The sequence below is a fragment of the Schistocerca serialis genome, chromosome 4, assembly GCF_023864345.2.
Source record: "Schistocerca serialis cubense isolate TAMUIC-IGC-003099 chromosome 4, iqSchSeri2.2, whole genome shotgun sequence".
Lineage (NCBI taxonomy): Eukaryota > Metazoa > Arthropoda > Insecta > Orthoptera > Acrididae > Schistocerca > Schistocerca serialis.
In genome coordinates this window covers 752835882-752967353 of record NC_064641.1, presented here as the reverse complement: position 1 = coordinate 752967353, position 131472 = coordinate 752835882, and the positions used below count along the sequence as shown (strand labels likewise).

The 131472-nt window shown below is 39.5% G+C and overlaps 1 protein-coding gene across 1 annotated transcript; it reads right to left on the bottom strand.

Annotated features, from left to right (window-relative positions):
• Nucleotides 1-22744: 22744 nt before the first annotated feature.
• Nucleotides 22745-110710, bottom strand: LOC126473291 (FAD synthase-like). The gene is made up of 6 exons (XM_050100250.1): nucleotides 109424-110710; nucleotides 96910-97124; nucleotides 67580-67721; nucleotides 61756-61877; nucleotides 46575-46717; nucleotides 22745-23921 (listed from the first exon to the last, which is right to left on the bottom strand). Exons 1-5 carry the CDS (start codon nucleotides 110300-110302, stop codon nucleotides 46582-46584), a joined length of 1494 nt encoding a protein of 497 aa, XP_049956207.1. The 5' UTR covers nucleotides 110303-110710; the 3' UTR covers nucleotides 22745-23921; nucleotides 46575-46581.
• Between the last annotated feature and the right edge of the window lie 20762 nt (nucleotides 110711-131472).

Below are 131472 nucleotides of genomic sequence, written 5' to 3'. Positions count from 1 at the left end.
TCTATAATCTTACATTAACCCATTATTAGTATTTTTATGTAAAAATTTGCACTTAGCCCGTTTTGCAACTGAATGGACCAGTTAGCTGCTTCTGCAACTGCATCGGCGACCATGATGGGATACAGTTGGTTGCAAAACTGGCCGAAAAATTAAGTATAGTGTTTATCTGGCTATGTCAGTAAGAATGATAAACTACAGTAGTATACTAAAATAATGAGAAAGGAAGAAAATTAAATGAACAAAGTGCTGAAATACTGTTTCATTTTAAATATTTAAGAAGATTGAAACCTTTACATAAAAAAACTAAACATGAACTACTACAAACAATTTTAATATTACTCAGATTTAATCACTGAACCCAATCTTAACACTTGTCATGAAAGTGAGAAATCTTTGGAAACAAATCTTGGGAAAATGAAATATTACAAAGAAACAATTACAAGGTAAAATGAGGTATACAGTGTGTAAGCTATGTTTAGGGAATTGTCATCATCTAAGACCTCAAAATCAAGTCCTTCATCCTCACCGTTTTGACATTCATCTGTTTCCATGATCTTCTGCTGCTCAAAAACATCAGTGTAGAATTTTAACTTTTCCTCCTTGGGTCATGTCTCTCCCCATTGTAGTTCTAAAAGCCACTTGATGTCCATAATTTTAGTTTTTTCAGTGGGACGCCTTTTGAAATCCCCTCAGGGAGAGTTTCTTTCATGATATGTTTGCCTCTTTGAAGAATATATTTTGGCTCTCCTCTTTCAAAATTGAAGAATGCTTCTCCTTGCACAAAACATAATTTTCTGTCTGCTGTCTTTGTGATGATAATTCTCTTCGACTTTTGAAACTGGAAGTGCCATGATCCAGGATCTTTGATGATGTCAGTGGTGATCTTCTTCCAGTCTCTCACTTTGCAGTCATCTGATCCCAAATGCATCACTGTGGCAAATTTTTCCATTATGCTGACGTATACTGCAGGGTTTTTGATTATGCTCAATTTTGAAAATTTTCTCTCCATGTTTCCAAAAACTTTATCAGAGGTATAAAAGAATGACTGACAATTGAGAACCACACTTCAATGCTCTCTACGTGTATTGGAGCAGCGTACAGGAACCAGTACATCAACGTCCCAATCATTGTTGTATTCTTGTTTTGCCCACTGCATCCATCCAAAAAGAGATGTAGTTTGGTGACACCATGCAAATTGGTGTTAAGCAGTTGATGATGAAAAGGTGAAGCAATCTGATTCGACCACTTTGCAATTTCATTCTCCAGCCAAACATACGAGGTCACATTGTCTGTCATCTGGCCGCTCGAAGAGGAACCTCGGCAAACCTTGAAATTATATAAGTGTCTGGAATAATAAGCCACCTGCTCTGGGACTCTGGGAAGGACTAAATTTTTCTGGCAGTCATAACTTAAAATTAGTTGACCTTCGATGTCTTCCTTCAGTCTCCTTGCTCTGAACTTTGTGAGCTGTAAGCTGTTGTTCCAAATTTTTCTTTTCCAATGGCTGATTTTCCAAGGAAATCATGCTTTGTAGGGACGAGCATGTAGAGCACGTGTCAATATCAGGTGCTCCGAAGCCAATATTAAAATTATTGCGGAATGTTGTCCGGTAGTAGTCATACTTCATGTCCAGATCAGGATGTTTGTCACAGAACATTACCCACATTATTTTTACATTTAATTCAATGGGCAAATATTGGTGACACAGCATTTTTCCTCTAGAATAGTGACTTTTCATCAGCTTGAATTGTTCAGTGTGTCTGACAACTGCATTTTTCCTGTCTTCATACAACTTCATTCTTCTGTCACTTCCTCTTCTTTCAGCAGTTGCAGGTGAGGAATCGTTCATTATACTCTGACAAATTTTGTTGAGTCTCATTTTTTTGATCTGCAAAATCTCCATGAAAGTCGCTCTGCAAACCCTGATGTTTATAGAAACTCTTTCACCTTTTTTGGGGAGCACAAACTTCATATATAATTGCTTTCTTGATACTTTGTCTCCTGTAAGCTTAGATGTTCAAGGAGATGACACAGTGACATGCTGTCAAATGTAGTTGCTCTGCCATTCTCGATTACTTTGTTTGTAAAATTTTTGATGGATCTGTCTTACTTCCCACATAGTGAGTTCTTTACATTTCAGCTTTCCAGGAGGATGTTTACAGTTTGGAATCCGTGGAAACTCTTTTGGTTGGTACCTACAGATAATAGTTTTATGTCAATGCAATCAGGAGTTCAGCGTTTCTATTTTCAAGTACGTTGAATTTACAAGACATGCGTTCCAGAAAAGGTTAGGTAATGTTGCTAGGTCATTAATTCCAACCACATTAAACCTATAATGAATATTTGAATATTACTGCAAACAGTGGTCTTCCTTACCTCTTCCTTTTCTCAATGTTTTGTTTCCATTGCTGTACATTCAGTCTTCTCGTCCTAGAAGTAGAGTTTCTCGTAGCATCTTCCCACTCACCATTAATCCTAATCTCAGCTCTATCGTCATTGGGTTCATCGAAATGTAATCCAATAGTAGAAATTTCTTCTTCATTATCCTTGTCCATTTCAAACTGTCCTACAATAAAACTGCCTACAAAGTCATTTTAAAATACACGGTGGAACGAGTGTACTGGTAGGTCTTTTTATCCTATAACAATGCCTTCTTGCACTTTCCTTCCTACAACATAGCAATAGAAGCAAAAACATATGAGAACCTACACAGTATTGATAACCCTAACATTTTAGTCACATGTTGCTGAAAATCGGAAGTTTTAAAAAGTGTTACGTGTGACAAGACGATATGTCCAGTTCTGCAGCCGTACCCTTTGTTGGCGACCATTATTCCATTAAGACTCTGCCTCTATTGCAACTGAATAGGATTGGCCGCTTTTGCAACCTTATGCGATTTTTTCACCTCATTCTAAAATACTTAGAACCATTTTTGAAGCCTGATCGACACATTATTACATAGAGTGTGAAAACCTGTACAAGAAATTGCCTATAACTTAATTTCCGATTTTTGGTCACATAGCCACTTTTGCAACTGGGCTACTCATATAGTGGTCCCAACTCTTTAATTACATTCCTAGTTTCTCTCTCTTGAGTATTAAGTTTTATCTTCCTCTGTGTTTGTTATGAGTATGGCAAATTTGTCATTCCAAATTGACAGTCCTTTATACATTTCCCTTTTGTACTGTGAGATTAAAACTTTTATGATTACATTCTTTAATTTTTTCTGCTCAGTTTCAACATCAAGTACTGTTGCTCTGTGTTCTGTTTTCGTATCTGATCACTGACAGTATAATCTTTGTGTACCAGGCTGTCACAGGAGGTGTATCTTGACAGTCTGTGGAAAATAGTCACTGCACACCTCCCTTTTAAAGGAAAATTTATTTAAGTTATTACTGTAAAGTGGTCGGAGGAAATGTCATAACTTCTGTACATCTTAGAGTCTTGAAGTATGGAACTTTATTACTGTTATTAGGTAATCTGTAATGTACTTATGAAGCGCACAATTTTACATTTCTGAACATCCAAAGCGACCTGTCAGTCTCTGTGCCACTTTGAAATCTTCTCAAGATGTAACTGGATATTTGTGGTATTTAGGCAGTACTTTATTTTACAAAACTGGATCACCAGCAAAAAGTCTATCAGGTCATTAATATACAATGTGAATAGAAAATATATGATTATGCTGCCCTGAGATATGTATGAAGTTATTTCTACAACTGTTCATTCTCCATACAGGGAAACATCCTGCATCCTCGCTACCAAGAAATCATCACTCCAGTCATTTGATATGCCATATGATCATACTTATGTTATGGGACAGAGTCAAATGCTTTTTGGAAGTCAAGCAATACTGCATATGAGATGCCATGTCTCCGCAATATCCTTTCTTTCAGGAGTGCTAGTTCTGCAAGGTTCGCAGGAGAGCTTCTGTAAAGTTTGGAAGGTAGGAGACGAGGTACTGGCAGAAGTAAAGCTGTGAGTACCGGGCATGAGTCGGGCTTCTGAAGCTGAGTTGGTAGAGCAATTGCCCGCGAAAGGCAAAGGTCCCGACTTCGAGTCTCGGTCGGGCACACAGTTTTAATCTGCCAGCAAGTTTCACAATACTGCATATATCTGACTACTGATCTATAGCCTCCAGGATGTCTTGTGAGAAAATGGAGAGTTGGGTTTCACATAAATGATGTTCACAGAACCCATGCAGTTTGTCATGGAAGAGGGTATTATGTTTGAAACACCTAATTATGTTTAAGCTCAGAATATGTTCCAGTATTCTGCAACAGATGGGTGTCAAAGATATTGGACAATAATTTTGTGGATCACTCCTGCTACTCTTGCTTGTAGACAGATGTGAACGGTGCTTTTTTTCTAACCAGTGATCACAGTTATCTTGTTCCAAAGATTAAGATATTATATTATATTTAAGACAGGAATTAACTCAGCTGCAAAATTTGTATAGATTCTGGGAGGGATTCCATCTGGCTCTTGCTCCTTGTTCTATTTTAATCGTTTCACATATTTACGAATGCCACTGACAGTTATACCTATATCACTCATTTTTGCAGTGATGTATGTGGTGTCACCGCCAGACACCACACTTGCTAGGTGGTAGCCTTTAAATCGGCCGCGGTTCGTTAGTATACGTCGGACCCGCGTGTCGCCACTGTCAGTGATTGCAGACCGAGCGCCGCCACACGGCAGGTCTAGAGAAACGTCCTAGCACTCGCCCCAGCTGTACAGCCGACTTTGCTAGCAATGGTTCACTGACAAATTACGCTCTCATTTGCCGAGACGATAGTTAGCATAGCCTTCAGCTACGTCATTTGCTACGACCTAGCAAGGCGCCATTATCATTTGCTATTTATCTTGTGATGCATGTACCGTCAGACCGATGTTCACCAATTATGGATTAAAGTTAAGTATTCCAAAAGCCACATACCTTTTTTTAATAGTCTAACCTCCTTTAACTGATCCAGACCTCACGCCAGCCTGCGTGAGCTTAAACGCGTGCCTCTCGGCTTCACCTCATAGTGGCTTGGCTGTCTTGCCAAGTCACAACAATTGACGATGAGGATTTTGCATATTGATATTGCCTGATTTACTTGTGTCATGGTTTCGCCACAATCTCCAGATGTACTGTCCGAATTTTATCGCTTACAGAATCAGCAGATGCAGGCCTTATTGGATGCCCTTGGACAGCTCGTCCAGGGTCAACGTGCAATGCAAAATGATGCGGCAGCCGCCGCTCCACCGCTACCGCAGCCACAACACGCTGTTGCACCACCTTTTCGTCCTTTTGATGCTGCACTGGAAAGCTGGACGGAGTGGTCACGCCAATTTGGATTCCATCTCGCCGCCTACAGAATTCAAGGTAATCAGCGGCAGCCTTTTCTCCTTTCCGCCGTAGGCGTCCAGACGTACCGTGTGATAGTGAAATTATTTCCCCGATGCGACATAGCAACTCTGTCCTACGACGAAATTTTGTCTGCATTGGATGCATATTTCAAAGAATCAGTCAATGTAGTTGCAAAAAGGTATACCTTCTTTCGTACAAAACGTACGGCCGGTCAGACTAATAGGGAGAGGGTTGTAACTTTGCAAGGCCTTACTAGGGATTGTGCTTTTGTGTGTGAATGTGGACTCCCCTATTCAGATACTATGGTACGTGATGCTATTGCACAGAACGTTTCTGATGTTCGTATAGGGAAACAGATTTTGAAACTAGTCAATCCCTCCCTTCAACAAGTGATAGACATATTGGATCAGCAGGACACACTTGACTTTGCGCAGGAATCATTTGAAACTTCACCGGCCGTGTGTCACTTTAACCGGCCCGCCGGGCGCACTGCACGGAACAGTAAACAGCCCTTGCGCCCATCCGTGCAGCTGCCGCCAAGCTCTCAGCCACGTGTGCCACGCAAGCAGGCAAATGCAGTGCTAAAATCATGCCCGTGGTGTGCTACTAGACATTCGCGTGAGAATTGCCCTTCACGCCAGGCTATTTGCTTTTTCTGTAATAAAAAAGGACATGTTCAAAGTGTTTGCCAGAAAAAGCTCAGAACGGACACTCACAACCGTTCCAGGCCCTTTGCTTTGCGCTGGAATCGGAATCGAACCCAGAATACTCAGGCTCGTGAACCTTCGCTCATGGACATTCATGTAGTTCATTCCACTCCACCCAGTGCCACTCTCTCTAACAGTGACTGTGTTCATCCCACGAATAGTGTGCGTCGACATCGCCAGAAATCCCGTCAAGTTGCAAGTGATTCTGTACCAGTGTCAGTTCACGTTGCAAGAGACAGTCGCTCTTGTCGTCAGCAGGACTATAAACTTTTTGTAGACTTGGACATTAATGGCAACGTGATACCATTCCAGCTCGATACTGGAGCTGCAGTTTTCTTGATCAATCACGACACGTACAAACAGCTGGGCATACCTCCGTTGTGTGCCGCAAATGTTAAGTTAAGTAGTTATTCAGGACAAGCTATCCCTGTGTTAGGACATTGCAGCCTTCTTGCAACATACAAGGGACAAACAAAACTTGTGTCATTTTACGTCCTTCGTTCTTCTTCTGCAGTGAACTTGTTTGGTTTCGATTTGTTTCAGTTGTTTAACTTGTCTATAGTCAATCAGGTCCTATCAGTGAACCAGACTGTGCCTTCAGCAAGTGCTACTCGCCTATGTGAAGAATTTGCAGACATTTTTGCACCGGGCCTTGGTTGCGCTAAGAACTATAAAGCACATTTGGAACTGAAAGTAAACACGCAACCAAAATTTTTCGGAGCGCGCAATGTTCCCCACGCATTGTGTGATGAGGTCGCAAGAACATTACACGATTTAGAATCACATGGTGTGATTGAACGTGTGCAGGCTTCTCTCTGGGCATCACCCTTAGTAATTTTGCAAAAACCTTCCGGAAAATTGAGACTTTTGTGGACTTCAAGGCAACAGTGAATCCACAACAAGTGATTGCAACTTTTCCTTTACCCAGCCCGGAAGATCTTTTTGACAAACTGTGCCCGGGTAAATATTTTTCGAAGTTGGACCTAGCAGATGCGTACTTGCAAATACCGGTGGACGAAGAATCCCAGCGCATTTTGGTGGTTAACACGCATCTTGGTTTGTATCGATTCAAATGACTGCCATTCGGGTGTGCATCCGCCCCTGCATTGTTTCAGCAATATTTACAAACTGTTTGTGCGTCGGTCCCTACTGCAGCAAACTATCTGGACGATATTGTGATCTCCGGAAAGACAGAAGAAGAACATTTAGCCAATCTCAGAACATTATTTCAGGTCTTGCGACAAAATGGTCTTCGCTTGCGGAAGAACAAATGTGTGTTTTTTGCTCGTGACTTACCCTATCTGGGCCATGTACTCAATGCCCAAGGCATACATCCGAGTCCAGAGCACCTCCGTGCCATACAAGACTTGCCTTCGCCGCAGAATTTGAAGCAGGTACAGAGTGTGCTGGGAAAAATTAATTACTATCATCGCTATGTGCGCCATGCCTCTTCCATTTCAGCTCCGCTTCATCGCTTACGCCGTAAAGGTGTTCCGTTCGTCTGGACGACGGAATGCAAACGCACCTTTCGCCAGTTGAAATCGGCGTTGCTTTCCAATACCTGCCTTACGCCATTCGATCCCCGGAAGCCCCTTTTGTTGATGGTGGATGCATCGGATTTCGGGATCGGTGCTGTGCTTGCGCACAAAGATGGATCGCACGATCACCCTATTGCCTTTGCATCCAAATCGCTCTCGTCTGCGCAAAGAAATTATTCACAGATCGAGAAAGAAGCATTGGCTCATCACAGACCACAAACCTTTGACATCGCTTTTCCATCCGACCAAGCCTGTACCTCCACGTACAGCACAGAAATTCATTCGCTGGTCTATTTTCCTCTCACAGTACCGCTACGATATCTTGTATCGGTCCACTGCTAAGCACGGAAATGCCGATGCGTTGTCCCGTTTGCCTGTTGCTGAGGATAGAGCATTCGATTCCTTTGAACTTGTTTGCATGTTCATTGATTCGGAAACTGATGACGTGGTCAAATTGTTTCTGATTGATTTTCGTCGTGTAGCTACAGCCACAGCTGCCGACCCTGTCCTTGCTACCATTCTGTGTTTTGTTGCTACGCAATGGCCCTTGTCAAAATCATGGATCGAGGATCCATTGGTTCGCCGATTTTTTGCTCACAAGGAGAGACTTTTTGTATGACGTGGTGTTTTGCTGTTGCGTTCTGATAATGATCAGTCCAGGGTCGTGGTCCCACATTCGTTACAGTCCTCTGTCTTACGGCTTCTCCACCACGGACATTGGGTTATAGTGAGAACGAAATAACTTGCTCGTCAGCACTGCACTTGGTTCGGAATCAATGCTGCGATTACGAATATGTGCTCTTCTTGTATGGCGTGTGCCGAACAACAATCCACACCACCGCGGAAATTCTTTGCATGGCCGAAAGCCACTACCCCTTGGCAACGCTTACACATCGATTTTGCTGGTCCATTCTGGAATGCTCGATGGTTGGTTGTGGTAGATTCATTCAGTAATTTTCCTTTTGTTGTCCGGATGTCTTCCACGATGTCATCTGCCACGATCCAAGCGTTATCCTCTATCTTTTGCATTGAAGGTCTTCCTCAGACTATTCTTTCCCACAATGGCCCACAATTCATGTCTGCAGAATTTCAGTCATTCTGCAAGGCCAATGATATTCAACATCTGACATCCGTGCCGTTTTCGCCACAGTCAAACGGTGCCACTGAACGATTGGTCAGGACTTTCAAGTCACAGATGTTGAAGTTGAAAGGGTCTCATTCTCGGGAGGACGCGTTATTGCTCTTTTTGTCCTCGTATCGCTCTCAGCCCCGAGATGGTCGCTCGCTGGCTGAGTTGCTCCACGGTCGTCCTCATCGAACCTTGATGTCTTTGCTACATCGCCGCATCAGGTTCCCGTGCAGTGGCAGACACCTGCTTTTACCCCAGGCGACGTTGTCTACTATCGTAACTATCAAGGTTCATGGCGTTGGCTCGCAGGGCGCATTCTTCGCTGCCTCGGCCACGCTATGTATCTGGTTTTGGGGGCCTCTGGTGAGGTGCGTCGGCATCTCAATCAGCTGCGCCTCTGTCGTCGCATGGGTTCTGCCATTCCCCGTCTGCTTTCAGTGACGGTGCCATCCGGTCAGCGCCCGGCGGACCCATCTACTGGCTCGCCTCATCCCCAGGTGTTACCGACGCTGCCTTCCATTTTGCCCCATGGCGACGCGCCGCCACCGCCGCCGCCGCCGCCGCCGCCGCCGCCTGTTCTCCCGCCGACGACGCCCGCAGTGGTCACGTCGCTGCAACCGCCGGGCACCTCCCTGGGTCACGCGCCGCCGATTGCTTCCCGTGACCCATTGTCCTCCGCCATGGACTTCTTGCCCGCTCCGGACCATAGGACGTCTTCGCCCGTCGAGTGCCCCGACCCGACGGAGGTCGACCCTTCGGCCCCTCCTGTCTCTTTACGGGCTCATACACCGCATGTTGGCGTGCACCCTGGACTAGGTTTTCAGGCGTTTCCTAGCTCCCCTCGGACCGAATGGCAGGGTGCGGGTGGCACAGCCTCGCCTGTTGTTAGGCTCCCCACCTCGTCGCATACGTCAACATGGGGTCCTCCCCACAGCGGGCGGAAGCCTTATAACACAACCGTACGCCGATTTGCGGGGGAGGAATGTGGTGTCACCGCCAGACACCATACTTGCTAGGTGGTAGCCTTTAAATCGGCCACGGTCCGTTAGTATACGTCGGACCCGCGTGTCGCCACTGTCAGTGATTGCAGACCGAGCGCCACCACACGGCAGGTCTAGAGAGACGTCCTAGCACTCGCCCCAGTTGTACAGCCGACTTTGCTAGCAATGGTTCACTGACAAATTACGCTCTCATTTGCCGAGACGATAGTTAGCATAGCCTTCAGCTACGTCATTTGCTACGACCTAGCAAGGCGCCATTATCATTTGGTATTTATCTTGTGATGCATGTACCGTCAGACCGATGTTCACCAATTATGGATTAAAGTTAAGTATTCCAAAAGCCACATACCTTTTTTTAATAGTCTCACCTCCTTTAACTGTTTCAGACCTCACACCAGCCTGCGTGAGCTTAAATGCGTGCCTTTCGGCTTCACCTCATAGTGGCTTGGCTGTCTTGCAAAGTCACGACAATGTAAGTATTAAATTAGTGCTCTGCTGATAGATCTGTCTTTGTACAGAACATCTGAAAACAGGTTTCTGCTTTTGCTCTGCTATTCTTAGTTTCAGTTCCTGTGTCATCAATGAGTGTCTGGACACCAACTTTGATACTAGTAACAGCTGTAACATATGACAAGAATGTATTTGGGTTAGAGGGAAGTCTTTCAGTAACTTTCTTTTACAGTAGACATATAAGATTTTACACATTACCCTTTTCACAGCCAAATGCATTTCATTTAGTATCTCTCTAGCTATACCTCTGTGCCCTGTTTAACATATATTGTGCAGTAGTTGCTCTTTCTTGTAAGTTTTTCACAGAGACTATATGTCCTGGTGGCTTCCTCCGATCATAAACTGTTCTAATAGTTGAGTTGAGTCATCAGTAGTCATATAAACAAGACTGGGAATCTTGCTAGCTTTCGAACAAATCCTCCTTTGGAGCAATAGAGTAAATATATATAGCTACACACTCATACAATCGAGGTATATCAACAACACCTGTCGGCAGCTGAGGGTTTCAATTAATTATAATTTGTTCTGATAGCTACTACATATCTATACAGTATTTGGTAAACTATTATTTTAACTTGAGCCTCATTTCCCTACATGTCACTGCCCAGAACTAAATGCTTCACATTTTTCATTGAGATGTGACATTACTGCATTTTTATGTAGTTTACTGACAATGTATTTTTTTCTGCTTGTTTTATTTTCCCATGATTACTGATACCCGTTTCAATGTGGACATCCTCAAAGAATTCTAGCCTATTTGGTGCCATGACTTATTATACCAATCACTTTATAAGACTGTTAAGTTTGTCAGTTGGTTGTTGAATGATTCAGGTCTCCTCCAAAGATAATGGTATGTTTGGAGAACATATGTATTAGCCAGCCGAGATTATCTCTGAAGTTTTTCATTACATTTGGGCGTTACTCTGTCAGCCAACAAAAGGTTGCAGTTACAGGTTTATGCCCATCGTTGATACTAAGTCTTGCCTAAATGATCTTGCTTGCAGATTCATTTTCTGTCTTAGTGGATTTAGCTTCTTGTGAGATGGGTCTGTGTCAGTCCCAATAACATTAAATGTGAGTTTGACAAAAATCAACCACGAAAACATAAGCTCGAGTGTGTAGCATGACCTTTTCATTGTACTGGTGACTGAATGTTGAAGACAATGAAGTATGTGTTTCATGTTGCAATGTATAGGTCAGAAGTGGTATTACACACTTTTTTTTCAGTGACGGTAGTTTTTAACTTTGTACTAAGTGTTTCTGACACTGGAGTAATAAAAATATTTATAATTTAAAGAGTAAAGATAACAATTTACCAAACAGTTGATGAGTTGAGTCATCAGTAGTCATATAAACAAGATCGGGAATGTTGCTAGCTTTTGAAAAAATCCTTCTTCAGAGCTGTAGAGTAAATATATATAACTAGACACTCATACAATTGTATGGCTACATTGTCCCAGCTGGCATGGGGGAAAAGGGGGGGGGGGGGGGGGTAGCAGCTAGAGAATGGGAGAGAGGATTATGGAAGGCTGGATTGATGGATAGGAGTTGGAAGCAGATAATGCACAGGATAAGAATATGGCACCAGTGACCTCGTTTCGACCACAGTCATCAGCAGTTGTCATGGTGCACAATGATGTGGTAGAGTTGTTTGGGAGGGAGAGATGGAATAGAAGAGGAGGGAGACTGTTGAGAAGAGGATGTGAGTGGAGTAAGTGTGAATTTAGGGACATGAAGCAGGGATGGAGGTGGACAAGGAGCAAGGGCTACTGGAGATGAGGTCAGCAGAATTACAGGCTTCAAGGATGTAGTCAATCTATGTAGGTCAGAGAAACTGGTTTTGACAGGGAGGATCCAAATGGCATGGGTTGTGAAGCAGCCACTGAAATTGGGCACAGCAGTGGATTCTGCTTGTTCTATGGAGAACACACTGTTGAGCACAACATGTTTCAGTACAAAAATAACAGCATGTGCAATTATTACACTGTGGTTGTATGAGAAACCAAAACTGCACTGGTGCACCTATATAATTGCTTGCCAAATATATGAAGAACCTAGTTAATTATAATGTGGGAAAAAGTGAACACTTCATCAGCAGCTCTGCCATTTTTGATCACTGTCCTGGTGAGTTGCAGTTCAGAAGAGAAATTTCATGGTCAGTTTCTATGCAGTTTTATATTGATGAGAGTCTCACTCAATGAATCTTTGAAACTAATTGCTGAGAAATTTGAGAAGGATTTAACAGATCTCTTTTACTATGTTCTCTGTCAGCTTCATCACTTTTTGGTGAGACAGTCGGTTAGTTCCAGTAATTTCCAACTTACTTGGAGCTAACACTTTCCTTTTGGTATGTTGATGATATATTTGTAGTCTGGACACATGAGATGGAGAACTTCACGAATGTCTTTAGCACTGATGTATTATGAAATTCACAATGAATTTAGACTGGAGGATAAGCTACCTTGTTTTGACACTCTGGTTCAGAGAAGAGCAAATGGATCCATCAGCCACTGTGACAACAGTGAGTCCATTTGTAGTAACTTCCATCTTCATAACACAAGCCATTAGCCCCCTTCACAGAGGATTCTACAGACAATACTCCACGGAGCATATATACATTGTCTCATAAACAAAGCCTTGAGGAAGAACTGTGACATCTCAGATAGAGAGATAGATATATAGGTAAATAGATAGATAGATAGAGAGAGAGAGAGAGAGAGAGAGAGAGAGAGAGAGAGAGAGGTGTTTCATAGGTATTCAGAACAGCAAATTACACATGTACTTGTTGCATCACAGTCCAACAGCACCTGCAGAAGAAACCAGCAAGAAAAAGCCATGCCACGTAACTGCCATAGGTAGATTTAGAGATACTTGAAAAATGTGGTGTCCAGTGTATAATAAACCTCTAACAAAATTAAATGTTCTGTCACATTGTGTTACAACCAATTTAGGCGACAAAAATGAGGTGTAGCTGGCATATTGTGACATTTAGTAGGCTGCTAGGATAGCAATGATCCCTAGTCATAAAGAGACCAGCTATCACTATTTGGGAAGACCTCATAGATAGCACGACCATCTTCCATATTTTTCGTTATTGTTGTGTATGACCTATAGGGAATAGTTTGGAGTATTCCATCATGAATCGTTGATGGCACGTAGCTTGCAGGGAGTTGTATGAGTTGTTGTTGTTGTGGTGTTCAGTTTTATGCATCTTTCCTTGATAGTCCATCCTGCGTGAACTGATCTACCCATCTAATCTTCAGCATTCTTCTGCAACACCACTTTTCAAAAGCTTTTATTTTCTTCTTGTTTGTACTATTTATTGCACACATTTCACTTCTGTATAGTGCAACACTCCAGACAAATTCTTTCAGAAAATACTTCTTATGCTTAAATTTATATGTTTTAACATATTTATCTTTCTCAGAAAAGCTTCTCTCGATATTACAAGTCTGCAAGTACATTGTTAATAAAAACCTAGATTCACTGAAAAAAGGATATATGATCCTCTACTTTAGCAATGATACTACTCAGTTGAAGATTTCATTAAGTATGAACTGAATATTTGGGCAGGATGTTGTTTATCAATTGTCTTGTGTAAATTTAATTTTTTTCACAAAAAGGTTACATCAATATTTACTAGAGTTTTATATTAACAAAACTGGATTATCCATATTTCCAACAACACGTCTCGTGGGCTCGATTCAAACAATTAGCATTGTATGTTATTAGATTAGATTAGATTAATACTAGTTCCATGGATCATGAATACGATATTTCGTAATGATGTGGAACGAGTCAAATTTTCCAATACATGACATAATTAGGTTAATTTAACAACATACTTAAGTTAATGTAACAACTTTATTTTTTTGTGTTTTTTGTTTTTCTTAATTTTTTTATTTTTATTTTATTATTTTTTTTGAATTTTTTTTTCCCTAATTTATATCTAAAAATTCCTCTATGGAGTAGAAGGAGACAAATAAATCACCCTAAATCAGATAGCTGGACATGGGTTTGAACAGACGTCCTTCCTAATACAAGTACAGTGGGCTAACTACTGCGCCACCTCACTTGATTTCTGCCTCATACTACGCTTATAGACAAATCAGTGTGAAATTAGTGGAAACCACACAGTTTATTTCATCTTAATAATGTGGAAGGAAGCAAAAAGTGACTTTAGACAGTTACTTGACAGGAAATAAACTTGCATCTGATTCATGTTGTGAACTGAACAATAAACCAAGTAATGTACTGAAGGGACTCAATTCCTGGTTAACGGCTGACAGGCTGAGTAGTACAACAAATACTGCATGTATGTAATTTTATGAGTGACATCGTACTTTGTTGCTGTGGCAGTAAGAAAAATGAAAAGAAAGACATAAAATTTTGCAGATAAGGAGCTATTGTGGAAAGCACAGTTTTATGACCTGTTGTAGAAGTGAAATGCAACTACCCTTTGCTGATAATGTTACCACTGTCAGCAACAGTGGTAAATTTATGCTGATTTTCATTGCTCACCTTTATTCCTGTCATGTGAGGTTAATATTTTTGGGAGACTTCAGTCATACAGAAATAATAATTTTAGGCCACAGGATGCCCAGATGGGATAAGTTGTTGATTCATTGAACTCATGTATGCAACTATTCCATAAACTAGATTCATGCATTTATAGTGCAATACAGATGTTTTTCGGAGATAAGATGCATTTGCCTGAAACAGACAAATAACTAGGAAAAATAATCCATGTGTGAGGAACATATTGTCATCTTTCATACAAAAAAATGTGCGTCCTGTACAGCTTACATTTTCAGTACGTTTCCATAATAACTGAAGATGGTGATGAACTGCATATCAGAATTTAAAGATTTTCTGTCAGCAAACACTTTGCAAGATTACACAAGGTCCACTTCACAGTGAGTGAAATTTACAAAATGAAATGAAGATTTAGGGTTGTTAATTGATGCAATTATCCCAATTTTTCTCTCTCAAATCATTCCAGGTGAATACTGGGATGCTTCCTAAAAACAGGACATTGCCAGTGGCATAACCAGCACAGGACAGAGAAGGTGAACTAGACTCACATCATGCCTCACTATAAAGACAGATTAATCGCTTCTGATCAGTTCTGTAACAGTTCAAAGAAAGACAAAACATGTAATGGATAGGCTATTGACTGGTAGGAAGTGCTTCCAGAGATATTTTTCATGAAATATCAAAATTATTTTGTCATTCACTCCTAAACTAATATGAGTTGTCCCCACCCCCTCTCCAGCTTGTACCCTCATCACTTTATTTAAATCATCCGATTAGCTAATTTTGACAATTTGTCTATTTGAAGCACATATTCTATATTGCAATGAAAACAATCAACAATATTGACAAGGAAAGTTGCTACTCACCATATAGTTAAGATGCTAGTCATGATAGGCACACCAAAAAGATTCGCACAATTATAGCTTTCACATGTGTGTGTATGTGTGTCTACTGTTGACAAAAGCCTTAACAGCTGAAAGCCACAATTGTGTGAATCTTTTTGTTGTGCCTATCGCGACTCAGCATCTCCACTATATGGTGAGTAGCAACTTTCCTTCTCAATATTGTTACATTCCATCCTGGATTTTCCATTGTTTAATGAAAACAATCAATTAATGACAAAATTATTTAATTAGATAGATAAAAAATCTACTCACCAAGCGGCGAAAGAACACAGCTGTAATTTGCAAGCTTTTGGAGCCAGTGGCTCTTTCTTCAGACAGAAGGATTGAAGAGGAAAGAAGAGGGGTGAAGGAAAAGGACTGGAGAGGTCCAGGAAAAGTGGTAGATTTTGGTAAAGTCACCCAAAACCGCAGGTCAGGGTTGACTTACCGCATGGGATGAAAAGGAAAGATTGATTGTTGGGGACTGCATCGGACGAGATTTGAAAACCTGAGAGATTAAAGGTGGAAGACAGGGCAATGTGCAGACAGAGATTACTGCTTAAACATCATGCATGAGTTAATAAGAGTTAAAAGCTACGTGCATTGTACGTAACAGAGGGGGGATGGGGTTGGTGAAAAATAGTAAGGTAAGACACTGAAAGGTGTAGAAAACTAAAATGGAGGGAAGCAAAGAGTGGTTATAGTGAAAAAATGCTGAGACAGAAGAAATTAATATAAATTCAGCCAGGTGAGTGGCAAGAACCAAGGACATGTTGTAGTACTAGTCCCACCTGTGGAGTTCTGAGAAACTAGTGTCTGGGCAAAGAATGGAGATGACGCGTGTGGTGAAACAGATGCCGAGGTCACTATTGTCATGTTGTAGAGTATGCTCTGCAAGAGGATACTGCAAGTTGCCAGTGTACACCCTCTGCCTATGCCCATTCATACTAATTGGTAATTTGGTGCTAGTCAATATGACATGTTGTTTTGCAGGTGGCTCTCCCTTTGATAGTATATGTTTTGCCAGTTACAGGGTTGCTATAGGTGGTGGTAGGAGGGTGCATAAGGCAAGTCTTGCAGCAGGGATGGTCACAGGGGTAGGAGCCACAGTGTGGGGAGATAGGTGCAGAAGGAGCATAGGGTCTGACAAGAATATTGTGGATATCAGGAGGGTGACGGAAAGCTATTCTAGTTGTGGTGCACAAAATTTCAGACAGAATGGATCTCATTTCAGGTCACAATTTTAACAACTGATGGCCCTGTCAAAGTAGCTGATTAACACTTTCCAGACCAGGATAATGCTGAGTCATCAATGGTGTGCTCCGAAGTTGGTTTTTGGAAGGGATCAGCAATACCAGGATTGGATGTATTGGCCTGGGAAGTCGGCTTCTTAACTAGGCTGGTGGGTGCAGTTAAGGCTGAGGTGAGAATGGTGGTGTATTGCTGTAAAGAGTCTGCATCCGAACAAATATGTTTCCCTCAGATGTCAAGGCTGTATGGCGGAAGGGGGGGACGTTTGACATATAAAGGATGGCAACTATCAAAATATAAGTACTATTGTTTGTTGGTAGGTTTAATGTGGACAGAAGTGTGTAGCTGGCCTTCGGCAAGGACGAGATCAACATCAAGGAAAGTGGCATGGGATTCGGAATAGGACCATGTGAAGTTTAATTGGGAGAAGGTATTCAGAGATTCCAAGCATTTTAGCAGGTCAGCCTCACCATGAGTCCATATAGTGAAGATGTTATTAATATATAATGGATGTTTAAAAAATGAGCTGGAGACGTAGTTACAGAAACCATCTGTATGTTAGAAGTATTGACCTTGGCTGTTGAGACACTTGTCCCACTGAGACACAAGGTGGTGAATGGCTGTCTCATAAAATTCCCGGAGCTGTAATGCTAACCAGTTCCGCACGTACAGCTGAATATCGTCATCCGAGGTGAATCATTTGCCCGTCAGAGCCTTTTTAAGAGGACCAAAAATGGCATAATCACAGGTAGAGAGGTCTGGACTGTATGAAGGGTGGCCGAGAACCTCCCATTTGAATTTCTGCAGGAGTGCCATGACTGTGCTGGCCATATGAGGCTTTGCAATGTCGTGGAGCAGAATGCCCCCACGGGAGAGACTGCCTGCTCGTTTTGATTTGATTGCTTGGCAAAGGTTTGCGAGTCAAGTTTGGTCAAGGTTTGTGAGTAACACTGGGCATTCACTGTTGTCCCATGCTGCAGGAAGTGAATCAGAAGGGGGCCATCTTGGTCAAAGAAGAACGTCAGCATAACCTTTCCTGAACTTCTTTGAATGACAACATCCAGCTGTATGCCCGGAACTGGTTAACGTTGCAGCCCCGGGAATTTTATGAGACAGCCATTCGCTACCTTGTGTCATGGTGGGACAAGTGTCTCAACAGCCAGGGTCAATATTTCTAATATACAGGTACTGGTTTCTGTAATCATGCCTCCGGCTCGTTTCTTTTTGAATGCCCCTTATATCAAAATCAAACCAGGGGCTGAAGACTTAAGGATCCCAGAAAAGCCCCCTCCAAGTGGCCCATGAAAAGGTTGACATAGGAAGGAGCAATCCTGGTTCCCATGGCTGTTCCCCTGATCTGTTTGTATGTCTGCCCCTCAAAGGTGAAGTAATTGTTGGTAAGTATAAAGTTGATTAGGGTTAGTAGGAAGGATATCATAGGTTTGGAATTAGGTGAGCACTGACAGTACATGGGGGATGTTGGTATAGAGGGAGGTGGCATCAATGGTGACAAGCAAGATGTGTGGTGGGAGTGGGACAGGCACGGATATCAGATGATCTAGGAAATGGTTGGTATCTTTGGTGTAAGAGGGGAGTCCTTGTACTATGGGTTGCAGGTGTTGATCAACTAAGTCAGATGTATGTCTGGTGGATGCTTTGAAGCCAGCAACTATAGTGCGGCCAGGATGATTGGGTTTGTGGATCGAAGAAGATAAAATTTGGGGATGACTAGTTTGGGTGGGGGTAAGAAATTCTGTGGCTTTGAAGTGTTAGTCCTTGTGAGGGGCCTGAGGTTTTAAGGAAGGACAGCAGGTAAATTTGAATCAGGATGGGATCTTGATGGCAGATGCTGTATGTAGAGGTGTTGGACAGTTGGTGTAGACCTCCACTAATATAGTCCTGTTGGCCACGTACCATGTAGATTCTTTGTCAGCTGAGAGGATAATGATGGAGCCATCAGCTTTTAGGAAACATAGAGTTCGGAGTTCTACAGAGGATGGTTAGGGTCATGCTGTAGGGACCCAGAATGGGTTATGAAGCTATGTGAGGAATTCTTGAAAGGCTTGTAAGAGATGATTTCTAGGTAGTGGTGGTAGATCAAGTTGGGATCATGATCAGAATTCTTCAAGGCAGGGTTCAATACCAGGTTTGCTGTTGGGAAGGTTTTGGACTTGGGTTGCAAAGTGATATTTTCAGGTGACATTACACATGAAGGAAAGTAGTTCCTTAACCAAAGCAGCATGATGAAATGCAGGTCTAGGGCTGAAAGTGAGACCCTTAGATAATACAGATGATTCAAGAGGGGAGAGTGCTTTAGATGGGAGTTGAAGGACACTGTACTGTTGTGACTGGTTCTTAGGATTATAGGTTATTCTTGGTCTGGGAGGCAGTGGTGAAAGCTGTGGGATGTTAAGGAGGTTGCCAAGCTTGGTTTGTATGAGAGGAGTGGTGGCTGATGGTGTGGCTGTTTAGGTAGATACAGAGGGACAGGAAGGGAAACACCACTGTTCAGCATACCAGGCACACTTGATCAAATACATAAAATGTGCTGATGCAAACTGACAGTGCAGAAACTGAACTGAAGTTCAACAATACTGTTCTGCTAATAAAGCTGAAATGACAAAGAGCTATTGGAAATTATATTGGCCGGAAATTTTCTGAAAAACGCTTTACACCATGGAAAAAATATTTTATAGAGATGCAGAATCACATTAGTGGTTCCGGGTGGAATCTGAGACAGTCAGTCAGGCAGTCAGTCAGTTACATGTTCCATGGATCATTTTGCAAGATAGATTACAATGATGACCAACGAGTCATGTAAAATGCACTTAATTTCACAGCGCAAATTAATTTTTACCTACGGTTCTATTCTGAAGTTAGAAAAAAAGATATACAGATGTGAGTTAGTAATTCCTACCCACCAACTTTTATGAATTACAGTAATGGAAATACTTCTAAGGAATAGAAGGAGCTGTCAAGGAGAAAGTTTCTTAGTTTGTTATCAAACTTTATTTTGCTGTCTCTCAGACAATTTATATCACTGGGTAAGTGATCAAAAATTTTTGTTACAGCATTGTGACCCCTCTTTGTGCTACAGACAAACTTAACGTGGAGTAATGAATGTCATTTTCTTCCTTCTGGTGTTGTAATTGTGTACCTCATTGTTCTTTCTGAACAGTAATGGATTACTTACAACGAACTTCACAAGGGAATAAATATACCATGAAGCAGTAGTCAGAATGCCCAACTCCTTAAACAGATGTCTATAAGGTGATCATGGGCAAGCACCACATATTATTCTTACAACACGTTTATGCACAATGAAGATTTTCTTTTTTAGAGATGATTTTCCCCAGAACATTATTCCATATGACATTATTGAATGAAAATATGCAAAATAAATCAACTTAGTGATTTGTTTCTGCCCAAGATTTACAATGATTGTAAGCACAAAATGTGGTGGAAGTAAGTTGTTTTAAGAGTACCAAAGTGTGTTTTTTCAATTAAAATTCTCATCAATAGGGACACCAAAAAATTTTTAAGTTTCCACCCTATTTATTATTTCCTCACCATGGGTTACACTTACCATCAGTGTAGTACCTCTAAATGTGCAGAACGGAATATGTTGTGTCCTTTTAAAATTGAGGGTGAGACCATTCACAGAAAACCAGTAAATGATACTTTTAAGAACTTTGTTTACCATTTCTTCTGTTTCTGTACATACGCTTGGGTTGATTACAATACTAATGTTATCTGCTAAAAGAGTTAATTCTGCTTGTTGTATACTAGATGGAAGATTGTTCACATACATGAGGAACTGTAGTGGACCTAAGATTGAACCCTGGGGAACCCCAATTGTGGTTTCACCCCAGTCAGGATTATGTCCCTGGATTATTTTGCTTGAATTACTAAGTACAACTTCCTGCATTCTTTTGGTTAGACACAACATTACATTTGCAACATACTGCTGTGATTTTTCTCTTGAACTGTTTGTCCCTATGTGTTCTGCTATATTTAAGAAATGATTATTAAATGCATTTGCTACCTTTGACTTATCATTTACAGACCTTCCATTTAGTTCAATAGTGATAATGTGTTTTTGTGTGGCTGGCTGTCCTGTCTCTCATTTCACTAAATTTTGCATAGCCTTAAGTCTGTTGTCGCAAGTACTTATTTCTGACATTATGTGAATGTTCTTTGATTTTGTAATAGCATTTCTTAGTAATTTTGAGTAGTTTTTGTAGTGTGCAACTACTGCAGAATCCCCACTTGTTCTTGCCATTTTGCCAAAAGATACATTCCCTTTTCCTTTCACAAGATACGTTAATCCCTCTACAAATCCATGGTTTTTCACATTGCCGTTTAGTGTCCTTTCAGTTTAGCTTATGTGGAAAGCTATTTTCAAATAATTATATGAGGATATCATGGAATAAATTCAATCCCATGTTAGCATTTGCTTCACTATAAACTACATCTCATGTAAAGTATTCTTAAAAACATTTGTCTTGGGGTCATTAATTATTCTAACTGATTTCCACTGAGAAGTATCCATAGTGTAAGGTGCTGTGTTGTTTATCCTAACTAACTGTGCATCATTATCAGAGGGAGCATATGTTATTGGGTAAACAGTTATTTTCTTACTTTAAGCTTCAACAAAGAAAACATTATCAATTAGGGTCCTACTGTCTGTCCACCTTTAATTAGCATAACATTCATTGTTTGCACCACAATTCATGGAATTGCCCAAGTTATTTTCTGTTTTTTCCTAATGTTTTCATTATTTCTACCAAAATGTCGACACTATGGGAATGAATGTCCAAGAAATTAACTAATAAATAACACTTATTGAGGCCTGCAGGAGAAGGATGTGATATCAGCTACATACCATGTTCTTCATATTTCATCTTTGCTAGGTTGAAAACATGAACTGAATTCCACACTAATGTGAAACTCTGGAAACTGCACAAAGACAGATGCTATTAACAGTCATATAACCAGGGGTGCATGTCAGTACTTAGTTACAGCCATCACCAAGAACACATTCCATTCTATTGAGCACCCACCTCAACATTATTCACTTTCAGCAGCCACCACTATGGCCACAGACTCACCTTAGGGAAATACAAGAACCTTCTAGTTTTCTTATTGTAATTTACTTATTTCTTTATTTATTTATTTCAGTCTCAGGTCATGCAAGTTTCTGCTTATTATCAAGCCATCATAAGATGATTTGAAATGTTACACAGTCACTCAGGGGCTTTTCAGTTGATGCACAACTATGTAATTTGGTAATAAGTTAAAGCCAGTAATGATACCACTTGTATGACTCAAGGCTGAAATATGTAATTAAAAACTAACATCTGCTACATAATCAATTAATCATATCATGCTGATTCTCTGTTCACAACAAACAATTCACTTTGAAATAGTCAACTGCTTTCCTCTTCACCCTTCAATATACTAATTATTACCACTGTGTCTTTATAAAATCAAGCAACAGCAGAGAATCCATTACGTGGAACATTAAACACTTGTCTTCCTTGTTTCCTTTTAGATAATCAGCAGCTGCTTAGTATAACTGATGAAGTAACAGCTTTTTTCAAAATAATGGCATTTTTGCCTATTTTATTATGCTCACCTATAACAATTGAAAGGACAAAGACAGTATGGATGTTAAATATAATCTAACACACACACACACACACACACACACACACACACACACACACACACACACACACACACACACACGACTTGCTCCTCATTCATGGCAGGTGTTTTAGGTCTGTGTTGTTATTAAGGTCATTGCAAAAAAGATATAAGAACTTTTTAAAATACAACATCAACAATTTATTTTAACAGCACAAGTATATATAAACAGTTTCTTGTCTTTAAAATTTGTCCTGAGTGCAGAACCTCTGGTAAAAAAGTAAAGACACAGAATGAAATGGCCACTGGTTTCAGAATCATACCTATGCACCATAACATATATATATTCTTTTCTCACTAAATATTTATATATTTTTCATATATAAACAATGGTTTCTCCAGTCTCATAACACAGTTTATTTTAATAGTGCACAGAAATTTTACTGCAATATTGGAAATCAATGTTCACATCAGCATGCTACGTAATAAATGAGAGTTCATTTCATCAAAATGATCATTGCAATACTGCATCTACAGAATGAAACTAGCTACCTGAAATTGAAATCACTCGACACAGAACATTTTACAAAACTAGATACATTAATATTGCGATTTTTTGAAACTGGAGCACAAGGAAGACAAAGTGAACATCTTATGCAACAATGTTTTGTAATGAAAGCAGAAAATGCTTATTAATTTGGAACCCTTAAGAAAATGAATGTATCAGGTACATTTTTATTTTAAAACAAAATTTAGACAATTATTTACAGAATGTTTGACACAGATATTAACTAATCAGACAGTGCTTTGCTTAAGCACTATTATGTACTACACACTACTTCTCAGGCTTTACCATACTAATAGTAGGAAAAAAAATAGAAAAACCCTTTCATACTTCTGATAATCTATGAACTTCTATAAAATGGTAAATGAATAATAATGATATAATTTCAGAACTGAATGTATCAAATAATAGCATACCAACAGGCTCTCTTATGACTAACAACTGTGCATCCTTAAAATTAAGGTAAGTTCATTAAGTACATATATTCCTCATTTTCGTCCCAGAGATTCATCATCAGTAGGCATATCAGTGCAGAAGGCTATTTTATGAGAGAGTATCATATTATCATTATGTTCATAAAAGCCATCTTAGAGATAACACAGTTACAAGAGATTTCTTTAACTGATACTGTTTTTCCTTAACTCTAACATTAAAGCTTTACTTTCCTCACAATGTGCGTGATTAACAGAATTATTACACAGATTTTAACAATAAATAATAGATGCAGCATTTTGAAGAAACACCAGTATTGTCTCACATTCAGAAGTTGTTAGGACCCGATGTTTACTCAGCTCCCTACAAGCGGAAGAGAAAGTGTGTTTACTCCACAAAGCAAGTGAAAAGCTAAATCATATTAGTTTATCAAAATTACTCACAACTTCTAACACCGAACAAGTCTACATAAAAAGAAAACAACTGTGTACTCTCATAGAATTAATTCAGAGATACACAGTTTTGCAGATAAACATTACCTGAAACATGTTTAAATGTTTGTTGAAAATGCAATAAATTAACTAGACACTTTTCAATATATTACACTATCTACAGAATATCTGCCAATTCTCTTAATTTTGAGGACTGTGCCATACTTCACAAATATACAATGAGAAAATTCATATTCAGCTTGGATATCACTCTTTTGTTAAACTAAGGGGAGAGAGTTTATTTCAATGTAGCAAATGGAAAATTCAGTTGACAAAATTGTTAAAATTTCAAAGAAAGAGAGAAAAAAAGTGGCCAATATTTACCTTCAGGAGGTGAATTCCTAGCATTGCCTCTCAATGTACATTATTAGTGATGTACCACCTTTCCAACCTTCCCCAGCTGACTCATTTTTCAGTCATGAACAAGAAGTACACAGTTCCTACTCTAAGATAACTGTTTTCCAGTTTAACACTTAGTACTGGCAATACTAGGAATAATGCTGTCTGAAGGTAAATATCAGCCAACCTTTCAATTCACTGCAAAGTGTTAGGCTGAGAATGGCACACAAGTTATCGTATGACAGTGGAGCCACCCCACTGAAGGATGGTTTTGGATTTTGATTTAGGTCCCTCTACACTGAAGTTATTAGCAAGAAAAAAAATCTTATTGAATGAGTGGGCTTAAAACCTTTCAAGCCTTTCCTTTTAATACATTAAAACAATAGTGACAGCTATCAGGGAAAACATGTCTTAGTTAAAGCCTTGACAAAAAATAAAGTATTTGAACCAGCAGTTTGGCTAAATGTACCTGACTAGCACAGAAACAGCACACTGATAAATGTTAAAACTGGCCTAATATAGGGAAGAGGCTGGAAATTACACAAAATTTAACTCCTGTTCTACTGTGACATAACAGTACCCCACAGAGATACGTGTTTGACAGTAACTTAACACGGACTTACTGTTGCAGTAATAGTAGGGTCATATTTAGCTCCTCTTGAAACTTCTCAGAATATGTAATACTAAACTTTAAAATATGACAAGAAATACCAATCATGTGTAAAGCAGAGTTATTCAAATTGCTAATTAATCAGGCTATAAACTGTGTGTATAAACATTGCAAAAATGCTAGTTTAAAACAAGTGGTCAGGGGAAACATTGTGTATGCAAGAATGCACCCCTCTGTGCATCTTTAAAGTGAGGACTTCATAAGACACCACAGTACTGCAGGAGACACCACATAATACACTACTTATCCACCTTTGAACATGAAAAGGCAGGTTATAGTATGCTGGATAGTTATTAATGATGGAAAACTAAATTTCATTAAGTAGATAATGGGTAATGCTGGAGTAAGCATGGAGCATGCTAAAAATTATATGAGCATAGTTTTGTACATTAAAGGGGATGAGAGACCATCTGCAGCTGCATAATTTTGTATGATACTGAGTCAAATTTTCTGTCACCATTTGCCTTGATCAGAATTGTAAAAAATCTGAGCACTCATGTAAATTTACTTAAAATTTAGAAATTGATAAATGCAAAAGCTGGTGAGGGCGACGGAGGGGGTACACTGAAGAAGGGGGGGGGGGGGGGGGATGTAGAAGAGGGGGAGGTGACAAAGAGAGAGAGGAGCAAAGAGGGTGAGGGTAATGAAGTTGGAAAATGGGAGAGGTGTTCTTTTTTTTTTTTTTGTGGCGCACAACTTCAATGGTCATTAGCACCCAGACTACGTTAGGAATGCACCGCGAGGCACAAGTTTAAAACAGCAACTAAAAGGGAAAACACGATAAAAGACAGACTGACAGGCATAGGATTAAAAAAAAATAGCATAATCAAATGTCCTAAGAGAGGTTTGTCAAGTTGATAAAATGAAGAACGCGAGCAGCTGCTCGTGGGTCATCCGCTGAAATGGCATCTAGAGTACATGGCAGGCCAAGATCAAGACGCAGTGTGTTAAAATCCAGACAGGACGTTAAAATGTGGCGGACCGTCAGCAAGTACCCACATGGGCAGAACGGCGCCGGCGCAGCCGTCAGCAGATGGCGATGGCTGAACCGGCAGTGTCCAATTCGTAACCGGGCCAAAACGACCTCCTCCCGTCGAGAAGGGCGGGAGGAGGACGTCCAAGTCGCGGGAAGAGGTTTCAAGGCCCGAAGCTTGTTGTCCATAAGTGCAGCCCAATCGGCATGCCACAGCGATAAAATGCGCCGACAAATGACCCTGCTACAATCTGACGAAGGGACACAACAAGAAGCTGTCCGAGGCTGGAGGACCGCAGCCTTGGCCGCGGCATCTGCAGCTTCGTTCCCAGGGATACCGACTTGGCCAGGAACCCACATAAAGCTAACCGGAGAACCGATGTCCACCAGCTGCTGAAGAGAGCGTTGGATCCGGTGCACGAAAGGGTGAACCAGATACGGATCACTGAGGCTCTGGATGGCACTCAGGGAATCGGAGCAGATGACATAAGCAGAATGTTGGTGGCGGCAGATGTAAAGAACAGCCTGGTAGAGGGCAAAGAGCTCAGCTGTGAAGACCGAACAATGGCCATGGAGCCAGTATTTGAAACTTTGTGCCCCGACAATAAAAGAACACCCGACCCCGTCATTGGTCTTAGAGCCATCTGTATAAATGAAGGTTATGTTAATGAACTTCGAACGAAGTTTGACAAAACGGGAGTGGTAGACCGAACCGGGGGTAACATCATTTGGGAGCAAGCTGAGGTCAAGGTGAACGAGAACCTGAGCCTGGAGCCAAGGTGGCGTGTGGCTCTCACCCACTCGAAAGGTTGCAGGGAGTGAAAAATTAAGGTGTTGAAGGAGGCGACGAAAGCAAACTCCAGGGGTAGCAGGGCAGAGACATACAACCCGTATTGACGGTCGAGAGAGTCGTCAAAAAAGGAACGATAAGACGGGTGGTCGGGCATTGACAGTAGCCGACAGGCATACCGACAAAGCAGTATATCGCACCGGTAGGTGAGTGGCAATTCACCAGCGTCAGCATGAAGACTCTCGAAGGGACTAGTATAAAACGCTCCGATCGCAAGTCATAAACCCCGATGTTGTATGGAGTTGAGGCGGCGTAAGATGGATGGACGTGCAGAGGAGTATACGAAGCTCCCATAATCCAGCTTGGAGCGGACGATCGACCGATACAGACGAAGTAGGACGGTTCGATCCGCTCCCCACGACATATCACTGAGAACACGGAGGACATTTAGAGAACGGGTACAACGGGCAGCCAAATATGACACATGTGGAGACCAGCTAAGTTTCCTGTCAAATGTAAGACCTAAAAATTTTGTTGTCTCCACGAATGGGAGAGCAACGGGATCGAGTCGTAAGGACGGTGGGAGAAACTCTTTGTAGCGCCATAAGTTAATACAGACCGTCTTCTTGGCAGAAAAACGGAAGGCATTGGCGACACTCCAGGAGTAAAGACGGTCAAGAGAACGCTGAAGACAGCGCTCCAGGAAACATGTACGCCGCGCGCTGCAATAGATGGTAAAATCGTCCACGAAAAGGGACCCTGATACATCAGCTGTGAGGCAATCCATTATTGGATTGATCGCTATGGCGAAGAGAGCGATGCTCAAAACTGAGCCCTGTGGCACCCCATTCTCCTGGCGAAAGGTGTCTGACAGGACAGAACCTACACGTACCCTGAACTGTCAATCCATTAAAAAGGAACGAATAAAAAGAGGGAGGCGACCGCGAAGGCCCCATGTGTGCATGGTGCGGAGAATGCCCGCCCTCCAACAGGTGTCGTAAGCCTTCTCCAAATCAAAGAATACAGCCGCGGTTGGGCGCTTCCGCAAGAAGTTATTCATAATGAAGGTCGACAAGGTAACCAGATGGTCAACAGCAGAGCGGCGCCTACGAAATCCACATTGTACATTAGTAAGTAGGCATCGAGACTCGAGCAGCCAAACCAAACGAGAGTTAACCATTCGCTCCATCACTTTACAGACACAGCAGGTAAGCCACATGGGTCGATAACTGGAAGGCAAGTGCTTGTCCTTCCCCGGCTTAGGAATCGGGACAACAATAGACTCGCGCCAGCATGCGGGAACATGTCCCTCAATCCAGATGGGATTGTAAGTACGAAGAAGAAATCTTTTACCCGCAGCATATGAATATGAATAGAATCAGGCCCTGGAGCAGAGGACCGTGATTGGGCAAGTGCTTTTTCGAGTTCCCGCATGGTGAATGGGGCATTATAACTTTCACGATTCGAGGAGCAGAAGTTAGGTGGCCTAGCCTCCTCTGCCTGTTTGCGGGGGAGGAAGGCAGGGTGGTAATGAGCGGAGCTCGAAACCTCTGCGAAAAAGTGGCCGAAGGCATTGGAGACATCCTCAGGGGCCACTAGGACGTCATTCGCGACCGTCAAGCCAGAAACTGGTGAGTGGACCTTAGTGCCAGATAGCCGGCGCAGGCTACCCCAGACAACAGAAGAAGGAGTAAAACTGTTGAAGATGCTTGTGAAAGCAGCCCAGCTGGCTTTCTTGCTTTCTTTAATAATACAACGACACTGTGCACGTAATCATTTATAATTGATACAATTCGCCACTGTAGGGTGGCGTTTAAAGGTGCGCAAAGCACGTCGACGAGCACGTAAAGCGTCTCTACATGCTGTGGTCCACCAGGGAACCGGTACGCGACGTGGAGAAGAAGTAGGGTGAGGGATGGAATATTCAGCAGCAGTGAGAATGACTTCCGTGAGGTGTGCGACCTGACAATCGCAGCTTGTGAAGGTTTGATCCCGAAAGGTCGCCCTGGAAGAGAAGAGCCCCCAGTCTGCTTTGGAGATGGTCCAACTAGATGAGCACGGAGAGTGGGTATGCTGCAGGAGATGGATAACACACGGGAAGTGGTTGCTCGAATATGTATCAGACAGTGCATATCACTCAAACCGGCGTGCAAGTTGGGTAGTACATATAGAGAGGTCTAAATGGGAATAGGTGCGAGATGTGTCCGAAAGAAAAGTAGGGGCGCCAGTATTGAGGCAGACAAGATTGAGCTGGTTGAAAAGGTCTGCTAACAGGGAGCCCCTCGGGCAGGATGCTGGAGAGCCCCAAAGGGGATGGTGGGCATTGAAGTCTCCAGTTAACAAAAATGGTGCAGGTAGCTGAGCAATAATTTGCATCATGTCTGCCCTGGTAACGGCAGACAACGATGGAGTGTAAACGGTACAAATGGAAAATGTAAAAGTGGGGAGAGTAATTCGGATGGCAACTGCCTGCAGGCCGGTGTGCAACATGATGGGATCGTAGTAAATATCATCCCGGACCAGCAACATAACCCCTCCATGAGCCGGAATACCTACCACATGGGGTAGGTCAAAACGCACAGAGGTGTAGTGTGCCAAGGCAATTTGATCGCATGGGCGTAGCTTCGTTTCCTGGAGGGCTACGACGAGCGGACGGTGCAAGCGGAGCATCAACTTCAAGTCCTCTCGGTTGGAGCGAATGCTGCGAATATTCCAGTGAATAAGTGCCATCGTAAGAAGAAAAGGAAGATGAAAGAAGGGGTCACCTCGAAGGCCGCTGAGGGCCTGGCTTCGAGTAAGCACTGCCGCCGCTATCAGTAGGCGGACAGACATCGTCCATTGGTTCTATAGGTTCATCGGCCATCTTGGTAAGATGGCCGGGAGGGGGAGCTTCCTCCGCCGGTGAACGGCCAGATGTGCGGCCAGGCGAAACGGATGACGGCCTGGGGCGGCAACCGCTGGGTGGCGCAGGAGAAGAAATGCGCCATGGCGGAGAAGGAGAACTGTGCTTCCTATGAGCCTTCTTGGAAGGTCGTTTGGTGGAAGTACTGGTCGATGGCTGGGAGGTCGAGGTACGTAGGAAGTCTGCACGGGATGGTTTCTTCTTGAAGGCCAGTGCATCCGACTTCTGGGTCTTCGTCTTAGCAGAAGCTGATGAAGGGGCTTGTGTCTGTGGGGTGATGGGAGGAAGAAGAGACGTCGACCGCGCGATCTTAGCACTGGCCGAACGGACGACCGTGGTGCTGAAGGTCAGATCGCATGTCTGGGTTGCCACCTCCCTGGTAGTCTGAGGAGAGGCGAGGACAGTACCGTATTTCCCCGCTGGGAGCAGCGTGGGCTTCCTACTAGCTAATAGCTTGCGAGCAGCCGAGGTGGACACTTTCTCTTTGACCCGAATTTCTTGGATACAGCATTCTTCCTTATAGATGGGACAGTCGCGGGAGGACGCTGCATGGTCACCCTGACAGTTCACACAACGAGGAGACAGAGGTGGACAGTCACCCTCATGGGCATCCCTGCCACAAGTGACACATTTAGCCGCATTGGAACAAGACTGGCGAGTATGATTAAAACGCTGACACTGGTAGCAGCGCCTAGGTGTCGGGACATAGGAGCGAACAGAAATAACCTCGTAGCCCGCTTTGATGCACGATGGCAGCTGAACACTATCAAAGGTCAAGAAAAGTGTCCAGGTCGGTACAAGGTCATTGTTGACCTTTTTCATGACCCTATGGACAGCCATCACGCCCTGCTCAGCGAGGAAAGACTGAATCTCCTCGTCGGTCAATCCATCGAGGGATCTAGTATAGACCACACCACGAGACGAATTCAAAGTTCGGTGAGCCTCCACCCGGACAGGGAACGTGTACAGGAGTGTGGCTCGAAGCAGTTTCTGTGCCTGAAAGGCGCTCTCAGTTTCTAGTAACAAGGTACCATTACGCAACCTTGTACAAGACTTAACAGTACCGGCTATGGCATCTCCGCCCTTCTGGATAACGAAAGGGTTGACAGAGGAAAAATCCTTTCCATCCTCAGATCGAGAAACGACGAGGAACTGTGCGGCAGGCGGTAGTACTTTTGTCACTGGTGGCTGGTCATGTTTCCGTTTGCGGGCAGAAGTCGAGAGAGAAGAAGAGAAATCCATTGCGGAGGAATCCCCCATGATTACCAGCGTCTCCGATGGCGCGCTCCTTCCTTATGGGGACCCTCTCAGAGGGCACTCCCGCCTTAGGTGAATGTTTACACCTCAGGTCACACCTCCCGAGAAACAGATGGAGGGACCAATCGGCATGGTCAGAAGGTATCAGCTCAGGCAATCACCCCTCCCTGGGTCTGGCCTTTACCAGGGGGTACGTGCGTGCCTTACTTGTCTACCCAGGGCGGGGAACGACGCGTTACCCCATCACCGGCTACGCGTGCGAACGCGTGGGTCAGCCTTCAGGCACGCACAGGGAGGAAGGAAGAGAGAGAGGACAGACTGTCTCAAACGCCGAGGCGGAGACCAGAGAAGGCAAGGAGAAGAAGGCAAGGAGACCTTTAATATGTTCTCCGATGACGGAGATACAATTACGGGAACTTTCCTGTAATTTACAGAGTTCCTAAGTTATCTTTTTCTGGGGGTACGCCCAGAAATGCTTGTATGCCATTCTTTGATCATGTGTTCTTACAAAATAATCTAGTGCTTCAGTAAGGAAGACAGTGAGATGGAGAAGAACAAAGAAAGGAACCAACCAAAGGAAGGAAGAAACGAGAAGTGAAAAACCAAAAGGACCACAAATATAGGTCGTGGAACCGTCCGTCTCCGGACGCAGGCGCTAACTACCCCCTTGAGGGGGATGGACTCCTTTTAGTCGCCTCTTACGACAGGCAGGAATACCTCGGGCCTATTCTAACCCCCGGACTCGCAGGGGGGGAAATGGGAGGGTGACAACGTGAAGGAGAGGATGATTATGTGGGGGAGGGTGGTGAGGAGCAAGATGGTGACCAAGAGAGAGGGGGGTGACAAACAGGGGGAGGGTGATGAGGTGGGAAAAAGGGTGGGTGACAAGGTGAGGGGGAGGATGATTATGTGCAGCAGGGTAGACTGGGTGAGGAAGGGGATGATTATGTGGAAGAGGGAAGACAAGGTGATGAAGGGGACGATCATGTGGTACAGGGTGACAGGTAGGAGGGTGAGATGTAGAGAGTGCTGATGAGTAGTAGTTGGGTGATTAGATGACAAGGATGAGCACGGGAAACTGAACAGCACAAGGAGGAAATAATTAGGACGACAAGGGGAGTGGGTTAGGGGGGTGAGTAAGAAAGGGTCAAGAATAAATATCTTGTAGATATATACAGGCTTTCCCACTCAAACCTACCTGATATTACAATGAAAAATGCACCACATTGTAGAGCATTTCAAAGAACTTATATTCCCACATCAGAAGCACCAAGTATCATCACCAGAGTGCAGCATGGTCGCATGAAGTGAAAATGGAGAGTCCACAGCAGCACACGCAAGCAGAAATAATTAAGGAATGGTATAGGAAGTTTCTGGCAACAGGAAGTGTTCTGAAACATTCTGGCAGTGCAAGTTATGGAGTTTCAGAAGAGACAGTGGAGGACATCAGACAAACATTTCTCAGAACCCCATGTAAGTCAATTCGTCAAGCATCTAGGCAACTTGACGTACCTCGATCAACATTGCATCATGAAGTTCACCAGTGTCTTCGTATGTATGCTTACAAAGTGCAAATTCTGCAACATCTGATGGCCAATGACAATCCACGCTGACAACAATTTGCTTCAGATGTGCTGTAGCGTGTTGATATGGATTCCAACTTCCTGGAAAGATGTTTATTCTCAGATGAGGCAACCTTTCATCTATCAGGAAGGATTAATAGGCATAATGTTCAGATTTGGGGTTTGCAAAATTCGCACGTTGTCACTGAACACATTCGTGACAGTCCTAAACTAAACGTCTGGTGCAGGCTAATGCACGACAGGATTGTTGGACCGTACTTGTTTGTGGAACAAACAGTGACTGGGTCAGTGTATCTGGACATGTTGGAGCAGTTTGTGTACCCTCAGATACAAGACTTGCAACCCAACATCATTTTTCAACAAGATGGAGTGCCACCACACTGGTCAATGGCTGTTCGCAAGTTCCTGGTTAGGAAATTTCCCAATCTTTGGTTTGGACGCCATGGACCCATTGCCTGGCCACCACGTTCATCCGACATAACACCGCTTGATTTCTTCATGTGGATTCATGAAGGACAGGGTGTACGCGACCAAAGTGGACAATATTCCTACATTACGACTTCGTATCACTAATGTGATTGCAACAATAACAGAGGAAATGTTACAAAGAACTTGGCAAGAAATTGTATATAGACTCGACTTTCTTTTTGCTACAAATGGTTCACATGTAAAGGGTGTATTGATGATAAATAAATAAATTCTTTGAGATGCTCTACAATGTGGTGCATTTTTCACTGTCATATCTAGTGTGTGTGTGTGTGTGTGTGTGTGTGTGTGTGTGTGTGTGTGTGTGTGTGTGTGTGTGTTTTTCCTGGGTCTTTGAAATCAGGGAGGTTTGAGTGGGGCACTCTGTATAAACTGTTAGCACATTGGGGACATACTGGATATGTAATTAGCTACAATATGAAAACCTAAAGATTAGGATGACATGATACAGGGAAACAACAGATTATCCTAACTTCGATGGCTGGACAGGGATGTCTTTCCTCTCCTCACAAGTATAAGTCCCAATCCTTCTCAAAGCATCCTTTCATTTGACAGTGATGGTTACGAGAAGAAAATACAACAATTCTAGTGAAAAAGTGTTATCTGCACTGAGTACAGAGACCTAATTAGATCACTAGCAGATCTCAGCAGAAGGGAAAGTGGGTGAGAGTCTGGTGTACTGATCTAGAGATGTTCCCCTCTCTTTTTCTTATTGTCTAGGAGAGGCCAAGAAGGGAAAGAGCAAGGAAAGGAAAGTTGAAAGATGGAAGAAGTATATAGTGGGACTATATAAGAGAAATGAACTTGGAGACAATATTATAGAAAGGGAAAAAAATGTAGATGAAGATGAGAAAGGAACTGCGAGAAGAATCTGACAGCACACTGAAAGACCTAATGGAAACAAGGTCCTCCTAGTAGATGACATTCTGTCAGAAGTACCACTATCCTTGGGAGAGCCAGCCAAAGAAAAACTATTCCACCTGCCCTGCAAGATATATGAGACAGGCAAAACACTCTCAGACTTCAAGAAGAATGTAATAATTTAAATTAAATAGAAAGCAGATGCTGACAGGTATGAATATTATTGAACTATGGTTTAATAAGTCATGGTTGCAAAACAGTAATAAACACTTGTTACAGAAATGAAACTAGTAGAAACCAACATCAAGTAAGATCACTTTGAACTGCTGAGAAATGTGTGGACATGTGAGGAAATACTGATCCTATGACTTCTCTTAGAAGATAGGTTAAGGAAATGCAAACCTATATCTATAACATTTGTAGACTTGGAGAAGGCAATATTATAGAAACAGTCAGAACAATGTTGACTGGAATACACTCTTTGAAATTCTGAAGATAGAAGGGATAAAATACAGGGAGCAAAAGGCTATTTACAACTTGTACAGAAACCAGATGGCAATTGCAGAGAGTTGAGGGGCATGAAAAGGAAGCAGTGGTTGAGAAGGAAATGAGACAGGGTTATAGCCTATCCCCAACATTATTCAATCTATAAACTGAGCAAGTTGTATAGAAACCCAAAGAAGAATTTGGAGGAGGTATTAAAGTTCATGGAGAAGAAATAAAAACTTCAAAGTTTGCCCATGACATTTAATTCTCAGAAAAGGACTTGGAAGAGCAGTTGAACACACAATGGGCAGCATTTTGAAAGGAGAATATGAGATGAACATTAACAAAACCAAAACAATGGTAATGGAATGTACTCAGACTAACTTAGGCGATGCTAAGGGAATTAGATTAGGAAATGAAACACTATAAGTAGTAGACGAGTTTTGCTAGTGGGGCAGTTAAATAACTGATGATGGCCAAAATAGAAGAGATATAAAATGTAGAATGGTAATGTCAAGAAAAGTGTTTCTGAGAGAGAGAAATTTGATAACATCGAATACAGATTTAAGTGTTAGGAAGTCTTTTCTGAAGGTATCTGTCTGGGGCTTAACCTCGTATGGAAGTGAAACATAGACAATAAACAATCTCATTCTTGAGACATCACAGGATCACTAATTTATATTAGAAGGAAGTAAAAATTGTAGATGGAGACCAAGAAATGAATATGGGGTGTAGGTTCAAAAGGATGTAAGTTGTTGTAGTTGTTCGGAGATGAAGAGGCTTGCACAGGAGAGAGCAGAGTGGAGCGCTGCATCAAACCAGTCTTTGGACTTAATGCTACAACAACAACAACAACAACAACAACAACAACAGGAGAGGCTCATGAGATAGAAGAACCTGCAGGTTATTCTCATAAAATTTTAAAGCATAACAGAGGGTCAGTTGTACAGGTATAATGCTAACTTTTGCTTATGACTCTTTATTTTTGTGTACTTTTCTCCCCCTTCAAGATCTTGGATGCAGTTCACAAGCTAAATAAATAATTTTTCATCTGCTGTGGTCTTTAGTTAGAGGACTGGTTTGATGCACCTCTCCAAGTTAGTACACTCTGTACATGACCCTTTATTTTCTGCACAACTACCACACCATACATCTGTTTAAACCTGCTTACTGTCCTTGGTCATCCTCTACAATGTTTCCATTCTACACATCCATCCACTGCAAAATACATGAATCCCTTATGCTTCACGATGTGTCCTATCAATCGATCCCTTCTTTTAGTCAAGTTGTGCCATAAATTTATTTTTCACCACACTGATTCAGTACTTCCTCATTTGTTATTCAATCTGTCCATCTGATCTTCAGCATTCCTCAGTAGCACTACATTTCAAAAGCTTCTATTATCTTCTTGTCTGAACTGTTTATTGCCCATTTTTCACTTCCATACAAGGTTGAATCGCAGACAAATACATCCAGGAAAGTCTTTCTAACATTTAAATTTATATTAGATATTAACAAATTCTCTTCTTCAGAACAGCTTTTCTTGACATTGTGAGCCTTCATTTCATATCCTCTCTACTTTGGCCACCATCAGTTGTTTAACTGCCCAACTAGCAAAACTCATCTATTACTTGTAGTGTCTCATTTCCAAATCTAATTCCCTCAGCATTGCCTGATGTAATTCAGCTCCTTTCCATTACCTTTGGTTCACTTTAATTGATGTTCATCTTATATCCTCCTTTCAAGACACTACCCATTTTGTTCAACGGTATTTTTACATCATGACAAAATTACAATGTGATCGTCAAATCTCAGAGTTTTTATATTTTTTCCATGAATTCTTTTTCCAATTTTCTCCTTGGTTTCCTTCACATCTTGCTCAAAATGTACAGACTGAATAACACATTGGGGGCAGGCGACAACCCTGTCTTACTGCCTTCTTAACCACTGCTTCCCTTTCAACTGCAGTCTGGTTTCTGTGCAAGTTGCAAATAATGGTTTGCTCCTAGTTTTTTGTCTCTACTTCCCTCAGTATTTCTTCTCATTTAAGTTGTTGTGTCAGTATTGCCTTGCACATATCTAAATTTCTCCAAAACCCAAACTCATTTTCCCCGAGGTCGGCTTTTATCAATTTTTCCTTTCTGCTGTATGTAATTTGTGTCAATATTTTGCAACAGTGATTTATGGCACTGATGGTCTTGTATTATTCACACCTTTCAGCACCTGCCTTCTTTGAAACTGGAATTATTACATTATTCCTGAATTCTGTGGGCATATTGCCTGTCTCATCTATCTTGCATACCAGGCAGAATAATTTTATCATGGCTAGCTCTCTCAAGTTTCTCACTCATTGATTCTGAGGAAATGTTGTCTACTCCAATGGTCTTGTTTGACTTAGGCCAGTCAGCACTCTGTCAAATTCTTCTCACATTATGATATTTCCCCTCTGACCTTCACACACATCCAGAGATTTGTTTCCATTGTATAGATTTCCATTGTATGTTCCTGTTAGCTTTCCCTTGTTTGCTTAGTAATGGCTTGCGATCTGAGTTCTTGTTATTCATACAGATTTTCTCTAAAGGTTTCTTTAATTGTTCTATAAGCAGTGTCCATCTCTCCTCTGGTTATGCATGTTCCTACAACCTTACATTTATCCTGTGGTCAGTCCCGCTTAGCCATTGTGCCCTTTCTGCCGGTCTTATTTTTTAAATGTCAGTATTCTCTTTTGACAGCTGAATTTTTGTATTTCTCCTTTTGTCAAATTCAATATCTCATATGTTATCCAGGGATTTCTATTAGGCCTTGTCTTTCTCTACCTACGTGATCCTATGCTACCTTCCCTGTTCCATCTCTCAAAGCCATCCATTTCTCTTCTCCCATATTCCTATCTCCTGCTGTTACCAAACGACAAACTTGTAACTCTCAGCAACCTTTGGTTCTTTGAACTTCTTTGGGTCCCATCTCCTTAATTTCCTATCTTTCTGCAATATCTTCAGGTTTAATTGCAGTTAATAGCCAATAAATTATGGTCAGAGTGCACATCGTCACCTGCAAATATTTTACAGTTTAAAACCTGGTTTCGAAGTCTCTGTCCTATCATTTATTAGTCCTCAGGTACCTTACACATATGCAAGGGTGTAAAGCTAGTTTGCCTCCATGGCAGAAGGATACATGAGCACCCTGAATGACGTTAAATGAAGAAGCAAATAGGGGCGGTCAGACAATCTTGCGATCTCATGACCATAATACACATTCCATGTACCTCAAAAAGCAAACATGGTGTCAGACCAAACAAATGGTTCTTCTTAGGACCTACTGACCAGAAAACTCATATAATCAGCCCAAATTTGTCACATTAATATAGAAAACATATGACAATGCCTATCAAAACTTTAAAAAAATAATAACATCGACCTAGTCGTCATGCTGGAAACTCATAGTGAAATGGAAGACCAACCACAAAAAATCTGGATACGTGGAAGTAGGAGTCACACACTGAAGGTTCCACACGAACTTAATTACGTATACACACAGTTTTTCCATCCTGGTAATCTGGAAGTCATCCTGGGAGTCTAGAATTTTGATGATTTTTGCCTGTTATCAATACTGATACTAGCAATAAATCAAAATATGACATAAATGGCTGTAACTTTTGACTCCATTGACACAAAAATTGAAATTGTTCACACCACCAAAAGGCTGTAGATTTTGCTATGTGACATAAATTCCCACTTTGTTTAGTCTCCCTGTTCCTGAGAAAAAGAGGTCTTACCAGGTGGACAGACTGTCAGATAACAAGCCAATTTTTTTTTTTCTTCTTCATGTGATATAATTACAAATTAACAATTTTGCTTTCTGCCAAATTTCATGATTCTACACCATCAGGAAGTACCCTATAAGATTTGATGGGGGAGTTTGTGAAACTCAAAATATGTGACATACATGGCCATATCTTTGCATTGTACTGGTGTAGAAGTATAAATTTTTGATGTCACCAAAGCCTTACTATGTGATGTAAATTTCAACTTGATATTTCTATCCATTCCCGACAAAAAAGTTCTCAAGAGTCAAACAGACAGACTGGCAACAAAGTGATCCTAAAAAGCTTCTATTTTTACCAGCCTAAAAATGGGAAAAATACCAGGTAACGATTGCTAGGTGCTATATACCATCCATCATATGGTGTAGCAATGTACATTTAAGAAGATACAGCAAATGCCTCTCATTTACACATCTGCTGATGGTGAAATTCATAATGTTGTTGTAGAAATTGGCTCATTTACTCAAGCAGCCATTCCTGGCTAGTCCAAGTTATCCACAAACTTCCTCAATACTGCTACATATCTGGGTGACTATAACAGTTACCACAAGCAATGAAAATACAGAGACTGTGGCGATGTTGGGAACATACCTCTAGATCTACATCCATACTCTAGAAACCACTGGGAGGTGCATGGCAGAGGGTACATCCCATTCTACTAGTTACTAGGGTTTCTTCTTGTTCCATTCCCATATGGAGTGCAGGAAGAATGATTGACTGAATACCTCTGTGCGCGCAGTAATTATTCTAATGTTATGCTCACAATCCCTATGTGAGCAATGCATATGGGGCTGTCGTACATCCGTAGAGTAATCATTTAAAGCTAATTCTTGAAACTTCGTTAACAGACCTTCTCAGGGTAGTTTATGTCTTTGTTCAAGAATCTGCCAGTTCTTTTCTTTCAGTATCTCTGTAACACTCTGCATTAAGCAAACATGTGGCCATTTGTGACGCCCTCCTCTGTATACATTCAATAACCCCTGTAAGTCCTATCTGGTACAGGTCCCACACACTTGAGCAATATTCCAGAACCAGTCGCATGAGTGATATGTAAGCAACCTCTTTTGTAGATTAATTGCACTTTCCTAGTATTCTCCCAATAAACTGAAGTCTACCACCTGCTTTACCAACAACTGAACCTATGTGATCATTCCATTTCATATCAGTTGCACCAGATATTTGTAGAGTTGCCCAACTCCAACAGTAACTCATTGATATTACAGTCATAGGGCCTTATGTTTTTTTCATTTTGCGAAGTGTAAAATTTTACATTTCTGAACAATTAGAGCACGTTGCCAATCTCTGCAACACATTGAAGTCTTATCAAGATCTGACTGAATATTTATGCAGCTTATTTTGGACAGCACTTCATTATAGATTATTGCATCATCTGCAAAAAGCCTGATTTCACTATTAATGTTGTCTGCAAGGTTGTTAATATTCAACATGAACAGCAAGGTACCAACACACTTTCCTGGGGCTCACCTGAAGTTACTTGTACATGCCATGAAGACGCTCTATCCAAGACAACATTCTGTGTCCTCCCTATCAAAAAGTCCTCAATCCTGTAACAAATTTCACTTGATACCCCCTTGTGATAATACTTTTGACAATAAGCATAGGTGCAGCACTGAGTAAAATGCTTTTTGGAAATCAAGAAACACTGCATTTACCTGGTTGCCTTGATCCAAAGCTTTTAGTATGGCACGTGAGAAAAGTGCTAGTTGGGTTTCACAAGATCAATGTTTTTGAAATCCACACTGGCTGGCATTAAGGACGTCATTCTGTTCAAGATGCCACATTATGTTTGAGCTCAGAATATGTTCTACGATTCTACAACAAATCGATGTCAAGGATATTGGATGGTAGTTTTGTGGACCACTTCTACTACCCTTCTTGTAGACGGGTGGGCATGGTTTTTTGTTTGAGGGATCTATGATAGATTATAGATTTCAGAGGGGCTAATTCAGCTGCAAATTCAGTATAGAATCTGACAGTGATTCCATCAGGCCCTGGAACTTTGTTCAACTTTAACGATTTTAGCTGTTTCTCAACACCAGTGACACTAATACTTATTTCATGCATCTTTTCAGTGGTACATGGATTAAACTGGGCAATTCTCCTGGGTTCCTTTATAAAGGAACATTTGAAAACAGAGTTAAGCATTTCATCTTTTGCTTTGCTACACTAAAGTCAGAAAATTTAGACGTGGAGGTGAAATCCCAAGGGGGGGGGGGGGGGGGGGGGGCAAAACACACAAAAAGAAAGAGAATAAGCAAGAGGAACAAAATTGCAAGGAATACAGGGAACCAGTTGAATAACCAGGTTGTCATAAACCAGAACACCGAGAGAGCGGAAGGAGCGGTGAGTGGGGAAGGAGCAAGGATGGGGAAGGAGGAGCACGGTGAAGGAAATGCAGTCCAGGAACGAAGAATGGGCTGCAATAGCTCGGGGCCCCATCTGCGTCACACATGAACTCACAAACGAACCAAGAGCTCCCTGGGGGATGTAATTCTTTAGTGAGCATTTTACCTTTTTCCACGGCCCACTCAGGTGAAATATCCTAGGAACTTGAAAGGGGCATCTGTACGTGCTTCTACTCACATAGTTTGAGGCAAATCAGTGTCCCTAGTCCTATGTCCTCCTCTTGTTAAGATTTACATCTGGAGTAGATCTCCCTGTTTAAATCTCACTTCTCCAAGTATGTATTGGAAAGGAGCCTCTTTAGCTGATCCTCTACAGAAAACACTTTCATAATGAATTTTCTTATATATTCAAAACACAAAGATGATGAGACTTACCAAACAAAGCGCTGGCAGGTCGATAGACACACACACAAACAAACACAAACATAAACACAAAATTCTAGCTTTCGCAACCAACGGTTGCTTCATCAGGAAAGAGGAAAGGAGAGGGAAAGACGAAAGGATGTGGGTTTTAAGGGAGAGGGTAAGGAGTCATTCCAATCCTGGGAGCGGAAAGACCTACCTTAGGGGGAAAAAAGGACGGGTATACACTCGCGCGCGCACACACACACACACACACACACACACACACACACACACACATATCCATCCGCACATAGACAGACACAAGCAGACACAAGCAGACATTTGTAAAGGCAAAGGGTTTGGGTAGAGATGTCAGTCGAGGCGGAAGTAAAGAGGCAAAGATGTTGTTGAAAGACAGGTGAGGTATGAGCGGCGGCAACTTGAAATTAGCGGAGGTTGAGGCCTGGCGGATAACGAGAAGAGAGGTTATACTGAAGGGCAAGTTCCCATCTCCGCAGTTCTGACAGGTTGTTGTTAGTGGGAAGTATCCAGATAACCCGGACGGTGTAACACTGTGCCAAGATGTGCTGGCCGTGCACCAAGGCATGTTTAGCCACAGGGTGATCCTCATTACCAACAAACACTGTCTGCCTGTGTCCATTCATGCGAATGGACAGTTTGTTGCTGGTCATTCCCACATAGAAAGCTTCACAGTGTAGGCAGGTTAGTTGGTAAATCACGTGGGTGCTTTCACACGTGGCTCTGCCTTTGATCGTGTACACCTTCCGGGTTACAGGACTGGAGTAGGTGGTGGTGGGAGGGTGCATGGGACAGGTTTTACACTGGGGGCGGTTACAAGGGTAGGAGCCAGAGGGTAGGGAATGTGGTTTGGGGATTTCATAGGGATGAACTAAGAGGTTACGAAGGTTAGGTGGACGGGGGAAAGACACTCTTGGTGGAGTGGGGAGGATTTCATTAAGGATGGATCTCATTTCAGGGCAGGATTTGAGGAAGTCGTATCCCTGCTGGAGAGCCACATTCAGAGTCTGATCCAGTCCCGGAAAGTATCCTGTCACAAGTGGGGCACTTTTGTGGTTCTTCTGTGGGAGGTTCTGTGTTTGAGGGGATGAGGAAGTGGCTCTGGTTATTTGCTTCTGTACCAGGTCGGGAGGGTAGTTGCGGGATGCGAAAGCTGTTTTCAGGTTGTTGGTGTAATGGTTCAGGTATTCCGGACTGGAGCAGATTCGTTTGCCACGAAGACCTAGGCTGTAGGGAAGGGACCATTTGATGTGGAATGGGTGGCAGCTGTCATAATGGAGGTACTGTTGCTTGTTGGTGGGTTTGATGTGGACGGACGTGTGAAGCTGGCCATTGGACAGATGGAGGTCAACGTCAAGGAAAGTGGCATGGGATTTGGAGTAGGACCAGGTGAATCTGATGGAACCAAAGGAGTTGAGGTTGGAGAGGAAATTCTGGAGTTCTTCTTCACTGTGAGTCCAGATCATGAAGATGTCATCAATAAATATGTACCAAACTTTGGGTTGGCAGGCCTGGGTAACCAAGAAGGCTCCCTCTAAGCGACCCATGAATAGGTTGGCGTACGAGGGGGCCATCCTGGTACTCATGGCTGCTCCCTTTAATTGTTGGTATGTCTGGCCTTCAAAAGTTCACTTATTTTTACCACTATTTGTGGCTTTTCCCCTTACAAGGGTAGTATTTGTAACTACAATCAATACATTAATTTTACACATATAAACTAAAGTGTTTAAATATATTTAAATTTATAATTAATGGTTTAACACTGCAAGGAATAAAATAAAATGGAAAAAATAATAAATAAATGTTGGTAGCTGGAGGAATCAAACCCGAGCCAATGACTTGCCAGTCAGTGCACTAGGCCACTCTGCCACGGTAATGTTACAACAACTGCTCCTCTAAAATCCCTCATACTTTATGCTTGCATAACACGTTACATGCAATTTCAAAGAAAAATACTGATCTGAAGCTGTGAGCAACATAGCACTCATAGTGCTGGAAAGGAGTGTAATATCACATTTTGTTACTGAAATAACTGTGTTAGATACTATGCTGTGTGTGGGAACCAAAGATGTTACTCCTTGCATAAGAAAAGTGAATATTATCATTGTATTATCTCTGGTTTTTTTAAATATCTCTGTTGTTACATTTTAATGACTCCAATTTTGTTCTTGCTCTGGTCAAGACGAAGGGAACTTATAATTGTGAATATTACATATTACAATTTGATAGTAAAAGTTGTATCCAAGGAAGAAATAAATGAGTGTCTCCCCCTTTGTCTGTCAAAAGACATGCCTCACACCACCCTGCTATCCCCTCTTTGCCTCATGCATCCTTCCCTGCTCTCTCCCCACATCCATCAACCCAGGAAACTACCCTCAATAATCAATAATCAACAGACAGTCTCTGTGCAGCTACTGGTATGAGCATTTGGATGCCTGTGTTATTGCAAGTGTAGATGTGAATATGTGTACTTTTGCTACACAAAGAGCAAGAACTCTGAAAGCTAGTGTAAGTACTGTATGCTGTTCAGTGTTTCTACGCACCACATGAGTCCCACCCTGCTGTGAGTGTGTAATGAATTACAGCTTCCACAGTTTCTGTTATGCAATGTCTCAGTTCATTCATTGTTGTTGGTAATGGAGGCCACCCTATTTAAATGGAATGTTGCCTCATCACTAAACACTGTGGAAGAAAACTGTCATCCTCCATCTTGCCAAGAACGAAATTACTGAACCACACACATTGTTGTTTGTTAACTTCACAAAGAGGTTGCAGTAGCTGAATTTTGTATGGTTTCACATGAACACGTCAACGCAACACATGCCAGATGGACACTGGGGGCATGCTGAGCTGTCAAACTGCACAGTGAACAGATTTCTGCAGACTTCTTGTGAAACTATGGCAGATGCATACGATGTCTCTGTCAGACATTCGGGGATTTGCCTTTACACAAACACCCTGTTTCTTGGAATTGTTCATGCCATCATCTAATGCTCTGTGCTGTAGATGTATCTACACCATACCTAGTATGTAAGCCGTTGAACAGTTATTACTAACTTGCATTGTACAAAATGCTGAACACAAAACTCTTTCTGTTGCCCTGGCACCATTTTTATTATAACTGAAGTGGTCGACACATGCACCTGTAGATTTAATTCAGATGGTTCCAGATGTAAAAATGTACTGACATGCCATAATGCTGGAACCACAATCCATGCCAAATGTCCAATGGCACATTTTCCTAAAACTTCACCAGCATTCGTCGCACGAATATCAAGTACCTGGCACCCATTACGTGGAGAGAGAGGATGTATGGCCCAATCACACTGCAATAACCCAGCAATACACCAATGCTGAAGGTGTGCTAAAATCTTTGTGTACACATGGCTTTGTGATTTTCCTGATCCCAAATGTCGCTATTTCAAGCATTCAATGCACTTCATTAGTAAACAAAATTCACCTTGGAATTTGCGGAAAATCCACACTACATTGAAAAACTAAGTACAGAAACTGACATGTAGCACAAAATCTGACAGGAGCATGGCATGTACCTTCTGAGGGTGATATGGGTGAAATTGCTGTTCATGAAGAAAATGCAAGATGGACCAGAGAGATATATGCAAGTCATGTCCAACGGCTCGAGTACTTGTCGATGGGTTCTCTTCAACTGGAAGAGCACCTCCTCTTGCAATATGGCAGTACGCTGCCTTCCTGAAGCACAGCAGTTTGCTCTATCACTAGTGAATTTCCCACTTTCCTGCAGCTGTTGTTCTGCTCTGGCAAACATGAGATGAGATGGAGTCACACGATTTGGAAAGTACTTGTGATACAGACAGTGAGTTTCTCTTCCGTCATGGGGAGCTTCACCATAAATCAACAACATATTATTGTACACTGCAAATGTGTACTCAAGCATCCTGTTACTGATGCATCACCATGAAGCATGGAAACAAGGCAGATTGAAACAGAGGATATCACGTGACATCACATCATTCTATCATTCGTGAATATGGGCAGCCTACCACAACAGGTGAACTATGTAAAAAACATCTAGCATGCAACTGAGCAGCTCTTGTTTTTCTTGTAACATGGAAATGAACTGTTTCTGGACATGGGTTCCTATGTAAAACTTGATCTACTAAGTCCCCTCTACAACCCCCAGAAGTGTGTAACATGAACTGTGAAACACCCTGTACATTTCAACAATCCACTTACTATAAAACTGAGATGAATACTGTCACTTCATGTAGCAGGTAATATAATTGGAAAAATAAGTATGAACCCAATGCTGGACTTCTACTTCAAACAATACACTAGTGGAAAATGAAAAAAAACGAACACCCTTGAAAACACAATGGAAACAATACTTGAATGGGACAACAGTAGACACTAGAGGCAATGGTTCAAGGCACCACGCTACTATTGGAAAACGAACTACAAACTGAACATGAAAACACTGACCTCCTAAGAATTGTATCTGATTTGCTGAAACAGTTGTTTGTTGTTTTGAGCATCCTCCAGCTTTACTAGGCATTATAGATGTGTCATGACACTATGAAAGACTGAATTTCAATGATGTCCTTATGACCCAGAAGGGGCTGTGTAGTTCTTCTGAAGTATTTCCCCAAATATAAGACACAAGGTGTCTGTATTTGCACCAGTCATCTAAGGAAAATGCACATACTACTGTCACGGGTTCAGATACCATCAGTATATATACTGTAACCTGGAGAAATGTTGCCCATCACATGTAACTGTAGCCAAGTTGCATCCAGAGTGTAAGCTGAGGCCAACAGAAACCATTTGCGGAAAGTTGGGCCATGAAGAAGTGTATCACTTGCCAGGCTTCTAATCATAAAATCACCACCATGCACCTCACCTTTGACTGTGAAATGATAGATACAGCTGTAGAGATTAGCAGTGAAAAGTCATGTTTAGTGGCAAGAGCAGATCCAAATTCTGATTTGGCATCAACAATAGTCATCCAGGAGAGTAGTTACTAACAAAATCTGTGAGGCAGTGACAAGGAGGGTCACTAGCAACTTCTTTTCAATAGATACTACAGTTGAACAGAACTTTTGGATGGATAACTTTTTTGTCAAACTGACTGTCCACAACCAAAATTGTCTCAAACTGGATAATTCCATGAATCATGATACAGGGAGCCATAGCCAATAATGACTGTGCATCTCTGCTGTTTTTTGAGGAAACACTGAGCTGTGCAAGATACACCCATAACATTATCCAAGTCCATTCTTTTGACATTTCTACACTGTCCGGGAGATCAGCTGTACCAGCAGGGCAATGCCTGTGCACATATATTTTGTGTCATCTGTTGGCCTTCAAATAGTTAACTACTCCTAAAGGCAGAAGAATCAGCAATGATCAATGGTATGAGGATGCAGAAGGAAACAGAAACTGCTGCATTAAAAACACACAATGTGTACCCACAGGAAGGGTGGTTTGCAATTAAGAACAGAGATTGGAATATGTATCTAGAAAATAACTAAGGACAGTGTGTGTGTATAGGCATTTTGCTTTTACTCACACAATCATTAGCATCTGCCACTCCTTTCAGAAGCTCCATCTCCCAACAAATATGCAGGTTTGTAGGCTTCCTTTCCATCATTCGTTTGGAAAAGCAGTGCTGGATTGGGAGCAGTATTGCTGCGACCTCCTAGAGATGTGTAGCTGGAAAAGAAAGACATAGAAAATTAAAGAAAGAAAGAAAATATTTGAAAATAATACTTTCCTTATGAAATCAATGTATACTACTTTATCTGGCAGGCAGGAACATAACTGCACAAGAATGAATTGGAGAATCTAGCATGTTAATAATGTTGCTTATTTTTTTAAACACTGCACGTCTTATGAGACGCAAGATACCTGTAATGTTAACCTAATTTTGTTTCTAAAGAATCTCTTACCTTTCATGAGCAAAGTGAAAAACATTCATTCATCATCTTAAATACACAAACAACAACAATAGTCCACATCACAGCTTGCTCAATTTTTATGAGTCTGAATAAAACAAAATAAACACATACTTTAGAAATCACTCTGAATCTGTATTACTATGTACAGTTATTATGGATATTTGCGGATCTTCTTGAAAATTCTCGATTTTTTCATACTTAAAGCATTATCTGTTTTTAAAAATTAGAATTTTTCACATGCACTGTTTTGGTTGCACTCAAGAGTTGAGGGCATCATATTAAAAAAAATTAACATACAGGAAAATCTAGAGTGTCTAACAAGTGAATATAAGAGAAGAAGTTAGAATAACAATATTATGAAAAGGGTAGATGGTACTCACCATACAGCGCGGAAGCTGCTTCACATACAGGTACAACAAAAAGACTGTCAGAAAATGAGCTTTCAGCCAACAAGGAGATAGAACATACACACACACTCATGCAAACACAACTCAAACACACAAGGGTGCAGTATCTGGCTGCTGAGGTCACACCGTGAGCAACTGCACATGATGGCAGATGCAACCAGGTTATGGGTGTAAGGAGGAAGCGGAGGGGGGGGGGGGGGGGGGGGATAGCAGGGTATGGGTGGGGGATGGTAAAATGCTGGTTGTCGAAGCTTGTGGATGAGGTGGGGACAGGGTAGAGCAGCTAGGAGCAGTCGGGAGGTTAGACAGAGGGGGGGGGGGGGGGGGGGGTGTTAGCTGTGGAGGAGAGATGTAAAAAGACTTTGAGTGCGTTGGTGGAATAGAGGACTGTGTAGTGCTGGAATGGGAACAGGGAAAGGGCTAGAGGGTAAGGACAAAGACTAACAAAGTTAGGGGCCAGGAGGGTTACGGGAAGGTAGGATATACTGTAGTGAGAGATCCCACCTGCGCAATTCAGAAAAGATGGTGTTAGTGGGAAGGATCCACATGGCAGAGGCTGTGAAGTAGTCACTGAAATGAAGAATGTCCTGTTGGGCGATGTGCTCAGCAATGGTGTGGTCCAGCTGTTTCTTGACCACAGTTTGTCGGTGGCACTCATGCAGACAGACAGCTTGTTAGTTATCATGCCCACATAAAATGCAGCACAGTGGTTGCAGCTTAACTTGTAGATCACATGACTGGTTTGACAGGCAGCCCTGCCTTTGATGGGATATATGATGTTTGTCACCTGACTGGAGTATGTGGTAGTGGGAGTAAGTATGGGGCAGGTCTTGCATCTATGCCTATTACAGGGATATGAGCCATGAGGCAAGGGGTCGGAAGCAGGAGCTGTGTAGGGGTGGATGAAGATATTGTGTAGGTTAGGTGGGCAACATAATACCACTGTGGGACAAGTGGGAAGTATAGTGGGTAGAACACTCCGCATTTCAGGACACAATGAAAGACAGTCAAAACCCTGGTGGAGAATGTGATTCAGTTGCTCCAGTCCAGGTTGGTACTGACTCATAAGGAGAATGCTCCTTTGTGGGCAGATGGTAGGAATTTGGAGGTGGTGGGTGACTGGAGAGATCTCTTTTTGTACAAGGTTGGGAAGGTAATTGTGGTCTGTGAAAGCCTCACTGAGAGCCTCAGTGTATTTCAAGAGGACTGCTCAATCACTACATAGGTGACGGCCCCTGGTGGATGGGTTGTGCGGAAGGGACTTATTGGTATGGAATTGGTGGCTGCGTTGGAGTTGGGGCACTGCTAGTGGTTGGAACGTGTGATATGGACGGAGGTACTAATGTAGCCATCTTTGAAGTGGAAGACAACATTAAGGAAGGTGGCTTGTTGGGTTGAGTAGGAACGAGTGAAACAAATTGGGGAGAAAGTGTTGATGTTCTGGAGGAATGTAGATAGGGTGTCTTCACTCTCGATCCAGATCATGAACCAGGTGTGGGGTTTGGGATTCTTGATGTTTAGAAGGGATTCCTCTCACCCTCGATCCATGTCATGAAGATGTGATCGATGAATTTGAACCAGGTGCAATATTTGGGATCTGGATGTTTAGAAAGCATTCCTCTAGATGGCCCATGAATAAGTTGGTGACGAATCTGGGATATGGGAAAGGGCACTCGCAAGGCATCATCCTATGCCATCCTATTCATGGGTCATCTAGAGGAATCTTTCTTGAACACTTAGAATCCCGAACCCCTCACCTGGTTAAGATTCGGATGACTCTTCATGATCTGGATCAAGGGTGAGAACACCCTATCCACATTCCTCCAGAACCTCAACACCTTCTTCCCCATTTACTTCACCTGGCCTTACTCAACCCAACAAGCCACTTTCTTCAATGTCGACCTCCACCTCAAAGATGGCTACATAAGTACCTCCACCCACACTAACCCTACAAACCACCACAATACTTCCACTTCAACAGCTGCCACCCATTCCATACCAATAAGTTCCTTCATACAGGCTAGCCACATGTAGCTATTACATCTTTAGTGATGTGCAGTCCCTCTTGAAATACACCAAGTGTCTCATTGAGGCCTTCACAGACTGTAATTACACTCCCAACCTTGTAAAAAACAGATCTCCCTTGCCTTATCTCTCCAGTCACCCACCACTTCCCAAACTCCTGCCATCTGGCCACAGAGGAGCACTGCCCTCATGACATAGCATCACCCAAGACTGTAGCAACTGCATCATGTTCTCCACCAGGGTTTCGACCCCTTTCGTCGTGCCTTGAGATGGGGAATGGCCTACCCACTATACTTCTCACCCATCCCACTGTGGTATTCCACTGCCCACCGAACCTACACAATATTCTGATTCATCCCTAACAACTCCTGCTCCCAACCTTGTGTCTCATGGCTCATATCCCTATAATAGACCTAGTTGCAAGACCTGTCCCATACATACTACTACTACCACCACCACCACCACCACCACCACCACCACCACCACCACCTACTCCAGTCTGGTTAAAAGCATCACCTACCCCATCAAAGGCAGGGCTACCTATTAAACTAGTCATGTGCCTGTCCCATCTGGATCCTTCCCACTAACACCAGCTTTTCTGTACAGCGCAAGTGGGAACTCTCCCTGCAATGTATTCTATGTTCCCGTAACCCTCCTGACCTCTACCTTTGTTAGTCTTTGTCCTTACGCTCTAGCCCCTTTCCTATTTCCATTCCAGTACTACACAGTCCTCTATTTCACCAACGCACCCAGTCTTTTTACCTCTCCCATTTTCTGCTAACCCTCCCCCCCCTCCGCCCCCCTCTGCCCTTCGTCTACCCTCCTGACTGCACCTAGCTGCCCTAACCTCTCTCCACCTCATCCACATGCTCCCAGAAGCAGCACTTTATCATCCCTCAGCCCTAACCTGCTATCCTTCTCCTCCCCCTCCCTGCCCCAGCCTCTTCCTTATGCCTACCACCCGGTTGCGTCTCCCATCATGTGCAGCTGCTCGCAGTGTGGCCTCAGCAGCCAGAGTTGTGGTCTTGTGTGTGAGAGTTGCGTTTGTGTGAGTGCATGTGTGTGTTCCATCACTGATGAAGGCCTTGTGGCTGAAAGCTCTTTTTCTGACAACCTTGTTGTTGTGCCTATGTGCGACTCAGCATCTCCATTATATGGTGAGTAGCGTCTACCTTTTTCATAATATTGTTACATTCCATCCTGGATTTTCCTTTGTTGAAAAGAAGTTAAAATATATTTATTACACAAAAATATCAGAAATTTCTAAAATAAAATTTAATTAACTTCCTGATTTGTTTAGCTGAAACACTGACTGCAGATTGTACAGATATAATATGTATTTCTGAACCTCGTTTGAACACTGAAATAATAATGGGCAAATATGGATAGGTATAGTTTAGCATGCACTTAGTCTAAGTTAAGAAAGGGGAAAGGAGAATATGCCACCCACGTTTGTAAAGAATAACATTTTTTTAAAAAAATTGACATCCCTTGGTTCTGTAGTGATCAACACTTAGAGGTTTGTGGACACAAGTAGTCATTCGTATTAAGTTAGTAACAATTAAACTCCAGACTTTCAGTTGCTGAAATGCAATAAAAAAGGTGCAAAAAAGGTGTGACACTAGGTAAAAAAGGTGCTTATTACAAATGCGATAATTTATTATGGAATGCATAAACAGGGTGTCTCACAAGGAACAGCCAGTGTTAAGGGATATGACAGGAATGATCATTTAACGCAAAAAAAGGTCTAGTAAACATGGTCTCTAAGATGGATACTTATGGTCTATAAACACTTGTTCATCTTTGATACTGTGAAACATCTCTTCTACTGTGAGCTCTTTGCTTTCTCTACTTTGGGAGGAGGTAGTAAGAATCAAAACAAGAAAAAATTGTCACGTAAAATGGGCTCTAAAATGCATACCTCAACAATACGATAGTTAAAGAAATATACATAGGTGATGGACAACAGACACAACAATCAAAAACTAAATGGAGTGAATTATGCTTCCTATTCTAATAGATTTTGATTTGTGGACTATAATTGTGCTTGGCGAGACAACCTGGAGAAGGTGCATCAGCTGCTGATAAAAAGATTTATATAGCTCGTCAAGGTAAGGTGCTAGCAAAAACTGTACTTTCCATACATCATAAGCAACAAATGTATTCACAAAATTTGACAAATCCAAAAACAAAATGGGAAAAACTTCAAAAATTATACGCCACAAAAGACAGCAAACTTTTCACTGTGCAACCGAGACAGAAATTATATTTGCTAAAAATGAAGGACTGTGAATATATGGGAAGTCATCTAGTACATATAAACTGCATCTAGCTAACACTAGTGATGAAACTGAAAATGCAAGTTTAGCAATGACTATTTTATGTGGACTTCCAGATGAATGGGACACAGAAGTTTCACCTTAGTGCAATTTGCCAGACAATAATTTTAAGTGTGCTACAATTAATACGTGTTTGCTTGCTGAAGATGCCAGACATCATGAATATAATGAAGATAAAAATTCTGCAATGTCCTTGAAAGTTACTACAAGTAATCAAAGGAACCAAAAATTGCCATCTACGGAATAATGTGACAAAGGACAGGAATAAACCAAAAAACACAAAAAGATGCTTTTCAAACAATGGAAAACCCTGGATGGAATGTAACAATATTATAAAAGGAAAGTTGTTACCATATAGTGGAGATGCTGAGTCGCAGATAGGCACAACAAAAAGATTGTCACAAGTGGTTCCAAATAAAAATTATTTTTCAGACAGTGATAAAATTATTTTATAAATAGTCTTCATGGGTGTGCCGTCGGATGACGTTGTGCAAATCCCACAATATTTCCTCAGAGCAACTGTCCGACATCATCAGATGGTTGAACCTCGCTGGTGGCTAGGTACGACTGACAAGATCCGCATGTCGACGCCGCTGTATATAGAGCACGTGCGTGAAGATTGTGCAGGCGTGGGAACCACGCATGCACAAAAATTTGCAGATAGATGGTGCCAGACTCAAACGCCCTATGCCGGGAAATGCAGAGCGGCCGTTCTGCGCGAGCGCTGACGCTGTGTTTACTAACATGCTGCCAAAGTGACGGGTCTATTATCGAAAGCTCTTTGATTTCTAGTCGTGATTTAACAGCAGCCAATGCAGGGTTCCAGGCTGTACTCAATTGAAATCCCGCATCCCTGTTGATAAGGTTATCAGCTGTATGGATATGTATTGCTTCCTTAATGACGCAATTCCTGAAAGAGGGTGCTGGGGATAAAACTTCCATCTTTTCATAAATCATGTGATGTCCTGTGTTCAGACAGTGTTCTGCAATTGCCGACGTTTCCGGTTGGCGTAGGCATGTTATGACACTGATGTTCATCGCAACGTTCTTGTACTGTGCGACATGTCTGACCTATATATGCCGCCCCACACTGATAAGGAATCTTGTACACACCACGTTTCCTCAGACCGAGATCATCCTTAACCGAACCTAACAGGTTGGTTGGAAAACACACTTGATGCCATATCTTTCTAGGACTCTTCCGAATCTTGACGACATGGCACCAAAGTACGGCAAGAAGGCCACGGTGGTGGGTGTCTTCGTATCTTCATTCTACTCCATAGATTGAACTTGCTTGGGCCTGAATGCATTACGTATCTGTCTCTCAGAATAACCATTTTGACAGAAGACTGTCTTCAAATGTTGCATCTCACTCAGCAGGCTTTCAAAGTCAGATACCACACGCGCTCTATGCACTAGCGTACGTAATGCACTACTGCATTGTGCTGGATAATGGCAGCTTGTGGCCTGAAAAAATAGATCTGTATGCGTTGGCTTGCGGTATACGCTGTGTCCCAAGGTTCCATCTGCTTTCCTCCGTAACAAAACATCAAGAAAAGGAAAGGTTGAACCTCGCTGGTGACTAGGTACGACTGACAAGATCCGCATGTCAATGCCACCTGACGATGTCGGACAGTACCTCCAAGGAAATATTGTGGGATTTGCACAATGTCATCCGTGGTGATCCCTTGATGCCTCAGAACATGTCCTACCAACCGACACCTTCTTCTAGTCAAGTTGTGCCACAAACTCCTCTTCTCCCCAATCCTATTCAACACCTCCTCATTAGTTATGTGATCTACCCACCTAATCTTCAGCATTCTTCTGTAGCACCACATTTCGAAAGCTTCTATTCTCTTCTTGTCCAAACTATTTATCGTCCATGTTTCACTTCCATACATGGCTACACTCCATACAAATACTTTCAGAAACAACTTCCTGACACTTAAATCAATACTCGATGTTAACAAATTTCTCTTCTTCAGAAACGCTTTCCTTGCCATTGCCAGTCTACATTTTATATCCTCTCTACTTCGACCATCATCAGTTATTTTGCTCCCCAAATAGCAAAACTCCTTTACTACTTTAAGTGTCTCATTTCCTAATCTAATTCCCTCAGCATTACCCAACTTAATTCAACTACATTCCATTATCCTTGTTTTGCTTTTGTTGATGTTCAACTTATATCCTCCTTTCAAGACACTGTCCATTCCATTCAAATGCTCTTCCAAGTCCTTTGCTGTCTCTTACAGAATTACAATGTCATCGGCGAACCTCAAAGTTTTTATTTCTTCTCCATGGATTTTAATACCTACTCCGAACTTTTCTTTTGTTTCCTTTACTGCTTACTCAATATACAGATTGAATAGCATCGAGGAGAGACTGCAACCCTCTCTCACTCCCTTCCCGACCACTGCTTCCCTTTCATGCCCCTCGACTCTTATAACTACCATCTGCTTTCTGTACAAATTGTAAATAGCCTATCGCTCCCTATATTTTACCCCTGCCGCCTTCAGAATTTGAAAGAGAGTAATCCAGTCAACATTGTCCAAAAGCTTTCTCTAAGTCTACAAATGCTAGAAATGTAGGTTTGCCTTTCCTTAATCTTTCTTCTAAGATAAGTTGTAGGGTCAGTATTGCCTCATGTGTTCCAACATTTCTATGGAATCCAAACTGATCTTCCCCGAGGTCGGCTTCTACCAGTTTTTCCATTCGTCTGTAAGGAATTCGCATTAGTATTTTGCAGCCATGACTTATTAAACTGATAGTTCGGTAATTTTCACACCTGTCAACACCCGCTTTCTTTGGGATTGGAATTATTGTATTCTCCTTGAAGTCTGAGGGAATTTCTCCTGTCTCGTACATCTTGCTCACCAAATGGTAGAGTTTTGTCAGGACTGGCTCTCTCAAGGCTGTCAGTAGTTCTAATGGAATGTTGTCTACTCCTGGGGCCTTGTTTCGACTTAGGTCTTTCAGTGCTCTGTCAAACTCTTCACGCAGTATCATATCTCCCATTTCATCTTCATCTACATCCTCTTCCATTTTCATAATATTGTCCTCAAGAACATCGCACCTGTATAGACCCTCTATATACTCCTTCCACCTTTCTGCTTTCCCTTCTTTGTTTAGAACTGGGTTTCCATCTGAGCTTGTGATATTCATACAAGTGGTTCTCTTTTCTCCAAAGGTCTCTTTAATTTTCCTGTAGTGAGATACGCCTCTACATCCTTACATTTGTTCTCTAGCCATCCCTGCTTAGCCATTTTGCACTTCCTGTCGATCGCATTTTTGAGACATTTGTATTCCTTCTTGCCTGCTTCATTTACTGCATTTTTATATTTTCTCCTTTAATCAATTAAATTCAATATTTCTTCTGTTACCCAAGGATTTCTACTAGCCCTCGTCTTTTTACCTACTTGATCGTCTGCTGCATTCACTACTTCATCCCTCAAAGCTACCCATTCTTCTTCTACTGTATTTCTTTCCCCCATTCCTGTCAATTGTTCCCTTACGCTCTCCCTGAAACTCTGTACAACCTCTGGTTCTTTCAGTTTATCCAGTTCCCACCTCCTTAAAATCCCACCTTTTTGCAGTTTCTTCAGTTTTAATCTACACTTCATAACCAATAGATTGTGGAAATGTCTTACAATTTAAAATCTGGTTCCTAAATCTCTGTCTTACTATTATATAATTTATCTGAAACCTTCTAGTATCTCCAGGGTTCTACCACGTATACAACCTTCTTTCATGATTCTTGAACAAAGTGTTAGCATGAAAGTCAAATACATCATTAACTGATGAAAAGCAAAGTTTGTATGTCTGTTTATTTCAAAGTAGACAGTCTAAAAAATCCTGTACCTAGCATTATTCGACGGAGAAGAAGCCAAGAAGGTTTCCAGCATCCGGCTACACAGTAAAGAAGAGTTGCTGCAAATTCCAAGTAAGTCACCTCTTAAAGAAGTTTCTTTGCACTGTCACAAGATGAAAATTTTGTTCTTTCTGCAGATGACACAAATGTAGAAATAAAAATAGTACCAGCTCTTGGGCTAACAACCATTTATATACTTATTGGAAGAACAAGCAAACTGTAGCTACCTTACAGTACGAGACCAAAATTTACATATTACGTGCTTCCCCCAGCCCAGGTGAATCATGCAAATCAGTTGGTTCTTTTGCATTAGGTGTGATCCAGGGTGAACTTTAGGCTGCTTATAAAAGCATCACTTGTTCATGGGTGGTTCTTCAAGAAAGCCTGAAAAACCATGCTTTTTGAGTATAAAAAGTACCAGTTGGGGGGTGGCCACTTCTATAATTTCTGTTCAAGACAGATTGTCAAAATTTTTAATGTATGCTCTTAAAATGATATTCTTGGGGTAATTTAAAACTATTTTTGATATAATTATCCATTACTGAGATGCAGAGGTTCAAAGTTATCGTAATTATGCACGTAAAAGATGCACATAATATCCCATCTGTGATGTAAATGTGCTTTTAACAAACACGATGACCATATGGCAAGCGTTATCTCACGGGTTGTGAGGCCACCAAACTATGTTTTTAGTCAGCATTTCTTCAGCATTAAAACTTAATGACATGCTGTCTCTATATACTGGGCATTTCATGCCTATACAAATATGCGCAAAGTGGAATTGTAGTGACAAAAATGGGTTAAAGAGCATCTTAACATACCTGAAAAGAACTAGGACTCACTGTCAAAAATTATGTAAACCTGGAAAGATTGCAAATTCAGTAAGATACTTTTTCCTCTTTTTAGATACAAATCACGATCCACACATTTTGGATGAGTTGCAATCGGTGAGCAAAGGATCCAGAAAAAATGTAAAGTAAACAATTTTGAGTTAACCTTATATTATGCAAACTTGTTTGTTGTTTGTATGTGTCAAAGGATATAAATGTGTGGAAGCATGTAAATAAACTGTCAAAGCTTTATCCTAATCTATAGGATTCACTTTCTATAAGCAACACACCCTGTCATAGCAGGGAAAAGAAAGGATACAGCAGAAAAATGCTCCAGTTGGAGCACAAAAAAGGTGGGTATGTTACTATTTAAAACATTATGACAGAAAAGTGGGAAAGCAGCTGCCTCACTCTTCATTCTACTTTCTTCACCAAAAATTTTGGTACGCAAACACATTCATACTTTTATGTGCTGAAAGAGAGTAGCAGGGAGACGCCGATGGTGGAAGACTGGGGAGATGGAAGCAGTGGGAGAGAAAGAGAGGGGAGACAATGCCAGGGGGAGAGAAAGAGAGGGAAAACAGTGATGGTGGAAGAGCAAAAGTGACAGTGAAAGAGAGAGATGAATGAAGACAATAATAGTGAAAGAGGGAGAAGATACTGATGGGCACTAAGAGACAGTGGCACTAAAAGAGAAAAAGAGATGGAGAGAGGCAGAAATAATGGGAGCAAAAGAGAGAAGAGACAATGGAAATGTAAAACACTGATGAACAGAGATAGACAGGCTTGGGAGGTTTGGACCCTCACAGACCAGCAAATTTTACTTTGTATTTTATAGGAAAGGATGCATTTTTGACCAAAATCTTAAACATGTGGATGTAGAGGAAAAAACAAGTTGGACCCACCCCCCTCTCCCTTCCCAAATTTTTGAACTGCCGAGGTATGGTGGAGATAGGGGCAGTGGGAGAGAAAGACAAAAGTAAGACAGAAGACAATGGAAGTGGGATATATGGTAAACCAATGGGAAAAAAGGGAGACCGGGCGAAAGAGACATATACAGACAGTGGCAACAAGAGTGATATGCTGAGTATGAAGACTTAACTATGAAGAGAGACTGGCTTAAAGAATTTAGAATGTTCTGTGTTAAAAGAGTGCAAATATGTTGGCATGCCAAAATTTTTGGTGAAGAAGGTAGAATGAGGATTTAGGTAACTGGCTCCCCTCTTATATGTCAGAGTCTTTGCAAGAGGAACGTATCCACCTTTTTCGTGTTCCAGCAAGAGCATTTTTCCTCTGGTAAGGTATTCTTCTACTAGAGTGCTCCTATACAAAGCATGTGACATATGATAACTGATTAACTAAAGTCACTATCCTAAATTCATGTAACAATAGTTACATGTTTGATATTTCACAAGTTACATTTACATGAGTTAAACCATGCTCATTTACAGTAATATATCAACAAATTAATCAATTTTTGAAAATATAATGTAATTGGATGGATACAAAAATCTACTCACCAAGCCGTGATAGAACAGCACACATCTAAAAGTACTGAAATTTGCAAGCTTTTGTTTCTCGGGCAGTAGGATTGAAGGGGAAAGAAGAGGGATGAAGGAAAATGACTCTGAACTTCACCAGTCCTTCCCATTCACCTCTCTTCCTTCCCCTTCAGTCCTCGTCCCAGTAGGAGCCACCACTGGCTCAGAAAGATTACAAATTTCAATACCTTTATATGTGTGTTCTCCCACTGCGGCTTGGAGAGTAGATTTTTTCATCCACCCAGTTACATTATATTTTGTGACTTTTCTGAATTCTCCCCCATTTCCTAAACCTCACTCGTCCTTTTCACCCCTCTTCCTTCACCTTCAACTCTTCTGCCAGAAGGAGCCACTGGCTCTAAAAGGTTGCAGATTTCAATAGCTTTACAGGTGTGTGCTCACCACTTGGTGACTAGATTTTTTTATCTATCCAATTACATTATATTTTCAAGCTCAACAATAACTCTTTCCCTATTATTCCATATGGTAAGTCACCCCTGAGCCGGACTTCTGTATGCAATTCCGAGCTCTTCCTATTTCCTTAACCTCACCAGTCCTTTTCCTTTACCCTTCTTCTTTCTCCTTCAACCCTTCTGCCAGGAGAAGGAGCCATTGGCTCCAAAATCTTGCACATTTCAAGATCTTTATATGTGTGTTCTAATCCCACTGTTTGGTGAGTAGATATTTTATTTCTCCAATTTACAGTAATGTTTAAAACTACTGTTTTGGATCTAGAAACTGAACAATGTTTAACTTGTGTCTGTTTGAAGGCTCAATAATAATTCAAATAACAAAAGGACATCACAAGAACAGGGTAACAAAGTCGGCAGTACATCCTTAAGCATATAATTTCTAGACCAGTCCGGAAAACTGAAAGAACCATGAGAAGTAAAATAAACATTATATCAAAAGAAGACTTCCATAATACAATTAAAAAACAATATGACTTCATGTGAAGGACATATATTGGAGAAACTATAGTAGTATTCTACTCTTAACTTTTTTTTTATTACAAGACCACTGAAACATTTGAAACATACTGCATATGGCTACTCTGCTGAAATGATTTTGCAGTAATACATGTGGCAAGAATCAATGTCTTACTCACATTAGCAGTGCTGCAAATTTAACAAACAACTAGTAGCAATAAATAACAAGTAATAACAGTCTGAATCAAAATACTTACTTTAACTGTCTATAAAAACTGCTCATGGTCTACTGGTCCAGCCTGAGCTCTTGGGACAGCATCTGCAGGTGGAACCTTAATAAAAGCTGGATGCCGAGTATCATCCCGACTAGCAGATTTTTTTAATTTATCAGGCTCTACTGAAGAGCAAATACTCCTACATTCAAGTGGAGTGCTCACTTTGGGTTTATGCTGCCATTTTATGTCCATTTCCATCATCCGTCTTTCATAAAAATTTTTAGGAGCAATTGAGTTTCGCTTGAGCTTTTTGATATTAACAGAGTTCTGTTCATTTTTGTTTTGAGGCTTCAATTGGAATAAGCGCCTCATATGAATGTAAATTGCACAGCACAGACATGTAAATGCTGGCAGCAGTGACAGGAAGAAATCACGAAGAGGATCTCCAACAGACACATATTTGTCTGCTTGTGGATCCGGAACTGCAAATGGTGGGCCCATATCAACAAAAATCAAGCAAGGAAATACAAGTCCTACCTCCGAATAGGCATGGTAAAAATGTCTACAAAGATCTTCAGGTTCATACCCACACCCAAAAAGATTCACAAACAGTGGAAGAACATGGCTACTGTTATATTCAGAGGCATTTTTAACCATTTCATCTTGTGAATAATTTCTCCATGTGCCAACATGGTAGTCTGAAGTAGTGACTGCATAATTTGCGCTCTTTCTCTCACGTGTCAAATTATTCATAATATCACTTGCACCAGAAAGTGTAAAGTTTCCTGCAGCAGCAGTCATATTGATGAATGTCAAATTCTTCTTGGTACTGGGCATGCTAACATTCCAACGTTCTACAGGAATTCCATTAGAAAGATTTGATGATACTTTTGTAAGGGGTAGCAACGTGTTGTTGAGGTATTCATTTGTCTCATTCTCCCCAGTTTGTGGATGACTTAGAGCGTATTCTACAGTGATCTGAGTACAGTTATAAAATGCAGCCGTACAGCTGGCTCGACAAGATGTCCACTGGCAAAGTGATGAACCGCTTAGGCGACGATACGAATGCAGAATGCAAACTGCTGAATGTGGATGAGCAGACATTGCCAGGAAAGCAGAATCAGTGAAAACTGCAAATGATGTGACTGCAAGGGAGAAAGTCACAATGGCTAGAATAGCACAACAACGTGCTTCACACTCCCGCAGCCAGCCTGGGCAACAGCGGCAGAAGCAGCGGCAGCAACAGTGCAAGAACCCACGAACCATCAGCGACTTTTTCTACTGTAATGCACTTTATGCCGGCTTGCAATTGCCTGCCAATCCTTCTCTCCTTGCGTCATTTGTAGTTGAGTTTTATAACTCAACTTTTAAGTATCATCTGCATACCATGCAAAGATATCTATGCATGAAAAAAGAGCACTACTCTCAAAATATTATTTGTGAAAAGTACTCATGTGATATTTATGCTCTTATCATTAACTTTTATATTTGTGGATATTGTATGAAACAGATGATCAGTTTAGTCCAAAAGTTAAGCACACTGACCTTCTGAAAGGAAAAAAAAAACTCTTTCAATGCACTGAGTTCCTATTTTTTTCTCAATGATGTTTCACTTTCTAGGGCACAAATCTATGGAAACTGTCACAGGTAACAAAATCAGTATGTACTTACAAGAACACAACACAATGCAAACATAACTGCACAATCAAAAGCTACTTCTCTCAGTTAGCATACTCCTACAAGAACATAAAATCTTAAAACACGGAACCAAGACACTTATTCCCGTTGACTGGTCTAAAAAAAGTAAAAGATGACTAATAAAATCTACAAAGAATAACTCAAATATCACTCAATTAGGAAGATAATATTTTTACTGCTGACGGTATCACTGCACTATTCTGGTTTGCTTAAATATAAGTATCACAGCACTTTCTCCTTGTATTAAAGCCAGCTGCAATACACTTCCTAATACTAAAGCTAGATAAAGGTTTGATTCTCTTCAGACAGGTCAGAATGGTAAGTGACATCCAGCTTAAGTGAGGACCTCACAGCAGAGCAAAGTACACTTCTTATGTGGGATCAATAACACTGTTTATTTCATGAAGGGTGCCATGGCAACAGCGTCAGGGGGCTGATTCATATCTGACATGCAAAGTGCAAGGCTGATGAAGAAATCTTATATTCATGTTTCACATACAAGGACCAAGGACACATCAAATGTCACATTACTTATGTCTTGTATTTTTAAAAAGGTCACTGAGTAAAACAAATTCTGTATAAAAGTGGAACATATCCTTCAGTTAATCATGTATCACATACATTGCAGACGTGTGGTTAAGTTGCATCATGCTATCTCCCTTTTTTTCTATCCAGAAAAATAAAGACTCTATCAACAATAACTTCCTTTCTCACCAAGTGACGTACGAGTACATTCATATATTGAACATCATTACAATCATGAAACACTGTGCATACCAAATGTCATAAAGCATATGATAATGTAAAACAGATGGATACGCTTAGCGGAAACAGGCTACATTCATTCTTCTCTCAAGAAAAATGATGGTATATATTTTTGCAGATGGGAAATTAGAACTATATGTTTACCAAACTACACAAGTACAATGCTACAAACTTACCCGACATCATACAGACTGCAGTAAGACACAGACATTTCTTGGAGAAATAGCCAAACATCTTGATAATCCCAGTCCAGCAGAGGAGACACACGCATTACTTGAGGCCAATCATTATCTGTCATCTGTAAAGTACTCTTGTTACACAAAGGCATGATATGTCTTTATTTACAGGTGGGAAGACAAGGAAATAAAGAAGAAAAATAAGATGACATAGATATTAATGAGGGTGATATTCATATAATGGTTTGCACAAAAGGAGTTTTGAATCCCCAGAGTCCTTAAATTATGACTATTGTCTGAAATACTAATTCATTATCAGAATTTGTGCTACATGTTCCTCAGCTTATTAAAAATATGAAATCTTTTATCTATTAAAATATGGAATCAATTTATCTTGTTAGTCGTTTCATTAATCAACAGAAGAAAACTTTCTTATTATAATCAAAGAATTCTATGTATTTTCATATGTGCCTCATGACCTCCACATCTGGTTATTTTCTTCCTTTAGCCAATTAAATGTTCGCACCCACATTGTTCACACACACATTCTTTATTCTGCATCAAAAGATTGGAAATAATGTGCTACTTATCACATGGCAGCCCAGTTATACCAATACAGAGTGATTGGTGGAACTATTACTCATAGCTCCTGAAAGCAAGTTATCCTTCATCCACCAAAAGAAACTAGAGCTAGCAGGATGTTTCACAGCTTAGACAGGCTAGTTACCTAGGATCTCAGGCCAAGGGGGACACAACAGAAAATGATGAGAGAATTCAATGATGACATTGCCACTTCTAAATTCTAACTGTAGGTATGGGTTCACCTATTGTCACTGTACAAGATGTCCCACTTGTAAGGGGCCCAGTGAAAAATTTAATAAAAATCTTAATAAAAGAGGATATGACACTAAATTGGTGCATGACATATCTTTATGGTTGAGAGATGAGAGTACATTGCAAGACATGCCAGAAGTGACTTCACCCACCTGAATATGCAGTTAAACATGTCACTGCATGTTTGCAAATCTTGCTGCTGGAGTATTGGATTTCATGGCAGATGTTCTCATAAAACTCATCAATGTGGTAGCATCTGTGAAATGTGGCAACATGTGTGTTTATGTGTGGGTCTTGTGTTGCAGTGTAAAGTGATTTACTTTTTGTGGTGTTCTGAGTGACTTGCTTCTTCAGGTGGTGTTTGATTCTGACGATGTGTCGAAATTCTGTGGAAGAACATATCTTTCCTGTGAAACAGTACTGGGTAAGTGGTTCCTTTCAAACATGTCAGCAGCTGTTTTTAGAATATCAAAGCTTGATGATGATGCTGGAACCAAAGGGAACCTTGCACAGTGGGGAGCACCGGCAGTTATCAAAAGAAAGAGTGGCTGAGTTGAAGACACAACTTTCGGCATCACTCACAATCTCTCTTCACTGATCATTGCATGAATCTGGACTACCATGTAGCATGTGTCACAGATCTGCTAAGCAAGCAGGCATACAAGTTTACTGTTGTTCATGAACCAATACAGACCAAAACTGATAAATGCCTAACATAGTTCCATTGGTATCAGTGATTTATCACTGAAAGGTGGTACAGTGCACATGGTACAGTGATGAAGTGTGGCTTCACTTGTCAGGATACGTGAACTCACAAAACACATGTTTATGGAGTAGTGGCAACCAGCAAGCAGTCATGGAGGAACCCCTCCATTCAGTAAGTGGGCATGTTCTGTACACTATGACAGTGGCACATTTTTTTTAATTTTTTATTTATTTTTTTATTTTTCCCCCCACTACTGTTGCCAGTGAAGTGCACCAGGTATTGTATTAGGAATTTTTGAACCTGCTGTGTGATGAATAACTGACCCTTGGCTGATACCAGCAAGATGAGATAAGATGTCGTATGTCTAAAGTGTGAATGGTTGTTTGTGTAATCATTTCTCCCTCACAGAGTGATTTCCAAGGAATTATGGCCCTCAAAGTCATCTGACTTGAAACATGCTGTCTTTCTTCTGGCGAGGGGGGGGGGGGGGGGGGGGCGGTGTTCACCTTAAAGGTAACACGTGCAAGAACAAACCACATGCATCGATGAGACACCTGAGAACTTCCGCTGCGAAATCCAGGCAGACACGCCCAGTACTCTGGCAGCAACATTCACAAATATGGAGCACTGTGTTGAATTGTGTATACAGGTGAGGGGAAGTCACTTCCAGAATCTATTATAATGTACCTTCATATCTCGACCATCAAGGTATACCATGTACAAATTTGGTTTCATATGCTCTTTTATTAAGATTCTTATAATACTTTTCCTTGGCCCCCTTGCGAGTGGAAAACCCAATGAATTATACAGGATGTTTAAGTGATGATAATATAAATTTTCAGGGTTGGTGAAGAAGGGCAAATGTATCAATCTGAAATAGGGAGAACATGTCTGCAAATGACTAAGTTATAAGCAGAAATAAGAAAAATTCACTTTTCTTGTTGGTTTGATGACAATGATAAAAATCCAGCTATGTACTCTTTTCAGGGGACTGGTCCATGAATACCCGGGGAAACCTCGAAAAAAATTTCTGTTTTCTAAACAGTGTAACTCAAAGAATAAGATTTGTAAGCCCATATAATGCTTACCATCTTTTAAGACATCTTTTGGGAACATTTTTATGAATGAACCACTTTTTTTAATTGTATTTTTTTGTTGCAAGTGAAATAATCCATGCTAATTATTTATGTACACCATAGGTACACATCACTCAAAATACAAACAAAGTAGAAGGTTTATTTTTTTCCTGTCAGTTCTTTATTCTATTATATTTAAAGCAAACTACTGAAAAGATGGTGCTGTCATAAACTGTGGTAGAAAAAATTTTTAAGTGTGATTATCAAAAATTTTGGATATTAATTCAGAGTTTTTTTTCAATAAAGCATTTTATTTTCAATAAGTCACAAGAGTAGTCTACTTTTTAGTTAAGCATGTTTTAAGACAGTATACAAAATTTCAGATCTCTATGTTTAATAGTTCTTAGCGAAAATGTACCAGAACATGAAATTTTAGCTTTTGGGAAATTCAATTTAAAGTTGAAACTTGCTTTTTCTACTAAACCTGCTTTTTCTGTTAAACTTGCATGGCACTAATGCATCCCACATCGATATTCATCTTGTTTCCTTTGTTGTTCTTCCTCCCTTCTCTTTATAACACTACTACATTTTATTCTTACTTCTTTGGTGGTTTCAGCTTCGAAGAGTCTCCTTTGAGCAATGGCTATTAGAGGTCTATGCATACTTAGTCCACCAGGTGCTCCCATCAGTTCCATAACATTAAGCCTTGACACTGCACCATCATTGAAACATAGAACAACATCTAGCACACCTATTTTCAAACAATGGAAAATCCAAGATGGAATGTAACAATAAACCTATTTTCAAAGTATTTAGTCCTACTAGAACAGTTTTGGTATCCGTTCCCATCTACAATTGTTGAAACTTTCATTTGAATTTTGAGTTCTACCATGTAAACATTTCTCTAATAATCTTGTGTCACTAAGCTCACTTATAACTTCCATTATAGCAAATGGCAAAGAATATTTATGGTTGAGTAACAACCCTCTGGTAGTCACACCATGAATCACTGCCAGGTGGGCAGAGTGAATGACATGGGTTGTGATCTGTGGACGATTTATGAAAGAAGGTAGTCTATAATGCTTTTTTCATTCCCTCAAAGTCATTTTTATTTTGTCTTATGGCTTGACGATAATAATACAATAAGAAACTCATGCGCACAGTCACTTCACTGTAAACAAAATATTCATGCCAAAACAATAGCAAACAATGACTAAACTCTGTATAAACAAAAGATAAGCAACTGTAAAGCTTTCACAGGTTAGCTAACTTAAGAGACTAAAAAGTTGTAAAAATGAAACAAATGAGTGCAAAACTTTATATTCAACAGAGCTGACTGTTTGCCATGGGAATGTTGTGGTGCATGCAGCCACTTTCAAATTCCTCTAATTTTGGTACTTTCTGTGGTCCATTTTCCTGGAAGTAAACTTTTTCTTATTCAGAAAACCACAGAGTATTGTTTAAGGCAAAAATTAAAAAAAATTTTTTTGACAGTTATTCACGTGCAAGTCCCCTTAATAAATTTATTTATCTGAACAACTTGCACAGAGTGCTATATTGACAGGAACTGCTCAAAGTGGCACTTCCCAGCTTCTATGAAAGCATGAAAAAAACACAGTTTTGTCGTAATTTCTAAAAACTCAGATTTGAATGTCACATGCAACATGCGTCTCCTCATCAACAAGATTTTTCATGTGACTCCTGAAGAAATCAAGCATGGACAGAATGTTTTCTTTCCACCCTCTTTCCATGGAACAGCTAACTCAGGTGTTCACAAGCAAGATATGCACAGCAATCCAGATCTCCATCTTTTGGAAACACATCTATCCTTGGACAAAAAGTAGGATAGCTTTCAACAACAATGGAAGAATGTTTCTCAAAAACACAGCATATAGTGGTGAAATTAAGGTAAATCTGCACTGTTGGCTCCTACACAACTAAGCACTTGGTTTCTTCATTCAACGAAAGCGTATATTCAAGAAAGTTAGGATTGGCTATAAAATACTGTAGCAACCATTTCCACAACACAAAGCAAAGTTAGCAGCACTTAAAATTTGCAATTTCTGCAAGTAGTTGGGTATAGCTGCTGTTCTCTCATTATTTTCCATGCAGTACTGTGGATGACACCCATTTCACATATGACTGACTTTTTCCTGTTTAACTGATTGATTCCTGACTGAAGGCTCCTCATCTATGGGAATAAGTACAGCTTTTTCCAAAATTGAGAGTCTGTACAGTTCATTATGGAAGATTAGGGTTTAGTGTCGCACTGATGATGGTGTCAGCAGAGATGGAGGAGACACTCAGTCAAGAGAAGAGTGTAAGGAAAAAGCAGTGTTCTATTTGAAAGGAATCATTCTGGTATTCACTTAACTGATTTAAGGAAGCTATGGAAAATACAAATCTGGCTAGCTGAATGATAATTTCAAACCTCCCTCCCACAGACTGCAAGTCCAATATCTTATCTGCTGTGCCATCTTGTACAATTTTGTAAAAAGTGATCAGGCAAATCAGCATTGTATAATATGCATGGTAAGCTGACTATCAAAATTCAGTGGCATGTAGAAAAAGTTTGAAGACATTTTTCTAAGTTTACCTCTTAATGCATGTTGCAACAATGCAACAAATGCATCCTATGATAACATAACTCACTAAATAAATGTGATTCCTACCCCACTGTATGTGACTACAGTGCCTTAAGCACTACACCACCTCCCTTGGTAGGAGGAGTCAAGTAAGTTAAAACTAAATAACACCCAAATGAGAGTAGCAGCTGATATGAACATCTTTTTTCTCCACAAAAATAACAAAGGCTGGTGCATCTTGATTTGTCAAAACAAATGCGAAAATAGTTTGCTCAATGAGTTGTATGCATATTTGTGAATGAAACTTTTTACTTTTTTAGTGAGTTTTTCCTTTGATAATATTTCTTTTCAAAGTAGCACTTTATCTGTGAACGTGAGGCCCATGAGAAAAAACAATAGCACTATGTAAGAAACCACCTCTGGATTTTCCCCTGCACTTGATGTCAGTGTTTTGCCCAGCTTGGATGTTCTACATGGTTGATATAAGTGTTCTGTTATTCCACAAAAAAAGGTGTCATAGCTGCAATAATATTTTTCTGTTAGGAAAGTACTAAAACCTATGTTTTGTTAGTTAAGTAAACATTTGTGATAAGAAGAAGATAAATTATTAAAGATATAAACACCTGAAACGTATTCAATTTTTCTGAATAAGGATCAGTTCGTCGAGTTCCCATAAGTCCTGCTCTTAAGGCCGGCTTTTCAGCTAATAGTTTTTCCAGTGCAGTTTTGATTGAACCTGGTATAATTTTCAGTTCCAGGTTATATCTGTAATCAATGAGACATTTATAAAAGCACCAATTATCAAGCAAATAGAAGCTGCAAAACTTAAGTAATGTTTGTTGCTATCATCACCCTAAGTTTTTTCCCAAAAATTGTTAGAAATATTAAATTATGCCAACAATACAGAATAATCTATGATATGCATACTAATGACAAATTGTTCACTGACAACTTTCTTATGTGGTTGGGCCTGTTTGCTTGTTTTGGGTCATTTAATAGCCAGTTCATCCTTGTCCAAACCAGAAAATTTGGGTAAAGGAGTTTAATATATAAAAATATTCTACAAGTGTTACAAACTTCACTCTGGGCTAAGGGCATCTGACAGCGCCCACACTCTATGGGGCAGCATTGAAACAGTCTAATCTAAACAGTATGTAGGTAACTGGCACTACTCAGCAGTGCATCACAATACAAAACGATAAAACTACTGCTCACATACATAGTATTAACAACAGGTTACATCTAAAATGCAACAATCTGTCACGAGGCTGATGAGAAATGGGAAACTGGTGTATACTGTAAAAAAACTGGAAAGAAACACATTCTAAGGCCAAGTATGTCAACTACCCTCATTTTCTGTTCATTCTTGTCCTTTAAATGTCTTGGTTTCCATCCCAGTTCTCTACCTTGTGCCCACATCTTTTTCCATGTGCAAGCAGGTTAATGCTTCTCAGTGCCCCTACACATTAATTACTTTTTTCAGAGAATAAAACAGAGTTTAATGTCCTGTAATTTTGCAACAAAGTTTACTCAACTGCTTATCCTTCTAGTGTCCCCTTCCCCTCTCTACCCTCCTGTGTGACACAAGCCAGTACTTTTGTTTGTACATGTTGTAACCTCCTGCTGTCTCTCCATGTCATTTGTCTCCCTCATTCAATCTGTGTATCCAACTGAGATGACTACACACTCCAGTCAAGCTGCTGTTTAGAACATGAATACAGGTGGGCATTCAACCAATTAGTAATGAGCAGGCAGTTTTAAACAATGGATGTGCAAATGTAGTGTTTCAATGCTGTTGCTTCAGAAATCACAGCAGGACAATGTCTCTAAATCAAGTGTTCAATAGATTCTTCAGAATGTTTTGAAGAACAGAGAAGCATGTGCAAATTCATCCCGCATACTTTGATTTAAAAAAAAATTCTTTTCTGGCAAAAACCATCATGCTTGATAACACTTGGTGTTATCAATATGAACCTACCACAACACAGTGCAGAAATTCACATGAAGGGTCAACATTGTGGCAACACAACCAATTTAATGCACAAGCTGATCATCATACCAAAGAAGGGCTTTTCTGACAGTTTCACAAGGCTGTATGACTGTTTGTTTTGTGTGTTGTACTCACATGAGTGTGGAAAGGGACCGAGGGGGAGGGGGGGGGGGGGGTGTTGCAGAACACTTAACACTTGAAACATTAAAGCCACTACCTTAATGTTTCTCTCTGTTTTATCAATTCAGCCTCAAAGCCCTTTGGATTGACAAGACATGTATGTGACACAAAATGGAACACAATTTAATTTTCAATAGTAGTGGGTAGCTGGAGTGCAATTAATTGAAGCATTTGTTGAGTTCAACAATATTCAGTGCGATGACAGAGTGTGTATCTCACGACAAGATGTCATCAGTGAAGAGTAATAGTGAAAAAAACCTAATGACAGTGATTAGGACTGATCAACATTGAACATTATCGTGAGTGAGAAACACAGAGCTATAGGGACAACAGTAATATCAGAAGTTAATTTGAAACTCACACCTTCTGTTTCTGCAATCACTGTTGTACATCAGTTGATCATCTGAAACAACTGCTGGTCACCAAAAAGAAAATGTTAGCACAATAGCAAGTAATGAGACCTACAATCAAACGTAGGTTGCAGTAGTTATTGCGAGGTGAAGAGTGTGTGTGCGTGTGTGTTGGGGTTTATGGGCGCTCAACATCGAGGTCATCAGCGCCCGGAGGTGAAGAGGCTTGCATGGAACGGAGTAGTGTGGAGAGCTGCATCAAACCAGTCTTTGGACAGAAGACTACAACAGCAACAACAATGACAATAACAATGAAAATCAGGCTGATGCACATACAGAAGTCAGATCTGGTTGAATCTAGCATAGAACTGCAACTGTTACAGTTCCTACTATTCAAATACCACAATGTCTCACGCCTTCACAATTGCTGCTTTAGGATCAAATGGGCACAGTGGTAAAATAAATATTGTCTTATAAATGTGGCCCAAGAATCCCACAAAATCATTCGAAGTTTGTGGTACCTTGTGGTGCCCAGGTAATAGTGAGGCTTGAAGACAAGCAGATAGTAGGAAAAATGTTCACAAATAATTATTGACAAACAGGACTTTCGACTCTGGGGACATCTTGTAAAAATACAAAGGTAAAATTCTAAGATATTTCTCTGAGGTATTTTGTTATTTGGAGCAAAATGGATTGTAAGTGTCTTCCCATAAACAATGATGTCAAGTAACGAATGTAGTGAACTATATGTATCCTTAGACTCGCTTTTTATGCATTTATGAACAACTGTATCATGACAGTGCAGATGACATCAGCCAAGACACACTTACCCACAGTCTTTGTATAGAAAAGCCTTTACCATGGCCTCAATTAGTTTGGTCTGACTTCCTCCTTTGTAGCATTGAAACCGTATATAATTACGTGAAACATCCTGGCAGATTAAAACTGTGTGCCGGGCCGAGACTTGAACTCAGGACCTTTGCCTTTCGCGTGCAGATGCTCTACCATCTGAGCTACCCAAGCACGACTTACACCCCATCCTCACAACTTTACTTCTGCCAGTACCTCGTCTCCTACTTTCCAAATTTTGCAGAAGCTCTAATGCGAACCTTGCATAATTACGTGTTTGGATTCCTGCATCCCAAAGTCCTTATATCTGGCAATCAACATCAAGTAACTGTCAGAAGTATGATATATAAAGAATAATACATTTTGAAACCAGACTATAGTTAGGTGTTTGGGTTCCTGTATCCCAAAATCCATAAAGCAGGCAATCAACATCAATGTAACGATCAAAAGTTACAGTTACATCTTAATGACATGTGTTAGCCTTGTGTACCTGTATTGGACTGCCTTAACAAATATGACTTAATAATGGCCTAACAACATTTAGCATTATACTTGATATTGGCATAAAAGCTGAAATCTGTACGACGCAAAAGATAAATATAATAATACACAGTTAAATGGTGGTCCTCTCCTTTAAAAAACAATGGAACATATTAGTGGTAGGATCCATAGTTGAGACCACTATTACAAGATTGTTTTTTTTATTAATGATCAGCCAGTGGGTACTTAATAGTATATGTAAAAGTTGAAACTTTCTGGCAGATTAAAACTGTGTGCTGGACTGAGACTTGAACTCAGGAGCTTTGCCTTATGTGGGCAAGTGCTCTACCATCTGAGCTACCCAAGCATGACTCACAACCTGTCCTCACAGCTTCAATTCTGCCAGTACCTCGTCTCCTACTTTCCAAACTTCACAGACGCTCTTCTGCGAAGCTGTGAGGATGGGTTGTGAGTCGGGCTTGGGTAGCTCAGATGGTAGAGCACTTGCCCGTGAAAGGCGAAGGTCCTGAGTTCAAGTCTCGGTCCGGCACACAGTTTTAATCTGACAAAGTTTCATATCAGTGCACACTCCGCTGCAGAGTGCAAATCTCATTATCTATGTAAAAGTTGACTATATTTATGACTATTTACAATTTATAGGAAAGATTGTTTTATTTTTTGATGTTAACATTGATCTGCGTAATAGAACCGAAGCTAGGCCAGAATCTGATGTGGTCATAGAGAGAAGTTGTGGAATGACACATAACTGCAAAAATTCCCCAAGAAAAAAATTATTGATCCGTTGCAGAAACTAGAAGCCATTGTTAGTGTTCTGAGCACCATGGCAGTTGAACAAAACTCCATGGTACAAAAAGTAGAAAAAATAGCTGTTATTGTGGCAGAACAGAACCGCATCACACAAAAAGTAGAGAAAACAGATAACATAGCCACAGAGCAGGTTCTGTTAAGTTGATTGCCAATTTATTTCATCGCATGGACCTCATGATGAAAGAGATCAAAAATCGTAGCAATGACAAACTTGATAAACATGTTTCCGAAATGAAGGAAGAAATGTCCAACTGGACTGAACAAAGAAACCTGGAAATTTTAGATACAATGGACATAAAGATTCTAATATTTCAAAAATCACAGGCCATATTAATCCTACTTAAAGCGGTGTTCTTATGCAGACTGAATTATTTCTTATAAAATCTGCTCCATATTTGGTCACCTTTCCTGGGGCACATGGTTCAAAATTTACAAATGTAGGGTTGGACGTTATAACCAGCAGTGAGTGTGCTTGATGTACACTGAGGTGAAGAAAGTCAAGGGATACCTCCTAATATCATGTCAGACCTCCTTTTGCCTGGCATACTGCAGCAACTCAACATGGCATGGACTCAACAAGTCATTGGAAGTCCCCTGTAGAAATACTGAGCCATGCTGACTCTATAGCCGTCCATAATTAAGTGCTGCTGGTGCAGGTGCACAAACTGAGTTCTCGATTATGTTCCATAAATGTTCGATGGGATTCATGTTGGGCAATATGGAGGCCACATCATTTGCTCAGACTGTCCAGAACGTTCTTCATATCAATTGCAAACAATTGTGGCCCAGTGACATGGCACATTGTCATCCATAAAAATTATATCATTGTTTGGGAATAAATTGTCTCCAAGTATCTGAACATAATCATTTTCAGTCAATGATCAGTTCAGCTGGACCACAGAACCTACTCCTTTCCATGTAAACACAGCCTGTACCGTTATGGTCTAGTGCCTTGTTGACAATTTCGGTCCATGGCTTCTTACCAACTGAAATCGGAACTCATCAGAGCAGGCCATGATTTTCCAGTTGTCTAGGGTCCAATCAATATGGTCACAAGCCTTGGAGAGCTGCTGCTAGCAAATGCACTCGCATCAGTCGTCTGCTGCCACAGCTCATTAACATCAAATTTGTCACATTGCCGTAACAGATATATTCGTTATACATCCCACATTGATTTCCATGGTTATTTCAAGCAGTGTTGCTAGTCTGTTAGCACTGATAACTTCATGCAAATGCCACTGCTCTCAGTTCTTAGGTGAAGGCTGTCGGCCACGGCATTATCCATGGTGAGAAGCAATGCCTGCAATTTGACATTCTTTGCACTCCCTAATGATTTCCAAAATGGTATGTCCCATGTGTCTAGCTCCAACTATAATTCCGCATTCAAAGTCTGTTAATTCCAGTCATGTGGCCATAATCACAGAGTAAACCATTTCACATTAATCACCTGAGTACAGATGAAAGTGCCACCAATGCACTGCCCTTTTATATCTTCTATACACGATACTACTGCCATATGTAAGTATGCATATCACTATGCCATGACTTTTGTCATCTAAGTGTACGACAAAACAGCATATACATACAGAGACATTGGACCATGCCCACAAAGATTAAATGTAACCATTTTCTGAGAAGTATTATTGCAAGAAAATGTCTAAACATACTGTATAACTGCAGTAATAAACGTGAAATTACTATACAAAACTACAATTTAGTTTTTAGGTCTTTCTTCTTTATTTGCTCCTGGGTGAGGTAAAATCCGTAGATGTCCCATTAATAATTATTCAGTTTGAGGAAAGATCTGGGACAGGGTCCACTCTCCCTCAAGACACCAAGCAAAAAGCTTCTAGTAGAATAATCAGCAAAAGTAGCATCCAAGCTATTCAAGTAGTGTGAAAATGAAAGGCATGCATCAGGCTGGGAGCCATACAACATTTATTTATTTATCATCATCGTGTAGAGTTTCCTACCACTGGCAGATTCTGCTTGGAACACAAGCCTCTCCACCTTCTATGGTTTTTCCGCAACCTGTCTGTCACCTCTCTTCGGAGTTCCGTCTTGCACTCCTTTTAGTTACTTGCACCTTGTCTTCTCCTTTGTCTGCTATGACCTGTCTTGTGCATCTTCCTAGGTATCCTCTTCTCATACATTCCCTTCACATACTTATACCATTTTAATCTTTTTTCTTCAGACTTCTCTTTCAGCATTCAATTCTCATGTGTTACCTTCTCTGCACTTACAATTCCCACCTTTTCTATTTTTGTTAAATCCATTCAACTTGAAAGTTCTAATTTCATCACAGAAGTAATGCAGTTCTCTAATGAAGAGATATGTTTTAAGCTAGTAACAATAGGTGATGTAATTCGTAGCTAATTTTAGGGATGATGACTCATGTTAGGTGTTTGTTAAGTTAAAATAAAACTTACCAAATCTTGAATGAGGAGAATATATTTTTTTAAATGTTTGACTCTAAAATGTGCAACTATGTTCGATGCTCTACAACAGTTCATATGATCAGTGAGGAGGAAGTTTTTTTCACTCCATGGTGTCAAGAGTTGTAGAAAATCATATTATTATAGCTTTGAGTACTCATTGTGAACAAAGGCAGCTAACAGAGAATTGATTAGCTATCAACCATAATAAATACACTCCATTCAAAAAAGAACTGTGATCTTTCACATATTTTGGTAAGTCCTGCAGAGCTAATCAAGAGTAACAGTCTTAATGAGGTTAAAGTGATTATGCAGGAGGATTAACAAGAAATGTATGGTGGCCATTGTAGTAATTTCTATGAAATAGAGATTTTAATATTGGTTGGTTCTCGAAGAATTGCACGCCGAAGAGAATTGCAGCTTCACAGCCAACATGTAAAATACATAATTTGGTCATTTGATATATATATTTATCCCGTTAAGATTGGGTTTTAAAATTTTTGTTATTTTCTTCAACAAACAAATCATTATTGTTGCAATATCAGTGTTGGACTCTACTAACACAGCACACTAATTGGTCATTTCTGACAGCTCTCCAATAATTTTCCACTTTTAGCAATTTACACAAGTGTGTTCAAAGTGTGCAGAACTACAGACTGCTTGACAGCAATGGTTACTTTACCCACTGTTTAATTAAAGTAACAATGCAAGTTACATATCTGCTCATTCAACATGATGCCTACTGATCTTATTTTCCCATTTCTACATGCCAAGGTCTCCTATACTCCTTAACAAAATACTGTTCCTTCCTTTTGTTAATAATTTTCATTGTTTTTGCAATTGATATAAATTACAATAATATTTTATGCTAACTCTTGTCAATGACAACTGCATGGTGATGTTTTCCCTTCCAAGTCCTTGGTTGATAAACAGATGCACAGAGGCTAGTAACAGGGTTAGTACTAAATATATCTTTGGTAATGACAGGAAGTGCATCCGGCCACCCACTGGCACTAACACCATCAAATACAGAATAACATGCTGACCCCGTGATGATATGGGATAAGGCATGGAAAAAGAAGAAGACTGTGGTCAGCCTCCATCCCTCACACTGGACAGAATCTGTGACTCTTAAATGTGATGGTCTAACAGACTTTTAAACTTTGTATCCATGATCTAATCTGTACCAAACAGTTCCCATAAAACTGGAGCAGTCTACTTAACGTGACTGTTGCTAGTACATTTTGAAATGGTGAGCACTTTGAGAGGCTGTGCGAAAACGTTCGTTGTGTGTGGCACTTAGGTAAACAACTACGCAAGCTTTTGTGTTCAATAAAACTCAAAGCCCACCCCCTCCCACCTCCAACATGGACATTGTCGCAGTGGGGTGGCTCCCAACCCTAAATGATACAACCAGATCGGATGAGTGAAAAAAGGTAGATATGGTGAAGTTAGATTTAATAGGAATTAGTGAAGTTTGGTGGCAGGAAGAACAGGATTTTCAGTCAGGTGAGAACAAAGTTATCAGCACAAAATCAAAGTGGGATAAGCAGGAGTAGGTCTAACAATAAATAAGAAAATAGGAATGTGTATGAAGTAATAAGAACAGCATAGCAAACACGTGGTTTCAACCAAGATAGACACAAAACCAAGACCTACCACACCAGCACAAATATACATGCGTACTAACTACACAGATGAAGATAAGGTTAAAAGAAATATTTGATGGGATGAAAGAAATTATTGAGTTCATTAAGGGAAACAAAAATTTAATTGTGATGGAGGACTGGAGTTTGAGTTTGAAAAGGAAGAGAAATAAACTTAATGTAAGAACATGGAGTGAGGAAAAGCGAAGATCTTCGCAATGGAGGAGGAAGCCACATGTCAGGTGTCAATGTGCAATTCAGAGGTGGATCAAGGCCACTTCATACCTCTGGAGTGACCAGCAGGAGCAATGCCAAAATCAAGATGGATTCACCATCCACAACTTATTGTTTGTCAATGCCAATCACTCCTCTCCCACAACTGCATGTGTGTCTGATACACCAGAGAAATAATGGCCAGCAGGAGAATGGCACATTGTGTTATGTCATGTTCCCTGCAGGCCCGTGGCTTGGTCTGCTCATTCATTTCTCCAAATTTCCAAATACCTTGGTACCCAGCAAAATGGTACTGGCTTCTTCCACCATTGAAGGAAATACAGTTGATCCTGTGTTAGCTGGACAGTTCTCTCTTCTAGGTACATATGCTTCAATGTGTGTACAGCACTAAGGAAATTGGAACAGACGAGAAACTGTTTGGCCAGAAGACATCTCACATGCTCAAGTAGCTTCAGTATCACATGAAACTATGCAGTAAAAACAGTATATTCACAGGGAAGGTGAACCCTTAACACTATGGAATGGCCACGGGTGTCCCCTTTTTTGGATCCATCAGTGTAAGCAACTGTAAAAGTGTGATGCCCATGTATAATGTTAAAAAACAGAGACTGGAACATAAAATATGGAACTCAATCTTTCTTATAATGCATCAAGTCTAAAATAATTCTGAGCCTCTGCAGTAGCCAGACAGAGATCTGCTCCAACCTCAGTATAAAACTTTAAAACAGGCCACACCCAACTCTAAAACACAATGCTTTGAGGAACCTCTCAGGGCCTCATCACTCACTGTCAATTATGAAAACGCCTTTCCATTGGTGGTCAAGCAGCGATATAGTATGCAGTTGTGTGTGGCATGTATAGCGTGTTATAAGCCTGTCGAATCATGAGGAGTCATTGTTTGATGTGAAGTGACTGTTCAGTAACGTCAGCGCAAGCGCTCAGTTTGGAGCTGGTTATAAAGGCCTAATGGTAACCAACATTTTTGAATAAGAGGGTCACCATGACCCCATAATTAAGCCAACATCACAAAACTAGGGCAGCCAAATTCATCTGCTCCCCATGAAATATGGCTAGGACTTTTTAAAATACTGAGTACTTTCTGAGGCCGTCTTTTCAAGTCCCTAAGATGTCGCAACCATGTACACTTAAAGTCAAATATGACACCCAGAAACTTACTGTGTCTTTAAAATTAAGAACAGTGCCCCTCATTCTCAACTAAGGAAAGTTTAAAACAGAATGTCAAAGGTGTAAAAGAACACACACAGACTTCTCAATGGAGAAATTAAACCCCCTCTGCTCTGTTTATTCCTCCAGCCATCAAACAGTAAGCTGTAAGTGATGAGTTGCTGTTGCAAGGCTCAAGGAGGAACAAAAGACAGAGAAGTCATCAACAAACAAGGAACACCAGACTGGACTTTTAACAACTGATGTGATATGGCAAAGACAATCACTTTTAAAACACTATCTTGGGGGACACTGTTCTCCTGCTGACACTGATTAGAGAGGATCTCACCAACTCGATATTTAAAATAGCGTAGTGAGAGGAAGGACTGTATAAAGATGAGGAGCCATCATGAAAAACCCCATTCATGGAGCTGCCTGAAGATAATATGCCTCCAAGTAGTAGTGTAAGCCTTCTTGCTACCAAAAAATATGCCTGTCAAGAGATAACAGTGTAGGAAACCCGGTTATATAGACCCTTCCAGGAACGACAGGTTATCAAAGGTTGAGTGAAGTCTCCTTAACCCACACTACAGGTGACTAAGGAGCTGCAAGGATTCTAAAACCTACACAATGTGGCAGTTGACCTTCCACTCCAAAGTCTTTCTCACACAGCTGGTGAGAGAAACACTATGACAACAACATGGATACATGCAGTTCTCCCCAGATTTTAAAAGTGGAACTGAAATTGCCTCTCACCACTAGTCAGGAAAGTGTCTTGATGCCCAAATGAGGTTAAAAAGGGTGAGGAAGATTCTTTGCTCCACACTATGAGGTGCCATAACATACTATATTGAACCTTATTGTGGCCAGGTAACATGCCACAAGCTGCAGATAATGCAGAATCCATCTCCCACATGTGAAAGGGGCAGTTATATTCTTCATAAGTGCTACAATTGAAGTCTTAACTGTCCCTCTCAGCAGCCACCCTGTAGCATTGGAAAGCTGAACCTCGACTAACAGTGGCGGTAACTGTGGCACAACAGGCCACCACATCTGGGCAAAGTCTCATGGATTAGGCTGGAGACTTCCATTCCCTATTACAGCAGCCAGTGGACACCTACCTCCTCTTCCAGAAACCATCCTGATGGTCTCCCCTACGACTGTACTTTAAGTGGAACAGCTTATGGCCTTCAGGAGATGTTGCCACAGTCTCTTTTTGTTGCCTCTAATAATTTGGTGACATTTTGCCTTCACTACCCGAAAGACCACAAGGTTCTCTAAAGATAGCTGGCACTTTAACCTAAGTGAAGCCACATATCGGATCCTTGATTGCAGACCAGCATTCCTCGCTATCTTTTCACCAGGTCTGAAGTCTATGGAACTGATGCTTCAGTATCCCAGTGGATCATTTTGGTAATACACTGGCATGCAAAACTTAAGGACAAAAGTAATTTCCACATGGTCTGTCACTGCCAAGTAACATAGCCCGATGGAACTTGGACCATACACACAAAGAACTGCTACACTATAGTACAGAAAGTAACAGAGATGTACACAATGCGACAAACAGAAATGATACTATTATTCAAAGGCAATAATTACACTGAAGTCACCACTATTTATGATGGTTCCCTGGACATGGTTCTTAATTTGTCAAATAGCCTCTCATCAGAAGAGCTCCACCACTTATGCAGTTCAATGTGGTTGCACACTGACATCCTTAAAAATGAAGTCAGAGTCAAATGCAACCCTGAAAAGATGAATATGGTGAAGGAGTGCTGTGTCACAATAACATTGATCTATGAGTGTACCTCTTCAAAAATGTAGTGGCCAGTACACCCATACAGCATTATGCCTCTTGACACGATCAATTTCGGCAACGTTCCTGGGAGCATTATGTATCTCAATGGGGAGGAGGATGGAACAGTTATGCACCCAGGAATGATGACGAACATGACCATTTTGGTAGTCCAAGTGTTATGGACTACGGGCAGTTATATTCTTCATAAGTGATACAATCGAAGTCTCAACTGTCACTCTCAGCAGCCACCCTGTAGCACTGGAAAGCTGAGCCTTGACTAGCAGTGGCGGTAACTGTGGCACAACAGGCCACCACGTCTGAGCAAAGTCTAGTGGATTAGTCTGCAGACTTATTAGCGAGGCATAATGTTGCATGGGTGCAATGACCTCCAAATCTTTGAACATAGTAGATTCACCAGTCGACATTGTGACACTGTAGTCCTTCCACAAATGTCTCTTTCAAGGGCGTCCTGACTTCAATTTTAAGCGTGACAGTGCATTACCACATCGAACTGTACTGGTGGAGGAGCTTTTTCAATGAGAGGATATTTGGAAAATGGACTGGCCTACCCATTCTCCTGACTTAAATCCCATCAAGCAAGTGGGGCTTGCGCTGTGTACTGTAGCATGTCCATAAGCACCAATGACCATCCAGCACTTAACAACAATGGTGGAGGGATGGAATGCCCTACCACTACAACTCCTAACCAAACATCTGCCCAGCATGAGAACATGTTGCAGACCACGCACTGCCATCCATGGCAATCCCGCACCCTATTAAGAACTGCGTACCTGTCTTTTGTGATGTCCAGGGGACCATTATAAAATACTGTGGCTTCCAGGGTCATTATTGTGCTTGAATAATAGTGTCATTTCCGTTCGTCTCACCATGTACTTCTTTCAGTTACCTTATGTACTATACTGTAGCAGTTCTTCCCATGCATGGTCCAAGTTTCATCAAGCTGTGTTACTTGGCAGACACACATCATGCAAAATTTAATTTTGCATCAAAGTTTTGCATACCAGTGTATTACCAAAATGATCCGTCTGCCCCCGGTAGCTGAGTGGTCAGCGTGACAGAATGTCAATCCTAAGAGCCCAGATTCAATTCCCAGCTGGGTCGGAGATTTTCTCTGCTCAGCGACTGGGGGCTGTGTTGTCCTAATCATCATCATTTCATCCCCATCGACGCGCAAGTCACTGAAGCAACGTCAAATCGAAAGACTTGCACCCAGCGAATGGTCTACCCGACAGGAGGCACTAGTCACATGACATTTCCATTTACCAAAATGATCCAACATGCCACTGAAGCATTCACTCTGCAGTTTTCAGATCAGATGAAAAGGCTGCCTTTCCCTTGGTGGAGGGAAGAGCAGTGCTCTGCAATCAGGACCCAGCAAACAGGTCTGTGTAGGTTCAAGTGTCAGCCATACAAGTGTATGCTCCATCTGTTCCTGGATGTTGTCACAGTGTTCATACACAGAAAGTTTGCTGTAAAGGATCCAGTCTGGTCTTTTTGGCACCACTTTGTCTAACAGGTGACTCCAGATCAGGAAGTGATCAATTGAGTGCAAGTCACTGAAGACTATCAATAAATGTAAAGCATGGTAATGGACCGTACTTGAATTATATCAGGTGATACTGAGGGAGTTGGGTTAGGAAATGGGACTATTACAGCAGTAGATGAGTTCTGTTATTTGGGGAGCAAATAACTGATGATGGACAAAGTAGAGATGACATAAAATGCAGACAAGCAATAGCAAGAAAATGTTTACAAAAAGAGGAATTTGTTAACATCAAATATAAATTTAAATGTTAGGAAGTTATTTTCTGAAGGTACAGGTATGCAATTTACCAAAATGAAATGTGGATGTACATAAACAGTTCAGACAAGGAGGTAACTGAAGCTTTCATGATGCTATAGAAGAATACTAAAGATTAGATAGGTAGATCAGATAAATAATGAGGTGGTACTGAATCAAACTGTGGAAAAAAGAAATTTGTGGCACAACATAAATATGGCACATCTTGAGGCATTAAGGAATTTGCAATTTGGTAAATAAGGGAGGTGTATGGGGCCAGTAAAAATTGTAGAAGGGAGCCACGACTTGACTACAGTATTCAAATGGATGCAGGCTACAGAAGTTATGCAGAGATGAAGAGGATTGCCCAGGATAGTTTAACAAAGAGGTCTGCATCAAATCAGTCTTCAGAACAAAGACCATACAATAATATTTATTCCGAACAGATGAGGTTCTAAACAGCTCATTCCCTGGAGCTGGTGGCAACATGAGTCCCATAATACATTATGTATCATCAATGAGGTGAAGTGGACAAGGGAGCTGTGTAACGAAGTCAATGTGAGACTCTTGGACTACAATTTTAAGAGAAGGCAGGAATATGAAGCATATGAATACCCTTTGATGGCTGTACATTGATGCACAAACTGCATGTGAAGAAGCAGAGAGAGTAATAGCTGAGGAATGCTGCCCTCAGTTTTTTGGAGCTGGACAAACTACCGTTAGAGCTCCCTGAAAGCTATAACAACCTAACACAAGGATATAAATCATTTAAAGTATATTTTGTAAAATATGCCACATGTTTCCTGCGTGTAAGGAATTGCAGTTCTACCCATGCATCTTGATCTCATTTTTATTTCACTGGAGTATGGCAGCCATTCTACATATGCAACTTTAGTCACCAGCCTGTGGAGGATGAGTAAATTGTTGAAGTGCCGGAAATTTCCCTCAAGCACATTTTGATGTTCACCTATTCTACAGGAGAGTCACATCAGGAAAATGATTGTTGTGGGGTTTCCCCATAACTGTTGCCTCACTATATCTTCCTCTATGTGGAGGACAGTGTTGCGATACAAAGAGCTCATCTAGTGTTGTGGTTTCTTTCCCAGTCATCTATGTACAGTTTGCTGCTTTTTGGAAAAGAGAAATAAAAAGAAATAGACTACAGGAAATGGTGCAGAACTCAGACAGCTAATGGTACGATAAAAAAGAATTAATTAAGTAGAAGTGAAACTAGTAACAGTTCATGAATTAAGTAAAAATGAAAATAGTAACAATTCATGAATTAAGTACACTCACTTTTGTGACATGGACCATCTCAAATGAGAGATTAAAATAACTGAGGCACCTAGAAGCAAAATGATGTAATTGGATTTTACTGCATTTTGAGAAAATGAATTGCACACTTCAGCAATTACATAGCATTCTTTCTGGCTGAATTTAATCTTACTTGCAATGTGATTTTTGACTTCATCTGTACAATGATTACTTACGCTAAAGACTGAAATCTGCTGGATGTGTACTACTTCTATAAAGTTCAGGGAATACTTAATAAGACATTGCGTGTACCTCCTTTGGCTTTCTCAGACACAAAAGAATGACACAAACTTAGTACAGAATTATTTTATGTTCTAACATAAATTAGTGCAAATATCCAAATTTATGTCTATTCTTCCCATTTAGAGGCTGCCTCAGAGATCATACCCAGATATTCAAAGCATTCTTCTTTCTAAAGCTGCTGTTATCACTGATGACTGCTTTGAGTCTACTTTTTGTGAGGCAGATTTATGTAAAATGAATGGTAGTTTTTCTGGTATGAAATACTCCACAAGGTTCTTGTGTCTCCTGTGCTTTGAGACCTTAGTGGGAGCTCTTTTGGGAGAACAACTTTTCAAAGCTTCCTCAGTGACTGTGACCTCAGATCTAGTTCCTTAAAACCAAGAATGGTATTCATCAGCTGTTTACGAAACCATTTTATTGGTTCTCCTTTGTTGAAAAGCACCTGTACGAAGAATGTCTGCTCAGCAAGTATTTATGCTTAACTGTTTCAATCCCTGTACAGTTCACAGTCCATAGCCACAACTTTGCAATAATGTGGTTGTGGCTTTGTCCAACACAGCTGTAACTAAAGGCGTCAACATCCTTCACATGTGGAAGTAGTGTTAGCAAAAACAAAATAAAACAAACCCAAATTATGATTTCGCTTTCACGGAATTTTCTGTTTTATTTTCTGCATGGACTTTTAGTACTGTTTATTGAGCATTTCAGAACAGCCTTAGAAATTAGCTCTGCTTTATGAATCACTGGTAACTAATGACTGTAAAAAAAGCAAAAAAGAAATAGTAAAATATAGAGCAGCTAATACACTGTTAGCAGAACAATTAATCTTGAAACCTATTCATTCATGTTCTTGAGGCCTATTTTCTTATCCAGTTCATTCATGATTTTCCCCAAAATTATGCTTGAAAAAGATAAATTCTAAAACATTTTTAAGTGTAGAGTTCGCATCACATTCATATTTATCAATTCCAAATCACAAGGCACTGTCTGACAACGTTGCAGAAAAATTGGACTTCGCAATTATCTCATTTGGCCACTGTGCAATACAACTTAAATTAGACCTAGTACCTATTTTTGACACTGTAACTCAGCACTTGTCAGACTCACAATTTACTTGCCCTGTTCTCTCAACAAAGGACACCCATGCCCTTTCAGTACAGCACTCAACTCCGTACACCTGGAAACTGCACTTATCTGCATTGGTTTCTGGCACCTCAGTTCATACATATTGCTTGAAAATGTGCAGTTCAACCATCATATGACAGTGTTGTTGTTGTGGTCTTCAGTCCTGAGACTGGTTTGATGCAGCTCTCCATGCTACTCTATCCTGTGCAAGCTTCTTCATCTCCCAGTACCTACTGCAACCTACATCCTCCTGAATCTGCTCAGTGTATTCATCTCTTGGTCTCCCTCTACGATTTTTACCCTCCACGCTGCCCTCCAATGCTAAATTTGTGATCCCTTGATGCCTCAAAACATGTCCTACCAACCGATCCCTTCTTCTAGTCAAGTTGTGCCACAAACTTCTCTTCTCCCCAATCCTATTCAATACCTCCTCATTAGTTACGTGATCTACCCACCTTATCTTCAGCATTCTTCTGTAGCACCACATTTCGAAAGCTTCTATTCTCTGCTTGTCCAAACTAGTTATCGTCCATGTTTCACTTCCATACATGGCTACACTCCATACAAATATTTTCAGAAACGACGTCCTGACACTTAAATCTATACTCGATGTTAACAAATTTCTCTTCTTCAGAAACGATTTTCTCGCCATTGCCAGTCTACATTTTATATCCTCTCTACTTCGACCATCATCAGTTATTTTACTCCCTAAATAGCAAAATTCCTTTACTACTTTAAGTGTCTCATTTCCTAATCTAATTCCCTCAGCATCACCCGATTTAATTTGACTACATTCCATTATCCTTATTTTGCTTTTGTTGATGTTCAACTTCTTTCCTCCTTTCAAGACACTGTCCATTCCATTCAACTGCTCTTCCAAGTCCTTTGCTGTCTCTGGCAGAATTACAATGTCATCGGCGAACCTCAAAGTTTTTACTTCTTCTCCATGAATTTTAATACCTACTCCGAATTTTTCTTTTGTTTCCTTTACTGCTTGCTCAATATACAGATTGAATAACATCAGGGACAGGCTACAACCCTGTCTCACTCCTTTCCCAACCACTGCTTCCCTTTCATGCCCCTCGACTCTTATAACTGCCATCTGGTTTCTGTACAAATTGTAAATAGCCTTTCACTCCCTGTATTTTACCCCTGCCACCTTCAGAATTTGAAAGAGAGTATTCCAGTTAATATTGTCAAAAGCTTTCTCTAAGTCTACAAATGCTAGAAACGTAGGTTTGCCTTTTCTTAATCTTTCCTCTAAGATAAGTCATAAGGTTAGTATTGCCTCACGTGTTCCAACATTTCTACGGAATCCAAACTGATCTTCCCCGAGGTCCGCCTCTACCAGTTTTTCCATTCGTCTGTAAAGAATTCGCGTTAGTATTTTGCAGCTGTGACTTATTAAACTGATAGTTTGGTAATTTTCACATCTGTAAACACCTGCTTTCTTTCGGATTGGAATTATTATATTCTTCTTGAAGTCTGAGGGTATTTCGCCTGTCTCATACATCTTGCTCACCAGATGGTAGTGTTTTGTCATGACTGGCTCTCCCAAGGCCATCAGTAGTTCTAATGGAATGTTGTCTATTCCCGGGCCTTGTTTCGACTCAGGTCTTTCAGTGCTCTGTCGAACTCTTCACGCAATATCTTATCTCCCATTTCGTCTTAATCTACATCCTCTTCCATTTCCATAATATTGTCCTCAAGTACACCGCCCTTGTATAAACCCTCTATATACTCCTTCCACCTTTCTGCCTTCCTTTCTTTGCTTAGAACTGGGTTGCCATCTGAGCTCTTGATATTCATACAAGTCGTTCTCTTATCTTAATTTTCCTGTAGGCAGTATCTATCTTACCCCTAGTGAGATAAGCCTCTACATCCTTACATTTGTCCTCTAGCCATCCCTGCTTAGCCATTTTGCACTTCCTGTCGATCTCATTTTTGAGACGTTTGTATTCCTTTTTGCCTGCTTCATTTACTGCATTTTTATATTTTCTCCTTTCATCAATTAAATTCAATATTTCTTCTGTTACCCAAGGATTTCTACTAGCCCTCGTCTTTTTAACTACTTGATCGTCTGCTGCCTTCACTACTTCATCCCTCAGAGCTACCCATTCTTCTTCTACTGTATTTCTTTCCCCCATTCCTATCACTTGTTCCCTTATGCTCTCCCTCAAACTCTCTACAACCTCTGGTTCTTTCAGTTTATCCAGGTCCCATCTCCTTAAATTAGCACCTTTTTGCAGTTTCTTCAGTTTCAATCTGCAGTTCATAACCAATAGATTGTGGTCAGAATCCACATCTGCCCCTGGAAATGTCTTACAATTTAAAACCTGTTTCTTAAATCTCTGTCTTACCATTATATAATCTATCTGATACCTTTTAGTATCTCCAGGATTCTTCCAGGTATACAACCTTCTTTTATGATTCTTGAACCAAGTGTTAGCTATGATTAAGTTATGCTCTGTGCAAAATTCTACAAGGCGGCTTCCTCTTTCATTTCTTCCCCCCAACCCATATTCACCTACTATGTTTCCCTCTCTCCCTTTTCCTACTGATGAATCCCAGTCACCCATGACTATTAAATTTTCGTCTCCCTTCACTATCTGAATAATTTCTTTTATCTCGTCATACATTTCATCAATTTCTTCATCATCTGCAGAGCTAGTTGAGATATAAACTTGTACTACTGTAGTAGGCATGGGCTTTGTGTCTATCTTGGCCACAATAATGCGTTCACTATGCTGTTTGTAGTAGCTTACCCGCACTCCTATTTTTTTATTCATTATTAAACCTACTCCTGCATTACCCCTATTTGATTTTGTATTTATAACCCTGTAATCACCTGACCAAAAGTCTTGTTCCTCCTGCCACCGAACTTCACTAATTCCCACTATATCTAACTTTAACCTATCCATTTCCCTTTTTAAATTTTCTAACCTACCTGCCCGATTAAGGGATCTGACATTCCACGCTCCGATCCGTATAATGCCAGTTTTCTTTCTCCTGATAACGACGTCCTCTTGAGTAGTCTCCCCCCCCCCCTCCCCCCCGGAGATCCGAATGGGGGACTATTTTACCTCCGGAATATTTTACCCAAGAGGACGCCATCATCATTTAATCATACAGTAAAGCTGCATGTCCTCGGGAAAAATTACGGCTGTAGATTCCCCTTGCTTTCAGCCGTTCGCAGTACCAGCACAGCAAAGCCATTTTGGTTAATGTTACAAGGCCAGATCAGTTTATCATCCAGACTGTTGCCCCTGCAACTACTGAAAAGGCTGCTGCCCCTCTTCAGGAACCACACGTTTGTCTGGCCTCTCAACAGATACCCCTCCGTTGTGGTTGCACCTATGGTATGGCCATCTGTATCGCTGAGGCACGCAAGCCTCCCCACCAACGGCAAGGTCCATGGTTCATGGGGGGGCATATGACAGTATGTGCTTGTAATATATAAATATAACATCATGTATTTAAAACCAATGAAGCACTTACACTTACAGGCAACTGGGTAAGAGAGAGCTACTATGTTGGAGATAGAATCCTTTTGTCACTGTGACTAATGGACTAGTTCAGAAAGTCACATGGTTGGGATGCTGTAAGACCTTGCACTGGCTTAAGTGAGACAGCTGCGACACAATGGACAAAACATGTAATTAGTGCATATCACGGCAATTTTGAGTCATCTGACTCTCTGTCTCTGAGGTCCTGACAGCACTAGTCTTTTCACCTGCCACCATGTCAAGAGTGAGTATATCAATTTAGGCAAAGTCAGTGCCATGAGAGTCTATTGCTATAGGCAACAACACACCACTGGGAAGGAGCATTGTTGGCTACTAATGAGTGTCACAGCAAACAGATACAAGAGACAGTAATGGGGGACTACAACTACCAGTGGACTTGGGTAACACCAAGTAGCCACTTCTGTACTACGGGGTACAAAGCCACTGTCCCACATGAGTAGCTCTGATCTTAGCATGTTACAAGGCACCAAAATTGCCACAGCTACAGGTGCTATTGGATGCTGTAGACAATGAAGAAGTAGTCCCAGAACAATTGGCACATGCCAAAGGCATGATATGATTATGGCAGAAACCATTTGAGGCAATGTACCCAGTATAATATTCTCCTGTGAAGAATGGAAGAAATTAGGCACCTGATACATCAAATTCACTTACAGCACCTTGCAGAAAATCCACCCTGCCAAATAACCTTTATGGGCAAAGCATTTCATACACCTGTAACTACTGTTCACCCGATACCATGTGTAAATGTTGGCTTTCCGGTGTATATTTATGATGAAAAGCTCCCATGTTTCGAGCCAGGTGACAGTGCTCAAATAAAACATTTTAACAAGTGTTATACGCAACATTTTTGCCAGTGGGTATTTCAAAATTTCCATCAGACATCAGACCCAAAAGTTTTCATTAACTGACACCATACTGGACTTTGTCAGGGGTCTTACTAGTGGCTTGCTGTTTTGAGACATCCTTCTCACAGACTTTCAAGAGAAATAAGAGCACATCTGAATTCATCCATTCATACCTTCACTGTTGAAAATGAAGAAAAACCTTCACCTGTCTTGGGTGAATTTCTGTTGTTACAGAATAGCATGGAGAGCTGCATCAAACCAGTCTCAGAACTGAAGACCACAACAACGACACAGAATGTGCAAAACAAAGGACGTTATTCTAGCATAGAAATTAAAGTTCACCAATCAGAATCAATCTCTCTCTCTTTCACACACACACACACACACACACACACACACACACACACACACACACACGTGTGTGCACCCACACACACATGCACATACAAACTACGATGAAGTGGCATTTAAAGAAAAGTTAACAATATAGTCTACACCAAAGATGCAATGTTGGACCATAATGATGGACATAATGATAATTAGCATCTTGTGCAGGAACTAGCAGTTTATAAATATAACATCTTTTCCATATGTAGGTGGAGGGGGGACAAACTTAATATTTGACTGCACAACTGCAATGACTATGGCAAGTAACAGTTGTAAAATATCTAGTTGAAAAAAACGATAAGACTTTTTTGTACAAATTTAATGCAGTTTAATTTTGTACTGGAAAATATTTTTGAACATAAACAGTTGACATAAATGCCAGACCACCCTCACCAGTCATGATTTCCAGTATGTTGCTCATGACACTCCAAACTATCACTGCACAAAAATTTGTGAAAACTGGAAATCTGTGGTAAGATCCTATGGGACCAAACCACTGAGGTCATCAGTCACTAAAAAAAAATTTGTGAATACAAAAATTTTTGCCCCCCAGGTGACCTCATTTGGTGTTTGTTGACAGGGCTAAAACCCTGGTTCAACACACTCTTGAGCCAGAGAAGACAAAAAGGTGTGCAGTGCATTTCATCACAGTTTTGTTTCAAATACTTATGTATTATGGACTATCTGAGACAGAAAATCTCCACTGAAGAAGCAAAGGTGTCAATATTGAGAAGTGAAAAAGGAATTCCACTGTTAAACATGGAGGAGTGTTGAATCTTCGAGCTACTCCAGGCAGATACATCCCTTCTCACATCAGTGTGTTTACAGTTGTCAGGCAAGATAGTGAGAGACCCAAGTCTGGTTGACTGTTCAATGAAAGTTGCCTCCAGTGAAGGAACTACTTTGCCACACCTCCCACAGACACCAACAAGGGACAGTGATGACATCATCCAGCCAGGAGAGCCCATGGATGATCAGCTCATTTCCTCTGGCAATGACAATCAATCATGGATACAATCTAGCCATCCGTGTGATGTTATAAGCTATGGCCTGAGAGATGTAGAGCCAGTTGCATTCTTAAGTCACATTCTACAGTCAAAAGTCGTGTTCGCCAACAATCATCGTTACAAAGTTGCCACAAGTGCCATGGACTATTGAGAGATGCCATACTGGAATATGTCCTGTCAGTAAACATACTTGTTATTGGAACAACCATAGCCCAAGTACTGCATTTCTGTAAAGGACTTAGTCTCTGGAGAACAGTGCTACTGGTGATAATTTGTCAAGGACTACATTTCTGTTGTGTGGATATTTTAGCAACAGAGTTCATGTTAAGGTATTTTGTGAGTTACAATAAATAACTTATTTTAGTTGGAGTAATTTATTTGTGTATGTGCCCTGGTAAACCCTGCCCTTCAGGTGGCCCCACAACCAGAAATGACGGAGTGAGATCTAGTGATAATGCTGAATAAGCATTTGGAATTGATTGGCTGATAATTCGATCATATCCAAATGTGTTTTGGAGAAGTAATTGAATTCGTGAGCGATGTGTGGTGGGGCTCCATCTTGGATGAAAACTGTTGAGTTCAATGCCTCTCTCTGCTGTAGGGCTGGGATGACATGCTGGCAACCATATTGCAGTAACGCCGGCCAGTTACATTACACGTCTTTGGTCCTTGAGCTCCAACCTGTTCAAAAAAGAATGTTCACCTCACCCGTCAGAGAAAAATGAGCTTTGTCTGTCCAAAGGATGGTCCAGTATCGGCCCTCATCAACTTCAAACCTTGCGAGAAAGTGGAGAGCGAAGTCAACTGTCATGTGACAGCACGCGTATAGCTTGACAATTGGGAATTGCACACAGCATTGTCTGCCATAGCAACAGCAATTCCATCAACCACCTGTGGTGCAAGCAGCCATTGCCCTCTTCCTGGAGCGATGTCAAGTTCTCCAATTGATTTGAACTTCTTCATGATGCTCCACACAGCAGGTGGAGAAAGAGAGCCCTTCCATAATCCTTTCAGTCGGCAATATTCACGAAGTGCAGCTGCAGCATTACTGTTGTTTTGATCATAGAGCTTCACTAATAATGCCCTGGTACTTTTGTCCAAGCTCATGTTGACATGTCAACAAGTGCACTGTGACTGGTCAGATGTGTGAGACTATGAATCACAGTGATTGATCATGGCACCTGGTGGCCACATTTGGAACTGGACAGTGACACTGTGACGCATGGAAATCATGCATCCCATACTCAGGACTAGTTTCCATGTTATATTGTGGTAAATAGGGAAAGTTTAATTATAACCACCCAGTATTATATGGTCCATACAACCAAATGCTTTTAATAAATCACAGAAAATGCCTACTGCCCTATACCTGTTGTATAGCCCTGCTAGTGTGTCACACAAAGATAATACATAGCATTTTCTGTGGTTAGTCCTTTTGTGAAACCAAGCATTGTCTAACAGCAAATTATGTGTACTAAAATTTGCCACTACTCCCTGCACATTTCTTTCTCAAAAACTTTTGAGACACTAGTAACAAAGAAATTGCCCAGTAACTGGCTACTATATCTTTTGAATCCTGGTATAAAGTAGTTTCATTGATGGCTATTTTAATCAATCTGGAAAATGATCACACCTGAAAAACACAGTGCACAGGTGACTAAGTAAAGAGAAAAAATATGGTACACTGATTTTCATGATACTGCTTGAAATTTCATCGTACTCATGGCAGTCTCTATTCTTTAATGATGTAACAACTGATGAAGTTCCATTTTTGCTGATTTACTATAGCTGCATTGATACAATTGCCTTGGAACACCAGTTTTCAAGAGTTCTACATATTCACCTATACTAACAACATTTTGATTTAACTTGCTAATTACTGACAACAAGTGATTATTAAATATTTTGCACAACTCTGGTGGATCACTAACAGTTTCATACTGAGACAAGAGAAGTGAAATATGTTGAGCACCCATATTCCACTCTGATACCAAATAGTTTTCATTATGTTCTGCATGCTTTCTAGTCTCTTGGTGTAATGGAATGTTTTAGCCTGTGTGATATCCCTCAGCACTTTGCAGTATTGCCTGTAGTAAATTCTGTAAAAGTCCTTCACATTATGATACAGGTCCCATTTTCTCCTACTTATATTCTAATGCCATTAGTCATCCAAATTCGATGTTTATTAGTGCTACATGTATTAATATTAACAACTATAATTAATATTAACACCTATTAATATTAACAGGAAAGTGCTATTAAGAGGAAAGTGCTATTAAAGAAAGTGATAAAGGTTTGAAGAAATGTATTATATTTGTCATTCAAATCATCTGTATTGTAGACTTGTTGCCACATTAGACCTCTGAGACTGGCCTTAAATGTCTGCTCTGCAAATGGCTTCTTATCTCTAAGTCTTTCTTTTACTACCTTGTGATATGACTCTGCCTTTATTCCTGTCAATGTTACCATTTGTAAATCACTGTCAGACAACCCATTAATAATTTTCCTCACATTGCACCCATCAAGTAGAGAAGAAGCTACACAGATACTGTCTATGATTGTGCCGATGTTTTCCTGAACTGTAGTTGGAAAGTATACTATCTAAATGAGGCTGTAAGCTTCTAGGAACAAAACAAATTGCCAACCAGCTTTTGGAAAACAAAAAACCATTTGGAAACCCTCCAAACCAAATTCCAAAGTAACTAGGAATGAAGAAGAAGAAGAAGAAACTACAAGCACCTCTTCCCCTCACCACATGTGGGTTAAACAGGGCAATTACCAAGCAACTCTAAAGTAAGGAAGACTCAAGCTTAAACAATATCCTAGAAAAACATTTGGGAACTAAAACCATACAATGACTACTAGAACTCTTCAAAAAAGTGGAGAGCTCCCTAATGACTGGAGTAAAGCCAAAGATCATCGCTATGCTCAAATCAGAAAACACATCTAACAATCCTGGATGCTTCCACCCTGTATCTTTCACATCCCACATTTGTAGGATCCATGAGAAAATGATACTATTCTATCTATCATATGTATTAGCAGAACACCCCCCACCCCACACTCCCCTTTTTCATTCAACAGGCTGGTACCTGTTCTGGAAAATGAAACACTTTGCAAATATTAATCCTCACACGACGTAATTGCGAATGGCTGGACAAATTGTAAAATCACTGGTGTGACATTAATAGATCACATCACACCCTATGGTTCAGATTAGTCTTACCATAACGGTTATTTTAGAACACTGCGACTCCATATTAATTGAATACAAATATAGATAAATCCGGCCAGTCACTCGTGAAATATTTATTTATTTCAATAAACTAATTCATGATTCTTTTCAGACTCATCTTCAGATAGAACATGCACAAATTATGCATTTAGATTTGTAGCATGATAATGTATAATGTCTTGCAACAGTAAGGGCAGTAATGCTGTTAATATCCAACTGGCAGGATCCACTTTCATTACTTATCATCCACAAAATTAATCACTCAGTGCGCCATAAATACACCAGTGTATAAGCATGTGTTGCACAGCAGTACAAGTTTTCTTACACTCAGTCAATTTTAAAATCACCTTGGGCTTCAATACTAACCAGGGTGGGAACTTACTCCAACCTGTCAATCAATTTTTTTTTAATATTTGCCAAAGCTAAACTTCCAAGCTCCCCATTAGTCCAAATTGCAAATGTTGCAAATGGCTTGGTTACTCTTCTCTGAATCACAAACATGTGCTCTACAGTCATTACAGTAATTATGCTAGACAATGTCATCTGTAATGCTGACTGCACTTTGCATAAATGTTGACCCATGAGTAGCGCTCTTCTGCTTTCAAGTGTGACAACCATGGAGTTTTCCATCAACAATGAAGATGTCATATTACCAAGAGGTATCATAAGCTTTTTCAATGTAGAAAAAGATGCAAATGAAGTGTTGCCTGAATAGAGACGGCTCTTATATAACAGCCTCAATGTGAGTTAGGCTGTCAAAAGTTGAACAGCGCCTCCTCAACTACCTCTAAGAGGGAGATGGGGAAAGTCTGGTACCAAGAAGCAACACCAAATGGTGGTTTACCATCTGTGTCATCACAGCAACACTGCAATAGGTGGATGACAATGTAGAGATCTTCTTGTAACTTATATTTAATGTTGCAACATGCTATACAGAATAGTATTCAGCCCTGAAGCTGTATCATTAGATATTGATGCACAGGATCTCAATGCCCATATGGAGAAGGCAAGGCAGGAAGAATGATTGGAGTTTAATGTCCCATTGATAAGGTCATTATAGCTGTAAATTAGGAAGTGAGATTTGTAAAATTCCTGGCTGATGGAGCTGAAGTCCAAATGCTCCCTTTATGAAATCAGAAAGTAGAATCTTGGGTATTATTAGATGTTATCTGGCAAAAACAGTCTGCCATTTCTCAGATCATGTCACTGGAAGAGGACAGAGGTCTCCCCCCCCCCTTTCAGCATAGCAGTGACCGTGGTCTTCCTTTGCTAGAGAGCCTTCTGATTAACTTTCTTACTATGGTTGTTGAAGTAGAATGGTTGAGTGAATTCAGTAACTTCCGCCACATCTGCTACTGTCACATTTAACTGCAGCAGAGGCGTTTACTCTTGCTTCATGAAAGGCTACAAGATTTTCTGCTGATAGCTGCCACTTATTGTAGGGAGACAGTCCTCAGTCCACTAAAGGGCAAGATGTCTTCTAAGCAGTGCAGACAATCTTGGTATTGATGCTTATTAATTTTATCCATATTTTACAGTTGTGTATGTGACTGTATTCAATACACAGGAAAGTATGAATAATAGTGCACATGATGTGCAGTGTCAGAAACACATTGTATGATACAGCAAAACACGGATTTTATCAGATCGTGGATGCTATCGTGGTGTTCTTGCACAGCTAATTAGCTGGTTGTTTAGTATCCAGTTCACACTGATAAGCCTCCATCAGATAATGCCATAAAGTGTTATTGGTAAACTAAACAGAGTTTTCAAGACTTACTTTGTGCCTGAAACAGGAAGTTTGATCTGTGTACTGCCAGTTTCAGCTTACGGGAATGATATGGATTATCAATGCACAAATCTTACAAAAAATCTGTACTGATCAACAAGCAATGAACAGATACCTGTTGGGAATTACTACAAGAGCCAGGAAAATAAATGAAACACTGGACAGACTGAAATGGAAGATATAATAATGACAGTAATGAAAATGATATGGAGATGGGTGAGACAAATAACTAGGGATGTAGATGGTACATGCATCAAGGAAGATCTTTGCTTCCATCTAGAGGGTAAGAAAACACCAAGATAACAACCTAAAGTAAGGAGAGTAGACAACATTGTTAAACATGGAAAAGTAATGTGTATGTGTATAGCTGGAACTGATAGAATAAGGAAAAGTCTAAAGGTCTTTATCTGCCTGTGGATTTCATATTGTCAAATGGATGCTGCTACTGATGATGAATGAAATGACAGGTCAGACAGAAATAAAACTTAACATAAATCATCCTACAAGGAGCCAATGAAAACTGCATACTGATGAACTGAACACAAGAACCAGAATGTATTAAATAAGATAAATAAAGCTACAAACAGCTGTAATACAGCTCACAAAAAGCATCTCAAAAACTAGCATATGTGACACCATTGGTTTGGGCTTATGCCTGCAGCTGCCTGATAAGTAGAAGTATTCCTATCTTTACATGACTGAAATAATTAAATTAGTCAGATGCTGCCTGCCTGTTCAGATACCACAGACTATTTCTCAAAATTTGGCATTTGTGGCACAGTAATATGTATGGAAACAATAATGGTGAAGACTAACAATATCTGGAAATAATTCTGCAATCAGTGTTGCAAACTGAACAGTATAGCCACAAGTGCATTGACAAAATGGGGAGAGAAACCAATTAAACAACTCATACTGGAAACAAAATAAATGTACTGAGGACACCCTGTACACTTGAATTATATGACTATATAATAAAAATAACAAATTATGAATGTGAATTTATTTCAGAAATAGTAAAAGTGCAGAATGTAACATAGCAGAAAAATCAGAAGGGTGCAGCAAATGAGATTCTTCTTTCAGTTTTGGAGGTAAGGATTTCAACAGTGAAAAGTATTGTGGAAATTAAAAAAATAAATAAATAAAAATGGAAAGTCAAAATTTTAGGAAGTTGTCAGAAACATAAGACATAAACAAATTACTGGAATTCCACATCAAGTAACATTCAAGTCATTCAGATAAAGTAGAAAATTGTAATATGACAGTTAACATTCATGCTAAACTTACTTTACTGGTTGTTACAATTTACATTCTGTCCTGTGTATCATTCGCCTCTCCATCATTTATGTGGTCCAAATGATTTCCCTTTCTCCCTTTTATCTTTGCTAGCTACCTACAAATTTCTCTCATTTGTGCTTTATATTTTGTTTTTAAAAAGGAAACTAACTTTCAAGAGTCTGAGTTTTCTTTCCAACCGTTTATACTGGCATTTTACATAACTTAGTAGCTTTATCTTACGCTTTCATGCATCTGTGTGTGCTCCACAGATCTCAAGCTTTAATTGCATAATTGCATTGCTGAGGCTGTTTGATGAAAAACACACACAGTGTGGAGGAATGTGTAACACGGAAACATGACAGTCTGCAGCATAACTGGCAAAAGAATGCAACTCAACATGTCCCGGGCTGGAATATGCATGAATTAATATGATCTTAAAAGATACACATAACATAAGTGACTACCAGAATATAACCTAAAATGTAAGAAAAAATGTGGGGAAAAATACATAACTTAAAAATGAGAAACAGTTCAGTATAAATTTCTCAGATTTCTCAACATATAAGCTCATTAAGAAGGCACAAACTTGCAATGAAAGTCACTCTCACAAACATCTACCAAAGTTTCAGGGTGACATCTGTGTCTTATAGACGAGGGTAGGGATGGGAGCAGGGCAGATGGCCACACTCAACTTCAAACGTGACCAGTGTCAGCCTGCACCTCATGTCCCATCTGCATGTCTCTCAATTAAATGCATTCACAATGCTTAATGGATGGTATCATGTCCTAAGCAGAGCTGTTGATAGGCATACAGAGAATACTAAATGAGCTCTGGTGAGGACTGTTATTGGCCATAATACATTTACGTCAACCTTGCAAAGAACATACAGATGGTATGTCAGGTAGAGCCTGACTGACTTTGTGCCAGGATTGAATACAGTCTCTCCACTCCATCCACCTGCCCCACAACACTGAAAGGAGGCAGCATTGCCTACATTTAGATCACACAGGTGCCAGACAAGCAGAGTGACACTCTTCACAATATGAATTGTTTTGACTATGGTTACTTTAAGACACAAGTATGGACAGTATCCCTAAAGGTTTACAGTATTTAAGTAGCAGCTCCAGCTCCATACAATTTTATTACCAAATGTTTCAACAAGTGAAAAGTTGCACCTTTAAAGAGAGTTTGTATAATCATGTCCTAGAACAGTTGTTTCTGAAGTATGAATGTGATAGTGAGTGATGCTGAATCTGAATTTGGAGCTGCTATTCAACTACTGTATACTAACCTATACATCACACGTTTTCAATTAGCTCGCCCAGGTAGAAATGCAAGAATTTTATACTAGTTCAGCTCACTGGGTAAAACAATTACATCATATCAAGCAAAGGTTTTTCCGCCATTTTACAAGCAGCAATGAATATTTCTAATATATTACCTCTGAACACTTTCTTCAATGAAGGCCTCCACTTCAGGAAAAGGGTCATCTGGTCTTATGTACAAAGTCAATAATTTGACATCAGAGTTTTTATTTGGAAAATGTTTTTGCATTACTGCATGCACCAAATGCAGAAGAACAGTGCAGTCTTTTCCTCCATTGAAATTCAAAAAGAGCTGTGGTAGAGTATACTTCTGGAAACATGTTTCAAGTACCTGTAAACAGACATTATGTACTGATTCTTCTGGGAACCAACAGATCAAAACATATGTAAACATGGATAAAATCATGATAACTATCATTTGAGCTACGGTAAAATGTGAGTACATTACAAAATTTTTGTCAACAATGGAAACTTGTGATGGAACAAGAACAACTGAAATGGTTAAATTGCTACTCACCACACAGAGGGGGCACTGAATGGAACACAGGCAAATGGAAAGAAGACTGCTAGATATTATCAGCTATCAAACTAAGTCCATCATCAAATGTAGACACACACACATCAACCGTCATTTCTGGAGGTTACGATCTGATAGGTGATAATATCTAGCAGTCTTCTTTCACTACACTTGTCAGCCACAAAACACCTCCTCTATGCGTGAGTACCAATCTACCCATTTTAATTGTTGTTACAGATTTTCAACAATATGAAAGGGTTTATTTTGGTATCCTTGAAAAGATGTAGTGCATTTTGAAAACACAAGTAAAAATTAAAAAATAAATAAAATCTCTGTTGGTCCATTACTGCCAGGGCCATTGGCTAGTTTGTACTTTTCAATTCAATAAACTTTACCAACAGCTATACGGCTTGATGACTCTATGCCAACTACAGCTAAATGGCTGAAAAGTATGTACCAGCCGATGTCCCCTGGCCGTAATGGACCAATAGAAATAAAATAAAATATCTTAAAGTGAACAGTTGTTGTTAAAGTTTATTGAATTGAAAAATAAATAAAAATAGTTGGCAATTTGTGGTGTTCTGTACACTGGCAAAAATTCATCAGAATGAATGCTACAATAGATATTTGCTAACTGCTTTTCTCCACAGTGAAGCAGTAAATTCTCTGAAAAGCTTTTTGCTATATAATTGGCACATTACATCAGCAATATCTCAATCATGAAAATTAAATGGACTACAGAATTTTGTACTGTTAATAATCTTTTGATAAAAAGAAATCAATACCAATCTGCAAGCCCTGCTGAAACCTCCCTCAAAGCTGCACCTTATAAGTATGTCTTTTGAAAGAAATTCACTTGCAAAGAGAAGAGTAACTGTTGTTACACTATGCTTATTCTCATGTGTGGCTCTTTTTTTATTGGTTTACATGCTTGTAACTAGGATGAGAGACGACACACACAATGATAAACAACTGAATTCTCATGCATGAAATGTTACCTAACTTTCCCTGAAAGCTACAGACCAAGGTGAATTAAACACTGCACTGCTTCTATAACTATCTAAAAGCTTTGATCTGATCAATTATACACTGCTGCTAAGAAAATTATACACACATGGTATCCAAACTAGTTGCCTACAACTGGTTTAAGTTGAATCTTTCAGCCAATCTATTTAGGCCCTCTGTTACTCTTGATTTTATAAATAATTTCCTATATAATTTACTGACAGTAGAGCCAGTGCTGTTTGCATATGATATTAGCCTTTTAATTAAAAAGAATGCAATGAAGATGATTCACAGCAGAAGGTCTCTCTAACAACAAGAGATACAGAAAATGGTCTACAACAATAGCACAGTGGTAAATGACAAGAGAATGATATAGATGAGCTTTAGGGATGTAAGAACAATAGCCTGATACAATATCATGCTAGTGCTAGAATTAAAGGAGCTTTAGTGATAAACAAACATGGTACACAATGTTTCAGGCAATTTGGTTAGATCATAATTTAAGATGGAGGAAAACATTGAATTATTGAACAAAATGTTGAGTAAATGCTGTATTGTTATGTCTTATGCTGTAGTTTTCCAGAGGTATGTGCCACCAATGTCTATGCACAACTCATGTAATTCCTTAAATAACAGGTTGGAGGTTTGTGGGCATGGAGCTTTTGCCCACAGCATTAAAGATGTGTTTATTGGGTACATCAGGTGAATCTGGTAACCAAGGCATCAACTTGAGTTCACTGTCGTGTTCCTCAAACCACTGCAGCACAAATCAGGACTTAAGACATGCACATCTATTCTGCTGGAAGCTGCCACTTCTGTCGAGAAAGATATCGAGTATGAAGGGATGCAGATGGCTCACAAAACATTTATGTAGTCCTCAGCTGTAAGGGTGCCTTTTATTACTACCACAGGTGACATGGAAGCCCAGGTGAACGCCCCCACAGTATATTAATGAACTAACTGGCCTGTGTCTGAGGTAAGGTGTATGTTTCGAGCAGCCATTCACCTGGATTACAGTGTATCCAGATATGACGATTGGCCTGGTGTAACAAGACAAGGGATTCATCAAGCCAGGCAAAATATTTCTGTTGATCCACGGCCCTATATAGATGATCCTATGCCAACTGCAGTCATAATTGGCGATGTCGTTGGTTCAACATAGGAACACTTAGGGGTTATCTGATGCAAAGCCCCACATTCAACAAGATACACTGGTAGGTACTCCGTCATCTGATACAGTGTGGATTGCCACCTGCCTGTTTTACAGAGTGGATAAGCCCTCAGCCATTCTATGATCAGTGGTGGACATTTAACACCTTGTCCCCTACTTGTGGTTTCAATGTCCTTCAACCACATTCCATAGATGTTCATGACAGTAGGATATGAACTGCCGACCAGATTTGCTGTTTGAGCAATTTTTGCTCCTGCCATAACACAATTTTGATATTACTTATATTCTGTGTATTGTAAATGAATTTTCAAACCAACTTGTATATATCATTGCACAAAATGATCATAGAATGAATAAATATAATTTTTAGTCCATGACTCTTACACATGAGGCTGTTTCAAAAATCGTATCTAAGGCACTTCTCAACTTTGTATGGTTATTGCTAAAGTCATCTATCTTCCTGCAATAGTAAGGTAAGTGTGTGATTCTGAAGTTCCTCTAATGTTTTATTATTTCTTTATTCTCTCAATAATTCATAGTAGTTTAATGGTTTCATCAATTCATCAAATGTTCCAGCAAATATAAATACTGAAAAGTTATGAATATTATTGTGTAAGTATCTGGTATTTCAATAATGGCATCTTGTCCATCTAGCCTTACAGTATATCATGCTGTATAGGCATGCAATCAGTTTGGTTAAAAGTATGTGGAGTAATAGGCTGTTCAAGACCCTAAATAGGCAACAGATATTAGTGAATAGAGAAAAATATATTTTGACTCTTGCTTCCTGATGGTCCAGAGGAAAATCTCTCTCCATCTCCTGTGAAATAAAGCACTAAAAATAAGCCCCTGCACATTACTAATGCAACAGCCATTGTCTTGTTGGATCTAGAGAAAAATAAGAACCACAAATGTATTCTTTTAACTGGTATATCGTATGTTATATAGTTGGTGTCTGCAATGGTTTTATTTTTATGTATTGGTTATGAAGGCATTGTATTCTTTAACAATATGTCATTTAATTGTTGTGGGTTGGTATCTTAGATTGTGTTGTACGTCTATAGATCTACAAATGCCTATCAGTGATGACACTTATACTGAAGACTGCAATACTCTTGTTGTTCTGTTTTGCACATTTTTTTATGATGGTTAAGGTGATAGCCTGACCCACAGCATGGATAATGATAGTTAGACTAAATTGTGAAGGCAGCATGGAAGATGCCACTCTTATATATAGTGTAGTCCTTCATTACAAATACATCCCTGGTGAAAATGTCTGTTTTTTATGGGGATCTGATTTTTCCAAGATTTTAGTATGTTTCAGGGTATTAAAATCCTTATTACTTTACTTTGAGGTTTTTGTTTTTCTACTGTTTCCATGTTGTTAGTGATGTCACCTATTGGTTGGTTCGCGAGGCTCATACCATAATGTTAACAATTTAATCTGTCTGCCAGCATGGTGCGATGTTACTTACTAATCTCATCGTATCTGATTTTGTTCTGATGCAGCCACTGCTTGTTAAAGGTACATACAGTTTGAACCTCTTGTTACTAAATTATTGGGTGTGGCATTTGTCACTGATAACTTTTATGATTATAACAGCAGCTCTCTATTAGACTACATGAAATAAAAATATAATACAACATTAGCCCCATTTGAAACCACCAGTTATAATAGAAAATTCAAACAATATTGAGGGTGATACGTTTGCACTGGCCAACACTAAGACAGCATAAAGAGGTCTGCCGAAAGGCAGGATGATTAGGGTTTAATATCGAATCAAAAATATGGTCATTAAGAGATGGCATATATGCTCTCATTAGGAAAGTAAATCAGTCACACATTTTTCAAGAGGCATCCTGGTTTTCAACTTGCTCAAATCAGGGAAACCACTGAAAACGAACTTTAGGATGTCTCAGTGGAGATTTGTAGCTTGACCCTCTCAAATGCAGCTCCGCCGTCTTAACCGTAGCGTCTAATAACATGGTGTGACAGCTGAAAATAAATGTTTGGGGCTCTTAAGTTACTACAGATGATTTTTTAATTGTTGCCTTTCCATGGGAATTGGATGTGCATTTTTAAGTACTGTAGGGTAAGTAAGATAAGTTCATACATTAGAGTAAGATGATAAATCATTGGGCATATTTTGCTACTTTCTAGATGAAAGTGAATTTTCTGACACCTTCGGTTGGTCATGTGCAACTTTTCATGTGTAACCAGTATCCTCTTTCACCAATTTTACCAGAGTTTACTGCTTACATATATTAGATGCCGGCATATTAACACACAGAAATGCAGTTTAAATTGTAAGATATCATAATAAAGGTACTTGCTAATCTCCATTCTTACGTGTACATTCCTAGTGCAGCAGGTACAACATGTACACTATCATTCCCCCTTTCTCAGTCATTCCACACTCAAATATTCCATAGGAAGAATGGGCTTCTGTAAATTTCTGTACAAATGCAAATTATTCTGTTTCACCATCATGGCCCTTTTGTGAGATGTATGTTGAAGAAATTGTAATTCTAATCCTTTTGAGAGATGTACATTGAAGAAATTGTAATTGACTAATGTTGTGAAGTACCTTCTTGGAATTCCCGTCACATATAACTGTCTTGTAACATCTGGTTGGCTATTTCTGTATTAGTCTCGTGGTGACCAAAGGAACTGGTGACTGAACATACACATTAGCTTTCCTTTGAATATTCTACTATCTATCTTCTATTAACTCTACCTAGTATGCCACCAAATCCAATAAACAATAAACCAGAATTCACTGAACTATGGTTTTGAAAACTATCTTGTTTGTGAATGGGTTCTTCAAACGGTTGCAGCCAACCACCTGTCTTCTTCTATCCTCTTCTCAGTAAACACATACCCATATCTCTGTATATGATTTGTTTTTCTCACTTTAAGCTGACTGATTCTGTATCATTGTCTAATGAGCCCAGGAAAAATAAATTACTGATAAGGATGAATCACACTGACTTTAGGTTCTTCAATGAATCTTAGTCTGGCATTTGCCTTTCCCACAACTAGTTTTATGTTATCAATGTTATCCTAGTGATTATATTAATATCAAATGTCTAATCAAACAAACAGAGATCTTCCAAAGACTTTACAAGTAATATGTCAACATTTTCTCACATTGGAAGTCAGCTTGTACTGCATGCATTGAGCATTAATCCACTACATGTCTTTCTGAATTACTGTGCATTTTTTGCTGTTAGCTACATCTCTCCACACAATGACATTGTCCATAAACAGGCTCTCTGAAGCATAGTGTCCTTCATTGGCTGGAAAACTGCCTTCTCTCAACTTGAATCAGTCTTATTTATTTGATTATTTGTTTGCCCGGGGGCCATTTGGTACAAGAAGTACCAGAAACATACAGGAATAATACATATGTATAAAACATTTACAAAATAGGAAAAGATAAGGTGAGCATAGGGCAGGAAATCATCTATCACCTTAGGCACAAGTGAAATCCATGGAAAATCCAAGTCAGGATGGCCAAATGGAGATGTAAATAGTATTTATGCTATAGCTAAATGTCTGTAACTATAATTAAAGTCTAACACTACCATAAATTCAGTTTAAAATTTTTCTGTAATTCAGTTTCAAAAGTTCCTAGCAATGAAATCATTACAATAGAAGTGAATAGCACCATGCACTTGTGGACGAGTGCATAAAACAGACAATTTGAAAATGACACTAAATGTAATGTATATTTAGAGTTCTATAGTAAATGTTACATCACCAGAAGGGCATTTGTTCTTTCTAGTATCAACATAACGGGTGTATGTCAGGAGACAGAAACAACAGCTTTCTAAATGGTCCAGATAACAAATAGTTTGTTTCATTTGTAGTTGGGTAAATACAGATTGAATTTTCCACACTAGATTCTAAATGCAGCCTATACAGGGCCTCGTTTATATCTGCATGACTACTCTGCAATTCACACTTAAGTCACTCACAGAGGGTTCATCAAACCACTTTCATTCTATTTCTCTACTGTTCCAGTCTTGAAAAACACATGGGAAAAATGAACACTTACATCTTTCCGTGTGATCTCTGAGTTCTCTTATTTTATTATAATGATCATTTCTTCATATGTAGGAGGGTGTCAACACAATACTTATATGGCCAAACTTTCAGGAAACATTTCTCACATATAGAGGAATAAATGCGTTACAGGGACATTGGTCTGGAAATGCTTTATTTCCATGTCAGAGCTCAGCTTCATCTTCTCTCCATAATCACAATAATCACGGGAAACACACAGAAACAGAACATACCAGCATTACATGAAACATTTCCTTACACGACATGTTCAAAATATCCTCTCCATTATACTTGGTCAGTAAGTTATATTTCTCAAGCTCACTGGCAGTGCTTGGTTTTCCAACAGAATGAAAGTAATGTTGACATGTGGCTCACTTCACTGCTTGAATTGACATGTGATGAACTTCACTGTTCTACTAGCATCAAGCACGGATGGAGCATCAACTGTTTAGTGTTCATTGTGGACTTGGTTTCTGGTACAGTACAATGGAAGTGCACTCAAATGCAGAGTTGGCAGATGCCCATTTGCTGTATGGATTGACAGATGTTAACCACCATGGTGCTCAATACTTATACAGGTAGAGATTTCCAGAATGACAGTGCCACAACAGAAGACACCGTGGTTATAGTGGGTGGGGCAGGTAATAGTATTAACAGAGATCCTGGGTACAGTATAGAGTGTGACCTGGCAAAGATTGCATCAGCAACGAAGCATACTAGTGTTGAGTTTGTATCTGTTCTTGTGTGCCATGACCAACCTCATTTGAACTCTTCTGTCAAGAGAGTTAATTTGGAGTTGGAACGGCTACTTATGTCGGGTGCAGGGTCACACATTAGTGTGGTTCCTGTTGATTCTCTCAATAGGTGGGATTATACTAGGCATAACCTTCACCTTAATAGGAAAAGGAAGGGTAAACTGGCTGGCAAAATAGCAAAAAAGGTAAAGGGGGAAGCACTGGCATGTGTGATAAAATACCAGTGGTTATAGGGTTCAGAAAAGACCCTTTTTTAGGGTAGGGAGGACAGAAAGAAACCAAATTTTAAGAGAGGTTAGAACTGAGACAAACCTTCAGTTTGAGAAAGAAACCAAAAAACATAATTCTAGCTTATTACATCAGCATAAACAGCTATTGGTTAAGAATTTTCAACAGTCAGCAGATATTTAAACTCTATCCAATTTTAACACAGTCAATGTGAAATGTTAGCTATCTTTATTGCATCAAAATATTTGAGGACTGAGAAATAAAATTAATGAATTAATTATCTGCATAGATGAATTAGAGTCTTCAAACCCAGCTGACATAATCTGCCTCTCTGAACGTCATGTGACCACCGGTATAGAACTTTTAAGTGTTACAGGGTTTAGGTTAGCATCTCACTTTTGTAGAGCAGAAGTGGGGAAAGGAGGAGTTGCCACGTTCATCAGGAACTGTCATAAATTTAAGAACATAGACATTCATAAATTTTGCCTAGAACAGCATATGGACAGCATGTGCAACAGAAGTAGAATTTCACAAAAAGTCCTTCTTAATATTAAGTGTATATCGAACACCTGTAGGTAACTATAATCTGTTCACAAACCACCTTGAAGCTGTACTGGCCCATTATACAACCAAAAACAAAGAAATAGTGGTTGCTGGTGATTTCTGTGGTGTCACAGCCAGACACCACACTTGCTAGGTGGTAGCCTTTAAATCGGCCGCGGTCCGTTAGTATACGTTGGACCCGCGTGTCGCCACTATCAGTGATTGCAGACTGAGCGCCACCACACGGCAGGTCTAGAGACAATTCCTAGCACTCGCCCCAGTTGTACAGCCGACTTTGCTAGCGATGGTTCACTGACAAATTACACTCTCATTTGCCGAGACGATAGTTAGCATAGCCTTCAGCTACGTCATTTGCTACGACCTAGCAAGGCGCCATTATCAATTGCTATTTATCTTGTGATGCATGTACCGTCAGACCGATGTTCACCAATTATGGATTAAAGTTAAGTATTCCAACAGATACGTACTATTTTTGCTAGTCTCATATCCCTGACCTGTTCCAGACCTCACGCCATCCTGCGTGAGCTTAAACGCGTGCCTTTCGGCTACCCGTCATTGTGGATTGGCTGTCTTGCCAGTTTACAACAATGTCAATGTAGATTTCCTTAAAGACTCTCCCAATAAGAACTTATTGAGTTAGTAACACTATCATTCAACTTAATTCCCACTGTAAAGTTCCCCAATAGAGTAGGCAATTGCTCACAAACAGCCATTGATAATATCTTTATGGAAAAGTCCAATGAACAAAATTATATTACAAAACCAACAGTCAATGGCCTCTCAGACCATGACATGCAGTTGCTTCTGTTAAATGTTAATACTGAATAGGATATAAAATCTGTTAAATCTGAGCTCAAGAGGGTAGTCAATAAGCCAAAAATTGATTATTTTGGAACACTTCTCAGAGACATTCACTGGAACGATGTTTACAGTGCTCCAGGCATGAATGAAAAATGTAACACTTCTACTAATAAAGTGCTTACCTTATGTGAACATGTTTCCCCCCAAAACTAACCAAGGTTAGAGAAAAGTCTACAAAGAAGCCATGGATTACTCAAGGAATAGAGGGTATCTTGTAAAACAAAAAGAAAACTGTATCTGTCAATCCGAAACAGTTCTGATGTTGATGCTATAGCACATTGAAAGAAATACTGCAAAATATTAAAGACTGTAATATGGACATCAAAGCAAATATATTACGAGGAAAAGGTAGTCATATCAGATAACAAAATGAAGAAAATATGGGATATAGTGAAGGAGGAGACTGGTAGAACCAGACATGAAGAGGGGCAAATAGCACAGTAAATGATACATTGGTGACAGATGTGTATAGTGTTGCAGAACTTTTTTACAAACAATTTATAACTGTTACTGAAAAGATGGGGTTGTCAGGTTCTGTAGATGCTGCTATGGAATACCTGAGACCAGACATTTCAAGTAACTTCCATAATATGAATTTGACCCTCACTACCCCAGCAGAAATAATTTCCATCATAAATCTTTAAAATCAAAAACATCTAGTGGGTATGATGAAATATCAACAAAGTTAATTAAAGAATGTGATTCAGAGTTAAGTAACATATTAAGCTATCTGTGTAAACAGTCGTTTATCAGTGGAATATTTCCTGAATGGTTGAAATATGCTGACGTTAAGCCAGTGTTTAAGAAGGGAGATAAAGAAATAGCATCAAATTTCCATCCAATTCCACTTTTGCCAGCATTCTCAAAAATTTTAGAAAAAGTAATGTACAATCGGCTTTATAACCATCTTATCTCAAATAACATACTGTCAAAGTTGCAGTTCGGATTTCTAAAGGTTTCTGATATTGAGAAGGCTATCTACACTTACAGCGAAAATGTGCTTAATTCATTAGACAAAAAATTGCAGGCAACTGGTATAATTTGTGAGCTGTCAAAGGCATTTGACTGCGTAAATCACAATATCCTTTTAAGTAAATTAGAATATTATGGTGTAACAGGAAATGTTGCAAAATGCTTCAAATCTTATATCTCTGGCAGGAAACAAAGGTTGTTATTAGAAAAGACATGTATTAACCTATCAGGCATCATCTAACTGGGAACTAATTACATGTGGGGTCCCACAAGGTTCCATTTTATGGTCCTTACTTGTTCTTGTGTATATCAATGACCATTCATCAGTAACATTACCAGATGCCAAGTTTGTTTTGTTTGCCAATGATACAAACACTGCAATAAATAGCAAATCAAGTGTAGTCTTAGAAAGATAGGCAAATAAAATATTTGTGGACATTAATCACTGGTTCCTAGTAAATTCTTTGTCACTAAACTTCGAAAAAACACACATGCAGTTCAGGACTTGTAAGGGGAGTCCCACAATTATATGCCTAACATACGATGACAAGCAGATAGAAGAAGTGGACAGTGTTAAATTCTTGGGATTACAGCTTGATAATAAATTCAACAGGGAAGCGCACACCACAGAACTGCTGAAGCGTCTTAACAAATCTCCATTTGCAAAGTGAATTGTGTCAGACATAGGGGATATAAAAATGAAAAAGCTGGAATATTATGCTTACTTTCATTCCATAATGTCATATGGGATTATTTTTTGGGGTAATTCATCAAGCCGAGCTAAAGTTGGCCATGCACAAAAATGTGCAGTAAGAGAGATATGTGGTGTGAACTCAAGAACATCCCGCAGAAGCCTATTTAGAAAACTAGGGATACTAACTATTGCTTCCCAATATATTTATTCCTGAATGAAATTTGTCATTAAAAATATATCACTTTTTCAAACCAACAGCTCAATTCATGGAATCAATACTAGAAATAAGAATAATCTTCACAAGTATTTAAAGTCACTTACTCTGGTACAAAAGAGTGTGCATTATTCAGGAACAAAAAATTTTCAATAACTTGCCAGCAGCCATAAAAATTCAGTTTAAGGGAAGCCTAAAGGATTTATTGGTGGCCAACTCCTTCTATTCCATTGATGAATTTCTCAGTAGAACCAAGTGTGTGTGATCTAACTTCCACACCATTTCAGTGCAGTAATGTGTTCATTGTAAATAAGTATTATAGTAGTCCTATTACATGTTTATTACCTTATAAATATAAAAAAGTTTTTTTTAATTTAAATTCAGTGCATTAGTGTTTGTAAAATGATTCTTTCATGTAGTATTCATTTTAAAAAAATTTACGATCATTCCACTTGAGACCTGTGGAAGGTAGATTTGCGTATTTGTTTCAGTTGTAAATATTTGTCATGTATTATTGTTTTCTGACATGTTCTACGTCCTGGAGGCCTTCCTCAGTGCAGATCAATTGGAATGAAAGTAAATCTAATCTAAAAGGACATCTGAAGCAACTGATACTTGTCATAGGAACTGTGTAACATTTAATCCTACTACTCATGACTGGGAGAGGTCTATGGGACAACAACACATCAACTAGAGGATAACTACTTTGTGTTGTTGATGACAAGCTGAGTGTCAGTGGAAAATAATTAGCTAGAACAAGAAATGTTGATCATGACTGCCTGAAGAGTGCTACACAAGAACCTGCTGTATCTGCACTGTGTACAGTGTGTGCAGGTACTATCAGTAGCTGATGTCCCAGCATGTGTACACTTCTGCAAATGGTTTGTTCAACAGTGTGTCAGCCCTCACTTTAGTGCAAGTATGCTGTTCATGAATTAGGTCTCATTTCAAAGTAGATGATTAATGTGTTTAACAGTTGTAGAAACTGTGCTCTAACATGGAAATAAAGCATTTCCAGGACCATGTCCATACAATTTATTTTCTTCCTCCATGTGTGATGAATATTTCCTGAAAGTTTTTGTTACATCATATATCTATTCATCTATGTTGCCTCATCTGATTTCTTTTCTGTAATGATTCTGTTAAGGATAGTGCATACTCGATATTCATGCTTGTGAGTAAAAAGTACAACATGCAAGTAGTGTGTATGCTACCGCTAAAGATCTGTCACAGTGATTAAAGTCCAACATCACCATACATTTAGTATAAAATTTTGCAGTAATCCACTTAAAAAAAAGGTTCATGCAATGAAATCTCTACAACAGAAGTGAACAGCAGCATGGACTTGTTTGTGTTATTTGACTATCTTAAATTAGTGGGCCACTTCCATTGTTTTCACAGCTGACACTGAAAATATGATCAAATTCTGTTTCATAGTGTTGTATGAAAACGCACTAAATTTTCTGAATAAGTGGCCGAAAATCATTGTCCTAAGTTTCAGTTTGCGAAACTTTCAAGCGATAACAACTTTAGGAAAGAGCTTGAAATAAGGGTTTTATTTATTTCAATTCACTACTGACCTTAACTGCCTTCTTCACAACCAGTGACAGCCGATCCACGAGTGATGATTCAACCATCTGATACACGTTATTTACAGCATTACTTACAGAGCTTGGTAGAAATCTAATAATCGATTCCGGTGCAAAATTCCGCTGAAGAAAAGCTTTGGCTTCCAATACCTCTACATAGACTTTCGACTCCATTGTTATTTTAGTAAAATAGAAGCCACTTTCTGTACAAGGGTATGAACCAAACAAAACTTTACCATTAAACAACCGAACAGCTTCATTAAGAACTGGAGCAACTTCGACCTCCGACAATTGTAAATAAAGCTGTACGGAGTAAAACCTTGTGCCACGGTTCGCAAATATATGCTTCAATTTCTTGAAGGCGAACTGGAAGTATGCAGGTATACCTGGGAAAATATAAACGTTGAAAACTGAGACAACTGGAAAATTATCAATGAATCCATCAAGTGCCCCTTCTCCCTCGCTCTTGAGGTAATTAAGCACTCCAGATTCTGGTATCTGTGCCATTCTTAATACAGGATTCACTTCTGGGTCCATTTGGTTGTGAGCGGTTGGATATACTTTCTTCAGTACCTCCACTATTTCAGTATTTAGTACCAACCGCTCTCCAAAGGCCTTTGCAACTCCGCGATACGTAATATCGTCATGAGTTGGTCCTATTCCTCCAGTGGTAAAAATCCACGTATATTTGCTAGCTAGCCTCCTAACTTCTTCAGTAATTTGATCCACATCATCTTGAATTACAGATATACAACACAGTCTGACGCCTAATTTATACAGTTGTCTACTAAGAAAATGTGAATTCGTATCCACTGTTTGACCTTTCAGTATTTCGTCTCCTATAATAATGACCGCTGCTGTGGACTCCATCACGTATATAAAGTGCCACTAACGAAACAGACTGTAATGTTAAACGAGCATGACCATGTGGCACGTGTAATATACAACTCTAAAAGTCATTCGGTTTTATGTATGTGTCCAAACGCAACTACAGTACTACACTTTTCCAGAGCTATACAGAATTTTACTCCTTGTCGCACAGTTACGAAATTTTTAGTTGTCTGCTAGCTACTTCTAGCAGACGATGTAGCTGGAAACGATGGTTAAGTTCAAAACACAAAACCAGACGAAAATCGCGGACTTAAAACCACAACTACATAAATTCTACGCATCTGCAGCTGATTATTTCCATTTTTTCAAGCATCTAACTTGTTGACCATTCGGAATTTTGTACAAAAATGTGTTATCACACATATTTAACACACAGTTTCGCCGCCACTGAACTGTTTATCTAAGATAATAAAACGTGTCGTCAAAGATACTCAAGAAACTAGAGGAAAGAAGACTTGTTACGAATATATAACACGGAAGTAATTTCTAAATTACGAGTTAATATGCTGAATTGAAATATCCTTAACCAGAACGCAGCCGCTTATCGCTGAAATTTCTTTCCTAGACCGACGGATGGTGGGCCAGCAGTAGATTGAAACTAATGTGATATACGCAAGCACATTTACTACGTTTACATACGACATGTCTTCCAAAAGGCGAAAACCGAATGTCGGAAACCGTTTTCCGCTGTAGCGTTTACATGTTAAGAGTCAGAAGTTGATTTGCTTGCCCAGTTAAACATAGCGCATGAAAACAGAGGATCCAGTTTCTGATTCAGTCGACACTATCGTTATTTTTCTTCGCCTAAATATTACAGCAGATAGCTTCACGCTCAGTCTAATATTTCTGCTTCTCCTTCACTACACAAGTCCATACTAACCGAAAATTCTGAAGAAAGGACATAACTTGACAATACAAGCGCGTTTCAAAACCGGTTGCTTTTGCATGGGAGCGAAAATCGGTTGCGAAATTCCAGAATAGGATTTCCAGGACCGATTTTGAAGTGTTTACACGATCACCTGGAAGCGGTACTGGGATATCGGTTTACGAAATCCATTGCTGGGAGCCCCTTGCAAATGGAGTAATTTACAGCCATTTATTGTATGCACAAACGCTGCGCAGACAAGTCGTTGCGCATGGCTCAGCCTTTACCGCATTGAAGTAAGCTGCGGTATTCGTGTAACTACCATCCAGGCTCCTTTTCATTGGCTCACACGGAATCTCAACCATTAGTAACTAAGGTCTGCTAAAAGAACTTTCAGCAAATCTCTGAAAACTACGAAGAACAGATAGTTGGGGCCGAAAATCTGTCTAGCTGTATATTCAAAAAGACAGAAAACAAAAAGTTGTCTTGAATAGCTCAGGTGAAATATGAGATGTTTCCTCACATTCTGAATGGAGTTCCATTACATGTGCAGTGCCTCTGGGCTCAATTCTTGGGCCACTATTATTCCTGATTTTTATAAATGATCTACCATCATGTACAAGCCTGCCATGTAAATTTACATTATTTGCTGATGATACCACAATTTTTATGAGCAGTAGAACAGACAACAATCTTGAGGAACTCTCAGATGTGGTTAATTGGTTCAAGGTGAATGGTCTCTTATTAAATTCCAGTAAGATCAGCTTTATTCAATTCTGCACAAAAACAGAAAAAGAGAGAGAGATAAGTGTGACATGTGGTAATCAACCAATAGTTAGAATGGAAACAACAAAATTTCTTGTAGTGCACATTGACAAGAAAATGAACTGGTCTTCACATATTATTGATCTCTGTAAGAGGCTTAGCTCTGCTACCTATGCTTTACGGGTTGTCACTACACGTGTTGAACCTAACACTGCAAAAGTGGCATACTATGGCTATTTTCATTCTCTCATTGAGTACGGAATTATTTTTTCCCCAGCCATTAGCAAGGAAAGTGTTCATTGCACAGAAGCGAGCTTTAAGAATTATATGTGGATTGCACCCAAGAGACTCATGTAGAAATAGTTTTCGTAATCTTAAAATATACACAACTACATGCCAATATATTTTTTCTCTCATGTGTTTTGTCTGTAAAAATATAGAGATATTTCAACCAAACAGTAATTATCATGAGCATAACACACGGAGGAAGAATGACATACACAGTGAACTCAGAAATTTAAGCTTGGCACAAAAGGGTGTCCACTACACTGGAACAAAACTCTTCAGTGCTCTTCCTCTCGAAATAAAGACAAAGATTCATAACAAGAGTGAGTTTAAGAAATCACTAAAAATATTTCTGCTAGAAAAAGCTTTTTACAGTCTAGATGAATTTTTAACTAAATAAATTGTAATATTTTAATATTATATAATACAAGTTGACATAATTCCACTAAGAATTTTATTTAACGTGAGCTCTGTATCTGTGTGTGCTCTGTATCTGTTTTCTGTAGTGTTTTAATCATTCTAAGAAAATATGTATTTTCTTTTTACGTATTACTGCCCAAAGAATTTACTGTATAAATTTTTATATAATTATGTACTCAAATTTCTCTATATGCTAAAAGATTATCAGATTGTATTTGTAAAAAACTGACTCGTTCCACGTCCTTGTGTATCCAACACAGTTGGACCTATGGAACACGAAATAAATCAAATCAAATCAAATCAATCAATCAATCAATCAAATCAATTGCAGAAATACACCTTAATCCCGTCACTGTATACGAAATTCAAAAAAATCATCATCTCTCTAAAAAGTAAGAACTCTGCAGGGGTTGATAATATTTCTAGTAATTTACTGAAATATTCTTGTGTGTGGATAAGGGACATTCTATGCCATATTTTCAATACTTTCCTTCAGAAAGGTGTTGTTCCCAGTACACTTAAGTATGCCATTGTTAAGCCCCCATACAAAAAGGGCGATAAAACTGAATTAACTACCTACTGACCTATCTCTTTTCTGACAGCTTTCTCTAGAATCCTAGAAAAGCTAATACTTGTAATAATTACTGATCATCTCATGAAGAATGGAGTTCTCAGCAAGAGCCAGTTTGCCTTTCAAAAGGGCCGTTCAACAAAAGACCCAATCAATGCCCTTGCAAATGAAGTCCTAGAACCCCTTAATGAGAAAATGCTAGCACTTGGTGTTTTCTGTGATTTGTCTAAAGCGTTTGACTGTGTAGATCACCAGATTCTCTTGCAAAATTAGTAGGAATAAGTGGTGTTGCAGACATTGGCTACAGTCATATCTCCAAGACAGAAAACAAAAAGTTGTCTTGAATAGCTCAGGTGAAATATGAGATGTTTCCTCACATTCTGAATGGAGTTCCAGTACATGTGGAGTGCCTCAGGGCTCAATTGTTGGGCCACTATTATTCCTGATTTTTATAAATGATCTACCATCATGTACAAGCCTGCCGTGCAAATTTACATTATTTGTTGATGATACCACAATTTTTATGAGCAGTACAACAGACAGTAATCTTGAGGAATCCATTGATCACACACATACTCTCAGATGTGGTTAATTGGTTCAAGGTGAATGGTCTCTCATTAAATTCCAGTAAGACCAGCTTTACTCAGTTCTGTACGAAAACAAAGAAGTGTAATATGTGGTAATCAGCCAATAGAAGGAATGGAAACAACAAAATTTCTTGGAGTGCACATTGACAAGAGAATGAATTGGTCTTAACATCTTATGGATCTCTGTAAGAGGCTTAGCTCTGCTACATAAGCTTTATGGGTTGTCACTACATGTGTTGAACCTAACACTGCAAAAGTGACATGCTACAGCTATTTTCAGTTACTTATTGAATACAGCATTATTTTTTGGAGCAACCAGCCATTAGCAAGGAAAGTATTTATTGCTCAGAAGCGAGCTTTAAGAGTTATATGTGGATTGTGACCAAGAGACTCATGTAGATATCTTTTGAAAATCTAAAATATACACAACTACATGCTAATATATTTTTTCTCTCATGTGTTTTGTCTGTAAAAATATAGAGATATTTCAACCAAACAGTGATTATCATGAGCATAACATGCGGAGGAAGAATGACATACACAGTGAGCATAGAAATATGAGCTTGGTGCAAAAGGGTGTTGACTACATTGGAACAAAACTCTTCAATGCTCTCCCTCCTGAAATAAAGACAGAGATCCATAATAAGAGTAAGTTTAAGAAAACATTAAAACTATTTCTGCTAGAAAAATGATTTGTACAGTCTAGATGAATTTTTAAATAAATAAATTGTAAAATTTTAATATTATATAACACAAATAGACATAATGCCACTAAGAATGTTATTTAAGTTGAGCTCTGTATCCGTTTGTGCTCTGTATCTGTTTTTCTGTAGTGCTTTAATGATTCTAAGAAAATATGTATCATCTTTTTTCTGTATTGCTGCTCAAAGAATTTACTGTAGACATTTTTATATAATTATTTACTCAAATTTCTGTATATGCTATAAGATTATCATATTGGATTTGTAAAAAACTGACTCGTTCCACATTCTTGTGAACCCAACACAGTTGGACCTATGGAACACAAAATAAAATCACTCAATGAAATAAATCAATCATATTAGTCAATCCACTCATGATGGAAATGTATTTAATCTAATGCCAACAAATAGACCTGACCTCTTTGAGGACATCCACATCGAAACTGTGACAACAATGATTACCAAAGTACAAAGGACAACTAAAACAAGCAGAAAGATATATATGGTTCAAATGGCTCTGAGCACTATGGGACTTAACATCTGAGGTCATTAGTCCCCTAGAACTTAGAACTACTTAAACCTAACTAACCCAAGGACATCACACACATCCATGCCCGAGGCAGGATTTGAACCTGCAACCATAGCAGTCGCGCGGTTCCAGACTGAAGCGCCTAAAGCCACTCGGCCACACTGGCCGGCTAAAGATATATATGTTTAGTAAACTAGATAAAACGTCAGTAGTGTCACTTACTGTCATACCTCAATGAGAAATATTCATCTTTTGGATCTGCAGCTCGTCCTTTCTTACCGCATTTGCAGTAAAAATAATAGGAACTGGGTTGTGCCTTTTTGCAAACATAATTTTTTTTCTTTTTACCATCATCAATGCATTTTTATTTATTGAAAACATTAAAAAATGAAAATGTTTTAGGTTATAACTGATTCAGCAAGGTGAGGCCTAAAGAAAGTTTTAATTCGTTTTGCTCCTTACCATGATTTTACGTTATATGGTTTTGCAGGACCAACTGTACGGTGTCCTGCACTGACAGCTTGTCATCTGCAAATCAAATGATGTAGATGTAGATTTCATCAGTGAGTTAATGCATCTCTCGAATTAAAAGTGATTTTGGCGTGCCAAAATGTTTTGCATATATCATTCTCACTACTCACATTTTGACATGTTTTGCATGTATCATTGTTACTACTCACATTTTGACATGCTAAAATCGTTTTTTTTTCTTAATCACGGCATGTGTTACTCAATGATGAAATTTACATTTACATCATTCAGTTTGCACATGACAAGCTGTCAGTGCAGGACACCGTACAGGTGGTCCTGCAAAACCATATAATGTAAAATCATGGTAAGGAGCAAAACGAATTAAAACTTTCTTTAGGCCTCACCTTGCTAAATCAGTTATAACCTAAAACAGTTTCACTTTTTACAGTTTTCAATAAATAAAAAGACACTGATGATGCCACATAAGTGCTTAAACATGTTTGGGTAAAAAGAAAAAACTGTGTGTTTGCAAAAAGGTGGAATCCATATCCTAAAACTAAATGAGGAACTTGAAACTTTCAGCAGAGGGTGGGAGTGAGTAGAGGAACTATGGCTTATATTAAAAGAATAGTTGAACATGCACTGAATTGATATGTGCCCAGTAGAACAGTTCATAATGGGAGGGAACCTCCATGGTATACATTCACTGTAGAGAAACTTCTAAAGAAACCTAGATTATTGCACCTAGATTATTGCATAATAGATTTAAAATCCTCCCCCCATGAACCATGGACCTTGCCGCTGGTGGGGAGGCTTGCATGCCTCAGCGATACAGATAGCCATACTGTAGGTGCAACCACAATGGAGGTGTATCTGTTGAGAGGTGAGACAAACGTGTGTTTCCTGAAGAGGGGCAGCAGCCTTTTCAGTAGTTGCAAGGGCAACAGTCTGGATGATTCACTGATCTGGCCTTGTAACAATAACCAAAACGGCCTCGCTGTGCTGGTACTGTGAACGGCTGAAAGCAAGGGGAAACTACTGCCGTAACTTTTCCCAAGGGCATGCAGCTTTACTGTATGATTAAATGATGATGGCGTCCTCTTGGGTAAAATACTCCAGAGGTAAAATAGCCCCCATTCGGATCTCCAGGCGGGGACTACTCAAGAGGATGTCATTATCAGGAGAAATAAAACTGGCGTTCTACGGATCGGAGCGTGGAATGTCAGATCCCTTAATCGGGCAGGTAGGTTAGAACATTTAAAAAGGGAAATGGATAGGTTAAAGTTAGATATAGTGGGAATTAGTGAAGTTCGGTGGCAGGAGGAACAAGACTTCTGGTCAGGTGACTACAGGGTTATAAACACAAAATCAAATAGGGGTAATGCAGGAGTAGGTTTAATAACGAATAAAAAAATAGGAGTGCAGGTAAGCTACTACAAACAGCATAGTGAACGCATTATTGTGGCCAAGACAGATATGAAGCCCACGCCTACTACAGTAGTACAAGTTTATATGCCAACTAGCTCTGCAGATGACGAAGAAATTGAAGAAATGTATGATGAAATAAAAGAAATTATTCAGATAGTGAAGGGAGACGAAAATTTAATAGTCATGGGTGACTGGAATTCGGTAGTAGGAAAAGGGAGAGAAGGAAACATAGTAGGTGAATATGGATTGGGGCTAAGAAATGAAAGAGGAAGCCGCCTAGTAGAATTTTGCACAGAGCACAACTTAATCATAGCTAACACTTGGTTCAAGAATCATAAAAGAAGGCGGTATACATGGAAGAAGCATGGAGATACTGACAGGTTTCAGATAGATTATATAATGGTAAGACAGAGATTTAGGAACCAGATTTTAAATTGTAAGACATTTCCAGGGGCAGATGTGGACTCTGACCACAATCTATTGGTTATGAAGTGTAGATTAAAACTGAAGAAACTGCAAAAAGGTGGGAATTTAAGGAGATGGGATCGGGATAAACTGACTAAACCAGAGGTTGTAGAGAGTTTGAGGGAGAGCATAAGGGAACAATTGACAGGAATGGGGGAAAGAAATACAGTAGAAGAAGAATGGGTAGCTTTGAGGGATGAAGTAGTGAATGCAGCAGACGATCAAGTAGGTAAAAAGACGAGGGCTAGTAGAAATCCTTGGGTAACAGAATAAATATTGAATTTAATTGATGAAAGGAGAAAATATAAAAATGCAGTAAATGAAGCAGGCAAAAAGGAATACAAACGTCTCAAAAATAAGATCAACAGGAAGTCCAAAATGGCTAAGCAGGGATGGCTAGAGGACAAATGTAGGGATGTAGAGGCTTGTCTCACCAGGGGTGACTCAGTGCTTGTTTGTGTCTAATTAGAAAGACAGATGGAGAGAGACCAAGTTGTATAGTTAGTTGTGCTAGCCAAACACTCACCGAGTGTGAATGATCTTACTCGGCTACAAAACTCTAAGCATTAGCTGTAGTGTTGGCCTCCAGAAATCTGAAAACTGTTTGTGAGGAAAAAACACAAAAGTTTATTGTGACCACCAAGCTTTATCTGTTTTGTTGACTTGCAAGTTGTTACACAAGAAAATTGCTCATTGGTCCTTATTTTGACAAGACTTCAATTCTGAAATAACAACACATGAAAGGGCAACAAAACTCTACGGCCAATGCACTTTATAGACTCCTGCAAGGATTAAATGAATTTACAGAAGTAAATGAACAGACCTTATATTTTAGAATCTTAATAATAATAATAATAATAATAATAATAATAATTTTATTGTCATTCGGCCATTACAGCAATAGACAACGTCATATACATACTAAAATACAATTAATAGTTTGAAAGAAACAACAGGTTTCTTGTTAACATTATAGTATTATATTACAGTTGATAAATTCTCTTATGTCATAGAATGGGTGGAGGACTAGCCAGTCGTGAATTGTTTGTTTGAATAATTGTTCAGGTAATTCTTGAACAGATTGAGGAAGTTTATTAAATAATTTGTACCCCATGATTTCGTAGCTGTTGAGTGACTTTGACAACCTGTGGTAAGGAATATAGAGGCACCTATTCCTTCTTGTATTGTGGCTGTGTACATTTTCTCTGGTTTTTGTTTCTGGTAATTTCTTCTTCGTATAAATTAGAACATAGTATATGTACAAGTTTATAACAGTCATGATTTTCTGTTCACAGAACAATGGTTTACAATGTGCCTTATATGCAGAACCAGTTATTATCCTAATAGCTTTTTTTTGCAGTATTAATATGTCATGTACACAGCTAGAGTTCCCCCACAAAATAATTCCATATGTTATTATACTCTGAAAGAATGAAAAATAGGATGTTCTAACATATTTTTCAGGAACACAATCCATAAGTCGCCTTAACAGGTAAATAACTCTAGACAATTTACCACTAATATATTGTACATGTTGACCCCAAGATAATTTATCATCAATGTATACCCCCAAAAATTTGACATAACTTGGATCGTCTGACAGAAGCTTGTCTCTAAGACTACAGACCATCTGCTGTGTTTTGTTTTCATTCAGCAGGAATCCATTTGCCTTGAACCAATAGGATGCTTGGTCAATTGTCTTTGCTGCACAAGTTTTAAGGCTATTGAAATCCTCACTAGCATGAAGAAATGTTGTGTCATCTGCATACAACACCGTGGTGGACTTGATAAATGACGGCAGATCATTTATCATTATCAGGAACAAAAAGGGGCCCAGCACAGATCCCTGCGGAACACCTACCTTGACTTGCTCTATACTCGACATTTCTCTACCTACACAAACAACTTGCTTACGATTCTGAAGATATGATTTTATTAATTTAAGGCTGTTATGTCTAATGCCATAGAATTCCAGTTTTTCTAGGAGTGGCTTATGCTTTACACAGTCAAAAGCTTTGCTTAGATCACAAAATGTGAGTTGAGCATAGCCCTTATCCTCAAACACTTGATGTAAATATTTGACTACAAAGTCTATAGCATCCACAGTAGACAACTTTTTCCTAAAACCATACTGAGATTCACTAATTATTCCTAATTTTTCAAAATAGACAGATAGCTGTTGGTAAATTACACATTCCAGTATTTTAGAAAAAGCTGGGACTATGGAGATTGGTCTGTAACTGCAAGGTGAGTCCATATCTCCCTTTTTATATATTGGAATTACCCTAGCCACTTTGAGTTCTTCGGGAAAATATCCTTCAGATATGCATTTATTTATACAGAATGTTAAGGGGTACACAATATAGTCTATTACTTTCTTTAGTAAATTACAGGATATGTCGTATATATCTACACTGTCTGAAGATTTCATCCGTTTTACAATGCTTAGGACATGACTAGGTGAGACCTCGGAGAACATAAACGTACCTGTGTCTGTTGGTGTTCTGCAAACATTTTTAGAAAGTAACTCTGATGAATTGATATCAGGTTTGATTATAGTATTTCCTACATTTTCAACAGATTTAATAAAGAAATCATTGAATTTTTGGGGACTTATATTAATTTTTTTGCTTCTTACATCTTTAGCAACACCATTTATTAATTTCCATGCAGCTTTGCACTTATTTGTAGAATTATGAATGGTATTGAAATTATGTGCTTTTTTGGCTTCCACGATGGCTTTTTTATACTCATTCCTGCATTTTATATAGGCTAATCTGGAATGTTCTGTTTTCTGATTGCTACATATATTGTGCAACACCATAACTTGGTTTTTCATACTTGATAATTGTTTAGTGAACCATGAATTTTGTCTGTTTGTAGCCCTGTTTGTAAAGCCTTTGTCAGTTAATTTGCATTTCTTTATGGGGATATTGTCATTAAATTGTGTCAGAAATGTTTTAAAAAATCTCTCAAATAATAGTTTCCCTGACAAATCAGCACTAAGACTATAACTTGTGTCACCATGACATTGGTTGAACCAGTCTCTCTCAGCAAGGGACTTACAGAGCTGAACAATTTTGTCATCTGTGACAGGCCTGGTGATTATAACTTTTGGGACAGGCTTAGGAATATTACTATTATCAATACAGAACCTACTTGTATAGTTTAAAGATACAGAGTCATGATCTGAAAATGGAAACGCTGTAACAGCACATGATTCTTCTGTAGTTTTAAAGTTGACAAAAATATTGTCAAGACATGCTTTATCTCTTGTGGGCCTGTTATTGATTGAGTGCAAATTGCACTGTCTTAAAAGGTTTTTCAACTCAGTCACAGTACGTTTATGTGTTGTTATATCAAAATCTGCATTCAGATCTCCACCAATTACTATGTCATAATGCAACCATCTGGTTCCTCTTAGTACATCTAACAGCATGTCCAATTTTTCTAGAAATACATTGATGATACCCTTAGGTGACCTGTAAAGGGATACTATTACTAACTTAAGACTGTCCATAACTATACCAGTGGCTTCAAAGTTCTGTTCCTCACATAAATAATCTAGGTCCAACTTAACAATGGAGCAACTGAATGACTGATTAATATATATTGCCACACCACCTCTTATATGCAGTTTTCTACAGTAACTATTTGCTACATTATAGTTATCAAGTTTGACAACTGTAAGTACACTCTCAGTAACCCAATGTTCACTCAGACAGAAAATATCAAATTTGTTATCTAGTCCAAAACTGTTTACAATAAATTCTTTATCTATTAGTCCTTGAACATTCAGATAGCAAATTTTAAGATCATAATTGTTGTTTATTTTAGATTGAACGTTTTGTTGTGAAATTTGTTACACTACTTATCTCCTGGGCTGCTTCATCCTGCTGCCTTCCACTAAAAAATCATTTAGACGGACAGGAGGTGCTGTTTTCCGTCTACACGTAACACTTGATGCTGCTTCTCCTGCTGCAATTCTCATTTCTCCTTTTAGAGGCACTATAGTTACTGTTGCTGGTGAAACTTCTGCTGTTGATGCTACTGTTACTTCCTTTTCCACTGCTGCTACTGATAATGCCACTGGTGACTGTGACGCTTTACATGTTTGCACAGTTGTAATTTTTTCATCATAGGGTGTATCTGCAGATGTTTCTTCCTCATATGCTGTTGGTGCACTTTTCTGTTATCATTGGCAGAAAACCTGTTGCAGGTAGTGCTATTTTTACATAGGGACCCACTCCTGCTGTCTTTATCACCTGGAGAATTTCTTTCGCCAGCACTTTCTTGCCTAGGTTGTTTCTGTGCAGTCCATGTCTAGTAAAATGCTCTCTTACTGAACTCGTTGCTTCAATGAAAGTTGTGTGCACAAAACCGCTACAAATCTTCCTGAATTTCCGATTTGTCGCGATGATTTCTTTGTTTACACACGAATCTTCCGTTAAGTCGTGTCTGTAGGGAATGTTTACAACAAATACCTTCGCCTGTGAAATTTTTCCTAGCGATTCTTTCAGTGTTCTTACAGCAAGGCTGCTTTCATTTTTATAGACATCGTTTCCCCCTCCGATTATGACACAGTTGACGTCGCTTTTCACGGAACTTTCACAGTTTTTCAGCACTTCTCGTAGAGGAGCACCAGGTTTCGAAATTCCAATCACTTTATATTCGGACTGCATATCAGACATGATTGTAGCCAGTCCCTTGCCATGACTCGTCGATAATATGTATATTTCTTCCTTCTTCTTCTCTGTTTCCTTTTTTGTCTCGTGTCCAGTTTTATTACAAGTTGCTCTCACACGATTTTTTCGTTTAATAGTATTTGATGGTAACGTGTTTCTGCTGGCACTTTTTTGTTCAACAGATCTTTCCGAACAGTTACCTGTTACACTGAGATTTTTTGTCCGTGATTCTGAGCTGTCTGCACTTAGAACATCGTATTTATTCATTAGTGGAACACGAAAAACATTGGTATTTAAGACAGGTCGAGAGATTTTCTTAGGCCTAGTATATACACACTCTCGTTTGCCTGTTTGCGTATCTGTGGGAAGGTCCATATAGTCGATCAAACTTTTCAGCATTTCTGCATATTGTCTAGCTTTACTTAAGTCACTTTGCAGTTCTTCCCTCACACTTATTTCGAGTCCAGCGTTGCACATTTCAAATGCAGTTTCAAGACCTTTGCACTCAGTTCCACAGTCACATGTAGGCCTATGTTGACCGAGATTTGCTTCCACGAAACAACAAGAATGATACCATTTATGCGCCACTACACATATTTTAACACCTTTTATCACTTTTTTTGCACATAGCATACAATTCACTGACGGTAATTTACCGATATTCACGGAGCGATTTGCCACTACATTCATATACGCCGCCATCTTGCAATTCTACTACAAGACAAAAATTATAGATGCTATTACTTAAAACTGTGTCAAGAAATGGGTCATTTACAAGAAAAGGATCTACACTGGAGGAATGTAAAAGAGAAACTGAATAATAAGGCAGATGGAAATCTAGGGAAGTGTTATACAATATACAAAGGTGTGCTATTTCATCGGCAGGTGCTGTAATCAAACTGATGGAGCATCTGTATACCTGAAGATTCTGTAACTGATTTTATTAGGTTTACACTTCACATAGGGGGTCATTGTGGAGTAAAGAAGTGTAGTGAGAAAATTATGTCATATTGGTACTCTCCAAATTTGTGCCACTAGGTGTAATGAGTAATAAAAACATATATCATATGTCAGGAGGTCAAACATGCCTGAATAAATTACATCCTATCATTACAACAAAACCACTAAAATTGGTGTCACTTGAAACAGCTGGACCATTTTGTCAAGGAAGGGGAGGTGTCTAATATTTGATTGTTGTGTACGATGTCTTTACAAAATACATATGTATGTATCCTATGGAAACCATTTTAACTAATACAATTATTAGAAGGATAGTATAGGGCTATTTTTCTAGAATAGGTAAATCTAAGGCCATATTAACTGACAGTGCATAATATTTTAAAACCCTAAATGGAAAACCTTTCTCAAAGAACAACAAGTAAACTACATTTTAGTAGCCCGATTTCACCCAGAAGCAAGTCCAAGTGAACGTATATTCAAGCAGTTTAATAACTTTATTAGAACTTACATACCAAACAAGCAAACAAAATGGGTAGAGTATCCTACATTGCTCCCTTTCAGCACACAGTTAATAATTGATCACATCCGTCTACAGGATTTACACCTACTGAACTTGCTCCCTTTCAGCACACAGTTAATAATTGATCACATCCGTCTACAGGATTTACACCTACTGAACTAATGTTAGAGAAAAATGAATTTGATGAGTGGTCAAAACCATTGCCACATATACCAGTACACGAACCATCATTCAAAGAGAAAATAAGACATGCAGCAAATATTCTGAGTGAGGAACCACAAAAAAGGAAGGCCAAGTACGACAATAATTTAAACTGGATTTGAACCTTTCAGATAGGAGACAAGATATTGTTACAAACACATCCAAAATCCAGTAGAGTTAAAAAAGTAAATGAGAAGTGGGAAATACTATATCCACAACCTTTCATAATAATGAACATTCCACATCCGGGATGCTATTTGTTAGCGTATTCCAAATCAGGAAAAATCAAAGGATTGTATGCACACAAAGTTATGAAGAATTTTCATTGCTGAACACAGGAAGCTTGGGATAAAAGGTAGAAGAGTGTAAATATGTAAATAGTTAGTAACAAGTTTAAATATAGTTAGTAATAATTTTAAATTATGAGCATTGTCCTGAAGGCAGCCACGTGGATAAAGATCCATTTTGCATCACTACTAGGGAACACACCTGAATATTATGTGCATAATATGTAACTTCACTAGACCCTTAAATTATCTGGGGGCATGTGCTAAATAAGACATATACATAGACAATGCTACTATGTTATGATGTGACGAGAGTTAGGAATATTTTATGAGAGGCAATCAATGCACATAAATTGTGTAGCATACTTGTGGATACCACTACATTAAGCTACATGACATACACAAATATACATGAATATACACAGCTGTGTACAATGCAGTGACCTACCACCTAACTGCACCTAGGTAAATACAATATTTACACTAAATCTAAGTTAACAAGCACACTAAAACTAAGATAAACACTATGCCTACATCTATAATCTATAGGATAATAAAAACGAGCTACTTTCAATGGAGAAGGGGGCTATATGAAGGAGAAACTGTATAAATTATTAAATACAGCACAATAAAGTTATGCTCAACTGACAACAGGCAAGAAGCATAAACTTAATTGAAATACTTATAATCCAAAAGAATACAAATATAAACATGTTATTTGGTCAGCAGATATTCTTTGTCTAGGAACTCTTTGTGTGAATGAATATGCATGCATGAACCAGCTGGTTGACCTATGGGAAACTAGAATGTACTAGTGAATTAAATATGTATATCTTTATTTTGATAAATATGATGGAAATGATGCTTCGTACATTCCACTTTCTATAAAGGGAATATATGATTAAGGCAGAGATACCAATGGTTGGCCCTGCTTGTAATGTAGTTATGAGTATTTTCTATGAAAGTGTTTTATGAATGGGAAAATAATGATTAGGGAATCCTAGAATATTGGTATGTCAAAGGAAAAACAAACACAACTGCTAGGAGAGCAGAAAGAATATTTAACCTTAGCTGCGAAGGAACACAAAATGCCATGTCAGTTACTAATGTACTCTAAACTCTACATACCTCCACATACACACAAATGTGAGTAAGCCCATATACATGAATGTTATACAGTGTTATGAAAAGAAGTGTCCAAATGAAGTAAGTATATGCAGTTGTCTTAGACTATTAGTGACACTTGCTGAAACCACTGACACATGACACAGTGATATTTTGGACATTATGCTAAACAAATTAGCACATAAAAGAAAACTAATCAGTTGTACAAGGAAAATACAGTTGCATATGAGAACTTGTCCTGTATTGACATACAACTTTGAAAGATGCAGCAAAACATTTATGTCACAGATTATAGCACAAAACACAAGAATAAATAGTAACAAAACATATTATTGAATGCCACATGGGTGGAGTGAGATGCTGAACAGCCTGCATGAGTGAAGTATTGACAATCAGTTAAGCCCTGGTTGATGATATGAAGTAACTTCATGTTGAAATAGTTTGTCTCCCTCGTGAATAGTAATTCTTTCTATTCTTTTTAATCTCTGTACTATACACTATCTTACACTGAACTTCATGGAAAGTTATATGCTCTGTTGTTAAGTATGAGGGCTATTCAGAAAGTAGGGAGCATTTCCGTCTGGTGCAGCTAGGCACGTGCCAATTGTGTATATTTTGGTATTTACGTGCTTGGCAGTTCAGTCGGCATCCATCCGTGACAGCGGGAATGTCTCTGCACATTTTATTTAATTTTTTTTAATATATATATATATATTCAAATTTGAAATTTGTGTTGCAATCGAAAATCCTGCCAGTTGTGAGGTGTGGTCTGTGATACGGTTTTTGTTGGCAAAAAATCTAAAACCTATATAAATTTATCATGAACTGTGAGAAGTGTATGGAAACAATTTACTGAGTGAATGTTCCATCCGGAAATGGTGCATTCAGTTTAAAAATGGCTGAACCAACGTTCATAATGAAGAGAGGAGTGGACACCCAAGCATTGTGACTGACGATCTTGTCGCTGAAGTTGATGAAACGATTCATGAAAACTATCGCTCCACAATAATGTAGCTTTCGCTTTCTTTTCCACAAGTTTCATGGACTTTATTGTTTGAAACTGTCACTCAAAAACTAGGGTACCACAAATTTTGTGCATGATGGGTGCCCAAAATGATAACAGAGCACTATAAAGAACAGTGAATGGGGGCAACATTGACAGTTCTGGAGGCCTACCACAAACATGGTGATTCATTACTGGATTGAATCATAACTGGTGATGAGACTTGGGTGAAATACATCAATTGTGAGACAAAATTACAATCCATGGAGTGGGGACACACAAGGCCCCCCTCCCCAAAAACCAAGAAAATGTTTGCAAACCTTGTCAGCAAGGAAGTTGATGGCGATTGTGTTTTGGGATAGGCAATGTGTGCTTCTTATAGATTTTATTGAACATGGAGCAACCATAAATTCTGCCTGGTACTGTCAATCTTTTCACAGCCTTAGAAGAACAGTTAAAAACAAACGCCGAGGAAAACTGACATCCAAAATTTTGTTTTTGCATGACAATGCCTGATCTCACATGGCAAACCGTACTAAAGAACTCCTTAATTCATTCAAATGGGAAATTTTCCCTCATCCACCCTACAGCCCTGATCTTGCACCAAGCGACTTCCACTTGTTTCCCAAGATGAATAACTGGCTTGCAACACAGTGCTTTGATGACAATGTGTAACTCCAGGCAGGCGTGACTCACTGGCTGAAGTCTCAGACAACAGAATTTTATGACGAAGGTCTTTCAAAGCTTGTCCACCGCTATGATAAGTGCCTCAATGTGTTTGGTCACTATGTAGAAAGGTAGTGTGTCAGTCACTCTTTCAGACTTATATAATAATATGTATTTCTTGTACTTAATTTCCTTTTTTAGTGCCAAAATGATCCGTACTTTCTGAATAGCCCTCGTATAATGGATGCAAATGAGTCAGTTAATTTTTCTTTGGGATATAGAGTGTTGAGATGGTGCACAGACATGACCATCAGGATGAGGAAACTTGTCCTTGCCCGTAAGATACAAATGTATGATTATAGTATTATTTTTACATCTTATTTTGAAAATATTATTTTGATTATAATTATTGTACTGTAAGTGATATATTGTAATGTACTTGTTGGAAATTAATGTTCAAGAATCAAGGAAAGTGTTAGTGATCAAAAGTTATAAGCAGATGATATGCGAACAGGTGCATGTGAAAATTCTGTGGTGCTATGTCAAGTGATAAGTGATGTGTCATTAGAAAAAAATTGGTGATCAGCACATCAATGACAAATGGATGCACATTTTAGGGAATTTCATGAACACAGAAGACAATGATTAAAAAAGAAGAGGATGATCTGGATACTTACCATATAGAACTCCAGGACTGGTATGCTGTACATTGGGTACTTTTCGGCTTTGCAACTCCACACAAGCTGTTGTATGTCTTAGGACGGAATATTTCCACCTGATGCTGACAATGCATCAAGCCATATAAACTGTCCATGGTTATTAATCATACGCATTGCTGAGGTAGCTACCACTGAGCGCAGAGAGACTGCGCTCAACAGTGGGATTTGGGAACATAGCACAAATGATAATAATCCAAAAAACACTTTCACGAATTTGAATAATGAGATTTGTATGCGAGAAACATTATATAAAACACCCTGTATAAACTGTATAGGCTGAATATTTGAATTTGGAAATGTTTGGGAATGTCAATGAACACCTGAATATGTTCAGATTTACCTGTCTTACTATCTGTATTTTACTTGTTTTTTAACTTTTGTTCCTAGTACATAAGTTATTCATAAGAGATTTTTAACAGCCACATACTTTCAAAGAAATGGTCCCTAATAAAGTATTTCTCTATCCCTGGACCAGATGAAAATTTTAGACATAAGTATAATTTCAAAGCATGTAAAAAAACAGTAACTCTGTTCTTTGTCTAAAATCTCTGTTAAATATATATTTTTATAACAGACATACCAGCTGTTTGCCATAATCCATAAAAATGATAATATTTCTTATGGCCCCAGGGGGGGGGGGGGGGGGGGGAGGGGGGGCGAGTATAGTGTATCATTCAATCATACAACACCTGCTGAAGGGTAATGTCTAAAATTATATGATTCTTTTTGATCAACACTAAAAGATAATCAGTAACAAGTACGGAACAAAAGAAAAACAAGAAATAATATTTTAAACTTTACTTTTACTAAACCCGAAAAATGTTATAAGCGTTTTGATCATGAACATTTTGTGTTACTGAATAATTATGATTACAATTAGATGACACTGTGGCCTACCCTGCATTATACAATTTGAGTGTCTTCTCATGAACACTATGGAGGTTGCTATATAGAAAAAAAAGCTTTTTTATGAATAATTAGTAGAAATTACCTTGTCACAAATGCAAAAAAGCGTATCATTTATAATGTACTGCTGCTGCACATATATCAGGAGTGTAGTGGCAAGAGAAAGAAAATTAACTTTGGTAAATTTAGGCAACATGGTCAAGAAAAGAGAGATACAACATCATGGCTATAAAAAGACATTGGAAGAATTTTCTTCAGGCATGAAACAAAATCACTGCACGAGGGCTCCATAAGAAAACGCAAGAAACTGTACACACCTTCAAGGAAACAAGCAAGATTCCAAAACTGACTCAGGAAACAATTGTAATGAATTTTGGGACATACATCTAAGTTACCAAGGCCAGTCACATCAGTATATCATTGCCATTACTAGTATACCATATAAATTACAGTATACTAATTCCATCTGTGACTTGTTTAAACTGTAGTTGTAGGATACTACATTGTTTCATTTTGTGAACTGCAGAATTTTATGTTTTTTTATATTTGAAGCAAGCTGCCAATCTTCGCACCAAGTTGAAATCTTATCAATATCTGACCGAATATTTCTACAGCTTTTTTTCAGACAGTATTCCATTATAGATAACAGTATCATTTGCTAAAAGACTGAAATGTCATTAATATACAACATGAACAGCAGGTTCCCAACACACTTCCCTGGGGCACACCCAAAGTTAGTTCTCCATCTGTTGATGAACCTCCCTCCAAGAAAAGATGCTGCATCCCCCCCCCCTTTTTTTTTTAAAAAAAATCCCTCAATCCAGTCACAAATTTCGCTTGACACACCATACATTCATACTTTTAATAATAAGTGTAGATGTGGTATTAAGTAAAAAGCTTTCTGGAAATCAAAAAATGCGCCTTGATCCACGGCTTTCGGGATGTCACTTGAGAAAAAAAGTGAGATGGGTTTCACATGATTGATGTTTTCTGAATCCATGCTGTTTGAGATATATCATTACATTTGAGCTCAAAATACATTCCAAGGTTTAACAACTAATGTACGTGAAGGATACTGGATGCAGTTTTGTGGATCATTCTCCTGCCCTTCCTGTAGACTGGTGTGACCTGTGCTTTTTACCAACTACTGGGCCAGTTTTTTGTTCAAGATGGGCCCAACTCAACCAAAAATTCACTGTAGAACCTGACTGGGGTTCCTTCGGGTCCTGGAGCTTTGTTCAATTTTAGTGATTTCAGCTATTTCTCAACATCACTGACATTAATATTTACATCCCTCGTCTTAGCCATGGAGCAAGAGTTAAACTGGAGTAATATCCCTGGGTTTTCATTTGTAAAGGAACATTTGAAAGTGACTTCAGCATTTCTGCTTTTGCTTTTCTGCCTTCAACTTCAGTCCCTTTATCATCCTTGGGTGTCTGAATACTAACTTTGGTACCACTGATAGCCTTTACATATAACGAGAATTTATTCAGCTTTCATGTGAGATCCTTTGATAATATTCTGTTACGTTAATCATTTGAAGGTTTCACACATTGCCCTCTTGACAGCCAATTGCGTTTCATTCAACACTTATTACGCAGTAGTCTCAGTTTCTTTAGAAGTTATTTTTACAGTGACTGTGTACCATGAAGGGTTCTTCCCATCATGAACTGTTCTACTAGGCACAATTGAAACAACAAAATTTTTCGAATGGAAAATGGCTAAGTCCCACATCAGGCATTCTCAGTGTGTACATCAGATCAAAAATAATGGCACCAATTTTAACCCATTAATAACCATGCTGGGTTACAGCGGCAACATATTATCACACCAGTAAGACCTACTATATATGTGTAACACTGGAAATTAATACCAATTAAATATTATACATGGTATTATAGGATGTTGACAGCAGTTGAGAAATATGTAGTGAACTGACTGGCAGCACAAGACTGAAGAAGGTGTTAGCATCATTGTGCAAGTAGCTCACAGTCAATGTGTGTGGTCATTACTCACTGAATCAGAGGTTAGTTCCACCATCTGTCAAATATTTTTAATGTCCCTGTCATGGTAGGTGCCAACGACCATTTTGTGGTAGCTTCTCTCGTCTTGATAAGCACAACAATGGTGCATATTATTTACAGACTTTAAGGGAACTATTGTAGTATAAGCTAATAAAAACAGTATCACAAAATTTTTAATAAAATTCATACAAGTTATTTTAAGAGCATTCATTCCATACGAGTAAGAGAATATTGTTATTTTGAGGAGAAATTGGTTTTAGATCAATTAGACTTGTAGCAAAATTTTATCTTTCATGAAGCTCTTATTTCAAATGTAAAAGAGAGTAACTAATTGAATAATTATTCAGTTCTTTGGCACAAATGAACGCTCTAGCTCAACAGCAATGCTTTTGCCCTTTTACTTGGGAATATTCACTATCACTCTCAATTTCTAAAACAATCAGATCCAAATTAAGCTGCCAAAGAGAAAGTTTTGCATGTACAAATAAAACTAATCACAGAAGTAGCAGACAGAATGGGAAAGTCTATGGGAAAAAAATCGTTAACATGAATAAATGTTTAATGATGAGCTCATAAATGTTGGTGTCAACGTTAAACGGCAAACATGAAAATCACAAAATTTTAGAAAATGACAATTTATGTTCTGATGTGACATCATTCTTAATTTACCCAAACGGTATTACCATTACTGCAAACGAATTTGAAAATAGTGGAAAGGTGCCCATTATGGGAGAGCTCACCAATGTGAGACAGCTACATTCTGACTAAAGTAAGTGCTCAGATCTGCCAGGAAGTATCAGAATTTAGTTCTTAAAACACTTTAGGCAGTGACAATAAGACGATTACACATCTGGACATTATTAAAAATCCTTGATTTTGAGAGAGTTGAATTTCAAATTTTTTGACTGTCTGTGTTGTAGAGTTTAAATATCTAAAGTTGAGTAGCTGTTGCAATAATATTCACAC

Coding starts and splice junctions, on each gene's coding strand:
- LOC126473291 (XM_050100250.1), bottom strand. CDS start 110,302: ATGGAGTCCACAGCAGCGGTCATTATTATAGGAGACGAAATACTGAAA. Junction 97,125..109,423: donor TTGTGAAGAAGGCAGTTAAG/GTCAGTAGTGAA, acceptor GTCTGTTTACAG/GTACTTGAAACATGTTTCCA. Junction 46,718..61,755: donor TGCAGTCTGTATGATGTCGG/GTAAGTTTGTAG, acceptor TTTCTTTTCCAG/CTACACATCTCTAGGAGGTC.